The 142,857-nt window shown below is 40.1% G+C and overlaps 10 protein-coding genes and 1 pseudogene across 13 annotated transcripts; 6 read left to right on the top strand and 5 right to left on the bottom strand.

Moving 5' to 3' along the window:
* Positions 1 to 2,255: 2,255 nt before the first annotated feature.
* On the top strand, positions 2,256 to 4,224 carry npvf (neuropeptide VF precursor). 2 transcript variants are annotated; one of them, XM_061741915.1, is made up of 3 exons: positions 2,256 to 2,420; positions 3,276 to 3,652; positions 3,743 to 4,224. In XM_061741915.1, the coding sequence occupies exons 1-3, from the start codon at positions 2,259 to 2,261 to the stop codon at positions 3,825 to 3,827; spliced, it is 624 nt and encodes a 207-aa protein (XP_061597899.1). In that variant the 5' UTR covers positions 2,256 to 2,258; the 3' UTR covers positions 3,828 to 4,224. The 2 variants fall into 2 exon arrangements, with proteins under 2 accessions (XP_061597899.1, XP_061597900.1); XM_061741916.1 differs by having other exon boundaries at positions 3,276 to 3,668.
* Positions 4,225 to 12,250: 8,026 nt separating this feature from the next.
* Positions 12,251 to 17,256, top strand: LOC133461132 (cytochrome c-a-like). 2 transcript variants are annotated; one of them, XM_061741914.1, is made up of 3 exons: positions 12,251 to 12,386; positions 13,234 to 13,415; positions 16,392 to 17,256. In XM_061741914.1, the coding sequence occupies exons 2-3, from the start codon at positions 13,247 to 13,249 to the stop codon at positions 16,535 to 16,537; spliced, it is 315 nt and encodes a 104-aa protein (XP_061597898.1). In that variant the 5' UTR covers positions 12,251 to 12,386; positions 13,234 to 13,246; the 3' UTR covers positions 16,538 to 17,256. The 2 variants fall into 2 exon arrangements, with proteins under 2 accessions (XP_061597898.1, XP_061597897.1); XM_061741913.1 differs by having other exon boundaries at positions 12,257 to 12,386; positions 13,238 to 13,415.
* Positions 17,257 to 18,815: 1,559 nt separating this feature from the next.
* On the top strand, positions 18,816 to 27,195 carry LOC133461131 (acetylcholinesterase collagenic tail peptide-like). The gene is made up of 18 exons (XM_061741912.1): positions 18,816 to 19,178; positions 19,633 to 19,739; positions 19,878 to 19,987; positions 20,087 to 20,206; positions 20,423 to 20,467; positions 20,582 to 20,608; positions 21,715 to 21,786; positions 21,922 to 21,984; positions 22,065 to 22,091; positions 22,554 to 22,598; positions 23,393 to 23,428; positions 23,557 to 23,637; positions 24,151 to 24,247; positions 24,340 to 24,479; positions 24,558 to 24,677; positions 24,802 to 24,931; positions 25,360 to 25,462; positions 26,438 to 27,195. The coding sequence occupies exons 2-18, from the start codon at positions 19,637 to 19,639 to the stop codon at positions 26,505 to 26,507; spliced, it is 1,389 nt and encodes a 462-aa protein (XP_061597896.1). The 5' UTR covers positions 18,816 to 19,178; positions 19,633 to 19,636; the 3' UTR covers positions 26,508 to 27,195.
* A 321-nt stretch (positions 27,196 to 27,516) lies between these two features.
* Positions 27,517 to 31,285, top strand: LOC133461624 (peptidyl-prolyl cis-trans isomerase FKBP14-like). Its single transcript, XM_061742736.1, has 4 exons — positions 27,517 to 27,788; positions 28,993 to 29,144; positions 29,595 to 29,722; positions 29,904 to 31,285. Exons 1-4 carry the CDS (start codon positions 27,595 to 27,597, stop codon positions 30,060 to 30,062), a joined length of 633 nt encoding a protein of 210 aa, XP_061598720.1. The 5' UTR covers positions 27,517 to 27,594; the 3' UTR covers positions 30,063 to 31,285.
* On the bottom strand, positions 31,008 to 42,352 carry wipf3 (WAS/WASL interacting protein family member 3). The gene is made up of 8 exons (XM_061742735.1): positions 42,059 to 42,352; positions 40,327 to 40,415; positions 38,058 to 38,190; positions 36,847 to 37,008; positions 35,810 to 36,742; positions 32,910 to 33,050; positions 31,949 to 32,050; positions 31,008 to 31,864 (listed from the first exon to the last, which is right to left on the bottom strand). The coding sequence occupies exons 2-8, from the start codon at positions 40,396 to 40,398 to the stop codon at positions 31,824 to 31,826; spliced, it is 1,584 nt and encodes a 527-aa protein (XP_061598719.1). The 5' UTR covers positions 40,399 to 40,415; positions 42,059 to 42,352; the 3' UTR covers positions 31,008 to 31,823.
* A 544-nt stretch (positions 42,353 to 42,896) lies between these two features.
* LOC133461130 (proline-rich protein 15-like protein A) lies at positions 42,897 to 45,099 on the bottom strand. The gene is made up of 2 exons (XM_061741910.1): positions 44,769 to 45,099; positions 42,897 to 44,292 (listed from the first exon to the last, which is right to left on the bottom strand). Exon 2 carries the CDS (start codon positions 44,270 to 44,272, stop codon positions 43,913 to 43,915), a length of 360 nt encoding a protein of 119 aa, XP_061597894.1. The 5' UTR covers positions 44,273 to 44,292; positions 44,769 to 45,099; the 3' UTR covers positions 42,897 to 43,912.
* Positions 45,100 to 54,020: 8,921 nt separating this feature from the next.
* On the top strand, positions 54,021 to 60,801 carry oxnad1 (oxidoreductase NAD-binding domain containing 1). The gene is made up of 8 exons (XM_061742734.1): positions 54,021 to 54,266; positions 54,741 to 54,859; positions 56,203 to 56,269; positions 56,394 to 56,497; positions 57,919 to 58,060; positions 59,215 to 59,460; positions 59,567 to 59,675; positions 59,869 to 60,801. Exons 2-8 carry the CDS (start codon positions 54,747 to 54,749, stop codon positions 60,024 to 60,026), a joined length of 939 nt encoding a protein of 312 aa, XP_061598718.1. The 5' UTR covers positions 54,021 to 54,266; positions 54,741 to 54,746; the 3' UTR covers positions 60,027 to 60,801.
* Positions 60,802 to 61,194: 393 nt separating this feature from the next.
* On the bottom strand, positions 61,195 to 86,283 carry rftn1a (raftlin, lipid raft linker 1a). Of its 2 annotated transcripts, XM_061742731.1 has the most exons (10): positions 86,064 to 86,283; positions 79,223 to 79,374; positions 69,686 to 69,869; positions 67,775 to 67,883; positions 65,467 to 66,214; positions 64,507 to 64,710; positions 63,801 to 63,910; positions 63,503 to 63,606; positions 63,000 to 63,075; positions 61,195 to 62,703 (listed from the first exon to the last, which is right to left on the bottom strand). In XM_061742731.1, the coding sequence occupies exons 2-10, from the start codon at positions 79,368 to 79,370 to the stop codon at positions 62,287 to 62,289; spliced, it is 2,100 nt and encodes a 699-aa protein (XP_061598715.1). In that variant the 5' UTR covers positions 79,371 to 79,374; positions 86,064 to 86,283; the 3' UTR covers positions 61,195 to 62,286. The 2 variants fall into 2 exon arrangements, with proteins under 2 accessions (XP_061598715.1, XP_061598717.1); XM_061742733.1 differs by lacking the exons at positions 69,686 to 69,869; positions 86,064 to 86,283 and having other exon boundaries at positions 79,223 to 79,354.
* A 2,205-nt stretch (positions 86,284 to 88,488) lies between these two features.
* LOC133461443 (deleted in azoospermia-like) lies at positions 88,489 to 99,224 on the bottom strand. The gene is made up of 9 exons (XM_061742356.1): positions 99,213 to 99,224; positions 98,406 to 98,528; positions 97,034 to 97,125; positions 92,453 to 92,504; positions 92,303 to 92,369; positions 91,529 to 91,671; positions 91,079 to 91,159; positions 89,964 to 90,014; positions 88,489 to 88,559 (listed from the first exon to the last, which is right to left on the bottom strand). The coding sequence occupies exons 1-9, from the start codon at positions 99,222 to 99,224 to the stop codon at positions 88,515 to 88,517; spliced, it is 666 nt and encodes a 221-aa protein (XP_061598340.1). The 3' UTR covers positions 88,489 to 88,514.
* Positions 99,225 to 101,663: 2,439 nt separating this feature from the next.
* LOC133461441 (dynein axonemal heavy chain 3-like) lies at positions 101,664 to 120,329 on the top strand (annotated as a pseudogene).
* Positions 120,330 to 122,832: 2,503 nt separating this feature from the next.
* LOC133461129 (deleted in azoospermia-like) lies at positions 122,833 to 137,325 on the bottom strand. The gene is given in 8 exon segments (XM_061741909.1): positions 122,833 to 122,877; positions 124,609 to 124,659; positions 125,365 to 125,445; positions 127,529 to 127,671; positions 134,147 to 134,213; positions 134,302 to 134,353; positions 136,725 to 136,816; positions 137,182 to 137,325. Coding segments are annotated over 8 exon segments (675 nt in total).
* Between the last annotated feature and the right edge of the window lie 5,532 nt (positions 137,326 to 142,857).

The following is a 142,857-nucleotide window of genomic DNA, read 5'->3' as shown; positions in this document are numbered from 1 at the left end:
CTTGGTGTGTTTTCTTCTTATAAAGTCAGGAAGTCTATTTTTTTTAAGTAGAATTTTTTTCTTTTTTTTTAGCCAACTTTTTTTTGGCCGGTAAATTGTTTTTTTTAATTCAGCCAATACGTTTTTTCCTTTTTTTTGCGCCACAATTCTTCCAGCCAGTACATTTTATTTCTTTGGACGATAACTTTTTATTTTAATTTTCTAGCCAGTAAGTTTTTTCCCTTTTCTTTCTTTCTTTCTTTTTTTTGTTATTCCTGGTATGCAGCTGAGTCCACACTACACACATTTTAGAGTTTATTTGTTACTGCTCAAAATCATATTCCTAGAAAGACACCAAATATACAAAAAGGTATGTCCATAAACCAGGCTCTTTCTTTTTCTTGGATCCAGTTGGGTTTACACTCCACTAATTATAAAGTATAAAGTCTGTCATTGTCCCCACCAATCTTTTGTCCATCAGCCAGTAAACAGATAATCTTCTTTCTAATATGCATTTTCTCTCTGTTTCACTTTTGTTGGCAGTTTTTGGACTTAAATGGGAAGCGTCTCAGGTAAAACCATTACCCAGCCGCCCAGTCTTGCCTTCCTGGCACCTGCTGTTTGTCTCTTTCTGAAAATGAATTCAGCACAAGCAGAAGACACTTTCACGTGAAGAATCTACAAGTCTCAAGCTCTCTGCCTGTGAGTTTTCAGTCCTGATCATTATGAGCTGGACACAGCAACGTGGTAAATGGCAACAATGTCAAGAGTCACGAGGCCTGGATCATTAAAATTCCCTGCAGGCTGCCATTGTCAACGGCGGCGTTTCAACAGGCATTACTTGAATTCAATCTACCCCTTTGCGCACATACAGTCATTGATGCTTTTAAAAATATTTCTGTCATCCTCAGAAACAGGAGTGGTTGTGACATCATCTCCGCTTCTGGCAAAGAGCAGCCAAAGCTGTATGGTACAAAATGTGCTGATATTATTCACGTGAGCAGTTTAACTTGTGTACATTTTCAGATGAATTATTGCAATCAAGATAGAAACCTCTTGGATGGCATTTCAATTGTCTTTATTTATATAAATGTTTTAAAATGTATTGCTACAATATAATATTTGTTACTTAATAAAAGGGTCAAGTACAGTCTCGCAGGACTTTAAATCTATCTCTGACGCACCAGTACGTGGGAATATTGTCCAAACATTTGGTCATCTGATACATCTGCGCACATGCTTCAGAATAGACTGGTTCATCAATCAACTCACTTCAACCCACTTCAGGGTCATGTTGCAGTTGGATTGTATCCCAGCTTATATCTGTTATATAGTTATTTGGTAACGACAGCTGTGGAGGTGATTGGTATCAAAGAATATCCATCTGTCTACAAACCGCCTATGAACTTGCTGCAATATGTATAAGACAAAAATATCCTGCATGACCCGTCACATATCCGAGTCTCTGAATGTGACCTATTTGTGTCAAGTTAAAAAAAAAGTCGACAAAGAGACAGATACAAATTCTCCTTCACTACATATCCTGTAACACTGATCAATAAAACCATATGTAGATAACAGAGCTCAAGGACATGTGGTAGGACACTTTTACACCCCTATTACACCTATTTAAATTAAAACAAAGCATTTTAGGATCCGGAGGAGGGTGGTTGCTGCTGATTGTTGTTAATAATCATTGTTACTATTATTATTGGTATTTTAGATTATACTGCTGGTTTTAATACATGGTTTTTTACTTCATTGTCATGCTTGTATGTCTTTTATAATTTTTTCATTGTATATATCTGTTTAATATGCAGCAGCAGTGGTGATGATAAATAATATAGGAAGTAAAAAATATTAAATTGCATTGCTTGGGACTTTCAGCGCTCTTTCAGAAATGGTTTTCTTTTATTACCAACATAATGAGCAGAATTCCACAATTCAAGAACAAAATATGTTGAATATGCATAATGTTATATTTGAATGAAGGTTTTGTAGTGTTCCTCATCTCATAGTACACAAAAGGCAGCAGGTTCATTCAGCAGTTCAATTAGCACCCACATATCTTTTTTAATATCTGTGTTAGTCAGATATTAGTCAGGAATTTGTTCTGATTAAATGAGACTGAGAATGTGTCACTTTACGCACATGGATGCGTGCCAGAGTCTTTATTACACCCTGATGGTGACGTATGTTTTCTGGGTTCTTAAATAATAGGTGATAATGCTTCCATTTACGTATGTGTACAAATGCCATCCTGAGAAAAGCTCCCTAACATGTTGACGATGGTGATCCTGTCCACGCTTCTCATGCTGGGAGGTGTTCCAGGGGCAGCAGCATCTGACCCCCGTGTCCTCGGGCAATCCATCCGCAGCGATAACACTTTGAAGAGCAGCTGCGACAGCAGGCACAATGTGAGGACACAGCCGCCCCCGCAGGTATGAGCCGCTCAATGAGCCGCACACTTATTCTGGACCACAATACTCCCTTTCCTTTTTTTTTTCTTTTTTGTTTTTAACGTGGAGTAAATCAGATGAAAGACGACTTTTTTTTCCTTTCAGAATTGGTTAATTATTTCAGATATTTTCTGCACAAAAACTTAATATTAAATCCCTGTTGTTAAGACAAGTATTTAATGCTTTTACTTGTGAAATGCATTTTCTTGTCTTCAGGGCAAATTTAAAAAGGAAAAGTGTAATCTGAAGGCATGATTGCTGAAAATAAATGGTTGAAATTATATATATGTAATGCCATGAGAGTTTTCATGTACTATTAATAGGAAAACAACACTTCATTTGAGGGGATTTAATTTTCAGTTCATTTCATTTCATTTTTATTTATTCCGAACATGGAAATATGCAAACAAAAGAAACAAACTAGTAAAATGACAACATAATCAAAAGCATATTCCACCAGAAAGGAGCAGGAAGAAGAAAATCTTATTATACCTGCCCCTCCCTCAAAACAAAATTGAACAATAATAACAGATGGTCTGCACAATTACTTAATTAATATCACAAGGAAAGAAAAACAAAAAAATCAAAGATAGATTGTCTGTCTCCATACGCATATATTATACATTTTGACTATTTCATCCATACATTGCTATTTTTTTCTCTTTAAATTTCTTTTTAAACTGAAATATGTTCATACAGCCCTTTAAATCATAATGTAATGAATTCCATAACTTAATTCCAACAATTGAAACGCTCATCTGCTTTAATCAAGAAATGGTTAACATTTGACTTGAGAGACAACATGTTAGGCCTACTGAACTGATTTGATCTTTCCAGACCAACAGTGGGCTACGCAGGAGTTTAGATGTGGAGAGCTTCAGCCTTCACGTGAGCCCCACCACCAGCAAGATCAGCCTGCCGACCATCATCAAGCTCTATCCACCCACAACCCAGCCTCTCCACTGGCACGCCAACATGCCCCTGCGCTTTGGGAGGGAGAGCAGTTCCGGTGACGACAGAGAGCAGAGCACGGCCCCCAACATGCCTCAGAGGTTTGGGAGGTCCAGGGAGGGGATCCACATGTGTGCAGAGTGTCGCAACATCTACGAAGCACCGAGCCCGGTGCTGCCTCAGAGATTTGGGAGAAATGCTGCTTCCTGGAGGCTCCTCAGAGCTCTGGCCAGTGGTCGCTCATTGAACCCTGGTTTGCACTGGTATGCGGTTCATTGAGTAAGTGCAGAACTAACATTTCTTTTTCTGACATTCATTATGATTTACACATAATGTAATTTTTTATCCTACAGGACTGAAGACTTTGACTTTATAACCAGCTCAGAGGAAGAAGTGGGGATGGAAGAAAAAAACAAGATATTTACAATCCTTCAGTGAGGACTGCTTCAGATGGAGACATCAACATGTAATGTTCTTTTGTAATAAATTACTGATAAAAGCAAAGTTTTGATTCCAGCTATTTACACTTGAATTACACCTGTTTGAATAAAGTTATATTATCAAGATGGAAAACACATCTTAAACAATAAGATTACAATTTTTAAACATAAAAATAAAGGTTTAAGCACAAAGTGACACGAAATAGTATCATTGCCTTATTTGTGTTTGCCTGATTCAACTTTGATCTGAAACTCATACAGATCCACAGCATCAGTCTCTCATGAAAGAAAGGTTGAATTTAGCAACAGGACTATTTCTATAGTTCAAAGACGCTGCGCCCCAAATATATGTATACTATTTAATACAAAAGGCTTTCTTCTTATTCAGCTCCATCTTTGATGATCACACCGCCTTCTATATCTGCTGAAGCAAATGGAATACTGTACTCATCAAAGTCTTAAATGATATTCATCTGAATAATGATGCAGGCAAATCCTCTGTTCTGGTATTATTGGATCTCAGTGCTGCATTCGACACAGTTGATCATAACATTCTTCTCAGCAGATTGGAAAAGTGGGTGGGACTTACCGGCACTGTGCTTCAATGGTTTAAATCTTACTTACAAGATAGGGCCTTTTTTGTGTCAATAGGAAACCATGAGTCTAAGAGAACCAAGATCACATGTGGGGTTCCTCAAGGGTCCATTCTCGGACCGCTTCTATTCAACATCTATATGTTACCCCTAGCTCAGATTATGGAACATCACAACATTTCCTACCATACTTATGCCGATGACACACAGCTTTATATTTCAGTGTCACCACATGACTACAGCCCCCTGATCTCATTGAGTAACTGTATTCACCAAATCAATGAGTGGATGTGCCAGAATTTTCTCCAGCTAAATGCAGAAAAGACAGAGGTGATCATTTTTGGCCCTAAAAATGAAAGGGAAAAGATCAGCGCTCACCTTGGCTCCATGTCATTGACAGCTACAAATCAAGCCAGAAATCTTGGTGTAATTATTGACTCAGACCTGAACTTCAACAGCCATCTAAAGTTTATCACTAAATCTGCCTATTACCACCTAAAAAACATTGCTAGAATTAAGGGTATTCCGTCTAAACAAGACATGGAAAAACTTATTCATGCATTCATTTTCAGTAGGTTGGATTATTGCAATGGCATCTTTACAGGCCTTAACAAGAAATCAATCAGGCAGCTGCAGCTGATCCAGAACGCTGCCGCCAGAGTCCTTACAAACACCAGGAAACTGGACCATATTACACCAGTCATGAAATCACTACACTGGCTTCCAGTGAGTCCAAGGATAGAGTTTAAAATCTTACTGCTGGTCTACAAAGACCTGAATGGTCTTGGACCAAAATACATGGTTGATCTGTTAGTTCCTATGAAGCTCCCAGACCCCTTAGGTCTTCTGGATCTGGTTTGTTGTGTGTCCCAAGAACCAGAACCAAGCAAGGTGAGGCAGCGTTCAGTTATTCTGCTCCTCACCGGTGGAACAAACTTCCTGTAGACCTGAGGTCTGCTCCAACTGTCAGCTCCTTCAAATCAGGGTTAAAAACATTACTGTTTACTGAAGTGTACTCTTAAACCTGCTGTACTCTACTGCCCTTATTTATTTATTTTTTTTAATTTATTTTATTTTTTTTTAACAGCTTGTGCTTTTTATTATTTTACTTCTTTTCTTATTCTTACCTATTTGTTATTATGTTTTTAATGTCAATGTAAAGCACTTTGAATTACCTTGTGTTGAATTGTGCTATATAAATAAATTTGCCTTGCCTTGCCTTGACATGAATCAGGCTGTCCCTCACTGACATTGCTGATTACACCAAACACGATATTAAACCATGTTTTACTTATTTTTTTGTCATTCAAGTTTTTATTTATATTTTTTAGATGTAAACATAAACAGACTGTATTTTTTTCAGCATAAAATAGCCCATAACAAATGCTCATGTTTGAAACAACCAACCAGACATTCAATTACATTCATATCAGTGCAGTCATCACCCTGTCATAAACACCATTACATATGAGAAAACGGTCCCACGACCTCTTGAAATGATCAACATCATCTTTGATTCTGGCCAACATGCGTTCGTATGATACAACCTCTAACATTACTTCGATCCATTTCTTGATCTCCGGGGAGGCTGAGCTTTTCCACACTCTGAGAATTATTCGAGCAGCTGTAACAGCCCCTTGTTTTACTTATTTTTAAACTTTACAGCTAGACTTATATTTTTACAGCTCATGACAAAGGATGTGGATACGCTTCGGGCTTAGAAATGACACGGTTTAGTCAAAATATCAAAGAAATATAGCAGAAAAGGGTTAGTTTGAACTGTTTTAGAGTGTGGCTTCAGCAAATCTACTCATCTCCATCCCCATCTTCGGCAGGTCGTGCCTCTTTTGAAATTGGCGTTACATCTTTTAAGCAACCTACAGGCGAGGTATATGGGAAGATTAGTGAAATGATGGGGAATGATATATAGTTTTTGATTTAGTAGTCACTTCTGTTACACCAACATATACTCTGTATAGTCTTTTTTTCTTCCCCTTACCCCTCATCTGGGACCATCCATCCTTATAGTTATTGAACACTAGAGGGAGCCAAAGACACACTTATTGAACATTGTGATTAACCTATTAGTGTCTGTTCAGTGAAGAAAGCACATTTACAACTCTTGCAGCTGTGTCATAATATGTTCAGTTGATCCTATTTCACTGTTTGTCTCTGACACAACAAATAAACCACACAGAGTATATTTCATGTGCTGGGGGCTCAAAGTAAGCTTAAAGTTATTCTCTGACTTGTTCCACATTATGAATGTAAACCTAAGTAATATATGTTGCTGTAGAAAACTCATCAACAGCAGTTACTAGAATTTCCATCTTAAAAGGGCCTTTGATGAACTATTAATACAAACAGCTGCATCATCACGAGTACACTAAAACTGCAACAAAATCACTATGATAATATCTATTGTAAAATAGCAGAGGTATTTCTCAGCAGGTCAGTAGTGGTAAACATACCTGTGTTTTCCACAGTTGGGGTGGGTTTTCATTCAGGGGTAAAAGACTCAGCTTTCTGTACCTCCTGACTGGCTTTCAGACTCTCCCTTGAAGATGCTGCTGCTGCTCTAATCTGAACAGCTGCTCTACAGCTGCACCTTCTTTGTTTTTACAAAACCATCACTGTAAATTACTGATTTTGTTTGTGTCAGAGGTTTTCCTTTGCTTTAGTGTTATCACATATATTTAAAATGTTGTCCTGGTCATCAGACAATTCTTTCATTTATGCTCCTGTATTCTTTCCTCTGTGGGATTAACCTGGTTTGAAAAAAGGGACTTTTTAACACCCCTGTTGGGAGACATGTGGAGGGCCGTCGTTGTCACATATGAATCTGACATCCAGCCATTGGTTGTGAATGCTACTCAGTCTGCATTTCATAGAGGTTATCTTTTATTTTGTTGTACAACTCTGGTATACATAATGCCACCATTGTAGCGAGCACAAAGTGACGTGTCAGGACCACAGGGGAAGTGCTTAAACCGCTACAGGCCACTCAACAAAGTTATCACTCATAACAATCAAACAAGATCAGACTCGAACACACACCTCCATACTTCAGTCCATGAGGTCCATCACGTGACCACTCCCATCAGTCCTTGACAAACACCACGCCAAACTTACGGATCACTGAGTATGAAACACGGTCCAAAGCGGAAATGATTCAAAGTCACAAGAAAATAACATCATCATTTTGGATGCAGTTCAAGACCTGCGGGAAAACAAACAGTCACTGGTTCATTGCACGTACTGTTTGCGGTACATGCAACCCAAGAAGATGAAAGCAGAGTTTACTGTTGTTTTCCCAGAGGAAAACACGAGGAATTACAGACAACAATCAGATCTGAGCAAATCCCAATAGAACAAAAATACATACAACGGTCTGAACGAACAGAAGTGAACACTCTTAGTTATAGAGGCATAAGTACAAGTATATCATGTTCATTTAGTAAACTAGTCAATGTTCAACTAATAACCAAGCAGTTTTTCACTGTTTAGAGTCTCTCTGAGGCATTTTACATTACATTTGAGAAACAACAGAATTCTGAAATTTGAGAGAGAGACCCAAAGGTCAACAACACGGGACTATGAACACGTCTCAGTGCATTTGTGGGAGGCCCTCTAGTGGTCGACATCATCAATTACAGTTGGGGTTCATTCATGTATTATGAGTTTTTAAATTGACACGCGTGCCACACACGCACGTGTCTGTTGCAATGTAAATATTTAGATATTTTATTAAAAGACTTGTCTTAACTGGGTTTGCTATAATGCAATTAAAAAAAAGCAAAACACATTTATGACACAAAAATCCCTGACATCTTTGTACAATAGCAAACTTCATCTTGTACATCTACTGCACATCACGAAATATTAACATTCTTGAATTTTACTAAGATTAGAAACTTTATGTACGTAATTTTAAAACCCGGTATCCACCATACAGTGATATAATACAATCACATATGAATAATAATTATTTTTCATGATATTAAATAAGAAAAGTAAATAAGGAAATTTCTACAGAAAAGATGTGATTGTGCCCGCCGTAGAATCCTCAACGTTATTAAATGTAATGGTTTCTTTGACCAGTAGGTGGCAGCACATCATTACAGAGACATGATCATGCTGCAGCGCTGCAAATTAAAACTAGTGTAACCTAAACCAAAGGGTTGCCCAACTTTATATTTCGCTTTCGTGATCCTACAGAGATAATTCTTGACTGATTTATGATAACAGAAGTTATTTATGTATATACACTAGATAAACATATAAATTACTTAAAATGATTTTAGGAAACACCCACCACCACTCCTCAACAGCACTGTCTCCACCACAGACTCCTTCAGGTTCCTGGGATCCACAATCTCTCGGGACCTGAAGTGGACCACCACATTAACTCTGTCTGGAAGAAGCTCAGCAGAGGTTAAACTTCCTGCGTCAGCTCAGGAAGTTTAACCTCCACAGCAGCTGCTGACCACCTCCTACTCTGCCATCATACAGTCTGTTCTCTGCACGTCCATCACTGTCTGGTACAGATCAGCCACCAAACTAGACAGAACAGACTGCAACGGACAATCAGGTCTGCGGAGAGGATAACTGGGACTAACCTCCCATCTATCCAGGACCAGGAAACGGGCAGGTATGATCTCTGCAGACCCCTCACACCCAGGACAGTCTGTTTGAACTCCTACAAAGCACTGTAGCCAAAACCTCCAGACTCAGAGACAGTTTCTTCCCCCGAGCTGTTGCTCTGATGAACTCTGATCACTCATAGAGTCTCATAGAGTAATCAATCACAGTGCAATAATAATAATAACAATAATAATAATAACTCAATCATATGCTGTGACAATGCACCTTCCAATAATCATATCTACCTCATGCTGCTGCACCTTTCACTTTTTAAAAATTGTAGATAGGTAAATAAGAGCTGTCATTTGTCTATTACCTATTTACTGTAGAGTGAGCGAAAATAACCGAGTCAAATTCCATGTCTTGTCTGACCTGACCTGGCCAAATAAACATGATTCTAATTCAAATTCTGATTCTGAAATAGTTTCAAGTAAGCAGGTGCCAAGCATCTGAGCAAGTGTTAATGCAACAAAAATACATACAATTGTCTGAATGAACAGTAACAAACACACTAAAATATAGACACTTTTAGTACAGTATCTCATGGTTACTTGGTAATCCAGTCGATATTTCATTGTTTAACCAAGCAGTGTTTCACTTTTTAGTCTCTAAGGCATTATATAGGAAATTTGATATGCAACAAAAGTCCTAATAGAGAATACTCTTTCACATTCAAACTAATTAGAGCTCATGAAGATATAATGAGATAAGATGAAACAAGACATGACAGTAATATAAGACAGGGGAAATTCAATATAAAAATGACATTGCCTGTGACTTTTGCTCAAGTCACTCAAAATCACAAACAGGACAGTTCTGCCTCAGGTACATGTGTCTTTTTCAATTAGAAATCATGCAATTTAAACGGTATGATAACTGACTGCAGTATTATTTTGAGCTAAATTACTTCCAAAGGAAAAAATAAAGAACAGCACCACATACACATAAAAGATCATCTTCAATAATTACATTTGGTTTCCATCCATAGCAAATTAAGTCAAATGCATTAAACAGGATACCTATTTTGATTGTCTTTACAGATAGCAATAATCAGGTGTTTTACCTTTTCTGACTGGTTTTGCCTTGAAGGATGTGAGGAGACCCCTCAACTGGCATGTCACAAATCTGCAAAACATGCACTTTAGGAGGAGACCACTTCATTCAGAAAAACTACTGTATATTTTAATTTAGCATTTGATCAAATGAGTCCGTCTTGGTTCATATCATTTAATTCATCTACCCTTTACTGTCAATTTTATTTCTTTGCTGTATAAACATTTGGCTTGGCAGCAATCATTTTCATCGATGGTAAACTCTGATGCATATAAATTTTGCACAGCACAGTTCCATGATTGATCAACTGGGCCCGAACTCAAACAGGAGTCAATCCCCAAAGCACCTAACTGTAAATCAATCAATTGCTAAACAAAAAAAATCATGTTTGCACCTTGCAGCATTTAAACACATGGGTGGGCCACCAGATTTATTAAGGGCTACCCACATTTTTCTAAAAGTGAATTCACATATTTGGATTTTTTGCACTCCAGAATAAAGATTGTTTTACAAGGAGCCATTTCATTTCATACATAAATAACACTTTATCCTTCATCCACTGTGATGTGTGATAGACAGGACAGGTCACCACTATAGGTTCCAGGTATACAGTTTAGTTATATCATTACCACTAAATAGTAACAAGGGTATGTTAAAGCTATTAGCCTATGTTCAAGTATAAACTTTGCCATCATCCCTTCCCTTATCATCCCTTAAAACAATCCAAACACTTTCATTAGAAATATGGTTGTTGAGTAACAATGACAGATTCTTCTAAAGAAATAACATTGTTTGCTATAACTGTGTTATTTAGCTTTTTATATGTTTAAGGGCAGCACGGTGGCTTAGTGGTTAGCACTGTTGTCTCACAGCAAGAAGGTTCCTGGTTACTGGAGTCTTTCTGTGTGAGGTTTGCATGTTCTCCCTGTGTTTGCTTGGGTTCCATCCGGTTATTCCGGTTTCCGTAGTAGCTTAATTGGTGATTCTCAATCGCCCGTAGGTGTGAGTGTCTCTGGTTGTTTGTATATATGTGGCCCTGCGATGGACTGGCGGCCTGTCCAGGGCCTGAGGTGAGCTGGGATAAGATAGAAAATGGATGGATGGATGTGTTTAATGACCCTGCGACCATCCAGACTTTACCCCGGCTGTTCGACTGAAGAGAGGTGATGCAGGGGACAGAAGACCAGAGAGATGGTTGTTGAGTTCTGCAGGACTAAGTTGTGTTCATTTACGAGCTTCAGCGAGTTATGTGTCTTCTAGTCATCAGAAGACACAGCAGAGCATAACATAAGGTTGTTACAATGATACTTAGAACCAACTGGTTCTTTTATGATAATGTTTTTGTTTGTAAAGGGACTATGTGCAATTTATGTATCTTCTTACTGAGATGCAGTGTTAATACATTTTTTAATTGCACTACTACGCATATGGACTCACTTGAATTTTACAAAAAGTACTAGTTATTTGGGATTTTGTTGTCTTGTTTTAAGCGTCATAATGTCATGTGGTGCGACCGTCCGACCATGACTCTTGTTTTGAAAACTTTTTTTGAAATCACTCTAAATGTTTTTAAATCAATCTTCTGTCCTATCTGGCATGATTTCCGAAGTGTCTTGTAGTGTGTAAGACTGCAACACATTTATATTTATATTTCCATCATAATACACAAACAAAGTTTGACTGATGATGTCCATTTTATGAAATATGTGGCGCGACCATAAAAAAACAACCATTTTTGTATAATACTGAAAACTTGTAAAAAAAAAAAAAGATGTCAAGATGTTAAGGAAATTAATTTATTTTAATATGAATCATGGTTGCACCACATGACTTTTTTAAAAGCTTGTGCCAATTCATCTTGACAAAAAACTCTGAAATCACTTATTTTTACATTTTTATATGAATTTATGTGTACACAACATTCTTAATGTTTGAACAATAGATATTCTTTTTTTTTATTAATTTAAAATTGACCTGTTGAAAATCCTTATTCGTCATTGACCCTAATATAGATGACTCATTTCCATGACCCCATTAAGCAACTTATTACAAAACAGTCATCACATTACAGACAGGCCTCACCTGAATTTCTGGGTGTGACCTACATATAACAGCTTACTCAACCCGGTGACGCCCCTCTCAAACTACGCTGCCTTTGGGTTCAAATCCGGAACAACTAAAAGCTGCTGGAAACGACTCAAGTCAACAAACAAGCGGACTTTTGAAGGAACCGGACTTTAAAAAGGGAAGACAGCTCCTGTCTGAAGGTATAATGGTCTGGTAGGATCTGCCTCCCCGCGGGCGGTCTGTGTCTATTGGTTCACCTAATTCACCAGTGATACGCATCTGTTTTCATCTTCGGCTTTAATCAAGCGTGTTACGTGTTACTGTACCCTCAGTGGGTGTTTAAAAAGTGCTTTTGTTTCAATAGCGTGTCTAGTTCATACTGTTTACTTGTTCTGTATCTTCGTGTTTCGTAACGTCTGTAACTTCAGGAAGTTTTTAGTGTGTGTGTGTGTAATACTGCGTTCCATTTACCTCGGAAGTCGGAACTCTGAACTGGGAATGACGTCACAGCCGAGTTATCAGCGTTCCAGTTACAAAGTAGGAAAACAAGTTTGTAGTTCGCATGTACCACATGAAACATGTAAATTACACTATAGCAGCATATATATATATATGCCGAACAATACTTGTATACGACTGATTTACTGTGACCAAGACTAGAATGAAGTGCTACGAAGCTCTCTTCTACTGTTTACAACCGGGGCAGCCTTCTCGGAATGTGAACTCGGGGGTGGTGAAGACTCTCCCACTTTCCCAGTGGGGAATCCCACTTCGAGGGGCGTTCCAGTTGAAAAATCCAACTGGGAGCTGGGAAATCCCCACTTCCGAGGACAAATGGAACGCGGCATTAAGCCTGATTTATGGTTCCGCGTTAAATCGACGCAGATACGGCGTAGGGTACGCGGCGACGCGCTCCGTACGCCGTAGGCTCTGCGTTGGTGTAACGCGGAACCATAAATCAGCCTTTACTGGTATTTTTCCATTCATGTGAGACATGTCTCAACTATGATCCGGCTGACTGTGTGTCCTGCTGTCTCTCATCCCCAGCCAGATCTCAGTCATGGGGGACATTAAGAAAGGAAAGAAGGTGTTTGTCCAGAAGTGCTCCCAGTGCCACTCCGTGGATGAAGGGGGCCGTCACAAGGTGGGGCCCAACCTGTGGGGCCTGTTCGGACGCAAGACCGGCCAGGCGGATGGCTACTCCTACACACAGGCAAACATTGAGAAAGGTAAGGATTGCTGCAGTTAAACACTGAATTATAACAATTGTTGACAAAGGAAATAATGTGACTTTATTATAAGACATGATCCCTACTTATTCAGGTTCTACACTGACTTCAAATTAGTGAATAAAAAGTCATGGACAGACCTAAGGTTTGTTCATTTTAGGCAAGGGAAGGCAAATGTATTTGTATAGCACAATTCAATACAAGGTAATTCCTAGTGCTTTACATTAACATTAAAAGTGGCAAGACACAATTAAACAGTAAATAACAAATAAAATGAAATCAAATGATAAGAAAAGAAGTAAAATAATAAAAAGCACAAGCTGTTAAAAGTAAGGGCAGTAGAGTACAGCAGGTAAGTATTTCATTTAAGAGTACGCTTCAGTAAACAGTAATGTTTTTAGGCCTGATTTAAAGGAGCTGACAGTTGGAGCAGACCTCAGGTCTACAGGAAGTTTGTTCCACCGGTGAGGAGCAGAATAACTGAACGCTGCCTCACCTTGCTTGGTTCTGGTTCTTGGGAACCACAACAAACCAGATCCAGATGAACCTCAGGGGTCTGGGAGCTTCATAGGAACTAACAGATCAAGCATGTATTTTGGTCCAAGACCATTCAGTGCTTTGTAGACCAGCAGTAAGATTTATATTACGTTTATGCGCAAAATTGTGTATCTGATTAATTCAGCGTGCTACAAATGTCAAGCTTCTTAAATCCCTTCTTGATGAAGGGTAAAATGACTTGTTTTCCTAAAATACAAAGTTCTCAAAAGAGGAACACTGAGCTTCATTAAACTTGAGTAGTGCTTTGGATAAGCAAACACCCTCTCGATGAATTTAACCGGGTCTTCCCTCAGTATTGAGTTTCGTGAGGCCCTCTCGTCTGCTGAACATTTGTGTCGGTATGTATGTGATGGTGTTGAGAAGCAGTTTATCCGTCTATTATATACCAAACAGCGATGACAGCAGGTCTGAACAGGCAGGAGGCTTTAGTAATTTTCCTCCACGAGTTTGAGTTCTGCAATAAAAGACAAATACAACCATCACTAGCAGAGCAGGTGGGGGGGCAGGGGGGGCGGCCGCCCCGGGCCCACTGCTCCGTGGGGGCCCACGCCGAAGAGGAAAAAAAAAAAGTGTTCTGAATAAAATAAGGAAAGTTGGACTATATAACAATTGCGTTCATAAGGATAAAGTTGTTTAAAAAATGAAAACGAAAGAAATAGTCCCTTCTCCCCTTGTGTGTCTGCCTGTCATGCACGGGTACGTGCACGCATGTTGTCTGTTTACTTTTAAGCCTGAATTATGGTTCTGCGTTACACCAACGCAGAGCCTACGGCGTAGGGTACGGCGTAGGGTGCGCGTCGCCGCGTACCCTACGTAGGGATGGGCGATATGGACTAAAAAACGTATCACGATAATTTCTGGCATTTATCCCGATAACGATAAAAATGACGATAAAAAAAATACCAATTCAACTCCACCTTTTTAACTATAAATCTATCACCACATTCAGTCTTTGGAGCCCCCAAAACACTGCTCTAAAAGAATACTAAATGCTACTAAACTACACCAATTAAATGGAATTAATAAAAACCAATTAAATTAGTACACCTGTACTACAAAACTGGAATGACTCAGATCTGCCATGTTTGTTACACAAACACGTATCATCTTTCTTTCTTTCTTTCTTTCTTTCTTTCTTTCTGGCTCATTTCCTTCCTTCCTTCCTTCCTTCCTTCCTTCCTTCCTTCCTTCCTTCCTTCCTTCCTTCCTTCCTTCCTTCCTTCCTTCCTTCCTTCCTTCCTTCCTTCCTTCCTTCCTTCACGTACGTTGTGCGTCGATTTAACGCAGAACCATAAATCTGGCTTTACACAAAAACAACAACAACGGGAATTTATCGTTTTTTACCGCGAGATGACAAATTCTTACCGTGGGGAATTTGACGGTTTATCGTGAACGGTAAAATATCGCCCATTCCTAACCCTACGCCGTAGGCTCTGCGTTAGTGTGACGCGGAACCATAAATCAGCCTTTAGCCAGTTGTCGCATCAGAAGGAGCCTTAAAGCAGGAAATATGTTTTGATGTGGATGGAAATGTGTTTTGTTGTGGATGGAAATATGTTTTGTTGTGGTTCTCTGCTCACCGCTGGATGAAACCATCATTGGTAACCTGTCATAATATTAATTATTTCTGATAACATTGTCATGACGCTGAATATATGGCCTTTCCTATATTGTTTGTTGCTGTTTGACCGCCGTGTCGCTCGGTCATTGTGTTAAATACATGTCGTCGCACATTGTAAACTGTTGTGTAGGTTGCACACGTGTGTCTGAATTGTGCTACTCGGCGAATCCGACATCTATGGCTAAGATGAAAACTTAGCCTTAAAAATAAAAATATTCCCACGATAAGTCATAATTATGAGATAGAATGTCAAAATTATGAGATAGAAAGTCGAAATTATGAGATAAAAAGTTGAAATTATGATTTTTTTATGTCATAATTATGACTTACCGTGGGGATATTTTTATTTTTAAGGCTAAGATTTCATCTTATTTTTTTCTTTTACTGGCGGAAATGAGCTTCCATGGACATTACTGGATGTCATTTGATTTTTATCTCCAGTTTGATACTTATATCTTAAAGTCTGCATTAGGCTTATAATTAGGTTTGACATAATGACTGGTAAATCCATGGTGCTGAAACCTCATGTGAATGGTTCTGACCGTGTCATCTGAGTGCTGTGGTTGTGTGTCAGAGGGGCTGATCTGTGGCATTTTTTTTAGCGATTATGTTTTAACGGGGATGTTTAGGCCACAAGGGCCCATCTAGAATGCTTCACCCCCCTTAGGCTGGGACCCCTGCTCCGCCCCTGACAACCATCAAATGTCTGAGGCTGCAGATGTCCATATGAGAGGTAATAGTCCTCAGAAGACACAGCACAGAGCATAACATAATCAATTTTTGCTTTCTTCGTTCAGGTATCGTTTGGGATGATGACACTCTAAATGTTTACCTTGAAAACCCAAAGAAGTACATCCCAGGAACCAAGATGATCTTCAGTGGGATCAGGAAGAAAAAGGAAAGATCGGATCTTATTGCCTATTTAAAGGATTCAACCTCCTAATATACTGAAGGCCCGGACTGAACACATACACCTGTGGACCGAGGTCTTACATTGTGCTATTGTGCAAAAAAAAAAAAAAAAAAAAGGTGTAATTATATTATATATTTCTCAAGAGGTTCTCAATTTTGTATTACTGCATTCTGTTACATCGCACAATAATTTACTCTGTGGAAGTCTGTTTTTAATGAACATATGAGTCAAGTCTTTCTGCAGCTTGTAAAAGTTCAACTTGCCATGTGCATGTGTACTGCACATATGCTCTTATTTAGTTGTTGTGTTCAACTTCATTTTTCTGTTGCGTGTTTACAGCCCACTGTTTTTTGGTTGTATGTCTGAAAATGGGTAGATTACGCATTAATATCTTGAAACCATTTGTTGTTAATGTTATGATGCTGCACTTTTAAACTGGGACTAAATGTATATTCTGTTTCACACATTTTAAACTGATTTCTAGTTATATCTATATATCTTTATATCTTTCTAGTTATCCTCTGCTCTAGAGAGTATAGGCTCAACTCAGACAAACACTTTTTCTTCAGCCAAGCTCAGTTTATGATCTGCTGAGAAAGACAGACACTAAATGACTTTCATATTATATTTGCATAAAGCATGAACATCTGTCTGAATATCATACTTATCAAATTAGCAATTAGGTCACATGTTACTTTTTCATGTGTACAATCAAAATGTAATAATCCTGAAAATTAATAAAAATGTACTGAAAAACAAAATTATTTTATTTTGAACCTCGACTGAGAAAGAAATGTGCAACAAGCCATGTGGATGATTATTTCTTTATTTATTGTAAAAAGCACTTAAACTGTCCTGAGCTACGTCTGACAGATTAAGACAGAAACGTTCATCAGTGCCTCGGTAACGTGCTACACTTGCAGCACGTTCATTTAAGAAAGTACACTGTAAGCTGTAAATCTCAGATCTGCTCAGTTTCAGTGGCAGTGATATTGATCAGGTCATTCATTTAGGGATTCACACCATCATTCTTTCTTTTTTATTTGAACAGTGTTCTCTCTTGGTTTCACTGCTGTTTTCAACTTGCTACGACTTTTGAGTTATAACAGTTTAGGAATGTAGTTAATTATTTCTGTGAGAAGTATGTGCCCGCAGCTCTATGGCCAATTTCTAAAAGTAAAAAGAAAGAGGAAGAAGTGGAAACTGTTACCTAGTCTTTTTGGCAGTCCTAATAATCTAATCAAATTTGGAATTCAACTTTCCCTGCCTCGTCCCCAACATCAGTGTTCGACACAATCTTTCCTGTTACACAAATCTAACAAGCACAATCATTTTTCTATAAAAATGCCATAAGATCAATTTACAGTGGAACTAACTGGACTTACTGTAAACACTTCGGATGGAAATTTGTGATGCAAAGCATTTGATACCTACGGAAGAGTATTAGGCCACTTAAACAAAAGTCAGAATTCTGAGAAAAAAGTCAGAATTCTGACTTTTTTCTCAGAATTCTTTTTATTTTTTTTTAAGTGGCCCTAATACTCTTCCGTAGTTTCCAGAGGTGTAAAAAGTACAAAAATATTGTACTTAAGTAAAAGTACAGATTTTCTGCTTGAAAATTGCTTAAGTAAAAGTAAAAAGTACCCATTAAGAACATTACTTAAGTAAAAAAAAAGTCAAGTTAAGTTAAGTATAAAAAGTCAGAATTCTGACTTTTTTCTCAGAATTCTGACTTTTTTCTCAGAATTCTGAGATTAAAGTCAGAATTCTGACTTTTTTCTCAGAATTCTGAGATTAAAGTAAGAATTCTGACTTTTTTCTCAGAATTCTGAGATTAAAGTCAGAATTCTGACTTTTTTCTCAGAATTCTGACTTTTTTCTCAGAATTCTGAGTTTAAGGTCAGAATTCTGATGTTTTTCTCAGAATTATTTTTTTTTTTTAAGTGGCCCTAATACTCTTCCGTAGATACCAATGTGAAACTAAATGATAAATGATAAAATTGCCATTTTAGGAAGTCACAATGAAAACTGACAAGAAAAAAAGCATCTGCCTTTGCCTCCTTCCTGGCTCATAACAGAATAGTGTCAGTAAAAATCTCCCTAACAACCAAAAGTATCCCACTTGGTTTCAGATAAGAATGACTGTAAAAGTAAAGTTATGTAACTATACAGTTCCGCGGCCATGGTAAATGTCCAGCAGAGGGCGCTATTGCTCTACCGAGGAGACCCATCACCAGCAGCATGGCACAAAACAAAACGTGCCAGGACACAGTAAAGCACGCAAGCTGTGAAGTGTCAGAGCTCCTATAGTCCAGCCAGCTGTCCTGCAGCTCCATCCAGATCACTCCACAGCCACTGTTGCTCTGATCCAGTCGGCCCGCTGGGATCGAGCCGTCGGCGCTGTGTTGGCTCCTCCGCCGCTGCTGCAGGGCATCCAGCACCGCAAACGCAAGACAGAAACAAAAAAAGGTCATCTGTCAACAACTGTGTTTTTATTGAGCCGCAGGGAGAATAGAAGCGGGTCGATAGGGGAATCAGATTTTGCAGGTTTGCAGACTGTACGCCAGATGTGAACGGAGCCACGCTCTTCTGCACTGGGGCTGCACACTGCGCATTTCATTTAAGTGAGAGGAGCGCCAGACTGAGAGTCTGCACACAATTCAGGTGGGAGGTAAGGGAAAGCCTGTTGATTTTACATTAGTTTGCATCTGATTAATCAGTTGGACGATGTGCTGCGTTCTGGTTATGTAGGAAGAAAGCATGACTGCGCAAAGTGAGCCAGGGTCAGCATCTTTTGTGGAGATTATAATCCTCGTTGCCACAATCAGTGGCCTGTGTTTCTGGCAAAAGACATACGAGTTTGTGTAGATTAATTTATGACAGGCATGCAACTGTTGACATGAGCTGTGAGTGGCAGCTGGTTTAACTCTGGCATGGAGCTGGGTCACTTCAAGACTGGAATTACAGCAGTGGCTGCATCTGCTGCAGCAGGGAGCAGCAACTTCACCAACCCATGAAATGCAGTGGATTGAAATGATGAAAGAGTGACACCTCCAACTGATATAAAGAAAATATGAAAGCTGTCAATGAGTGTGTTATGAGTCAGTGTGTCTTGTCTGTTTCAGAGACATGGACCTCATGAAAATTGCAGTGACTTTTCAAATGCTCCTCTGTCCTGCGTGGACTTTATCCCATCACTCTTACATGGACAGCATCCTCTCAGCCCGCTCAGGTACGTTAGCCGCCTCCAAGTGAGCCCTGTGTTGCAGTTGTGTTATGCAAGAACGTGTTGGGTGAGTGTGTCACTGCAGCCATGCAGATGGGCAGACTGCCAGTGATGCATGGTGCTCTTTCCATTTTCCTCCCATAGCTTACAAGTTCCTGGATGAGCAGTTGAGGTTTGACCCCTGCTGTCTCATTTCACCTCCTCCTCCACCGCTCTTCCCTCCTCCACCTCAGCATTTGAAGCGGGACTCCCCTGTAGGTCTGCATAACACACCCTCTGTTACACACATCGTATGTCCACTTTTGGGCCACCAATTAATCTGGTATTCTCTGTATTTAACTGATTGAATAAAGGAGGGTAATGGGATGTTACTACCGAGTGTCCAAGGAGGAGAGGGTCAGGAAAAAGGCAAGCCTGCGACACCGAGGTGTTCACCCGGACCTCCAGGACCACCTGGACCACCTGGACCAGAAGTGAGGCCTTGTTTTAGAATAAATTACCATTCAATGTGTTTCAAGCTAATTAAATCACAGTCCATTGGGCTGCTTTAGAAATTTGATAACAGCAGTTGTATATTGGAAAACACCCATGAGACCCTGACTATCTTCTTAGTATTGATCTCTCCACACATGCGTCCTGTATGTACATAAGAAATGTGAGAAGCTTAAAAATGTGGTGTCTTTTTTCAGGGTCCTGGTGGATTACCTGGTATAAGGGGGCCGAAAGGGGAGAAGGTGTGTGTTTCTTGTGATTTATGTCTCTAAATGCAATTTTCTGTTGAGGGATTTGTCCTTGTGTTAATCACCGCTATAACAACATTACTTCTACTTTCATTTCTCCTCCCCCAGGGAGAACTTGGACGTCCAGGGTCAAAGGTGGGCAGCTCCTCCTCTTCTGCATGTGTCCTCTCCATCTCGCACGTCCTTGGAATAATGGGATCCTGATCTTTTTTCCCGCTCTCTGCCTCCCCTTGTCTCCTCTATGCATTCTCAATTGCTCTGATGTGATTTGTCTATTGATGTTCTCAGAATATCCTCTGCAGCAGCTAAATGGGTCATGCTACATTAGTCTCAGAGGATGCTGCAACCACACAGATCACAGTCCCTAAATGTCCCCTGTCATTTTCATCCTCCTCGCCCCTGTATCATTCCTCCCCTCTTTTCTTCTCCTCTGCTCATTCCCCCCCCTCCTCTTTTCTGGTCTCTTTGGCCCGGTTCCATTAGCTTCTCATAGTGGATCCCAGTCCTGCTGATCCAGCCTCTTCGGCACTCCGCTTGTACATTTTAATCTCCTTAAGTGCCTTTGCTGTATGTGATAAATCTCTCCACACACAAACAGCGGGTTCACCATGTCTCTAAACGCTGCGGTTTTAATGACAGCCAGCAAAAATGACAGCGTGCTTCTATCATATGAATTCAGGTGAAGCTTCTCCTTGCCTGGTCAACTAGAATGGGTCTCGCAGTAGATTGTAATCATTTCTTCCTATCTGATTCGTAGCATCACTTGAACTGTTTCTGTCACACCTCAGTGGGAAAAACAAAAGGGATTAGTTGTGACTTATTCTAAATGATTTACCCAAACATGTAAATAATATCTAATTCGAGAAAACCTACTGCAATAGAAGATAAAAGTCTTAACACTTGAACAAATTGGAGTTTGTTGCATAGTCTTTCATGCGGTAAGAAGTAATAATGTGCCCGATTTCAAAATGACTAATACATTTTATTCAAACGGCACATTCAGTCCTCTTCAAACACCATAACTGATCATAACTGCTGATTTTTTTACGGGATAGAGTCAGAAATCCTCTTCCCTTTCCACCTCCGTCCACAGCGTGCCTCTATTGAAATAGGTCTTAAAGCTTTGTAATACCCACCTTTGAGATAGGGGTAGCATGACACGTACAGCAGGGTAGCATGGCACGAAATTGGGTGGAGCTAAAGATGGGGAAGAGATAGAGATTGTGTTTGTATTTCTGCAGGGTCGTACTGGTGCTCCAGGCCTTCCAGGGAAACAAGGACTTCCAGGATGGCCTGGTCCAGGGGGACCCAAGGTAAGTGTCATGGGATTCTGGTGTAGCAGGAAACATTAAAAAGACTTGGTTTTACACAGATTTATGTGGCCTGCCATGCAGACAATGCAGCATATGACAGAGACGGTCAAATGATTTCAATTCTTTTCTTATAAGGGTGAGAAGGGGGATACAGGACTTATGGGTTTACCAGGACTGCGGGGTTCACCAGGAACGAAGGTCAGTCACTTCTTTACAACATGAACTTGCTCATTTAGCGCACAAATTTGATTCTACAATTCTTTGTCTATGTTTTCTAGGGTTTAGCTGGTTACAAAGGAGAGAAGGTGAGTTCAGAATCATAGTCTTATCATCCCTTACCTTCCTACCAAAATGTGACCATGTTTTAAAAAAGGCTGGAATGTCATTTCATAAGTAAAGACACGCAACGCTTGCAAACAAAATACAGGTAAAAGAACTGGGGAGCATCTTGGGTAACATTTACTGCATCAGAAAAAATACCACAAAAACTACAGCAACTGGTTTACAGTGTTGTTAAAAGGAGAGATGAAGCACATTGGTAAATATCCCCCTGTATGTTGCTGGGGTCTAAACAATCATATACTTTTCATTAATATTCCAGTTTTTCAACATTTGAAATTAAGTCTTTACAGAATGATCCGTTATATATAGCGTTTAAATGTATTGCTTTTGTTGTTGATTTAAACCAAACACATTGCTTTATCTTTTTTTCGCTAATTATTTTTGCGTCTTTTCCTTCTTTCCACTTCTTATTCCTCTTTTACAAGGGGGATCACGGTGACCCAGGCTCAGTGGGATCAAAAGGCGACAAGGTTTGATAGAAGGTTTCGTTTTGTTGATGTTGTTGTTGCTGTTGGGTTGATTATCATTGCACGGTTAAATGGTGTGAACATTACTGTCTCATTTCATTTAGGGTATTTATGCCTCACTTTGAAAATGAGCACTCTTTGTTGTGTGTTAGTGAACCCAGTTGTTTGCATCGTGTATCGATTTTGACATTGAAACACACACAAGTGGTCCAACAGTCATTAATCTAAATTAGAACACAAAACAAGAAGAGCAGGTAACGTATGAGGAACAGCACAATAATAAGAATCAAGCAGGACAAACATAATGAAAAAGAGAAGAATATAAACCTATTGAGGGGGGAAACGGCCGACAGAAGGCGTGGGAGCAAGCAAACTGAGTGTGTGAACAATGAACAACAGAAGTCACCAAGACAATCCATTTTCTGGCTTTTCTGCCACAAAAGCAAAAACAACCAGGAAGTAAAGCTAAATGAAACACAACATCCATCCTTTCATCTGCCCATTTTCGACATCCTCTTCCTCCTGTTCAGGCCCGGTTCATCTGTCATCAGGTTAGAGGCGGCACACCCTGGAATCTCGACTTTGTTTTGATTAGATTTTTTTTTTTTAAACACACACAAAAAAACAGCTTTCCTAATACTGTCTCATGAGACACTACCTTTTATATCTTTACATTTAAACTGTGCTAATGTTTATTTCAGGGGCACAGTCGCTTAACATTTTGCGTGTCATTCGTCTCTGCTGTGTATGAGCTAATCACTTCCTTAGCTTCAAACTGACACTTGTCCTCTGTTCAGGGTTCCATCGGTTTGGCAGGGATGCTCGGGCAAAAGGTAGGAGAACAAAAATAGAAGACTAAAGAGAAAGAGGTCTCTTAAAGACTTGATTACTCTGATGCTTACGGTACTACTGCTTGATTACTCAGGGCTCTGATGACTCCTTTACTTTGCTGTCCTCTTAGGGTGATATGGGACCAAAGGGAATGCCGGGTGTTCCAGGGAAGAGAGGACCAACCGGGCGCCCAGGAAAGAGAGGCAAACAGGTTACGGAAAAATGACAAGATTAATGTATAAGTACAGCTCAAGTCCCTGTATGCTTGTATTTGACTTAAATAACTATATGATAATACAATTGTGGGGGTGGGGGGTCAGATTCCAAGTAAAAATGCTGATGAAATCTGACTTACAAAGTAAAAATGCACAGTCCTGTTGAGCAAAGCCGTGGTTATGATTTTAAAATATGCTGATTACATTCCACCTTAGTAAGGTTACCTTTTGTGAAACATGTTACCTACTATACACAAGCCTAAAGCCTTCGAATAAAAGTGTGTGTTGCATTATGTGTGTGGCACCAAGTTAAATTTGACTGCTTAAAACAGGTCATATAAAATGTTAATTTATTTCCTGTGTCAGTATTCTTCTTTGTCCATATCGACCAGCCCCCACACCAAAACAGATTATCGCAGCTATGCACCTCTGACATATACATGCAGGTCACCCTCTGTTAGTCTGCATGTATTTTTTTTAAATTTTGGGATGAAACCTGGTTTGTACAGGGCATGAAGGGCCATATTGGAACACCAGGAGTCAAGGGACCATCAGGACCCCCAGGTCCCAATGGCCACCCAGGCCCACCTGGTCCTCCTGCCTCAGGTACTGTAACACAAGCACAAATAGACAATCTGCAGCTCTTTCCTAAATACTAATTTACTTGCTGTGTGCGTTATCAATGCACTCTCGTGTAGGTCTCTATCTTGTGGGACCGAAGGGAGAGAAGGGTCTCCCAGGTACACCAGGTCGCTGTGACTGTGATGCCAGTTTTGGAGCAAATAACGCCCCTTTTGCAAGCTACACACAACAGCATGGCACCAATAAAATCACTGCAGTAAGACCTTTTTACTTCTCAATGCAAACTGAATAGAATCTTTGATGAGTTAGTTATTAATCATCTGTTCTTGGGTAGATATTTGTGGTGAACAGTGAGGAGGAGATGGGCCGTCTCCAGTTAGATAACACAATAGCATTCAGGAAGGACCAGAGGATGCTGTACTTTAAAGATAAAGATGGATGGAACGCCATACAGGTGATGATACTGAGGCTGCATTTGCAATAGTACGCTGTAACAGTAAACAATCAATCGTGTCATAAACACTCTGATTTCTTATCTCCATACCAATAGAAAACATGTGATATCACAATTCTTGTAGCCCTTCCAGCCGTTCCAGTCGATGGAGACGGAGACGGAGAGAGTCGGCGTGTGTGGAGATGGAAAGGTGCAGGCCCAGCACGGAGAGGAGTGTGATGATGGAAACCAAGTAGTCTCTGATTCATGTCTCAGTAAGTTACACACTTCTAATGCAGAAATGTTTTCTTAAAGACAGAGGCAAGTTATTAAAGAATTACTTCAGAATGCAAGTGTATAGCAGGTACTGTGTTATTGTGTTTTTTGTACGTCTAAATACATCTAAATGCACAGAAGCAGCCTTAAAAAACAACAAAGAGATCTGTGTCCGCATGGCAAAGAATAAAGGCAGTAAACTCTGTAGAAACCTTGATCTGCATGATTCTCCCCCTTTTTCTTTTCTTGCCAACTGCACACTACTCTGCTTCTGCTCAATTAAATTAGTGGGAAAATGCTTATCTGGCATCACTAAAAACAGACTGCAGTGCCAAAGAAATTAGTAATGTCTTATCTGCCTCCTCCCTCCCCTGCTCTCTCCCGCCGGCGCTGCGTTGTCCTCATCCACCTCCCTCGGGTGCTGCAGACTGTAAGTGGGCCTACTGTGGAGACGGCTACCGCCACGAAGGCATGGAGGAGTGTGATGGAAAGGACTTCGGTTATCAGACCTGTAAATCCTATCTGCCCGGGTATGCTCACTGACTTCTCAGACCAGCAAATGTTTTGTTCATTCATTATTGTGCTGCTTGCTGGTTACACATTCATTGATGTCAAGTTCGCTCAGTGTGGCTGCTTTTTAATTAGCAGCACCCATGTGGGAACTGCAAAGTTCACGTGAACAATTAGTGTACCCTTACTGTGACTTCTCTGAAACCACCCAAAGATGCGTGCTCTCAGAAGGATTTTGAAAAATAATTAGTTGGTTCACAGAGTAAGCAGCTTATGTTTAGTTTAGTTTATTGTTTTGCACAGTTTTAAAAATATACAGGAAATATCAAATATAAATACTATAGGTGCAGGAAGAGGCAAAAAACCCAATGGGCTTATTTGAAGCTTCCGCCGAAGTTATTAAAATGTCATGTGTTATAAAGAACACAAGATTAACATACAAAAACAAAAAGTATAACTACACAAAAGTGATGGCAAACTAATAATGCAATATATAAATAATAAAGAATAAAGACAAAAAAATAAGTGTGTGTGAGTGTGCATGGGATATTGTTTTAACTTATATTATATTGACTCCTGAGCAAATAAGACGGTACTTGTCACTATGAGTGAAACACACACAAAAAAAAATAAAGAACATGGATACATGTACAACCTTACATTGGGAAAACAGTTACAAAACAGCAGTCAAGTGGTCCTTCAAACGTCTTTTGTAACATTTCAAATGGAGTTACATCTTGTCAAGACTTCCAGTGAAATGTTTTTATGACATGATCAGACTGATTTTTAAGTGTAAAAGTAACCTAATAGTAGTAACTGCATTTGATGATGGTCTGAAATGTGATTCTGAATAGCTTTCAATAGTCATGCCTGTCTTTCTAGGAGTATTTATAAAAAAAGACAAATTTGTAAGGAAGTAAAATGCTAACATTGTCTGCTGGGTGCAAATATAGGCCAATTTGCTTGGTAATTATAATTTTTTGTGTCCCTTGCAGGTCCTTTGGGCATCTCAGATGCACCGACTCTTGCCTCATTGATTCTACTGGATGCAAGTACTTTACCTGAATTCAAGTTTTTTTTTTTTTTAAATGGCCACCGTGGATGTTTGCACTTCTTTCTGATGATGGGAATTATACTTCAAGTCTCCGCTGAAGTCTTTACCCCTCTGTAATAACAGATGGACTGAAAGTGCTAACTGGAAGGTCTTGTGCCTGCTCTGAGCCACGGACAGCCATGGAAGTCAGTTTTAAACTCTCACCTAGAAGTTATACTTTGATTTAGCCTCAGAAAACAGGTCCTTGCTACTATCAAGTCACTGGCTGCAGCACTGTTACAGACTCTGTGATGGGGGAAACATACTAACGATTTAATGATTGTATCCTGTGAAAAAGTTACAATGCTTATGACTTGCCGACTGTTAATGCAGAAATAAGCTATGTCCTCTTTGATACGGAAATGGTAAAAATAGCATTTTTGAAGAGGCACTTATATTATAGATACAGTTGGTACTGTAGTGTGCAATTCAGGGGTGTGTGAATGTTTATTCCTGTGTAAAATATTACAAAAACATGTGTTTATGATATGTGATGTTGTGATATTGCATGTAAATCAGTTTCTTTGCACAACAAGCTGCTTTAACCATTGCCTAAAAGTATTAGTCAGATTTTGGTCCTGTAGATGGGAATGTGAAAATAATCCAACAGAAACAAAATGAATGTAATATTAGCGAAATTAGCATGAAAATGACTCCATAAAGATGTGATTGTTGATATTCTTCTTGCATGGATGTGAATTTAATAAAAAATAAATAAATAAATAAAAAAAGGCAGTGTTTGCTTTAGTTTCAGGTGACGTGTGTAAAAGGGGAGTGGTTGTGGGAGGGGCTAATGAAGACGGAAGCCAATCAGAGGAAAGCGTCTATAAAGGCTGATTCATGGTTCCGCGTTAAATCGACGCAGAGCCTACGGCGTAGGACGCGCGCCGTACGCCGTGGCAGCTGCGTTGGTGTAACGCGGAACCATAAATCAGCCTCAAGTCTATTGTACTGTGATGTCCCTGCCACGTAGAGAACCAAGTGTGCGCTTTGCTGGAGCTTTTTCAGACTAGAAAAGAAGTTTCTTGCTGTTTGTTTTTTGTAGTGTTTTCCTAAAGTATGCTGCTGGCTGTGCTGAGCTGGCTCTGCTCTTCCCTGCTGGCGTCTGTCAGCGGGGGAAAGTTGCCTGAAGCTGAGGTGAAGATAGAAGTTCAGCACAGACCTTTCATCTGTCACCGCAAGACCAAGTACGGAGACATGCTGCTGGTGCATCATGATGGATACTTTGAAAATGGGACCGTATTTCACTCCAGGTACAGTATATTCTCCCACTGACATGAGGCTTATTAACTCCTCAAACAAACCCTCTTTTTTCTCTTGATGCTTCCTCTTTTGTTCTCGTCTACCTCTGGATCTTTATAAAAAGAAAGTGACATTTCAGATTGAAATCACCAGAAGTTTCAACTCATGTGGTATTATGTGGGCAATTGTGATTAAAAGACAGGACTTTATATAGTAAACACAAAAAAAAAAACCAAATCACTAAACAATATGCTGTACATTCAAAAGAACCAGTTACTCATTCATTTAACATGCATGCTTAAATCCCATTTTAAGGGTTGAGTGAAGGACTTTGGAGCTTATTCCAGCTGTCAGTGGACAAGAAATGTGGACCACCACTGGACGGGTGACCAGTCCATCACATGGACTCAGAGACAAGTAGCAATTCAAATTCACTTCTACAGTCACATCAGAATAACTTTAAATGCATATTTTTGGACTGAAGAAAATCCCAAACAAGCATGTGGAGAACATGCTCACACAGAAGAGCCACTAACCCTAACCTGTTGCATCAGCTCATCCTTGGTTTTCTTGTCCGTGGTTGTTGAAACTAATAATCATGTTTTCAGGTGTGCATAACTTAAGTTCTAATAACAACCATTGTGCTTTTGTAAGCTTGAAACAGGTCATTATACCTTTTATACCTGCTGTAGCCGCTTATGTGTCAGTCTTAGCCCGGACTGGACAAGGTAAACACTGGCTCTGCAGTGGGATTTTTGCAGATTTTAAATTTCCTCTTCAGTTTGCAACTTGGTTGCAATGAAATAATGCTGTTTCCTGAGGTCTCAATGAAAAGTTTGAGACATGCTTAGCACCCTTTCCAACAATATTATTATTCACAGGAACCAGTTTTAGGGGCTGGAGTCTCTCCGCACCACAACACTCCCCTGACCTCTGTGACACTCTCGTTGCATTTATCTTTTCTTTTACAGTTGAATCCCTAATTAGTGGGAAATTACTCACTCAAAGTCTCGAGTAATATGTCTCAACGTGTTTCACTTCATGCATAATTTCCCCTCAAAAATGTAAGCATTTTGTATTGTCAGACTAATTTTTTTTTTCTTTCAATCTGAACTCTAGTTCATGTATAAATTGACACTTTAGGGGATTTTGGTATTAGCCTCTCTAATATGCTCTAATATTTAAACACAGTCCAACTCTGCTTTTGCCCAACAGTCGAAACCAAAACGATAAGATGCCGATGTGGTTCACGCTGGGGATCCGACAGGCAATCAGAGGCTGGGACTTAGGTCTGCAGGACATGTGTGCTGGAGAGAAGAGGAAACTGGTGGTTCCTCCGGAGCTGGCTTATGGAAAGGAAGGGAAAGGTACTGCAAGCCTCTAAAACATGCTTTAAGCTCCAATGCATGCTGCAGAGCTGGTTGTATATAGAATATTGTTAAAAAGGTATTTTGCATGTAATTATTTATTTCTCTGTCCTGTTTTGAATGGCTTCCCAGGACTCCCAGCACTGAATGAAGGGTTCGTTTAGTGACATTAGTCCACTTTTCTCAGCATGAAGCATGTGAACAATACTGTGCTTTGTTTTGGTAAGCAGAACTCACCCTAACTAAAAGATCTGTGCATTTTGTGCAAACTAACCTTCACTGTGACAACAAAAACCTAAAATACCTTGTAGAACTAATACACATGTAGACACATTTATTTATACCTTTACAGCTCATTGAAGCAATTCTTCATTCCTCCCGAACAGTGATGAAATGAAAAATGTTTTTCGCTCCCTTCTCGCCCTGTTGCTCTGTGCTGTCTGTGTTCAGGTAAGATCCCACCGGAGAGCACACTGACCTTTATCGTTGAGTTGCTTGAGATCAGAAATGGACCACGGTCACACGAGTCCTTCCAGGAAATGGACATCAACGATGACTGGAGGCTTTCCAGACAAGAGGTGAAGGCAGTTGTTACACTCTTGATTTCATCAACAGCATTTTCAGGTTCAGTTGAACAGTCCCCCATCATTCCAGTAAACCTCTGATCCCTTGTGTAGCTCATGAGCCTATAGTATTTTTATCAGTCAATATAGTCCCACCTTTTTTTTAATTATTATTATTTATTTTCTTGTCTGCCAGGTGAAAGAATACCTCAGGAAGGAGTTTGAGCGCCATGGCTACCCTCCCAATGACACGCTACACGAGAACATGGTGGAGGACATTTTTACCAAAGAGGATGCAAACAAGGATGGTTTTATATCCTCCAGAGAGTTTACATACAGACACGATGAACTGTGAGGTCATGCTGGAAGTGCTTTGGGGTGGAGATCATCTTAGAGAGTCTCTCAGGTTATCGTCGTATGACATGTGGCTTAGTTTGAACAGCTGGTGATGATGGTAGATTTTTATGAATTGATTTACTTGTTTGGGAAAATTGGACTTGGATTAAATGATTTAACCTTCTCTTACATGGCCCTTTTAAATACTTAGTAGTTTTTGCAGTTATTATATTTGTAGTAACAGTTTATTCTGTATATTAGTAAAAAAAAATCTTACCACGTTTGACTGTCATTTGTGCTTTTCAGGTTAAAAGTGTAAACTATAGCATTTGGAGAACTTTAATAAGGACAAAATTGGGTATTTGTTTTTTAAACTAGCACACTGACTTGCTGCAGCTTAATAAGAAAGTGTAACCAACACAATTGTATAACACTTCTTCCGTGTAAGGGCTCCTAGTAAAACAACATGCTCAGTATTGAAGTTCTTACACTGTTAAAGGTTAATGGATTTCAGGACCTTCGTCCCTGAAATCCATGTGTTGGACAAATCCAAATGCTGTAGGGAAATCTGTCAGTGCAGAATCCCTTATGACTTTAAACATCATATATTGCCATTTCTTTGTTGCTGGAGACTTCCTGAGCCTTCATCATGAACAGGTTGTGACAATTAATTTCACTTAATTAATTTTCCCTTTTTTTTAAACTGTGCTGAAAGAAAATACCTTTTAATCTCTGTAACTTTCAGTTTGAGTCGCATCATGTACACAAATCCAGAAGAAAGAAAACCAAAGCTTTCTTTATCTTTGACAATACAGCTTTGATTTTTAAAGCCAGTGTTTTCAGTTCAGTAATCATCTCATCTTGTATCAACAAATGTACTTTGATTTATTTGAGCTCACGTTGAGGCAGTTGACACATTGAGCCAGCAGGTGGCACTGTCTTCCCAGATGTTGATATCAAGTCGCACATTTATTATTTGCTTTATTAAAACTTAATACAGTCTTCACAATGTTAGTAACTGTTCTATGACGTTATTTTTGTCTAAATCACATTAGCAGAAGGGAGAACCACTGCACTGCACAAGGATTAATGATCACTCAGGTTTTACATACCCTGCAATGCAGATGAGAAATAACCAAGACTTGACTCACAATCTTGTTTTCACATTAAAGATCAGATCAGATGTGGCTTTTGTTTTAATCACGTATTCACTTTCACTGTTTGTTAAAAACTCAAAACAAAATATAAAAGATTCTGCATGATTGTTGTGCTTGATCATTTAAACGGTGGGTTAGAAAGCAACACATTTCAACACACTTAAATTCCAGCTTGTATTTGTTTTGAACAGCGTATCTTAAAAACAAATAAGTGTATTAGATATCAGAATTTAAACGCAGTACAGTAAAGACGCAGATACATATATAAAGTGTGGCTAATGAAGCACATACTGTTAAATGTAGTTACTGGAAGACACTTGTGCTGGAGCGTCTTTGTGCTATCTGTCTGTAGCTTATGAGCGTGGCGAGTCCTCCTCCTCACATACATTCAAAACATTCCACATTGGAAAAGGTCAGAGGTCACATTGTCAGAATAAGGCGGGGTCCTGTTTGACACTTGTATACACACACGCACACACACTGGTGCACACACGATTACATTGAACGCAGCTGCACAGAGGCCCTATGGCAGTCGTGTTATTGTCGTTAAAGACAGAGGAGAAGTTATGGAGATTATTCTCTGTGCTGCGTGTCAGGGATGAGGAAGAGGGCGAGTCCATGACTCATCTGAGGTGTGTCCTGATCCCAGGCGGTTTGGGGTTCACTGTGGGGAAACCATAGAGGGGCGGGGGGTCAGATGACACGTCCTGGGATAAAAGGGAGAATAATAAGTGCAGCGTGTGGCTACCTCTGTTCTCTTTGCTGGGGTAGGTCCGAGGGAACGGCTTGAATTCATCCGGTGGCGGTAAATCTTCTACAGGGTGGAACTGGAACTTGGACTCAAAGTCATCTGTTTATTTGGAGAAAATTAGTAAATAGAAGTAGACTTTCGTAACCAGCAGAGGTGTCAAAAGTATTCACATTCATTACTCAGGTAGAAGTATAGATACTAAAGTTTAAAAATACTCCTCTAGAAATTGAAGTATCAACTCAAGTTTTTTACTCAAGTAAAAGTATAAAAGTACTGGTTTCAAAACTTAAAGTATAAAAGTAAAAGTAATGTAAGGGGGAAAAAAGCCATTGAGGATAAAAGCCATTGAAAATGAATGCATCTTAGTATAATGCAAATATATTAAAGAACCATATATGTGTACTATTGAGCATTAACATGTGTTTCAGAGAGCAGGAGATATGATGACTAGTTGCCTATAAGTATTGTAATGGTGCAAAAAGTCAAACTTCAGAGGCATGTTATCATTTATCCTAACCTTTATTGGAATGTACATCCAAGTTTAGTTGCAGGAATCTGAGGGAACGGATGTAAGAACAAAACTGGACAAGATATCTGAAACAACCACAACCAAATTCACTCTATCCGGATGGAGCAATTTAACTGGATAGTTTTTTTTAAAGGCCGAAATGAAATAGAGTAACGAGGCTGTTTTTAAAATGTAAGGAGTAAAAAGTACAGATAATTGCGTGAAAATGTAAGGAGTAAAAGTAAAAAGTCGTCTGAAAAAGAATTACTCCAGTGAAGTATAGATACGGTAATCAAAATTTCTACTTAAGTAAGGTAACGAAGTATTTGTACTTTGTTACTTGACACCTCTGTTCATCATATTGGGAGCATTTGTTTATGTGCATTTGGTGAAATGTACACCAATTAACTTCAACTTATGAATATGTAGACACATATGCCACCGTGTTACCTAGGCTCTGCAGGTGTCCGTTCCTGTGGCTGAACGGCGGCAGAGGAGGAGGAGGCGGAGGAGGAGGAGGAATGCGAAATGACAACTCCGTGGTGGGGGAACGTGCCGGAGGAGCCGGGGGAGGAGCCAGCCGACCCACACCTGTTACCAAGAGGAAGTGAGGAGAACACAGGTCTGAAATCCTACTCTCTGAAGTCAGCTCAGACCGCATCTGTTCATACATGTCCTTTACTTGTGATTTTTATCAGTCACACATGTTCACATGTACAAAACGAAATGATAAGCATTACATCCTGAGGGATTTAATCGCAATGCTGTGTCACCTGCCTCAGTCTCCAACCTGTACTCTTGTTGGAACTTCCAGAAATATCAAAACAGCATTACTAACAATTTCTACAATTATTTTCGCAACATCCATCCATCCATTCATCCATTATCTACAGGACTGTCTCAGAAAATTTGAATATTGTGATTTTCTGTAATGCAATTACAAAAACAAAAATGTCATACATTCTGGATTCATTACAAATCAACTGAAATATTGCAAACTTTTTATTATTTTAATATTGCTGATCATGGCTTACAGCTTAAGAAAACTAAAATATCCAATCTCAAAAAAATCGAATATTCTGGGAATCTTAATCTTAAACTGTAAGTCATAATCAGCAATATTAAAATAATAACAGGCTTGCAATATTTCAGTTGATTTGTAATGAATCCAGAATGTATGAGATTTTTGTTTTTTTAATTGCATTACAGAAAATAAAGAACTTTATCACAATATTCTAATTTTCTGAGACAGTCCTGTATACCCACTTTAATCGTAGTCAAGGTGGCCGAGGTCTGCTGAGCCTGTCCCAACTGTCAACATGGGACAGGGTTACACCCTGGACCAGACTACAGAGAGACAAATAGCCACAAGCATTCAAACGTTTCCAACAGCATAAAATCAAATCTAATGATCCCTTTTCAACTATCTATTATGCTGTATTCAGAATTAGAAAGTCAGAACTGTTTCCAATGCTTTTTGCTTTGGTATATAACAACCAATTCCCATGAGTCCACACAGCCCACTCAATAAAAAAAGGAGCTAACAACAGTTTGAAAGTAGAAAACTGGACTTTTCATTTCAACTCTTAAACTCTTAAAGTTTCCACTTGTCATGAATGCAGCATCAGTAACGGGAGAGGGGTTCTACTACATAAACATGACAAGTTGATAAAAGCCTTGCTCAGCTGTTCTTAAGAGGGTTGGCTGACGTTCAAGAGTTAGAGAATCTCCTGCTAACTCCAAGGTCAGGGATTTGCTTCCTGGCCTCATAGTCCGGATGCTGATGTATTCGTTGGACTTGGGAATGATGTTTTAAGACACAACATAGAGGGATGAGAACGACATTTTATCTAGCAGGGTAACTTGTTCCCACTGACTCTGAAAATGATCTCACAACCCTGAGACCTTACTTGGAAACCCGTTTGAATGTGTTAGAGAAAGTCTTTGCTCTGATTTAGGTCATGTTTATTGGTTCGTTTCTATAGCAGGGCCCTTGATCTGTGGATGTCGTTCAATACACTAGCTGACTGTTTTTGACTGTATGTTGTTGTTTTTTTAATTTTCTTTCGTTTTTTTGGTGGCAAATTCATAATCTGATAACAATGTGGCACAAATTGGCAGCCAGCAAACAAGACTAAGTAACACAGCAGGTGGGGATTTTGCAAACCTGTCAAGTGAAACTGAAACATGTGCATACATCTTTTTATATTGCAATTAATTCCCATGCACGCTTCTCTGGGAACTTTGGTCAAAGGGATTTGTGCCTCCTCTGCTTTCAGCATGCAGCAGTGATGGTGACCTTTTCTCACCTTTTCTAACCTTTTCATTTGACTCCTTCAGATTATCTGTACTTTGATGTGATTGTTAAAGAGGAGAAGACAACCAAGAAAAAAAGGTTTAATCTTTGCCTCTAAAAACAAGGGCATCCACAGGTATGTTCTTTGACAGAAAGAGGGTGAGCATCTACGTCAGGGGGGTGAAATGTGCGGCCCGCGGGGCGCATGCGGCCCGAGAGAGGTTTTCATGCGGCCCGCGAGAAGTTTCCAACGCAAAAAAACGAAATTTACTAAAAAGGAAGGCATAAATAATTGCCATGAATCGCAGCATATCCGATAATATATTTATTCTACAAATCCATCGTTATTCCACAAATAGAGCAGTTTTCGACATTTTTTTCTAGAATGCATTTGCTGATTTTATTTCTTTGTAGACGGTGGTTTATTTTTATTAACTGACTACTATTATATATTTTCGAAGGAAAAATATCACTGCTAAAAACGATGATAGAAGATATTTATTCGGAGAATTTCAGTTTTGAATACGAGGATAGTGACAAAGTAAAAGAGTTAAAAGAGAAGTGCTGACTTTTTCGGCACACTGGCGTAAATATCCGTGCCAATTTTTAAAAATAAATACACTTAATTTTACTGTAAAAATCTCTAAATCACAAAGAAACACTCTCGGATGTAATAAGAAAGATTTAGCTTTTAATTAAATTTCCTATAAAAAAGCGAAATATAAAAAAACATACTTGTTTCTGTTTATCTTTGTAAAATGATATTAAAAGTATCTTACATAATTTGAAAAAAAACGAGAAATTTCAAGAAAAGATCCTGAAGAAATATATTTTACATAATTAGAGTGTAAACTAAGTGCATATTTCCTTTAAAATTAACTAAACTGATATTAGATTAGATAACAATAGTAAAAAGAAAAGAATTAGAGAAAACATTTTCCGCACCGTTTTTGTTATTTTGAGCGTGAACAAAATTGGTGAAATCCGGCCCGCCAAGCAAAATGAGTTTGACCCCCCTGATCTACGTCAACAGCCAACACTGCCGTCTACCTACCTGCACTTCTGGGCACGGCTGGTGGCCGTCGAGTCGGAGCGTTGCAGGGGTACGACGGAGGCAGTGATCGTATGGTTGGCGAGGGTAAAGGGCCCACTTTGGGAGGTGGTGGAGGAAGGGTGGATGGACAGCTGGGGGTTAAAGACGTAGGTAGAGGTGGAGGAGGTGGAGGAGGGGGTCCCAGGGGGCTGTCGCGCAGGATAGGGAACCTGGAGGATTCGGAGTAGACTGTAGGGAGAGGTGGGGTGTAGAAGCAACCTGAGGAACGGTCTCCTTGAACGGAGGACGGAGGCTGGTACGTTGGAGGAGGAGAAGGAGGAGGGGGAGTCGAAGGCTGGTGCACAGATGTGTGGAGAGGCTGCTGGAGGGGGAGCCACGTAGGCTTGGTAACCTGGGATGGAGGGGGAGGGGGAGGGCAGGAGGGGAGAGGCGGAGGCTTGCTGGCTGGCCGGTCCTGGAGGCCCTGAGGTGGCGGGGGTGGGGGTGGAGCGGAGGGATGGGCATGGGGATGAGCGGAGGGATGGGCATGGGGATGAGCGGAGGGAGGGGCAGGTGGAGGAGCAGAGGGATGAGCAGAGGGATGGGCATGGGGATGAGCGGAGGGAGGGGCGGGCGGAGGAGCAGAGGGATGAGCATGGGGATGATCAGAAGGATGGGCAGGTGGATGAGCAGAGGGAGGGGCAGGTGGAGGAGCAGAAGGATGAGCAAAGGGATGTGCATGGGGAGGACCAGCGGGAGAGGAAGCAGGGAAATGAGGTGGGGGCTTGGTGCCGTGAGAGGGAGATGGTGGAGCAGAAGAAGAAGGCACGAGCTGGCGGTGGAAGGAGCTTTGAACCTCCGCTGTCCTGGGAGGCTCAGAAACGCTGCCGGCCTCGGCTGCTGCCGGAGGGCTCCACAGCGGCTGCAGAGAGGCTGAAGAGCTCGATCGAGACACTTAAAAACACAAACACACGAAAGTCACCGCGATGGCCGGATTTGCTGCAGATAACAGCTGGAGATGCATCAGTCTAAGGAGGGTATGAAAAAACCGCACCAACCTTGAGTCTTGCCCGCTACGTCTCTCTGTCCTATGGGCCTGAGAGTGGGAAACCCTCCAGCAAACAGCCCACTGAGGGGGGGGCCCATGGGGGCCGACCCACCAGAGGAGCCGTTGGAAGCACCAGCATTTCCAGCGGTATCTCCAGTGTTAGTCTTGGGCTCTGGAGAATGACACTTATTTAATATCAATGCAACATAATATGTATTTTCCTTTTGACTTATTCAAACATTCAGAAATGTGTCTCTTTAATTTGCTCACTACATTTTTTTAAAGGAGCATGAGGCTCCTTTTAAGAAATGAGACTCATTAGCGCCACCCTTCGCCACGACGGCCGTTGGGGGTACTGCAGCCAACAGCGAAGCCAGCACGGGAGAACGGGGAGAACATGCATGCAGCGTCATGTGACGTCACATCCGCAGGACAGCGCGGGAAATTTGGCCCCACAATTGCAGCACATTTTGCAGCACACAGCCTGTTCAAGGCAACGGAGAGATACGCTAGAGGGCTGATTCGTTTTGGTTTGGAACGCTTCATCTGACATTATTACTAGAAAACTTAATACGTATACAAATTGTTTTCATAAATCCTGCCTCAATCCTGCTTCATGCTCCTTTAAATAATTTATTTTTAACTAATTTTGGAGCTATCTATACAGCCTGGTCTCTGATAGATGAATACACTCGTTGTTTTGAAACTGAAAGCAAGACAACAAAACAGCTGGCTATGAAAAATCACTGAATTAACATTTTTTTGGATGACTGAGTCAAAGTTAAAACTCTACTAAACATTACTCATCAGCTATTTCTACCCACACATTTACTTTTAGTAATTTAGACAACACTGAAGCTCTAACCCAACCCTTTAGAGCTGCAAGTTTACTGCTCTGATTGGATGATTATGGGTTATAGGCATTCTTCATTGACAGCGTGCACTGGCCTGTTTGTGTGCATGTGTTCAAATAGAGCCCATAGAAACACAACATCGTCCTTCTGACCTACATAGGCATCTGCCCTCCCGTGTCCCTCAGTGTCATCCTTTTTATGTCTTATTCATTTGTTCACATACCGTTATTTTCCATAATGCATTCAAAAAACAGACTCAAACGATCAAATCCTTGATTAGTGACTGACTTGATTAATAATATGACAGCAGCGAGTGTTTACTAGCAACCATGTGTGTACAGGAGTATGGTGAGGGTGGTGGACTTACTATCGACAATGGGACCACTACGGTCATTGACCTGCGTGACTTTCTTCAGCTTGGCTCCTTTCTGGATGTCGGCCAGAAGTGCATTCCTTCCTCCTCCTCCTCCAGACTGGACATTTGGGGGCTCCACCGGGCACTGGCACATGGAGAAAGATGTATGGAATATGGGTTTTATCTCACTTACAAATAGCATTTCTAACTTATTTACTGAGGTTTTTTAATTTACTTCCTTACATTCCATTACAAAAATGCCTTTCAACTTTAAAATAGGGATTCCAGCGTTTTCAAATAGTCGTACATTAAATACTGCTGATTGTTAAAATAATGTACAGAAAAAAAGAGGGAGAATTGAAGAACTCACAGGAAGTTTTTATAGTTTTATATATAAGTTTTATGAGGTGAAAAACATAACGCCACTGGACAAAAGTACACACAAAACACACACACACACACACACACACACACACACACACACACACACACACACACACACACACACACACACACAAGAAATGACATAGAATTTTGTGTGAAAATAGTTACAAGACACATGTAAATAGTTTCTTTATTATTCAATCAAACAGAGCAGATTTTCAATCGCAAAAGTATTTTACTATTATTATCGTAACTATTCATTTGATTGAAAAGCTTTTTTAGTTGATTGCTTTTTTTCTTTTTTTTTAAACTCAGTAAAAATGCATAAAAAGTCATTTGAATTGAATCATTTTTTGACTTTTGGAAAAAGCTGGAACAGATTACATCACGTTTAAAAAAAATAAAGAAATGACAAGGCTATGGAGATATTTTCATTTCTTTAATATTCTATCAAATAGAAATACTTTTCAATCAAAGATCTTTTCGAAATAGCTTGGAAATCCATGCTAATTATTTTCCTTGTCAATATAAAGTATTAGTCCGGTTCCACAAGGTTCAACTGATTTCCAGGCAGAGGAAACTGCCTCTGGATGCCACCGGATAGGCAGACGACCAGCCAGAGACATAACGCACGTGATGTGAGCAGAGAACCAGACTAATAACAACAAGAAACGTTCACAATGGCGCGCAGTGGAGCAGGAAGGACTGTTGCTGGTTTTGCAGTAAAAACCTGTTGATCCGAGGTGTCATTAGCAATTCTGCAGCCGCCTCAGTTGTTTTGAATAGTGGCTCTTGAATGCTCCTGTTTGAGTCATCGTATACAACCCACCCTGACCCAGTCACAACGGGCTCGCTATGTTCTGTACTGGTGTAAATGGTACCAGCACATTTCACAAGGTGCAGTTTTCGAGCAGAGAATGAGCTCAGACCAGATGAGGTTTGCAAGCAAAACCGTACAAACTGCATTTAAATCGTAACTGCAAGTCAGTTAAATTGGAAATTAAAATTTGAATCATAATGTTTACTTATTTTCATCCTAATTAAAAAGTTTCTGCATGCAAAATTAAAGGTTTCACAAGCTGGGCCCACGTTTCTGGGTGGGTTGTTCTGATTAGTCCAGACTGAACCAACAGCCTCACCAGGAATCTGACAAAACTCTTTCTGACAGTCAGAGAAGAAGTGTCTACCTTTCTGTCATCTCTGTGCCCATTCTTCTCTTATCTACCCCTATAAAACTTTTGAATAAACAAGAACAGCAGGATTCATAAGGAAAACTATCAGATTCACTTTTAAATTACAAATTTAACTATCAATAAAAGGTGAAACAACTGCAATTTGTCTTTTTTTTAATTAAAAAAGTATTTTCTGCCCAATTGCATATAATAAACTCACACACAAAAATAGTTTTCTTAAATTTGAATTTTGAGCCAGTTCAAACTACGACTGATACTGATGTATAGTAAGGCATCTTATTTGCTTCTTGCCAAACAGATTCAAATAAAAGATACAGAAAATATGAGGTAGGAAATGAAGAAATGTTAAGAAAAGAAAGAAGAGGGAGCTGGTTAGTTTCAGTTTGTGTTGATAGATTCATGAACGGATCCTTGTTTTCATGTATTCCACATTTTTTGGAGTCATGGTCCTGTTAGGAGGCTGCAGCCGCTCCTGTAACAGGAGGACAGTGTGAGGCCTCTGTGAAACGTAACACCCCTCTGCTACTGAGAGTCAGCTCTCTGTCCTGTTCTATGTGTGTGAGTGTGAATGTGGTGGGAGGCAATCAATAATGCAAATACCCCGCAGGTGTTCGGTTGATCTTCAGCAGAAAGGACACCAATGAGTGTTTTCAAAAGCGCTAGAAGAGTTCGAGACAGACAGACAGACAGACAGACAGACTCACCTGCGGCAGGGCGGCGGTGGGTGGAGGCGGCGGAGGGGGGGCCGGTGGAGGGGGAGGAGGTGGGGCAGGCATGTCAAAGTTTCAGGTACCTGCAAAATACAGTCTGCACTCAAATAGCAGCCATCTACTGATGCAGCCGAGTTACTGACCAGCTTCTTGGGCTTTTTTTTTTTCTTCGTCACATGAGAGACTGCCACTGTGCAAAGGGTAAAGGGGCTCATTGGACGACCTTCTGGCCTCTTCTCTGAACAGGAAAAGTCTTTACCACCATACAGCTCAAAACAGGATGCAGCAAGAACTCCATCCTCTCCACAGAAATCAGACCCACCCCCCCCTTGCTGCTGCTCTTCTTCCCACAATGCCCTGTGGCAGGACTTGGGATGGGAACAATGGGGAGTGTTGTGTTCAAAGTAATGGACTCCTACCCTTCCCTATGACTGGAAAACATGTTGAGGAAGTCCAGAGGAAAACATAACAGCATGCAAACACATTGTTCTTTATTTTTCCACATTATACTTAACGCGCTGCGCAGCGACATGCAGGATGTCTTCTAATTGGATCACTACTACAGCTTTCCAGGAGCACATCATGTCCAGGATTGTGTCACCGTGTTCCAACCTATAGTCCAGTGACAGACACTGAAACCTCCACACGCCATCACAAAGTTTCACAAGTCGTCTGCCTTGACTGCATGCTGAAGGGAGGCTGATGTTTGGGCACATTCAGCTCTCTGTGGAATTTGCACATGTTCCTCCTTAGCAGTTTAATAAAAGACAGAACAGGACAGGTTTTTGTTGAATCTCTGAATGCCCCTTCTCTCCATGTTTGCGTGTGTGTGTGTATATGTGTGTGTTTGCGTGGTGCAGTTCATGCTTTCCCTGTTTGCAACTGGCAGGCTGTCCGTTGCTATTTCTATCTCCATATCTGTGTCAAACAGCTTCTGACACCAACAGTTAAGATCTTTAAAGGGCCAGACCTGGTCATTAAGCTGAGGTTTGGCCAAACAAGAGGGACAATGCGTGGAAGTTCACCTCTCAGGACACTCGTTGTTGGACAATGTAGGTTGTTTTGTTCTTCCTAAGTAAAAGGAGACCTCTGACACCTGATCAAACCTTATATAGAGTACAGTCACGTGATTTTCGTGTTGAGATATGCTTATTGCCATTGGACACAAATATGGTGGTCTAATTGTAATAGTGGGAAAATATGAATACACATTTGACACAATTCTGTGAAATAGTAGCTAGTGTGTGAATGTTGTAATGTTTTACACTTAGGGAAGAGATTGTCATGGAGATAGTCAAAACTCAAAAGTAAAAAAAAAACCCTGAAGTAATCTGAGGCTGGATCATTTTCAAGTTTGGGTGTGTAGTTTTTGTTCGAGATGTGAGCTTGACAGTGGTCAATGAATTTGAGGAAAGTTTAGTCCGACTTGGTGGAGCAAACCTCTATGGCTACCTGGAAAGCATCCACGTTTTCACAATTAAAATTCAACCTGTAATCATTCCATTAAAAGTAGATTAAATGGACACATTTGCACCTCGAATATTTTGCCTTGTTCCTTATAGGAATGCCATAAATAAGATAAGAATAAAGCTTCCTTCATGATCATGACCCTCTAACAGTTCTTCTGCAACCAACAACTCCCTAAACTTCATTTCAGCGCATTTTATCATGTGAAATGAAGAAGTAAGAGTATCCACGTATGACACAGTGTGTGAAATATTCTTACCCTCTGAGGAAACTGGAAATCCACCTGTTTGCAGAGAGAACTTCAGTGCGATGGAGCGCAGCGCAGCGTCCTCGGTGAGCTCTTCATAGCGGATCTGAGAAAAGTATCTCTCTTACTCAAATTAGGACACCACTTGTATCTTTAGTTAGTTGCAAACAGATAAATCCTATATATGCAAATCGATACTGTTAAGGAAATATCCTTTTTTAGTTGATGTTTGTGTCCATATTGGAGCTCCTGATAGACTCAGACCAGGTCAACAACAGCTTCTGGACTGCTTGCGGTTTATTTCTCTGAGCTGCAGCGCGCAGTACCAAGCCACACCTTTCCGCCTCCCAGGACCCCGTCATCACTGCAGCTCGTCTAAACTTAAATTTACACTCGTGGGTTAAAGTAACCTAGCCATAACAAAGATGTTGACTTTTCATCGGATAAACCAGATAATGTGTTCTTTTATACTGTTCCTCTTGTTTTTTCCAATGCGGTGTGAATGCGTTGCATTGTTGCCCCCTTGTGGTAGAAATAAGGTATTACAGCGCGGCCTCCGTCCTTCTCTCCTTCTCTGCATATTCAATTTTCAAGAATCCAGTCCCCGTTTAACCTGTTGTACATCAATTAACGCCGTGACACAAGTGTGGAGTAAATTTAAACAGCCTAATGAGATGTCATAAATTTTATAAACGTTCATAATTTACCCACACCTTAAAATGCAATTGTTACAAAGGAATGCAGTGACACAGGCGAGCTCCTCCCTATACTACTGACAGTAATAGTAGAGAATGGGTTTGACACAGGTCACAGAATCTGTGCATAAACAAACATTCATCCATTCAATTCAATGACATTAGAGGCTCGTCTCACAGTTTTGCCAGGTAGTGATGCTCATTAAGTTGCTGCACTTTTCATAAGGCATCACCACAACTGCCAGAAGCATTGATATCAACATTTATTTATCTAGTTCTGCCCCCCACCCCATAGCCATTGACAGATTAAGCAGTCACACATTCAAATGTAGCAGATAGCAGGTTTATTTCTCATATTTTACCTTCATATAAGTAGTCACAGGTGATCAAAAGTACAGCATTTCTTGTAAACGAAGCATCGCTACCTTAGTACCTCATGCATTGCTCATTCAGTTGGATTTTAAAACGTCAGCTTCTCTTTGTCAGTGGTGGTAGCTCTGGTGAGGGCTTTATTTTATATGCCAGATTTAATCCTTCATCAAAATATTTTTTATTTTTGCTGGCAAGTGTTGCGACTACAAGCTGCTTTTTAGTTCACACAGAAAAAATCATTTATACCTTCATAATCTTCCTTCTAACCCTTTAAAAAAAATCAACATTTTATGTAAAAGAATTTTAAAAAAGAGCATTTTCCTTCATTACTAAACATATATTATTCTCAGTATAGAAATTATGTAAACATTTTTTAAGGAGTGTTTTCTTAAGTGTATCAAACATGTTGAGAAAAAAAGGCTTTTCTTAAAAAGTTTTTTTTTTAAGTATGAGTTGGCTCATAGGTGCTCATTGCTTTAGTTTTCTGCTTTGAGCTGTGTTGTGAAATATTGGTAGCTTTATGTTTAATAACCACCATCTCACTTAACTTCCTTCCTCTTTGCGCAAGTCCAACAATGAAAGTCCAAATCGTTTGAGCACTTCTTGCACCATATCATAATATCCCTCTGTAATTGGGATAAGCCATGAATGCTTATCATCATCTTCACCCTCATTATCAACATTCTGTACAGTAGACTGGCTGCATGTGAATTAAGCATCTTCATTTATTTAAGTCCCACTCACTCTTTTCAAGCATCATGTAAACCAGTCTTTGATCTGCTCCCTGTCCTTGTCGGGGTCACCGCATGTCCTCTCTCCCTGGCACTGCATTCTCTGCCTCCTTCTCCTCTATGGGGAGAGTGGAGCGCACCCTCCTCTTCTCTTTGAATCGACCTGAGCGTGACACCTTCATATTCCTGCGACACGTCTGCTCGTTGAAGACAGACTCCAGTTTGGAGTCGTCAAAGGTTTCATCGCTGAGGAGGCTGGTGCCCTTGCCGGACTCCTGTTGGGTTGAGTTCTGGTCGCCAGAAGACTTGGAGGCTGCAGCTGTGGGCTCTTTCTGATTCTCTGACTGTTGTCCAAAAGGGTTGAAATCTTGTCCTCCACTCTTTCTCTTTGGCAGGAATGCTTTCCACCAGGGGGGCCTCTCTGTCATCTTGGACTGGTGGGAGGGACCTGTTATAGAGAAAACAGATGTGTTCACTTGTTCATCTGTCAGGATGCTCTTTTTTACAAGTCCTTTCCATTGTGAACTCAATTTTCACAGTTTTTTTTTGTGCAGTAAACTTTTCTGATTCCACTTTGCATATTCAAAAACAATGTTACGAATTTTGTTAAGACACTGCTCTGAAGTATGACTGACCTTCCTTTGTTCTGCTGTTTTGGTTATCAATTGCCCGGTCTAACTGATAATAGGCCACTGTTCACTCTTGGCCATCTAGATTTAATTTCACCTCTCATTTCCTATCAGTAACTATAGACAAAGTCTCACCATCTAATCCTTTTAAAAAAACAATGTAGCCATATTTAGCTCCACTGCAGAACTGGTTTAATGAGTCGTGAGAATAGAAGCTGAAATCACTACTTGAATCACATGTGAACAATACAGAAAAGGAAGACAAAAATAAAAATAAAAACTCAGGATCACTTACCTGAGCTGCAACAGGAGGAGCCGAAAGTTTAAACGACCCCCAGAAAATGTGTCTGATCGTGCTGATGTTTGGATTTATAACCTGTGTATGTATATATCCACTGGAAAAACTTGAATCAGCAGGTTACAACAACCCCCTTAAAAAATCGCAGGAGTGTCCATCTTACGCACAAGCCAGGTGTCTCCTGCCCTTGTGTCTCCCGCGAGCTCAAAAAAAGGTTGTTTTAAATGTTGTTGCTGCAAATATTCCTTCACTTTTTGAAGCAGATGGAAACGATATTACTCGAGCTGTCACATTTATAAGGAGCAGCTCGCCTCTACTGAACCAGCAGGTTTCCGCCTCCGAAACTCTCGTCTCAGCGCACCTGTCCTTTCTCCTGATTGGCTGAGCGCCTGGAGACGGTCACGTGGTCACCTCTCAGGTGTGGTGGGCGGGGCTTGCGGTTGCGTGGCAACATCGCCCCGTGGGAGCGTGCGCCTCTTCTGTAACAGATAACTAAAAGGAAAAAGAAAGAAAAAAAAGTCTTTTGTGTCACCTGAACCCAACCCAAGCCATTGAGCCCAATTAGGTTCACGCTCGTCACACGACGGTCAAATGGAGTTTAATGGGAATCTGATGTTTATTTAGCACAGTGTTTGCGCCCACGCATCACCAACATGTAATTATGCAAATGTTGCTGTTATTTCACATAAAATGACCATGCACCACAACATCAGGGTTTAAACTTGTAACATCTGCATTTATCATGTTTCAAGTTTCTCAGTCAGTGATTACTAAAGTAATTTTACTTTGTTACGCTCTTATAGCAGCAGTTCTTTACATAATAGTAAGAATGCAAGTAAGAATGTGCACTTTGCCTTATAGCAGTCAGTCAGAAGGTTTTATAATGTTGCAAAATTCCCACTTATATATTAATACAATAATGTAACTAATGTTATAAGAGTTGCACCGTGCAGCATTTAAAACCCCACAGGAAGAAGCTGATGTGTGCTTTGATACCAAAGATAAGGGACTGTAGTTTTTCCTTCCACCTTAGTTCATTGTCTGTAAATGGTTGTTCGTTGCCTATATCGTCCTTCCACAAACCCTGGAGCTTAGATTTGAGGGACCAGTGAAAGGGCTGTCTTACTGATGGAGCTGGGAGTGTATCTGTGTGTGTTTGGATGGATGAAGGTGAATACCATGAGCCTCACCTCTCTGGATAGTGAGTCTGTACATGAGTCTCTACTGTAACGTGTTAGTGTTGAAATCTTTCATATGAGATCCCATAGTTGCCGACTGTCCCAGTTCATAAACCATAAAGCTGGTGCAAGATTTTTTGGTTTCCCTGAGCTTTCTTTTAAACAAGTGTGTGAACATAGACCAGGTGCGTCTTTACTATACAGTTGTGTACCATACACAGCACATATTTGCAGAACTGAAGGAGAGAGACATGATTGAAATATACCTGCTGCACATGTGTGTGTCATAGTTGCCCATACACTTCAAGCAAACAACATTATCTTTTGTTCATAAATCATAGTTTTTCTTGATTAAAGACCATAGGTGTCAAGTAACGAAGTACAAATACTTCGTTACCTTACATAAGTAGAAATTCTGGTTATCTATACTTCACTGGAGTCATTATTTTTAAGACGATTTTTTACTTTTGCTCCTTACATTTTCATGAAATTATCTGTACTTTTTACTCCTTACATTTTAAAAACAGCCTTGTTACTCTATTTCATTTCGGCCTTTAAAAAAAAACTATCCAGTTAAATTGCTCCATCCAGATAGAGTGAATTTGGTTGTGGTTGTTTCAGATGTTCTTGTCCAGTTTTGTTCTTACATCCGTTCCCTCAGATTCCTGCAACTAAACTTGGATGTACATTCCAATAAAGGTTAGGATAAATGATGACATGCCTCTGAAGTTTGACTTTTTGCACCATTACAATACTTATAGGCAACTAGTCATCATATCTCCTGCTCTCTGAAACACATGTTAATGCTCAATAGTACACATATATGGTTCTTTAATATATTTGCATTATACTAAGATGCATTCATTTTCAATGGCTTTTGTCCTCAATGGCTTTTTTCCCCCTTACATTACTTTTACTTTTATACTTTAAGTAGTTTTGAAACCAGTACTTTTACACTTTTACTTGAGTAAAAAACTTGAGTTGATACTTCAACTTCTACAGGAGTATTTTTAAACTCTAGTATCTATACTTCTACCTGAGTAATGAATGTGAATACTTTTGACACCTCTGTTAAAGACATAATCATGCTCAAATATAAAGAAACTGCATCTTCTATCTCACAGATCTTCTATTGGTTTTGGAATCCCTGAATAGTTTCTGTCTGGATTGCTGCCAACAGAAAAACTCAGAGAAACTCTGAAACAGAGAAAGGAGGTTTGGTTTTGGTCTCCGTCCTCCAAAGTGAGAGTGAATGTTGCACTCGTGATGACATGAGTGCGTGCCACAACTCTCTCGGTCTCTTTGCCTCAGCAGGTGGTGCCCTGCATAGCTGGGGATTCCTTTTCCTCCGTCCCAATCGAAACTCTGCAGTCATTTTCTCTCTCGGCTGCACCAGCTGCTCCTCACTGAACACAGACACAGGTAAGCAGCGGTGCATCTCAAATTCTCACAGATGCAGATGAAGCTACAAACTTATGGCACCTGGGAAATTAAACCATTTTAGATTAAATTAACTGTCACACATTTGAATAGAAATGAAATGTTCATATTCCAGGGTCTAGACCTGCAACTTTACTAACATTTATAGCCAGAACTATAAACATTAGACAGAACTGCTTCATATCCACTTTGCACCGATACATGCCATACTGATTTTCATCTTCTACTTTAAACAATATCAGACTCACACAATGTTATCTCATTATATCAACTTTCACTTTGGCTCTGTCGGTCCAACTTTCTGTTCCACATCTCCTAATCTACTCCACAGGTAGTCTCGCTGCATGTTGATCATTAACTTAACCAGTCAGAGAAAAATCTGTGCGCACATTTTTAGATAGAGATCTGCAAAGTAAACATTGGCCACCCTACCCAAAACCATTTTGCTGAATTTATTATTTAAAGAAACAGACGGAAAGAGAACAAAACCCTTGCTGTGTGTTTTACAAAGCATAGTCGCTATGTGTGTAGAAAACTATATATTCCTGTCAGGAGATACTGAAACAATGCCAGGAATTGTGCATGCCATTCCCTCTATCTGTATCTGTTTCTGTGTCTGGACACTGTTAACGTCCTGCCCCACAAAACTACCTCAAAACCAACACTTCTTCTCCTCTGCAAACACAGACAGAGGACACACCTTTGCCTTCAAAGATAATGGTCTGACATGTAGTTCAATGATATATATTGTTAAAAAAAAAACCCACATATTCAGTCATTTTAATAGCTTCAATTATATTTTATTGCAGTTATTAAGTGATAAGTAAGGGAACAAGTGAAACTCAGTTCTTCTCTTTTCAAGTGTTAATGATTACAATGTCATTTCCAGACCTCGGAACCTGACCGTGTCATGCATGTGACTCAAATCACTGGAAATAGTTGCAACCTTGCATTTAACCAATATTGTATTTTATTTTATTTCATTTTGAGGCATTAAGAATTGAATGTTTGCAACAAGGTTCATAAATGGGTGGACAGTTCCACTTTTATCACTGTGTTGCATCAACTCCATAAGAGTTTTGGCTCTGACGATACTTTTATTTTTTTATTTTTCAACAGATTTCTTATTCTTGATAGATATGTGGGTTATAATCAGTTATTTGCAGTATTTCCCATTTCCTAATACGTCAAACCTTCTTCTGAGCCACATCAGTGACTTTTGGCCTGAAAACCAAATTAGTGGTGAGATCTTCACCTTTTTTGTTTTTTAATTTTATACAGCTTTTTCAGTGTTTCGTTGCCTCTGCCCCAACTTTTTCAAGGGCTTTGGTGCCATGAAATTTATAAAGATCGTTTAAGTGTTGGAAATCAATAAAACACCCTACATTTTAGCATTTGCTTTTTTGCGTTTTTTGTCTTTCCAAATGAGACAATATTTAAATGAATTGACAAATCATTGCATATTTTTGCTGTAAACAGTGTTCAAGCATGGAGGAATTGGATTTTTATGTATACATATAGAGATACTGTAGCTCAGACCAGCTGATGAAACAAACTGGGACACACTGATGATCAGAGTGATGTCACTCTTTCAAGCATGCGTTAATATTTATATGGACTCAGAAGAATGTGGTTCAACGTATGTGTGGCTGTCTGTGCTCATGCCTCGGGATGACGGTCGTGTTTTTGCATCACCCATGTGCCGGTTGCGTATTAGTGTAGAAGGTTACTGTGAAATGATAAACCTGAAAATCTTTTTTTGTCATTGTGCAGTATTGGCCAACAGGTAGAACAAAGGTGCGCTAACCATGGGAAAGAGCAGGAAGGCAGCCAGTTGGACTGGTAGAGTCAGCTAGGAAAAGAACAAAAAGCAGCAAAGGAAGAGCGGCTACTGTATCTCAGGAAAACAACCATGCAAACAGAATTCTGCTTCACTTCACACACAAATTACTTCATAGACATATTCTTACCCACAACTGGAGATCATATGAGTCAAACTGTATAAAGAATTGTTACAACAAAACAATTTGATTTATATCTGAATGGAATCAGTTTCGATCCATTTCATTGTTTGCTTAGTTTAATGACTGTATTGTTTGGCTGGCTTTCATCTCTGCTTTTTAGAAATATGAAACTGCCTGCAGGTCAGAGCTGAGAGTCACCTATGATTAGTGCAGACAGTGCAGACCAAAACTTGCAGGAATGCAGAAAGGAATCTGACTGTTACGGACCATTTTGCAGGCATTCGCTGTGTTTTCTCTAACTTGATCCTCTCACAATAATCACAGAAACAATGGACACACATTCAATATGTAGAAAATAGTGACGCACTCACAGAGATGTTTATACTGTAAGTGTTCCCTACATATGCCAACTTCATGCTCCATAGCTTTGTAGTGGAGATCTTTAAACTGCACCACCAGTTGCACCTCCAGCCTAAAGCTACACAAGCCCAAGACAGAGTTTATAGGGAAAATGTCCCAATTGTTCTGTAATTTTCTGGTGATCAAGTATTTCCAAGCAGTTGCAGAAGCCAGAAATTCAACTGCTCTCTTGCTAATCTAATATCTAATATCATTAATTAGATAATCTAATATCATTTGTCCATCAAACTTCTGCAGTTGTTTAAAAGTTTGATTAAACATTCTTCCAAATGTAGTGATGTAACTTTCCTGATCAAATGAAACGCTTGAAAGGGCATAGGAATGAAAGGGCTTTCTTTCATGACATATTAACAACATTTATGATTAATGAATTACCATATAAATGATATGAAAGGCATCCGCATCTACTGAAGCTGTTTTAAAAGCCTACATTTTATGATGATAAGTTCAACAAACTTCTTTCAAATTGTATCAATTGTAAATAGGCCGATAGGTTTAAAATATTACTAGATAACTCCAATTGAGGAAATGATATCTCAAAATTGTAACCGTATTCACATTAATCTGCCTCTGGAATCCTAAAAAGGTTACTGCCTCGGTTGTTGCCAACGGGGAAGCTCTAGAGAAACCCTGAGACAGCGATAGGGGAGAATCAGGGAATACTCTTGCTCAACTTCTCATTGTGAAGTCAGCAATGTGAGCTATTTCTCTCTCTACCCCTCTCTTTCGGGAGGCGGTGGCACACATACCTGGGGACTCCCTTTCCTCCCAGCCTTTCCTCCCACCCCAGTCGAAACTCTGCAAAGTTATTTCCTCTCTGCTCTGCCAGAGACCTGTCTGTCTTCATGTCTTACCATTCATATCCACGTACAAGCAGAAAGATGTGAGTATGATTACACTACGCACTAACAATGTCAACAAATAGATATTGTAGATGATTCAGCAAATGGAGATATAACTTTAGATTTTCCTTTAGAATTATACTATAAGTCAAAATAAAAAACACAAGATGTTGTAGTTTTAAAAGGGTTTTGAAAATGTGTTGTGATCCTTGCTGATGGACTGATTCCTAACAGGAGGCTGTGACATATAAGCTTTGAACATTTTGCCTAAGCAGTGTCCTAAAACAACAATAACAATCAAAACTACTTGAAAAGCTTTAGGACAGCAGTGTTGACTGCAATTTGACCACAGGATGGAGCCAAAATGACAATCCCTGAAAGCTGAAAGCTGCTTCGTTTATTTGAGCCTGCTGTGAGCAGCGCAGAAGCAGCAGGAGCTTTTTCTTGAGGTAGTTTCAGAGAGCTTTGTGTCAGCGTTAAGATGAAAACACGTTTGAGCCTCAAGGAAACAGAAAACTTGACTTGCATTTCATTTGCTTCTTTTTCAACTGATGCAGTTTCCGTTATCATGGAAAAAGATAAATTGCAGTGTAGGAGTGACAGTGTTGAATCAAGGAATATGATTCATGCCCCAGTTCTCAAATCAAGACCTCTGCAGATATTGTAGATATTAGAAATTGTCAATGTAAAGCCAATGAAGTAACCATTCCTGCAACCATAACGTTGAGAACCAACAAGGACAAACGATAAAAAATCTGAAAGCAGTTTTACCTTCATCAAATCATACAGGGCAGAATCAATTCTACTGGTTTTAAAGCACAAAATGTAGCTAAAATATCACTTAAATTCCTACAATAATGCTATTATAAATCTGTTTTAACTACATGATTTTCATCTCTAACTCTTACCAATGGACACATGCTTTCACATACGTCAGTGTGGAGTGAACATGCTGCTTTGGTACTTAAATGGATTTACTTTAAAACCTTTACACAGAAATGATAGTAATTGAATAGGATAAAGTAAGTCAATAAAGGTTTATATGATGTCTTGAGTAGCTGAACTTATAATGATAACTGTCCTGTATTATAAATTACAAAAGTACAGTTAATGGACTTATTATTGCAGTTTAAATGGCATTACCACAGTATCGCTGTTTCTTGCAATCATTGTAAGAAACTCAACTTGTTCTTTCATTCATTATTACTACATTAAAAACTAAATTGAGAAATGTCATTATCATACATACTGGACTTTCCGCAAAATAACATATTTTTATACAGATAAACCATACTAGAGAACGTAATACTGCAATTTTTTGAGGAAAAAATATTAAGTACCAATTTCTGACACGCTGTTTTTTTATCTTGTGATGACTTTCTTTTTATTTGTGACATTTTAAGGCGCACAGCCCGGAGGACAGCCGGCCAGAAATAGTCCATGGGCCAGACCAGATATCAGTGCCACTCAAGGTGTCCAAACTTACTTATGATTTTTGAAAAGATCCTTCCTGAGTGGCAGCTGTATCATAGTTATCAGCTCATGAAGTTACCCACCCCCTTCAGGTTAATTGATGATTCTAAATTGAGTATATTATACATTTCCTGAATCCTTATGGTCCTGTGAGCATTCCAGTTTTTGTATTTTTTTTTTTTTTGTATTTTTTGTATTTTGTGTTCTAATGTTGTTTATAAAACTAAGCTGGTAGCGTTATGTCCTGTATTTGCATGATAAAGACCAGTTTGTGACATTAGCCTAGTCAGTGGCTGTTATAGTTTCATAGGAGCCTAATGATGCTCTTCTAGTTTAAAGGTGACCTATTATGGCATTTAATGTATATTTCAAACAGGCCTTGGATGTCTTAAAAACAATCTAAAGCTTGTTTTTTCTACATAAATCATAAATCCAGCCTGTGGGCCCTGTCACTAGTTTTACCGCTTCTAACCTCTTTTTCTGCGCCTCATTTTTAGGGAAGGGGGGGGAGTATGATAATGAGGCTCTGTGCTGATTGGCTCCCTGAATGACGTGTAGCAGGGGATGAGAATAAACCTCGCTCCGCCAGAGCAGCCCGAGCCTGTAAATTATCACAACACTGAATTTTCACAAATGGAAACTTTATTGTTAAAAAAATAAAATATGAGTTGTATATAAATAACATTTATGCACTATTTAAGCCGGATCTACCCGGCGGATGCTGAACGCTGGCCGCGGAGCCACGCCGGGCGCCCGGGAGCAGCGCTGCTGGAGTAGCGCGCATCACCGCGGCTTTAACCGGGAAATCTGACCGGTTCCGACCGGCCGGGACCGCAGGAACCGGCCTGGACTGGTAGCAGGGACTCCCGGGGACCGACCAGCGGAATTTCAGCCGGATCCGCCCGGCGGATGCTGCGCGACGGGCGCCGCAACCCCATGGCGGGCGCACGGATCGGCTCCGGAGCGCATCCGCGGCGCATCCGCGGCGCATCGCCCGTTACCGGGGATCAAACCGACAGATTTGCCTGAAATCTCGGACGGTGAAGCTGGTCCGACCTGGGACAGACCCCCGAGGACCCAGCTCCCAAACCACCCGGGAACCTGGATGATTTAACCCGGATCCGCTCCGCCTCGGCGCCGCGTCCGACTGGCTGAAGGAAGGACCGCTCCAGCAGCGGAGAGAGCTGGTTGTGGGCGTGGTTTCAGCAGCGGAGGCTGAACCTTTGGAAATCTGCTCCTGTCGTTACGTAACGACGGGAGCAGATTCTAATCGGCTAAAAAAAAACCACGTGACACTGGGGGACTCTGTCCGGCGGGGGTCAGAGAGCTTGCAGAAATTCATGGTATTTTGTCTCCCCTGTGCTGGCAGGGTGAGGGGAGACCACTTTATATATGTTAAAACAAGAAAAAACGTGTTTTTCATAATAGGTCCCCTTTAAGGCTCACAATGACCGGTAGCAACAATATAGTAGGGGTATATTATACATTTCCTGAATCCTTATGGTCCTGTGAGTATTCCAGTTTTTGTATTTTGTGTCTCTGTTGTTCCTAGTTGACACAGGGCTAAAAGATAGTATACCATTTAGGCGGAAATCGTGTAAAAATGTGTGTTGTTTATAGTTTAAAGGGCTGCAGTGAACTCTATGTTGGTCAGAAAGATTCACATCTTAGCTTCAATGAATGCTTAAAAGGTCCCCTTTAAAATGATACCAAAGACAATATTGTGAAACATTGACAGATATCCTGTACATGAGTCTAAACCAGGATATGCACCAGCATCTAAAATATTAGTAATTTTCTGAAGGGGGTGGGTAACTTCATGAGCTGATAACTATGATCCAGCTGCCACTCAGGAAGGGTTATCATACCAAAATATCATCTATAGACATGGATATTTTCAAAAATAATAAGTAAGTTTTGTCACCTTGAGTGGTGCTGACCAGTGAAATTTTGGGCTCTGGCCCATGAACTAAAGAGAGGGGGCGCTGTTGATACAAACTGAGCGCAGGCGCTTCGCAGAAGAAGAAACCGGCGTCAGTAAAACACCAACGAAGAAGAATACAGTTCATGGGTCGTGTGATGTAGCGAAGGTTAATATCTAACACAAAAACACACATTTATGAATATAACCTGGAAAATATGACCGGTATTGGAGAGAAACAGTGTTGTCTGATCTAGGTAAGAAACTTAGCAAGTTCTGAGTTCTAGTAAAAACAAAACAACAAACAAAACGTACCGGAAGTCTTTATATTCACCTAGTTTGTGAACTTCAGACCGAATTACGTTTAAAACTACTACAATAACATATTTTACTACTTTTAAATAATGTGTAATAGTATTTTTTGTCCAATATCTGTCTTTGTAATGTCGTATAAGAGTGTTTGGCGAGTGGCAGAGAGTAGTCTCTTGTTATTGATCAGCATTAAGGCTGATTTATGGTTCCGCGTAGAGCCAACGGCGACGCAGAGCCTACGGCGTAGGCTACGCCGTAACCCTACGGCGTAGGTTACGCGTCGATTTAACGCAGAACCATAATTCAGGCTTTAGATCTCGTAGATTTGGACCTCAGGTGTTGGATTGTATCATTTTAAACAGCCAAAGGTTGGAGCAAGCAGGGCCATGTGATGGTAACTATGTCCTCTGCCCTGACAGGCAGTGATGAGTGTCCCGTGTCTCCGGTGGGCTGTGGGCCGGAGCCTCAACCTGCCCGGGGCCGGTACCGGCTCAGGTACCGGGCTGCTCTGGCTTCTGGGCTCCAGAACCACCACCAGGTCAGTGTCGTCTGCGCCTGAGTCTGTGCTGCACAGCTTTTCCTGGCAGGGTGATATTATCCCCCCCTTATTTTTTTTGTTGATCAAAGTCTTTTTATTAGTTTTTTATCATTAAAACAGGACTGTACAGTCAAACAGAAAAGAGAAACAAAAACAAGAAAAATAACCCTCAAAAACCAGACAAAAAAGAAATAAATTAAATCAGACACAGGGCCAACATAAATGAAAATGATTGAAGACTCCTACATTATATTATCAGCATCCATACCCTCCACAGAGTTCAGGAAAGGCTGCCAGATCCTATAAAATGTCTCAGTGGACCTGATCTTTTCAGTTTGAGATGAGCCATGACTTCCCTTATCCAGTGATTAGATGATAGTGGAGCAGAGTCTTTCCATTTAAACAAAGTCAGTCTCCTAGCCAGGAGGGAACAAAAGGCCATCATGTTGGTTTCCCGCTGCATAAGTGAGAGTCCACAGGAGCCAAAACAGAGGAATATATGGTGACGGCACGATCGTTTTCCCACATATTTTAGAAAAAGTCTCAAAAATGTTCTGCCAAAATAAAAAAAGTTTTAGGACAAGTCCAAAACATGTGCATAAGAGTAGCAGGGGCCCGGCTGCATCTATCACATGTGGGATCTATGTCAGCATTGATCCTTGAGAGCTTGACCTTAGACCAGTGTAAACGATGGACAATTTTGAACTGGATGACAGCAAACCTTAGACATATGGAGGATGAAAAAATATTCCTAATTATTTTCTGCCAGGTTCCTTCTGGGATTGCCTCATCAAAGTCCGTCTCCCACTTACCTCTAAGGAGGTTTAAAGCTGTCTGATTGTGTGTGTTGAGGTGATCATAAATCAGACTGATAGTCCGCTTTGTGGTTGATTTCCAAGTAAAAACTGTATATAACAGAGAATTGGGAGGGGACATTGGGAAGCAATCTGAGTTTGAGGTTACAAAGTTCCAGAGCTGCAATTATCCCCCCTTATTTGTCCAGGGAAGCGCTTGTTGGGTCATTTCACTCACATCACCATAGCAACCCATACTGTCCACATGCTGAAAGGTTGTGCTGGAACTCTATGGCCTGTGTCTGATCTCCATTGGCATCTGGGCAGCAGCAGGACTCAAATTTAAACAGAAAAATTGGGAAAACAATGCATAAAACAAGAGAAAGTGTTGAACTGTGAATTACTTGAACTGGCCCTTTAAAATGATTGTTCCTTGCTGACTCTGAGGTCAAACTCCACATGACTTTTTTAGAAATTTCATGTTGTATAGACATTCTCACATTGGGGAAGCTAAACACTATCTCACTGACCTGCTCTCCTACTTGTTAGAAGAGATATGTCCTCCAGAAGAAAAATGGACCACCTAGAGAGGACGGCGAGTAATTACAGACAAAATGTAAGTTCATATTTTTCAGTTACTAGGCTAAAGCTGTATCATTAAAATGTATTATTTGTCTAGAAATGACTAACCTGTTTCTGTTGTGTGGTTGTCTTTCTGCTTGATTGGATCCCTGGCATAGGGTCTGTATCCTGCTCATGTATGTGGAATCATAAAAGAGTCAGAGACTGTAAAAAGGCTGAGGATATCTGTCCATCCAGACTTTCTCTTCAAAGCTGGGCAATGGTGAGTAGACACACTTCAAGTTTTCACCCACTTTTAACCATGAGTCTCACTCTGATTTTTCTAATCTAGATACTGAGGAAGAAAATCAGAATTGTCTTTTCATGAAATGACTTCCAAATTCCCAAGAAAGACAAACAAACATTAAGATCAAGAATGCAAGTTAAATCAGGAGCGGCAGAAAATGCAACAGCAGACATTCCCAGGATTTAAAACTGCAATATGGGAATTGTAAATTTATTTTTGAAATATATAACTGCAAAAGGCGTACAATTGTGGTTGGCCGACATCCTTTCATAAACAAAAAGTAATTTGAGTAATACCGGTCAGTCGTTTTGTAAGCCCTGTGCTGCTCACAGTCACCACATGGGGGCAGTATTGGACATCTTTCATCAACTTGAGCTTCAAGCTTTCATTATTGGACAACTTTAACAGTAAAAAGAAGTCTTCTATTAATTGATGCTGTCTTATTATATCACCTAAAGCAAAACTTAAAATGCATTAATTAGATTTTTGTCAGATGGAGACATATCAAATCATGTAATTATTTAAGGGACCAGCTCAATGTGCCTCAGATCACTTGTATTGATTGCAGGTTGGAGTTGCTAGAGTGACTTATTTCTTGACTGATAATTAACTCCAAGTACTGGTATAGGGTAAAACATTTTTTAGAAGAAACCAGAGCTTTTTCTTTCCCTACATCTTGGTCTATCAGATGCTGTTGCCAATGTTAATTAGTGTACCATGAACATGCAGCATGTACATGAGCCCATATTGTTGGTGGGCGGTAGCGTCTGTTGCCTTGTTCCAACTGATTATCAATGTAAATGAATGAAAATCCACATCTTTATCAGAAAAATAACATCTCGAGGTGAAAGAGAGGGAGGATGCAGAAACATGAGTGTTGTTTTTCATGGCAGATTCATATTGATGATACCCCTGAAGGTTGTGTCATGGGTGTCTTTCTTTAGCGTAGCAGTGGATCATCAGCGCAGCTGATTAGTGTTGATCCTGTGGTTGCATTTGTGAGCACGTTTTTGTGAAGGATTGGGACGCTTTGAATAAACTAACAAGCAAACAAGTCTGTAAATGGTTTGGTTTTGTTCTCTTGGGGTTCTAGAATGGAGCTAGCTCATCATTCAGGTCAGGCGGTCGCTCTCTCCCGTCATTCAGCCTGTGACCTGCAGTTCAGCATGTTTTTACAACTGAAAGTGATGCATAATTGAAATTGAAAACAATGTTTGGCTGCAGGTCTCCCAAAATGATGTGAATTGTAATACTTAACATGCTCAGTTGCAAAGTAGCACATGGTGAGAGTGGGTATAAGTAATGTGTATTTTTAGGTACTTGTGTAATGAATCAACTGACTAATTAACTCATCATACATATTAATACGTAATCCTGTGGTGCTGTTGGCTGTGCAGGGTGGATTTCTTCATCCCTGGTATGGAGAAGGTGGGGGGTTTCTCCATGTGCTCCGGTCCTGGTTTGCTGCAGCGTGAGGGGGTCATTGAACTGGCTGTCAAATACTCCAAACACCCTCCAGCACACTGGATCCACACTGTGGTGAGTGGGGGAGTCACTCATGATGCAGTGAGCTCTCTCTTTTACTTTTAATGTGAAAATAAATAAAACATGGAATGAGTTAGTCTTCCAAGAGAGTTTGTTTTTTTTAAAGCAAATGTCTTTATCCAAATATTTGTGCTATTGCTTGTGTGGAGCAGACTAGGTGGTATTAGGACTGCATAAAAATGACACTGTCTTGGAGAATGAAGTGGAAATGTTGACAGTTAAGTCAAACTCTCAGGATTAGCAGAGGGCTTAAGAATGAAAAACATGAGGCAGATATTTTTCCTTTTGGCACATGAGCACAGTTTGTTGACATGTATTAAAACTCTAAAGTACTTGTGAAGAAAATTGTTTGAACCAGCAAAGACACGCAAAGTACAACTAAATTCTTTTATTATCTAATTAAAAACAAAAATCAAATTATAAAATTAAACGACAAGCTATCTCATCTTTTCATGCATTTAATGTGTAATTTATCAGGACCTGCTGTGAGTTAGTTTTCAAATTAAGATGACAGCAAATATGTATCACCTGTGTGTACGTATGTGACAGTGTGGAAACCACAAACACTAACTCGTGCTATAAAACTATTCTTCTTTAATCAAACACTAGGTTAGCCACTTAGACAGTCTTCATTTAGGTTTTATTGTTATGCATGATGTGTTCAATCATTATTAAAGGCTGATTAAGTCCTCAGTTGTATAGTTGTGGTGACATTACTGCTCAGCAGGTCCACACTGTAAAAATCAATTCAAAGTTATTGTCATGAAAAAAAAATAGACTTTTGTGCTTATGTCACAAATGTGTAAATTTTATTCTGTCAGAACAACTTCTTCTAGCTCGTTTCTTCCATCTCTTTAGTCTGAGGGCTTGTTTTGTAGCACGTGTGTTTGATGATGAGCTGTAAAAAACAGCTTGGAGCTGCTACGCTGCGTGTAAACAGGTAAATGAAAGTGATTTGTTTCAGGCTGTTCTGAGACATACAGTTCTCCGCTCTGGGATCGTTGCTTGATCTTTTTGTTTGATATTGTGCATCAGGAAAAGTGTAGGGACCATCTTTGCGGATTAATGTGATCATGAAATACCTTTTGAAACTTGTAATTCTTGCATGGTAAAGGATTGTAATTTTTTTTTTCCTTTTTCCTCCTCAGTGTACAGTCGGCTCTCGTGTGGACATGCGGGTTGGTGGGGACTTCTTCTTTGATCCATCCCCCTCTGACCCCTCTGTGGATTTGCTCTTGGTAGCTGGTGGTGTAGGAATCAACCCCCTTTATTCCATCCTGTTGCACACAGCAGACGTACTGCGTCTCAACCGAGCCTCAGGTAGCAGGAACTACAACATTGGCTCTGCGCACCTCTGTTACAGCGCTAAGAACATTCAGGAACTGCTCTTTAAGGTATAACCTGGCTTTATATTTTTGACCTTCCTTATTTTCAAAAACGTTAGAAAAATAAACCAAACTGAGTATAAATGTATCACATCCCAACTTTTGTGTTTTTCAGCACTCCATCATTGAGATATGTAGAGAGTTTCCTGACAAATTCTCCTGCGACTTCCACGTCACGAACCAGGACTCAGAAGTCGACCCACACTTCCAGCCATTTGTCAAAAGTAAAGAACTCACTTAGTTTTTCATTAAGCTGGGAAGATTAAACGGCTGTCACATTCAACGGCAGTCTGCATTTGTTGATTGTCATCTATCATGTGGAACAGGCACCATCAGAGCTGTAGGAGAAACTATGAAGTGATAGTCGTTTCCGCCTCGAGTGTTGATTCATAGGTTTGTTCTCCTGTCTCTCCTCAGGTGGAAGAATCAAGGAGGAGGAGTTACAGGCTCGTGTGGACCCTCAAAGGACTTTATGCTACTTGTGTGGACCACCACCCATGATCGAAGCAATGTCCAAATCCCTCAAGGATTTCGGGCTCCCAAAAGACAGGATTATCTTTGAGAAGTGGTGGTAGGGCTTCAGATGAGTATCAGGAACCAACAGTTTTCTACCTTCTCGTAGGCATCCCAAGGAGGATATATGGGGTTTGAATGAAATGGAGTCAAATTTCATAATGATCTCAGCAATGAAAGCTGGGGTTGACAGGGGAATTCATCCTTCGATCCATCCTGCTGCTGCTGCTATAATGTCTACCCACACTTCACCTAGCAACGAACTCAGAGATGAATTTTATTCCCTTTAATCTAACCGAAGAGACATCTGCAACTTCTGCACACACATTTCCAGCAAATTCATGCCTGCCTTGAGAGAGGATTTAATGTTTGCACACCTTCCTGCCTATGCAGACTTGTCCTGAAACAATAGTCCATCAGTTCTGGAAATATGTGTTGGTTTTTTTTTCTCTTTTTAAATTAAAACAGTTCCCCTAACAGAACGACTGCATCGCAGTTTCATGTAGGATTGTTCCAAACTGCCTGCGTGAAGTCCCTGCATGTGGATGTAAAACAGTCTGGTGCATACTTTTGTCACACTTGTGTAAAAGAAGCTGATCAGAACAAAAAATAATCATTGCATGCTGTGGCTTAGTTTTTAGTGGACGGAAGCGAGTTTTGGTAATAATTTACTTATTAAACCTCAGACAAGAAACAGTGTTTTTGAAAATTTCAAACCATTTCTTTAACATTACCCAGGTGTTGAAACACTTCTGAACATACGATGTGTGTATATACTACATTACTTTTTATTTGCTGAATTAAAAAAAATAATTTTGGCTGACGAGCCCAAACACACGTTTTGAGAGTGATGAGTATTTCATATATTTCTCTTCAACTTCACAACTTGGAGTATGAACGTGACAAACACATATTGGCCATCACAACGTCACATACATAGACAGGTGTTATCTTCTGCAGTTCCCCACATACCTACAAATGGTTTCTCATCCCGGGGCGGAGTAAGTATCCCATGGTGCCCAGTAATGGAACCTCCAGGCAGTCTCTGATTGTCTTGGATCACTGAACAACCTTCGGAGATGGTTGCAGGCTCCGCGCTGTCATTTCTCAGTGGGGGGGTTGCGTCTTCCTGGCTCGTTTTTGAGTTCTCGTCATGTCTACCTCGTACGAGGACAGCTGTTTATGAAGTTAACAGGAAATCGAAATAAAATGAAGAAAATTTGAGGCGGTCTGATTTCATTTTATTTTTTCAAACATTTTATTGGTCATATTATTCTGTCACGGTCACACGTACCCCTAACTTCAATGCTTCTCGGGTGTTCCAGGAAATAAATAGCTGATTTCTAGGTTACATTTTCTGGGGGTTCACCAAAATAAAAAAAAACTGGCTCTTATTTCAGATAGCCTAAGCAGAAATCCATCTCAAAAATTACTACTAAAATTCAGGTCCAAACACATGTATATTGTGTATTATGTAATCTGTGTATTTCATGGAAAAACAAAGTAGTAATGCATTTTAAATTTGAAAATGTGAGAAACCGTATTAATACAGGGCAAACCTTTTTACAATTTTAAACTTATGTCTTCAGCATCAGTTTTTTTTCTCATTTTAAGAGAAATCACTTGGACTTTAATTAATCTGTTTACAGTTATTAGCAATTCATTTTTTTTTATCATTTTAGATACAGAGTTGACATTGGTAACTTACATTTTACTGTTACAGCTTTATACCGGATGACAAAGAACAGATTCAGCCTAATTTGAAGTCAACATCCACATTAAAGGAGAGGATATTCCCACATGGATATAATCTCTTAAATTAAAGCAGAGAATCTGCAATCCCACATTCATCATGTAAACGACACTTGAAGCAGCTTAACTAATGAACATGTCAAAATACACCCGGCCCTCACTGAGCTAATTCTGGCTTTAACAATGCACGGATGGACTTTTATCTTTATTTAGTTTTTACTGTAATAATTATCAGGTAAAAAAAAAAAAAAAAATCCCAATCGTGTTACTAGAGAGTAGTAACAGAGAAGCGCTTAAAAATAATAAATACATTTAAAAAAAATACGCAAGGCTTTCTCGGTTAATCTTTAAGCCTTGTAGTCAAATTTAATTATATCTAAAGACACATCCAATAGTTGAGAATTGCACACACTTCCCCACTCACTTCCCAAAGCAGGAGCGTCAACAGGAGAATGCAGTAAACGGTAAAGGCCCAACTACATGTGGGTTAAAAAAAAAGTTAATAAATGTTAAAAAGTTTTAAAGGTTATATAGATTTGAGCTCCCACTTCCTGCTTTGTGCCAAATATGTCAACAAACACCAGAGAACAGCTGCTGTTTGATCCGCTCCTCCGTCCTCAGGTCCTCCTTCACCCCTCCATCACCTTTCTGACAGAAGTCTGTCCATCTCACCGTGTTTTCCTGCGTGGACAGCAGGATCTCGTCAATCTCCGATTCCTCTTCCCGGGATTCCACAGAAGCCCTGCGCTCCAACAGGAAGTTGTAGCTCTTCTGATGAAGTGCGTCCTCTTCGCTCCTCTGAAGGCTCGCTCTTTTGCTCCTCGCACTGTCCCCGTCCTTCCTCCCCTCATTTTCTCCCTCCTTTTCGGTGTTAATTCTCAACGTGTCCATCTCCGTCTCGATAACGAGGGATATCTTCTCGTGCTCGTCAAGTGCCTCTCCGGCAGGATTTTTCTTCAACTTGCCACGACCCCTGAGGTTCAGCATCTGAAATCAATAGATGCGTTTTGAGATTTGAGTTATTGTGCTTCGTGTCATGTCGTCTCCTTTCTGTCTCCAGACACCTGACAAATCACAACAAAGCCTCCATCATTGATGCCTCTTTCCTGTACAGTTTGAGGCCAACTGCTTGTCTATTATTAGACTTTTTCTGAGTGGGTTTATATTCGCTGTAAATGCCATATTTAGTAACGTAGCTTTTTTAACAACGCCTGCTATGCCCTAAAGGCAAAAACCGACACAAGTGACAGATTTCTGGCAAAGATGGAAGGAAGAAGACAAACCTTGAAGTCTTTCCTCTTGCGCTGCAAAGTGGGTCTCTGAAGGAACAGTATTTGCTTAGTTGACAAACTCCCATCACTGCACAAAGAGAAGAGCAGCATTTTTAACGACTCTCCGACGCTGGGTTGTAATTTCAGGTTGCATCTCCACATGCTTTGTGAAGTGACAGGTTACAAGAAAACAGCAGTTCATTGATGGTGTTTTTGTTCACAGCAGCGACACATTTCAAAAAGCGGTTTCATGTTGAGAGGAGCGTAGATTTTGATTTGTTTGATCTCGAACCATCCGCCCCGGCGTATTTCATTCTCACTGTCAGTCTTAATCTCTAAAAGAATGAGACGGGCAACATCTTGGACAGCAGAACAATGACTCCAGACCCAATAATAAACAAAGCCGTAATTAGTCCTTGCTGGGTTCAGGTGGCATTATTTAACGAGATCAAATTTGCAGAGCAGAAGACGACAAGAGTTTTATTCATACGTTTCGTGGCGCAGTAGTCTGATACCTGTTTGTTTTGACAATTGGAGTGGGTAACACACACATGAGCCTCCATCCATACGGGGCTAACGACTGCAGCAGTGGGATGTAGTCCGTCTTAACCACCACTCCCTGGAGACGGGAGAAGACGCACAGAAAAAGTACGCAATCATCACACACGCATGTAAAACTGGAGAATGTCAAACTAAAACACCAAGTGCAATCACACAATTAATTTACAATAATTTCCACTTGTACATGTTGTTTGCCTGCAAGCAAATGCTGCTTTCTCCCACTCCAGATCTTATCCAGTGTTAAACACTCACATCGACGACAGTCCACTGTTCAACCACAATAGCGTCGTAGGAGCTGTTCGTGGTGTCTTCTGCAGAGCTCTGTAGGATGAACACACTGTCCACCGATGAAATGCCACTCCCTGGACAAAAGAGAGACAAATTACAGACCGAGTCAGAAAATCACAGCAGGATATATGTGATTAAAACAGGACCTAAAAATTAATCTCCATTCTCTCACTCCAAGTTCCCTCTAGATTAAACCTGCTTATTCCACGGAGGAGGGGGTGAGCAGTGACTTGTGGTATAAGCTGTGGACTTTGGGCTTATGACATCATATATCTCATGCATTACGCAGCATTAAAGCTGGAGGATCTGCAGCGTTTCTGAGGCTTTTCTCAACTTGCCAACTTGTGGTGCTATTCCACCAGTCAAAATCTCTCAAGTTAAAGTCAGAAAAGTGAGAAAAATACCTACTTTAAAAGCTTTAAAAGAACTAAATTAAATATACAGCAGTACAAGTTGATCATCTCATTAAAATGCAGTTTTTTATGCTGGGGAACATGCACCCACCTAAACCTTTCAGATTTTCTTTCATTGTTCACGATTGTGATGTAACAGAACGCTGGCGAGATTAAAGCACTGCAGCCCATTTCTTATGCTCAACAATTTCCCCATGTATTACAGTAAAGTGTCTCCAGAATCATAATCGGCTTTACGCTGCTCTATTTATACTGACTGTAATCATCCGTGAGATGGAAAAACCCATCAATGAGGTGTGCGCCGCTGGTGAAATGCTGAGTCATGTGGTCCAGCCAGTTTGCGTCGACGTCTGTGACGAGCCCCGCCTCCTTTTGCACTTGAAGTGGCACCCTGAGAGAGTAAAACCTCGGAGAGGAGTTCAGCTCCTCTGTGTGGTTGTACAGTGCAAACAGCTGCATCCCTGCAGACACGCAAATGTGAGGGTTAACAAGTGTAAAACAGGTTTTTGGTGATAACTCGTCAAACAACAGAAGCAACTAGGCCTGTGTTGAAAAAAAATCAATTTCCAAATTCTAAATTGATTCTCATATTAATTCCTAAAAATCGATTCATATGTCTAAAGATCGATTTTTTTCATCATTACATTACAACTTTTGGTTATTTTTTTGTTTATCCCCAAAAAAGGAATGTTTTGTTGGACACGAGAATAACTGGTGCCATGTTTTTGCCTTTAAATACGTTTAAAGGTATGAAAACATTAAAGTGTTAGGTTATAATTGCATAAATTGTCTATATTTCATTACTTTATAGACTGTTTTTGGGTTACATTTGCAAAAAATGCTAAAAACCAAATGTTCAAAAATTAAAAACCAAAATAGACCGAAAATGGAACAAATAAAAACGGAATGTGGGAAAAAATAAAACCGATTTCATCCGTCTCTGTTTCCTCCCTGGATCTGTTTGGTAATTCTGACCCACGATGTTTCTGAAAGCAGTTCTATCAGCATTCTGGGAGCTGATTGGTCCTTACAGCATCATTAGCTGCAATACTTGCTGTTTAATCTCAATATAATACTAGTAGTAATATTTTGCATAACCACAGTCATATAATTCATGCAACAGCTCAAAAAACAGTTTTAATAACACTAACCCAAATCAATATCGGAATCGAATCGAATCGAATCCCCAGCCTTAGAAGCAACAGGACCTTACTTACTGGCCTGTGCCGGTGGCGAAGTTGCACCCTCGTCTTTCTCAGAGCTCTTCAGTCTGATGTGGTTGTTGTTATGTGTTTTCACTCTGCTTCGTCCGTTTCCATGAGTGGAGTGGGATTTTCTGTCATGGTCCAGCTCTGGAGAGCTGAGCCAGCTGTCTGAACTTGAACCTCTTCTTTCCCTCTGATTGGAAAGGTTGAAATGATTCTCTGCGGACAAAGCCGAGTGTCGCTTAACCTCTGGTAATCGCTGCAGCTTCATCGTCCCTGTGGTTTCTGGTGGGCTGGGACTGAACCGGTGAGTATCTGAGAAGTTTTGAGCCATGTCTGCATCAGGTTTCGTATGATTAAGACGTTCATTTGTTGTGTTCTTGAGGCCCGTCTGTGAGGCCAGGGTTTGGTCTTTAGACCCTGCTGCGTTTTGTGCTGAAGCATGGGCGTGTTTCAGAAAGCTAAAGCCCAGTTTGCTAGGAACGGAGCTGTTGAGGTCCCGTTTGCTGCATCCCAACGCACCGGGATCTAGATCTTCAGATCCACAGCGGCAAAGAAGAGCTTCCGCACTATTTGGATGTGGTTCTTCAGTATCAGTCGGGCTGGCGTTGGCGCTGAAAGGGTGTCGATGTATGGGCGAAGGAGTTGAATGTAAGGACGACATCTCTTCAGGGTCCCAGTGCCCTAAGAAATACGGCCCACCTCCTGGCTGCTGAAGAAAGCCCACAAACATAACTCCCTGCTCCGCCACATCCTGGATCTGTGAAGTACAAAAACAGTCTTATCCATCTGCACCAAAAAACTTGATTATAAAACATCTTAGTGGCAAAATATTGGCTCTTTTGCAGTAATCAGATAAATTAAGCTTAATTTACACATAAACAAAGGCTGACATCCTGCAAAATAACAACCTATCTAATCATCTGCTAAGATCAAATATTCAAATGACAAAAGGACCTCATTATCTCAAAACAGGGGTGTGTGAGTGCCGCTCCCTCCCACGGAGCTCCGGCGGTTAATTGCCAGTTGATATTTGGGCTGACAGTTTTTAGACAGGCTCGACTGGAGAGAAATCAGATTGCAAACTACGGCGGGACAATAATGAGACACATCTTCTCTTATTACCCACTATTTTGGACACTTCACTCATCTGTACACACACACACACACACATCACAAATTGAGAGCGGCCTCGCTATCGCCATCAGACACAATTTTCCAGTGGCTCGTCCAGTTTTATCTGGTCGCCGTGTGTGTGGAGAGCGATGGGTTTGACCGGTGAGTGCTGAAATATCAGAAATATAAAATGTAAAAACTGAACGCACACACCATCCCGTCACCCCGTCCACAGCTCCTGGGTTCTTATCTCAAACTCTCTGTAGCAGCTTGTGATCCGATTGGTTATTCATGTCACGCTGCCGGAGCCGATCACATTATGCTCAGTGATGTGCATTTCCATCCAATCAGGTTTTCCTTTGTGCACTCGGGGTGTTCAGATGCAAATCTATTCAATAGGGCACATTTTCATTTCCCAGTGCAGGACTGTTGAATTCATGAGCAGAGCGACTGAAAGTGAGTTTAACAGCTGCTAAATGCCAGCGTTGATGCTGTGGCCAACTCTTACTCTGGTTTACCCTAACTACAGTAACCTTTCATTTTCTATACCGCTTTCCCTGTTTTGGCACAGCGAGCAGCATCACAAGACGCTCAGCTACTGGGAACCCCATATGCTCATGTCTTGGCTTTTTGCTCGGCTCCCATCATTGCAAATTGAAAGTCGTTTAAATCAGGTGAATGTAGCAGTATTCAAATATGCACGGGTGCTAATGAAATCGGCTCTGCGTAAAAGAGGCAGAGTTTACCATATGGCGCAGACAAAATTAAAGCGCGTTAACATTTGTTGTCAGTGCGCAGAAACTGGCGGTGCAACAAGTATCGGGACAGTCGAGGGCGGAGGGATCCGCCATCAGGTTCTTATGGAAATCAAGTCTTGCTACGAAGCAAGAAGCATTCAGAGTCAGCCAGCTCAATCAAAAACACTTTACTAATCCCAAAAGGGAAATGAGTTAATGTTTATTAATTAAACTTCCCGCTTGAACATCCCAAAGCTTTTCCTCTATAATATCTTCCCAACTTGCAGCTCTCTACTCTCCACTTAGATCCCATTTTAACACATTTTAATCCCTATTCATAAGAGTCCATTTAATTCAAACTTTCAGTAATTGGTATTTTGACATAAATCAGTGAAGTATCAACATTATACTCAGATCCACATTTTTTTTATGTTTTTGGGCATGACTTGTGCCGCCCGTGAGCTCACCCTCTTCACGTAGTTCTGGATCATTTCTGGGTCAGCAGCCTGTTGACCGGACACACAGACGTCGGTCTCCAGACGACTCCTGGCCCATCGCAGTTGGCTTTTCTCTGAACTGCAAGGTGAGATATGAAAAAAATATAAGCACAAAGTGTTGAGTCATGCAACATTTATTTTAGGTCCATTATAGTCTTATGAACCATAAAATGTCAGATCTCCAGCATTGTTTTAACATTCTCTTGGGCTGCTTCTTTTATGTTTACTTCCAGTCCATTATAGCTGCAGTAATATTGCAGGCAAACGCAGCCTTGGCTCTGGAGAATCTGGCAGATGTGCTCATGTTCACAAGGACTTGTTGACCCGGAAGGATCACGGCAGAAACATAATGTCAGATCCGACGGAGGGTGAATTTCCCATTTAAGGAGAGAACACATTTACCACAACCACAAAAGAATTACTAGACTGAAAAAGGGACTGGATTTCCACTGTGAGGCACCGTCATAAAAGGTGTTTTCAGACCATCGTTCAGATTCAGCTCCTCAGATTTGGATTGAGGTCAGCAGGAAAGCGAGTAACATCTTGCGTTCTGAGGTGTGATTGACACTAGATTTGAAACAACAGATCTGTCATTTTTTCCCACTCTGTTTTCATGTTTTTAATCGATGAAAGGGACGGCAGTGATGGGGAGATAAAAGGCACAGTGAAGGGGACAAAAGGGGGTGACTGGGAGAAAAGGAAAATAAAAAGGAGGTGGGGGCGGTCATCGCTGAAGAAAGCAGATGAAAGGATGGAGAGATGGTTTCTCTCTTTCAGCATGCCGTTCCCCTCTGGCGAGCACTGATGATGCAATCAGGCGTCTCCACGGTGACAGGTGCCAGGAAGCAGCAGGACCACTTGGCAGGAGAGGCATCAAAAGAGCAGCCCAACACCTGCCTGGGAGTGTATGCGTTTGTGTGTCGGTGTACGCGCGTACACAATAATGCAAGTAAATAATAGCAGATAAAACTTTGCATAAAACGGTAAAATATGCAACTTTAAAAGGTTGCTTATATCAGACACACATTTTAGTCAAATTATGTGGAAAAAATTTTTTCCTTTTTTTTCCCCGCAAAGTGATAGACTTGTTGGAAAATGTGTGAAACGTTTACTCATTTGATTTGGAAATGAGAGGAAATTACCGTTTCAGCAAACATGTTGGAGAACAAAATAAAATGAGACACGTTTCACATTTGATTACCTTAACGGTCAATAAAAGACATTTACATTGTTCTCTTCACGTCATTTTGTGCTGATATTAATCCTTTAATACCTTTGAATAAAATCTTTAATTTCCGTTACCTCCGTCAAGGTGGTTTACACTCTGTGTAGTTTAGTGGTCCATCTGTGCAGATTTGCTCCAAAAGTGCCTGACCAACCAACAGGCTCTCACCATGGCACTCGCACTGCTAAACATCCGTCTGGACGGGACTAATGGAGATTACTAAAGTAATCATGAAACTATGTGTGCAGACTTCAACCAGCCGAACATGACCTGAATCAAAACTAAAAGGTGAAACCGAACTTGGAACGGACCTGCATGCAGGATTGCTTAATTGATCCTTTTGGAGGCGTCTGCTCGTATGTCATCCCCTTCAGAGCGTACCTATACCTACCGTTTAGTTAAGAGTGAAAGAACTGGGATAGTAAGCTAAATGTAGCTCTTCTAATGACTCATCTGCATTTAATTTACATGAAGAAAATAAGGTGAGGAGGCTCACGATAACAAGTCCCTGCAGGCCATGTCAAGAAGTCACACAAGCAACACAAGCCTTGCTAAATCTGTCTGCAACTATATTATTTATTTCATTCAGCTTGCAAATATTATTTCTGAAGTTAAAAGTACTTTTTTTGGGTGGTGTTGGTGCAAGATCTGTCTACCTTTGTGTCTCTCGAATCAACACGGCCCGGTGGAGCTGGCGCTGGATGTGTGCGTGGCGAGGGCCGCAGGGATGAACAAAGGGGTGGACGGCAACCAGGACAAAACCCTGCGCGTAGAGATCCCTGACCTGAACCGGCAGCTCTCTGACCGACGACAGGCAAAGCACCGATGACACAGGAACCTCTGGAGGGAGGAGGAGGAGGAGGAGGAGGAGGTGTGAAAGAGTGAGGGAAGGAAAACAAGGTTAGACAAGACGGGTTAATGAGAAATATGACAAAAACAAAGACGGGGTTGTTGGGAGGGGAAAAACTGGAGCAAAGAATAGATGAAGAGAAGAAGAAAGGGAGTCAGAAGGGCACAAATGAACAAAGACGGAGCACTTTTCATTATGATAATTCCAATTGAACAACAACACATGGCATCTTCACGCTAAATCTGAGAGTAATTACACCGGAACCACTGGCCTCTGTCACCACCGTCACCAGCGGTCTGCCTTGTGGAAAACGCACTTGCAGGGATTGTGCAAAAAAAGCATACTACCGGTAGGAAGATGCTAATTTTAACATATACCCATCCATATCAGTAGACAAACATTTTAACCCACGCAACCAAGTATAATGCACACGCAACTGCATCAAAAGGTTTACAAGACAATGGAGACAATGTTCCTGCGTGACATCTCTGGATGTGGGGCATTAGCAGCGATGGCAAATGCAGAGCCGGCTCCCTCATTACCACACACAATGGAGAGAAAACCTTTTCACATCACAGGAAATGGTTAGCAGAGCTTATCATACGGAAGCAAACTGTCACCGAAAATCCACCAGGGGAGGGAACAACGTTGGTGGGAGCGAACCTCCAGAGGTTGCTGCATTATACCGTGGCAGGGGCTTTCTTTTTTTGTATACTCACAGGCCTCAGGTGGAGCACGCATGCATATCAGTGTGTTTCTGAGTGAAGACAGATGTGTGTGTGAGTGTGAGTGTGAGAAAGAGAGACAAGACGTGGAGAAACGGGAGACGAGAAGAGCAAGGAAGTAAGGGGGAAAGGCAGAGCTGAAGCTGTCTGTTTGTGCCTGAATGCTTGTCATCCTTTCCCATTCAATCTCATTTGCATGGGTCTGGAGAAGAGAAAATAACCTGAATAAATTAACCAGACGCGCACACCCACACCGCAGAGACACACATGGGCACACATCAAGGCGGTGGGGGGTGTGTGTGTGAAAACCATCTCATTTTCAATTTGTTCTCCATCATCTCGTGTTCAGTCACACACACACAAATAAGAAGCGTGTATTCCAACACAAACACATGCACATACATCCTCCCGAGTCCCACCTCAGTTAAACAAGGTAAAAAAAAAAAAGAAAACTCCCAGAGAAACATCATTTTGGCACAACTGTTGGAACCAGGAGCCAGCCTTTCATCAGCATTAAGCGGGCGTCTGTGGAGACTTATCAAAAGCAGTGCAGTAGTAATAAGAGCAGCTGGAGACCAGGATAGGGGGGGTTGGGGGTAACAACGATCCTGTCACCGTAAACAGTCATTAGCCGTCATTAACTTTGCTCGGCTGGCACTTATCCACCGACAAGACACGGGCAACGCATAAAGAAACTTATCAGGGTGTTGCGCAGCGCTGTAGGCTGGGAAGCAACTTCATTTATACTGTCTGCCACTGTGGGACTTGAAAGGGGAGGCTGCAGTCCTGCTCCAGAATGGGAACGGCTCCGGGCAGAAGAGCCGGCTGGAGTTTTTACAGCGCCAGCTGGGGAGAGCTGGGAGGTAGCATTAGTAGAGTTAAAGTGCACAGTAAGTAAAAAAATAAATAAAAAATGTAAAAAGAGTGCGTGCATTTAACCAAGTCGGAAGTATGTAACAATGCGGTTTTGTGCTTCTGCATGAGGGTTTATAAACACGGAGGAACGGACACTGCAAACTCACATCCACACATTTGTGCAGAAGTGCCTGAAAGCCAGATAGAGACTAATCCAAGAGTGCATTGTTTGACAGACACAAGAAGCAAACTGAGCGGCTGCTCAGCTGTTGATCCTCGCTCTGCTGTTTCTCTCTCGGCTGGCAGCTTCCACATCACAGCCTCAGCGTGCTGAGAGGAAAGCCTCACTTTTTGACCCCTTGATTTCACAAGACGTTGAGGAGTACGAGTCACGCCCCCCGCAACTCCTGTCGCTGCTTGAAAGGCCTTATTAATTCCTTGTACTGTACAAATCCCCCCAAAGTTTCTATACTTGCCTGTGAGGCAGATTTTGCACGAGCGGCCCGGTATTTCAGCAGATGTGTTTGTGCCTTCTCTTTTGACTGTTTCACGAGTGTGCACATGAGAAAGCGAGAGTTTCCACTAAGCCTGCTAGGTGATGCATGGGGATTACTACTTACAGCCACCCTCAAGGCTTATCCCCGTGCTTGCTGGAGATTCACGTTTTATTCAAATAGCCTTCTAATGACTTCCAGAGGTTTTGGGCGAGGATATGTGCCAAACAGTGACTATAAAATAATCAACTTCCCAGAACCGGGAGCTCCCTGCTGTTTTTGGGGGAATTAAAAGTTATGACAGTTGTCGGTCAGCATTTAGGCTGTCATAGGATGTTTAAGGTATCGTAAGAGTAAAAGTAAGAGATAAAAGGTAAGCGGTGTTCTGAAAAGTGGAGCGCTTCAGGCACGTACAGTACCAGTGTTTTTGTGAGGCTGTAAAACCCAGACTGACTCACTTCTGACACACAGCTGAGCTCCGCCAGGCTTTCTTATACTACTTTACCGATTGTTTTGCTAAAAAGGACTAAAGCTGCATGGGGGAAAAAAAAAAAACTACAAAAATAAAAACCATCCACAAATGTGCCTCAAATTATTTCTGATGCAACAGTTTTTCAAAGGAAAGGGCTGACGTGCCGTGCTGGCACTGAAAAGTGTGTCAGGTGAATGCAGATGTCACAAACTGATGAATCTGTGCGATCCCTGCTCTCTGAGCCAAATGCATCTTTATCTCTCCATCTCTCTCTCCCTCACACACACACTAGGGATGGGCCGTATGGACTAAAAAATGTATCACGATAATTTCTGGCATTTATCCCGATAACGATAAAAAAATACCAATTCAACTCCACCTTTTTAACTATAAATCTATCTCCACATTCAGTCTTTGGAGCCCCCAAAACACTGCTCTAAAAGAATACTAAATGCTACTAAACTACACCAATTAAATTGAAAAAAAACAACAATTAAATTAGTCCACCTGTACTGCTAGCTAGCCCCTCCCTCCCTCCCTCCCTCCCTCCCTCCCTCCCTCCCTCCCTCCCTCCCTCCCTTCCTTCCTTCCTTCCTTCCTTCCTTCCTTCCTCCCTCCCTTCCTTCCTTCCTTCCTTCCTTCCTTCCTTCCTTCCTTCCTTCCTTCCTTCCTTCCTTCCTTCCTTCCTTCCTTCCTTCCTTCCTTCCTTCCTTCCTTCCTTCCTTCCTTCCTTCCTTCCTTCCTTCCTTCCTTCCTTCCTTCCTTCCTTCCTTCCTTCCTTCCTTCCTTCCTTCCTTCCTTCCTTCCTTCCTTCCTTCCTTCCTTCCTTCCTTCCTTCCTTCCTTCCTTCCTTCCTTCCTTCCTTCCTTCCTTCCTTCCTTCCTTCCTTCCTTCCTTCCTTCCTTCCTTCCTTCCTTCCTTCCTTCCTTCCTTCCTTCCTTCCTTCCTTCCTTCCTTCCTTCCTTCCTTCCTTCCTTCCTTCCTTCCTTCCTTCCTTCCTTCCTTCCTTCCTTCCTTCCTTCCTTCCTTCCTTCCTTCCTTCCTTCCTTCCTTCCTTCCTTCCTTCCTTCCTTCCTTCCTTCCTTCCTTCCTTCCTTCCTTCCTTCCTTCCTTCCTTCCTTCCTTCCTTCCTTCCTTCCTTCCTTCCTTCCTTCCTTCCTTCCTTCCTTCCTTCCTTCCTTCCTTCCTTCCTTCCTTCCTTCCTTCCTTCCTTCCTTCCTTCCTTCCTTCCTTCCTTCCTTCCTTCCTTCCTTCCTTCCTTCCTTCCTTCCTTCCTTCCTTCCTTCCTTCCTTCCTTCCTTCCTTCCTTCCTTCCTTCCTTCCTTCCTTCCTTCCTTCCTTCCTTCCTTCCTTCCTTCCTTCCTTCCTTCCTTCCTTCCTTCCTTCCTTCCTTCCTTCCTTCCTTCCTTCCTTCCTTCCTTCCTTCCTTCCTTCCTTCCTTCCTTCCTTCCTTCCTTCCTTCCACACAAAAACGTCATCAACGTGAATTTATCGTTTTTACCACGGGATGACAAATTCTTACCGTGGGGAATTTTTTTGACGGTATATCGTGAACGTTAAAATATCGCCCATTCCTACACACGCACGTGTACGGTACATGTACGGTGAGGCATATGAAATTTTGTCAACCAAAGAGACATCTAAGATAAAACCGTTATGTGGCTCATTCACACATAAACCGTATATGAGCACAACACCAACACATACACCCCCCCTGCTCTTAGACATAGAAGAGCACATACGCACTCAACACACTCTCACCCAGCCGAGCATGAGACATTTGTTATAGGTTTTAATGAGCTGAGTGGGTATCCGTCTCAGCAGGGTGCTAGAAAGTCATCAGCAGAGTTCAGCTCCTCACCGCTCCTGTGACCGGCGTTAGTCACACTGCATCACACCTAACTTACTTCCTCACACATCCGTGGAGTCCCAACTCTCACTCGCTCATCCTCACACTTCTTCTTCTCCATTTCTCCCATCCTGGCTCCTGAGAGGCTGGTTCCCCTCTCTGCCCTGAACCCCAGTTCACCGCTGCTCTGGTTTTCATGTCCTGTTCTCTCCGCCGCCGTCACACCTCCTTAACTTTATTCCACCGCCTTACTTACCCCCCCTGCTTTCTTCTCGGTTCATGTTTTTCAATTTTCTCAGTTTCATCTGCTCATTATCCAAGCACAGCAGCCTTGGAGCGCGAGGGGAGGGGTGAGAGGGGGGGGGGGGGTGAGACATCTCACCTGGTAGTCGGGTTTCATAGTCTACATACAAGCTGACATGTCACGGTAACCAACCAGTTAAAGGAGGGATAATGGCCACAGCGGTGGCTCACATGAACATGGACCATCTGTAATGTGCAGCATGTCATGATTGTTTTTTATGTTTGTTTGTTTTTGAAAACTATGAAACAGAAATAAACAATTTTATGTAATTTTGTAAGGTGTGTTTTGAGTCTTGTAATAAACTGCTTCATGAATGATTTCTATAGTTTCTGAAATATTGCGATTTATGTTTTGATATGTTGATTGAAATGTGTGGTCGGCGTAAAGGCTTACTTTGTGATAATTTTGTTTCTTTAATTATTTCAGTTTCTTTTTCCATGAAATTGGATGATTTTACTGTTTTGTGAAACATGTCTCATGAAATCTAGTCTTCCTTTTTTTGTTTTGTCTAAAGGCCATTTCTCTGAAAGCTGTTGTGCTCCAGGTTTCGTGGTTGTGTTTTGTCCAGTGTTGTTGTGTCTTGCTCCTCTGGACCACCGTAGTTTATGGTACAACAGATTGGTGATTAGAGAGTAATAGGACAGTAGATTGAGAGTAAGACGATAGTTTCTGGTCATATGGGGAGAAATTCACCGACAAATGAAAGAAATTGTCCTTTTATGAACCTGGGGCCAAACGCCTGAGAGGCTGAAGATATCTCTCCTCCTCCATCAGCACAGGGTTGCTGTGACCTCATGTGAGCAAATGGGGCTTAGTCACAGAGAAATATTTTTCGGGCCAAGCTCATAAAACAAAGGCTGGCGCTATATCCATTTAGGTCAAAGGTCAAGTTAGAAATCACACTCTGCTTTTCTTCATTTTGAACACAAAGTTCTTCTTCCAAACTCGGTTTAATAAACAGCTATCCTGCCTCACATATTTCACCGGGGCGCCTGCAAAGATATTTGTTTTTCATTACTGTGTAGGAGTCATCAAGTCACGCCGGCAAGGAAATAATACCCTTAATGAAAGTCAAATTGAATTAAAGCATGGATTTGACCGTGGGTTTCCTCAATGTCACGGCGTGACATACAGATTCCTTTATCTGCTTCCCCACACACATACACGCAAAAACACAAATACAAATAAATCCCTTTGCTGGGAATGAGGTCTCTCAATCTCCCCAAACAATCAGATAATCCTCCAGGAATCCTTTACTTCTCTTTGCCTCTCTATCACAAATGGAAAGAGAGGCAAGAGGCAGACATATACCCACTAGCAATCACACACACACACACACAAACAAACACACAAAATCAATTCATAGGAGCTGCATTTATCCTAAAATAGAGTCTACCCATCTTGAGCAGCTCAGGTGGCATCAGTAAGTTTACCATATAAATGACCTGCCTGTCTGTTCCCAGATAACACCAACTCTGTTGACCAAGTGCCGTAGAGTGTTTTGTGTGAGCGCGAATGAGCCGCCTCAGCTGCTCGTGTGTCTCTGTGTGTGGTTTCTGTGTCGGCACACGTGTGCAGCCGCACTTGAGATTAGACAAATTACTTGCCCCAGACTTTGGATAAAAGAAAGACGAGCCGCGCTCATGTCTATTGTCTGCTTTGGTCACTAACGCCCAGTCTGCAGCGCCAGGATTGTCGTTGCCAACACTAAAGCCTGACACATTCGCCAAACATAACAGGGCTGGCTGAAAAAAGAAGCCGCCTGGCAGCCAGACCGCCGCCGCTGCTTGGCTGCAGCATGGTGCCTGCTGTCTGTTACACTGTTGCATTGGAAACTCCCCCTGAATATGATCTCAATGAGATACTTGCACCTGCTTCTTCTTGGGTGATGGAGTGCACAGCGTGTCCTAATGGAAACATTCAGCCATGATTTAAAAAAAAAAGAAAAAGAAAGAAAAGAAATTGATTTCTTTTTCTCTAGTCTTTCAAGACAATCTGCAACTCCTCCTGGCTTCCATTTCACCGTCTCCATCCCTCTTCTTTATCTTTTCCCGGGCCACACCAACACTATAGAGGAATTTGTATTTTTAGAAACAGATGCCTCTAGAGGATCCTTATCAAACATACTCATGATGCGGGGAGTATAGACGTGCATGCAATTTTTCACATTGAAAACAGATGCACACCCAGTCACCAAAAGCCACTCTTTCACAACGCACCTCGGCTTTGGCGTATAGTCACAGAGAGAGGGAGCAGCGAGGGGAGCAGGAGTTGGGGGTTAGCGCCACAGTGTGCACGATATAGCTGAATCTGAAAAACAGAATAGTCTTTGAACTATTCTGGAGCTGCACACAGACACAACTTCATCTTATAAGTCTGCCCTGAAGACACTTGCAGTTTGGAAAAAAAAGAGAAAGAAACAACCTAGTTTTTCCAAAGTTGCTGACCAAAACATTCCCATTTGACTAATTTAAATTGGAACAGCAGCTGCTGGTTTTTCACAGTGCAATGCACAAGTCAAAGCAAAGGGGAGTTCAACAGAAAAAAACTGAGCGAAACAAGTACACTTGGAAACAAAACAAGGTGTGCAGTAATGAAAAACAGTTTGGAAAGACCAAATGTGAAGACACATCCCTTGCAGCCTGCTCCAGACTGGGAACTGGGACAAAAGGGAAACATATCTGAATAAAGATTGCCTGCTGCATGTTATGGCCAACATTTGGTCTTTTCATTTGAGCTGGAGTCTGAAAAGCCTCCTCTGTTGCAGATTCACTCATTCACCCAGTAATCATCTTCACTTTGTGGTCTTCAAAGAAAGTAACAGAAAAAAAGGAAAGTGTTGAAGCTCATTTTAGCTCCTATTAGGGTACGAAGGCTTCAGTGTATAATGAGCCCTTCAAAATAAAATAAAAGGGTTTATTTTCTGTGTATTGTTTCATATGTCAGGCACCAAATGGTTAAATCTAATGGTACTTGCAATTTAAAAAGGTTTGTTCATATATTAAATTCTAACATTAATTCAGCAAAATAACAGTTGTTTTTTTAAACATGCAGCATACAAGAGATAGCAATGGTATCTATTTTAACTTCTATCTTTGGTCAAATATACTATTATTTTATATATGCTTTGCTTCAATACATCTTTGGAGAGAAATAACTCACTATTTTGTTAGATAATAGTACAAACCAGGTTTTACATCTGATTAAAATATAATTTTTAAGGAATATTTGATGATTTTTTGGAAGTGTCATCTCGCTCTTGCATTATCCCGCCCTTACTATGAAAAACCCCCAAAAGTAACATCAAACCCCCGTCACGGTCATCTCTTGCAACAGCTGTTTATCACTTTACTGCAAAATGTCACGCATCAACACCGATGAAACTGTTGCATATGAATGTCGCAGATGAAACTGGACATTGTGGCAGAAAGGACTAAAAAAAGAAAGAACATAAATAACGAGAGATTTGTAATGAGCTTCATCCAACCAAAGCAACAAGTCAGTGTGAACTGCAGAGTGATAATTATCTTTGGTTTCATAATGAACCCTTTTATACTTTCATTTAATCCATCAACCAGCGACACAGCACCTCAGAACTGGTGTAACCGTGGACCGGCAAGGCCAACTATGTGTCAAAAGTGTCTGTAAAACAAGACAGTGCACTCGCACATTTACCCGACATGCTCATTAGTGGGAAATTGTAGCAATGATCAGTGTAGAATAAATAACAAGATGTCTGCATGTTTGAATGAAAAGCCTATATAAATGTGGACTATTTGCTGCTGATTGAACTCAGGAAACCAGATGCAGACATCAGGGGTTTCACTTGAAACAAGCACATTCATTTTTCATTCATAGCTATTTTATGGCTTCTAATCAGAAATAAAGGTTAATTCAATACTAAAACGAGACATATTATACCCTGTTTTCACGGAATTACACAATTTCCTGAGGTCTTAATTAAATGTCTGGGATATGTTTTGGTCAATACTCCAGCGATACATTAAAAAAGGTTCCTTAACAAACTGTGAAGTCAGACAGTCATCTCCGGCGGCGTTTTAACTCCTGGGTTGTGCCTCTTTTGAAATCAGTATTACAGCTTTGTGCTAGCAACACTGAGGTAAGTTCACATGAGGATAATAATGAGTGGAGGCGGCAGGAATACATGGAACCTTCAATAGCACGCTATTAGCCATTTTTTATTTTATTGTATCAAGCCAAACGGTTAAGAGTATTTGAGTAAGATAGAAGGAGAGAAGATAAAGGCAGAGGAACATTGAGGCTAATATGCCTATTGAGAAATAAACATTTATGAGAGAAAGGTCTTATATTCTGTGGGGGGGGGGGACATTTAAAAGATGGTATATGTTGTTAGATCATTGCTTTATTCTTTGCTTCTTCTTCTTCAGTAGGGAGGAGATATAAGAAAACAGCAACACAAGGCTATTTCAAGTATGCGTGTGTGGGAGTCAGTTGTGTCAAGTCACATGATACCTCAAAGTTTTAAACAGGCCAGGTTCTCAAGAAAAACACAGGGAAAAAAAACACATAACTGTGGATTCGTACCATATTAAGTACTCACAGGAGAACAGTCATTTCTGTCAAACAGAGAGGATTGCCAGCACACGGGACTATGCTTCATACCTTCTTTCCCCAGCAGAAAATCGAGGAAGTGGTAGGTGTAGGAGACTCCAACCTTTGTCTCCACCTGAGGCCGTCGAAGGGTGGAGTAAATATTCCCAGGACTATGCCTATCTTCTGCCTTCCTCAGCTTCGGGAGTCTGCACCCCATTTCTCTGAGAGGAGAGATTAAAGCATATTAAAAGTATGTGAGAAAAAAATAGAGAAGGGTGGGAACAAAGTAGGAGACATGGAATCAATAAGAGTTTCTAAATATAAGTAATGCATTTGCACTTTCAGCAGGGTGTGATAGTTGCACTCAGACCTAAGAGCTATTGTTCATGTGTCACCCTTAGCTGTGGGAAATTACGTGTGAATTTAACATTGACATGTTCAAACCACACACACACACGAGCGTGTCAGCCATTACCTGCTTGGTGGGCTGTGATACGGGCATTTTCTAATCAAATGGGGCTGATTGAGAGTGACATGTTTGATCAGAACGAATTAAAGCAGAAATGAGACCGATTTCTTGCCCTGTCAAGCAGATCGCCATGATACCAGACAGACAGACAGACAGCAAAAAGGGGGAGAGGAGCCAAAATATTGAGCATGTTGTACTACTAACCAATTTGCATGTTGATCCAAATCTTCCTATCATGCCCAGGGAAAAAAACCTCTTATTAAAAAGCTGTTTGTATCAATTTTTCTAACCCCTTTTCATAAAATCCAACTGGCAGTCTAAACCTACAAATCTGGGATGCATATTGTCAAAAGATGAAAAACAAGATGATGGGATAGGCTAAAGAAGATTGGCAAAGGAGGAAGGTGTAAATGACAAGAGGAAAGAGGTGTGGCCAAAAAACCTCACACTAATCCAATGTGACAGTATCAATACCCTCAGACCTTCCCACAGATACGCTTAATATTTCCTTCTGTCACAGCTTGTAAGAGCCACACGTTGAGGTGCACATCTGCATGCCTATACGTGTGAGCATGTATTTGTGCGAGCGCAAACGCCTTCCCCGGGGGCAGGTCTATATCTGTATCTCTGTATGTGTTTGTGGAGCATGGAGAATGACTCCCATTGGGTCCAGTGTACGGACATTAACTCGGCTAACGATCCTAACAGACTGCATTACGCCTGGTGTGTGGGTGTGTATGTAAGACTGTGTGATGGGTATTTGGTGACATACAACTTGCACGGTGCATGCATTTTGAAAGGTTAAGAGTTCTGAAAAGGCTGCGTCTCTGTTAGATTGTTGAACCTCATTTTCGTCAGTTTTGAGACAGTGAACTGTCACTTTGAATTTTGCACAGTAAAGGAATTAAGTCATTATTCGTCCAAATCAACATGATAGTTCATAATGAGAACAAATGAGGAGACAGGGGAACGACACCAGTGGGAGAAGAATAAAAACATTTGCTATGTACCTCATCCCTGACCGTCTCTACTCGTTCCCTCCCTACTGTACACCCCTCTTTTTTTCTCTTGACCTGCCCATCCCACTCTCAAATCCCTATACCATAAACTCTTCAGCTTGCATTGTGCAGGATTTTGTAAATGGTTCTGGTCTCCCCCTGGCTTTAACAACCTTTTTTCTTAGGCCCACATCTCTGATTATGAACGCGCTTTACCTTCTGCTGACACAATAGCCTTGATTAGTCTTACACCAAACCCCTTTGTGTCTGATTACCAGCTTCCGAACCCTCGTCTCATCCATCCTCATCAGTTAATTCTGACCTTTATGGTCGTCCTTCCTCCTAGTTACGGTCAGGTCCAGAAGACGTGATCTGTACCGTGCTGCCTGTTCCCCAGCTGGCTGCACAAGGCCAAAACACCAGGGTTTGGAAGGATCCAGGAGGCATCTAAAAAACGGCTCTCCACACCGTCTTGATTGGTTGTTTTTGATGCAGGAGCAGCGGCTCTATTCTGAGCACCACGGGGAGCCAAGATACGCTTTGGGGGGGGGATTCATTTTCGACTGCGGTTCAGTCTTGCCTTTTTGGTCACAACCGGCGATCTTGTCAGACGTGAGGGTTGGCAGGTAACCTTCACCTCCTCCTCTGTTCATCTGTACATCTAAAACTGTACCATTTAAGACAACAACTCATCAGAAACCCATTCCAGACAACCTACCTTTTCCTGGCTGGGAAACACAGTCTCAGACCTCGAGGCACCTTCCTCTTATATTATGATGCTACATTATTAGCTCTCCAACCCTCTGATTCATTTTCTCCATCCATCCAGCCCTCCTCAATGAATTTCCACAGCTGAGGTGCTCTCCTGCTGAGCCTGTTTAGTCCCATAAAACTATTACAATGTCTCAAGACGGACAGACAGAGAGACAGACAGTCAGCCAAATGTACCCCAGCTTATGACTGAGCTGGAGTATGTGGATCCACTCCCAACATTTTTCCTCAGGGGGCTGTACTTTAATGAGCTTTGGCTGCTAAGGGAACAAAGGTGCAATGCGAGGATGTTTAGCAGGCTTCATCTCCGGCTATTAGGGAAAAGGGATTTAGATCTGGGAGTAAGGTTCAAGAAGGCGGAAGAAAATCAACGGAACTATAATAAAGACAATCCTCCCTCTCCAAGTATTGACTTGGATCCCCTTCTTACCTTTGTCCTCGAGAATTTTAATACAATTTCAAGTTAATGCTTATTCAAGTCTAGATTCTAGATTTTATTTAAAAAAAAAAAAAATCCTGTTTCACTTCCAGCTTTACTTGTTTCTGCACTAAACAGCGTGTTCCCAGGAGCAGTTGGGCTTGTTGATCTCAAATGAAGCAAAAATGCTCCCAGTCTCACTCCTGATTAGTAAACTGCTTTACTGTTTGATTGTTTTCGATGTATGCTGACAGTTCACTTTCAAAACAAAAGCCTCACTTTAACAGATTAACTCTGTCAGTTAGCGTTTAGAGACAGACATGTTTAATTGGAAACAACACTGAAATGAAAACTCACGGTTGTAGCTGTAGAGAAACTCATCCAAATTGAAGACTTGAGGCCTTATTGCTTCATATAAGGTCTTTTTTTTTCTTTTTTACATGTTGACTTCAAAAAGAATCTCTCACTTGCTGCCACGCAAACACGAAGGCAGAAAAAGGCCTTGACAGCAAAAAACCTTCACTGAACACGGAGGCTCGGGGAAGAGAGACAGATAAAAGGAATGCAACGAGAGAATGAGGTGACAGACAGGGCGCAGCTGAGGAGTTCTCATTAGAGAATCTTTTGTAATTGAGAGTTTTGAAATGGCAGCAGATTTATGTGAGAGCATAATCTGTCTGCACTATGTAGCCGCTCTGCTACATCTCGTGTCACCCCAGGGATGAAGCAATGCTCACCTGCAGGAGCAGAGAGCTGCAAGCTCACACACAGACTGGGAGAAAACATGTAAAGTAAAATCACTGTGACTGTGATAGTTGCTATTCAGTTCAATTTTCTATAGACCAAGTTAAGCTTAAATATAAATAAAAACATCTATGCAGTGTTTTATGAATACAATATACAGTTATGGCAATCTACTTTGGTATATAGGTGTTACATAGGAGATAAGACAGCAATAATGTAGAGTGATGAGCAGGAGGAAGTTACCTTAAAGGCTACAGTATATTCATCGTTGATACTCCCCAAATGTCACCATTGTATTAAATATGGTTTTATATGAGAATATGGTAAGTTACTTTAACACATGAACAGCTGTAGCAGTTATGAGTTAACTTTTCACTGAACATCAATTAAGAAAAATATTGTAATCTGTGTATTAATGAGCTCTTTCAGCCCCTGTTTTTACAGAAAAAAATAAAGAAAGATTCCTTTTCTCATATACGGTAAGGGCTGAGAACATTTTAGGCAATGGGGGACTGTCTTCAGCAACTACAAGAAACTTGCAACAGATGGTGTGGTGCCCACAGAGCCCAGATCAGCACTCTTCTCTGCACAGAAAAATGGTGGCAAGCCTGACGATGTGCAAAAAGACCTACAGTAGGCGAATGTGTGATTGTTTGAAATAACAGCCAAATTTAACTCAGACAAGGTTTCTTCTTTTTTCAATTACCCGGAAACTATTGCAGTTTTTTGGGAGCATCTCTGTATTGATTCTGTAGCGTTCTGCACAGCAACTCAAGCCTCAATAATATTGGCTCCTTTAACAAATGACCATCAGGGCCAACATTTTGAGTCATTACATGAAGACACAATGTTCAGGGAAACTAATAATACGGAGGTGAATATTGTTTTCTTGTCTGAAGTTATCACAATAATTGCATATTTGTTTCAATTATGCCACCATACTCATTCTCTGCAGTGGTGGACAGTAACAGAGTAAATTTACTTGAGTACTGTACTTAAGTACATATCCAGAGGATTTGTACTTTACTTGAGTATTAGATTTCTTTGGTACTTATTACTCTTACTTGAATACATTTCCAAGACAAATATTTTTACTTTTACTCGAGTAAATTTCTAGGAAGGCTGAAAAGTACTCGTTACTTTCAGGTCTGCTCTTTTTTCTTCTTCCCTAAAATCCTATTGGACACAAGCTGTTTTTGTCAAAGGAGGAGACCTATCACAGTGCACGCTCTCCACTGGGATGTACGTAAAGCGGAAATACGTCAAGCCTCCTCAAAACGATACCGCCAAAGTAGCATGCATTTGTCAAGACAGAGCCGCAACAATTAATTTAGAAAAAATATAGTAATTTACTGATGTGGAAAATAAGAAATTTACTCTTACTCTTACTTTTACTTAAAGTAAATTTAAAAGCATTTACTTTTGGATACTTAAGTACCTTTAAAAGCAAGTACTTGTCTACTCTTACTCGAGTAATATTTTGACTGAGCTACTTTTACTTGTAACGGAGTAAATTTTGACCAGTAGTATTTGTACTCTTACTCAAGGACTGGGGTCGAGTACTCTGTCCACCTCTGATTCTCTGGGTAAAAAAACACTAGTTGTGAATATCATCAACTTTTACTCTAACTACTGTGCGTTATATGAGACATGAGTTTTGCAGTAATTTTGCTGCATAGATGGTTGTTGCTCGTTATGTTCATTTGCGTAACTAAAAGCACCGAGTAAATACATCAGTCACTCCTTGCTTTACTAATCTTCATGATCTCACTGTATTTGAAAGCCATAATTTGTCCTGAATGTGTGTGTGTGTGCATGAAATCCTAACTAGAGTATACGCAAACTTTTTAAGATCTGATCAAAGGGCGTGATTTTTGTAATGTTTTGAGCTTGTTTTACAAATTAAGATATGCTACTGAAGCGACTCACTCCAGGCTCTTTTATCTGCAGTGCACGGCCAATATTTCAGTGAAATTTAGAATTGGAGGTGACAGACAGACTCCTGTGGGGTGGGGCTTCCCGCCCACTGGACTCAAGTCAACCAAGAATGGGAGATGCTACTAATGATGATGGAGAAAAAAAAGGAGAAGAAGAATAAAATGAAGGAGGAAATGGAGAGAGACGGGCAGAGAGCGGAGAGGAAGTGTGTCAAGTTGCCTTGAGGGAGGTGTGATTCCCCCAAGCAACAAAGTACTCACCTCAAACAGTGTTTTAATGAGCCTGCACTGGGAGGATAAAAACTAATTATGACATTGATGTATTGGTGTGTCTCACACATTCTTGTTAAGCCTATTTTCTCTGAGAAAAAAACAACAGTTTATGAACAAAGGAGAGGTGTTCTGGAGTGGAGCGTCGGTTTACTAAGCCCTGAGGTTGGCTCTCAACATATTTGGCAATTACTGGGGAGCATGAATAAGTGCTGATGGGAATGATAAACTGGGTGTCACCAGCTCCGAATGACTGCCTTTTCCAGACGGCTTTCCAGCTGTATGATTAGCAGCCACACACGGCCGTGTGACTAATTGACGCCCTGTGCTTTTTGTGGGCGCAGCCTTGCTTGAAATTACACATTTCTGGTGCCCCTTTTTATTTATTTTGTCTTTGGTGCGTTCATCTTCCACGACAGCGGGCGCACACAAGCCCCTCCGATAACTCGCTGATAACACGTGGGTACGGCGGGAGCGGACCGCTGCAGGCTGATTTATGGTTCCGCGTTACACCAACGCAGAGCCTACGCCGTAGGGTACGCGGCGACGTGCACTTTACGGTGCGCGTTGCCGCGTACCCTACGGCGTAGGCTCTGCGTCGATTTAACGCGGAACCATAAATCAGCCTTAGTGCGCTGCAGATGATTGATGGCAGGTCGCCTGCGCGTCCCATCTTTCTCGCTTCCCACCCGTGACAGCGAGCAGAAGGTTTATGCATTTCTTTTCCGGCACGTATACAAATGGCGCACAACATCTCACAAATCAGATAACTGGAGGGATTTGTTTCTTTACGGCGCAAAAGAATGACACATTTGCGGTGCAACATCTCCAGCGGTGAAGCTGCACTAAAAGTTGGGAAGTTGGTTCAAACGCGGGGGAATTTTAGGTAGGTAGTAGTGTTTATTTCAAATATGAATCATATAAAAAAAAGAAAGAAAATAAGACAATCATCTTAACATGAGACATAAAGTACATACTTATAAAACTTATAAACTCTCACCCCCTCTCCTTAAATATGACTAGCTAACACATGCGAACATAACATTATGCAAACATAATAAAAAAAATAAAAAACAAAAACAATCAAAACAAGACAATAAAAACATTGTAGCAACATAAGCTACTGACTAGTGTAAGAAAATAAGGATAAAAATAAATAAATAAAAAATAAACACTGTATCATTGCACCCAAGCATTTTGCTCATCCCTGTACCTCTGAAAGAGGAAAGTTGCATGTGCAAAAAAACAAGTGAGCACCAATAAGTATATTTTGAAAAAGGAAATAGTTACAACAGCTACTCACCAGTTCAGGTGTTCCCCGGGTTAAACTGGACTGAAAGCTTCCTCACACTTGCAGTCAGTCTCTCCCTGTGATGTGTTTACTGTTTGTCCCCGTCACGGCTGCTGCGAGGATCACACACAGCGGCTCTGACAGACACGGACATCCAATTGGAGGAAAGCATGAACCCTTCATTTAGAAACTACAACCGACTGTAAGCTCGCGGTGAAGCGCTCCTCTCCAGCTGTCAGCAGCGTGTGAGCAGAGAGAGGCTGGTTTCTCTCCTCCTCTCCACTCCTTGCTCAGTTTGGACCAGGCAATCTAGACGTAGGTGGGAGAAGTATCCTATTACATACTTTGATAAAAGCAGCCCAAAGAATCTTAAGAGTCGAGTTTGGAGAAATGTTACGCATTGCCTCCAATGTTTTTCCACCCCACAATCACTTTTTGATATGTTGGCAACAAAACAGATGTAGGTCCCCTATCGAGGTTAGGAGGGAGTCCTAAAGGAAATTCATATTTCATAAGAAGCCATGCAGACTTATCCATAATTCAGAAATGTCTGACAGGGGAAGGAGGGGTCAAAGGCTGGAAAGGACTCTCGGGGGACGCACCATCAGACTGTGACAAAGACAAAACTCTGTGACCAGAGGATGATGGGGTTGTTGCCAGGCAAGATGGAGCAGTCCAACCCTGACTGATGGGCAGCAGCCACTGACAGACATGTGGAGTCTGGGAGAAGCTGTGGCAGGTGCCCTGATGTCCACACATCCAAGCAGATCAGCACTTTTTTAATAACTCAAAAGGTAAAACGTTATTCAAATAATACACACATACGATGACAAATTTAACTTTTATTAAACAAAAATAGCAAAACCCTACAAAACACGAACACCAATTAACAATTAACAGTGCAGCGTTCAGGCTCTCTGAACAAAATTCTCTCAAATTAATTACATCTGCACAAGGTTAATGTCCATATAAAGCTACACACGAGGTGGTAAAGAAAATAAAGAAAAAACAAATCTGTGACACACACACTATGCATCAATGTGAATTTCCAATCACACCAAGCCCCTTTTAAAATAAAACAGACAAATCAAGTGCACTTGTGAAATGTCCATAAACTCCTTTGTGCAAGAACGGTTGCAATTAGCTTAAAACCCACAACAAGGTAACATGTACAGTGAACGATAAACTGTGCAGTGAACAAAGATGTGATAAAGCACCTTACATATATATATAAATCCTTAATTTTCAGTCTTTTTTTACTTGCAAAATATTAACAGATGTTGAATAAAATTGATGCTTTTAATGTCCTCGACTGCACATTTGAAACCAGAAATGGCTAAAACTGATAAGGTGCTGAGACAAGATTGCGTTTGTTAAAATGGCTCTCACAAATCTGAGGCTACGAAGGGAAGACACGGGCATTCTGGCAGCAGTCGGAGGAGTTTGGCTGCTTCCAAACACCAGGAATATCAAGGAGTCATCTTGTCTGCATCTGGACTTGGAAGCCAACGAGACCTGTTTCTGAGAAGAGAACAAATAACTTCATAAGCAAATAAACCATTTCTCTTTTTCAAATGCACATCCATTACAACTGAAATCATTTCACAAATCTTGGTGACATACGAACTAACACACAGAGGATCAATAGTACTTGTTTTGACAAGATGGTACACTGAAGGCAGGAATTGGACTAATGGACCATCCAAAGTAAGAACAGAAACTATAAACATATTATTCTGAGTATTATTCTGGTGAATAGCAGCTAAACTATGAATGGGATGGATGATACCAGTATTGTTTGGATCAGTTTCTGAGACATCTATATATATATATATATATATATATATATATATATATATATATATATAGATAGTAATCAGAGTATGTAATTTCAGCATGTCAGTAGATAGTGTAAGAAAAAAACAGTTCCTCTGTGGATATGGACTAATACTTCAATTTTCTAAAATGTTTAATCAAAACCTTAAGCCTTTGAATTACATTAAAAAGTGTCAAAAATCTGTGATACATTCACACAGAGTCTGTGGTATTGATTGAGGTCTGCAAAGTTTGCTATTTACCTACTAATGTCCTGTTATTTGGCAGCCAAGATGAAAGTGTTAACATCATCTGTATATGTCAAGTATTCTGCAATTAATTCTCCAACGGCTATTGAAATCAAGTAGTAGATAATCCATAATCTTTTGGCTGTGTTAAACATTGTAATACAGCTGGAGTTTCCAGTGCCTGTTTCATCCCCGTTTACAGCAGTGTGGGAGCTCATATTGTCTTAGTTATTGTTCCAGGTGAGGCTGGCTCTTAATTTTGTTCAGGGAGGAATAGAAGACCAGTTTAGAGACAGATAACCCATGAATAGGTAATCATTTGAAAGAGATGGTTGAAGCAGACGAGCACTAAGATGTTATTTAATGTTATTTACCTGTTTGGAGACTCGGCAGCTGTGGACTACATGACAGTCAGCAACGTCTGAACTCCACAGTCCACGAAGTTCTGAAAGCAGCATGTAATGTCACTACCAGTATGGTGAAAACATTCCCAAAAGATACACATCAAACAACAACAGGTGCCTTAAACTATGATTTTAAAATGGAAAAACACAGCAAAAGTAAGGAAAAATCAACACTGCTCAGTTCAAGCTTGTTCAGTGTTTATTCACATATTGTACTGTACTGGAAGTCAACACAGGCTCGATACCACCATCTACTGGAACCTTCAAGTATTGCAGTTTGAGGGAATTGAAAGGGAAGGGAGCAGTTTCAAAAAGCAAGAAAATAATCAGTATTGACGAATAGTAGGGGTGTAACGATACACTAATCTCCCGATACGGTACGATACTGAGGTCACGATACGATATTATAGCAGTATTTTTTAACAACCTTGAATGAGGAGCATATGACTGGAAAAAAAGGTATTTTATTTGAAAGACACAAAATACAAAACAATACTGTACGTTTGCCCTATTGTTACAGTTTGTAACGCTTTATAACTGTTTAAGTTTTAAAGAGAAAGCCAGGCCAACGATTTTCCACAAACTGAACTAAAAGTAAATGTCAGGTTTGCATTATGAATCTTCAGTTTCATACAATAAAAATATTTTGCCACAAACTGAATCATTTCTCTCATGTATGATTTGACTTTTTTCTTTTCCAGAAATGTAACTACTAAAATTAAACAAATATATAAAAGTAAATAAATACATACAATTTTACATCATAAAAAAGATTGATTCATGCTCACCTTATAAGTGTAAGAGGAGATTTATTTTTGTTAAGAAGGTTATTTTGGTAATTCAGGGTTCATTATTTTATAAATATATTCTTTATATTCTGATGTAAATTAGGGACTATAATTACACTAGTCAGTTTATCTGTAGTGATTAGTCTGTTTTAGATTGGGCGGAGTGATACGCCACAGTACGGCACTAGGTGCTGTGTTGATGTTCTGAAATCCTACACTGTTGAGCGGACATTAAAGTACACTCCAACTCTGAAGAAGTTTTCCCCGTGTTTATCCTACTCACGACCCGAAAAAGGTTTAATTTAATAAGGTAAGGCTTAACTCTACACCAGCCTTACATAAGTAAAAGTTCAGAGCTCAAAACCGGACCGCAAAATGGTACTAGTTTCTTCTGAGCGGAGTAAGATTTTGGTCCGCGGGTCGAGGTGCGGTCGGCACGCGTGCTTGGATGCGCGTTTCTAGTGAACACAATAGATTAATATTAATAACCCAATATCGCAATACAGTCAGTTTGTCACCTCCACGACACGTTTCGTGACTTTTGTATCGCGAAATTTCGTGGCACGATATATTGTTACACCCCTAACGAATAGTCCTTAAAAGACATGTTTTGTGTTGCTTAACCACATTTTCTATTTCTCTTAAATGCAGAATCACCTGACTGACAGGTCGCGTCCTCTGGTCTGCGGTCCAGGGAGGGGTGGTGTACTGTACGTGGGAGAAAGGAAGGGTGCTGTCACACAGATGCCAACAAAGAAACTCAAACTTGCATCTACAGGAACATGCATCTATGGTTGAAAGTATGCAAGCCTTCTTAAACCAGACTTAAGCCTTTTATCTAACTTATGCCACAGCGACTCATGGTCTTTGTATTGATTTAGCATTGGGTTTGTTTTTTTTGTCTTTTTTTTTAATGTTGTATGTCCTTTCTGACACAATCCTCAACATTAAACTGGGCTTGGGACTGGTGGTGCGAGAACACTGGCTTGTGATCCTTCAGAGGCTGGGACAACTGAGACAATGCAGGGTTTGCACATGACAGGTCTGGGGATTGATCCAGCAACCTTCTAGCTGAAAGGCAACTGACTCTAGGTTTATTGTATCAGGATCTAATAAAATCTTCCAGTTCCTATCAGGTTTCAAATGTTGTTTATTCACACACTTCAGTCGGGTTTTTATCTGGACTTCAACTCAGCTTTTTTTAACACCTTTATCTATAAACACATTTGCATCCTCCCCATGGAAAGACCTGCAATCAGGAATGGACAGGTTTCCACTTGTGGACTAACACCAACACCAGATTGATGAGCAACGAGAATTGTTTTTCAAAGATCGTTGCTCATGGCTTTTCCCATCTGTTAACACAAAATGCCCAAAGGGCAGTCAAATATCCTGCTTTTATAGGAGGTACCAACACTTCCTGATAACCAGTTAACCAAGTGTAATTGATTAGCAGCACCTGACTGCTGCTTGCCCGCTTAATTTGTATTTTAGTAATAGTGTACTTAATTATGCAAAAACTGAATAAAGGATATTCAGTTAAGACCAACTCCTACACTTTTGGAAGAAACTACATTTCTCAGTGATGTACCTGACAAAAACTAAGAAGCATTTTGTGCTGCTGTTAATTTTAAAGACTCCCATGAACTTGATATTTCTTAATAATGTCTGTTTTATCTTAGAAGTGATGCTGGGGATCTTTCTTCCTCACATGACTGTACATGCTGCACCTGCATGGCTGTGCCCAGGAAACTAAATGTGTGTTTGTGTACCTGGTAGGTGTAGGGATTCTGTGGGTAGCTCATCGGGGTCTGTGGAAACACGGCTCCTCCAAAGTTGTTGTAGGAATACGGCTGCAAACAGAACCAGGGAGGACAGAAGAAGTGACGCCAGTGTTCAAACGGATCATAAAACACACTGAAAGAAATTACAATAAGTGACTGTTTCTGTCACTTAAGCTCCTGAAAAAAAGCTGACTTGAATATCATCAATGACATTGAGTTGTCTTTCTTTTCCCTCCAAATGTCTACCAAACTGAAAAGTACGCTGAAGAATACAATCAACCCTGTAACCATTTTTGGTTACAATAAAAGTTTTTGTGACCGTTGTTAATACCAAAGGCCACATAATATATTTACCTTCTCTGAAAACTTCATTTTTAATATAGTTTACACCCCAACCAGTGTGATATTCCTTACAGCTCTCTCATGTGTGAGATATACCTGATTATAGGGGCTGCCTCCACTGTAAATGGGTGTAGACTGCATCACTCCTCCTCCCATGGGTGAACAGCAAGTACAGTAATAGTACTGGGTGGGACTCATCCAAGGAGCCTGTCCTCCAACCAGACGCGACGGCATGGAGCCTGAATGGTGAAGAAGAAAAAAAAGTTTTAAAAAAAAGTTAAAAAACATTGACACCTAACATTAAGGTATGTCTATATTTCCCATGAACCAATAACAAAGGTTTATGCCTTTTTTATTCTTGCAGGCACCACTGACTCATAGTTGTTCCTGTTAGTGGTTCAATTCAGCCACATATGTACATGCCTGTCTACCTCTCACCCCTTATCCAAATGCTGGTTAAAATGCTACAATTCTTTTTTTCTTTTCTCCCCAAAAAAGACAACTAACCTCAGTTGCATCAGTGCAATAGCCCTCAATTTAAAAGTTGAAATACAGCCATGAAATTGTAGCAACAATGCACCATTAGGTCTAGTATTCTGTCTACAGAGCATAATTTCAAAACAAATAAAAGCAAAGGATGTTTGAAGTTGAGATGGTGTGTCCAGAATGAAATAAGAACTTGGAGAGAGGCTAGAGTAGGATGTTTGTGAGCAGAAAAACAAGAGCAGCACAGTGTTCATTCATAAAGAGAGGTGGGAATATAGATCACAAGTGTGGATATGCATTCTAATGGGAAATGTAAACGAACCAAAAAAAAAACAGAATAGGTAAAGTGATAGCATTTTCATTGAAGGGAGAAAAAATACATACGAGAGATCCTTTCTTTCGTGATAGCAGGGCCCAACTTGAGTTTCCGGCCCTTGAAAATGATCCGCTCCTGCAGGGGACAAAAAATAATTATTAAGTATTAGTTCTAGTTGTTGACGTAGGACCAAACTAACCACACAAACATTCACTCACCTCAATGATTGACTGAATGTCGATATCTTCATTGAAGTACACAAACCCATAACTGAAAACACATAAAAACTCAGAATGCAGAAACATGTTGATGCAATTCCAACAACAAACAACAAAAGTACTAAATGCTTGAAAAAATATCTGGAGCAGTCAATAAGCTACAGCCAATGAGAGCAAGGCAGAAGCGGAAGATAATCCCAAGGGGGGAGACATAGACAAAGGCAAGTTCAAAATACAGCAGGCATCTACGAAGCAAAACATTTTGCCCCATAATATACCCTATTTTGCGGACTATTAGGCGCACCGTATTATAAGGCACAATATCAATGAGCGCGTCTATTTTCATATGGCACACCATATTTTAAGGCACATGATAAAACATATATAAAGTGAAACAAAACAGTCAGGTAAGGCGAACTTTATTCAACTCATTCACAATAACTCAGAATATTGTTCAGCTGTAACTAAAACAGAAAAATACTCTCACATTTTAAATCATTCGTCTTCCACGAATCCACAAATAAAAAGTTGCGGAGGTAAGCGCCGTACTACGTCCTGTTCTCTGATTGGTTCATCGTTGCCAGCAGTAAGGGACACGTGAAGTTAGTGTGAGGTTGGAACAACGTTGTATTCCAACATTTGATTATAATTGGATTATGGTATAGATTTGAAAATTGGGTTTACGCTAAAAACCTAACAATAGCTTGACGTCTAATTATAGTAAGGTAACAAGGACTAGATGTTGGATGATGGTTGCTAACCAGCACTACAGAATTAGTTATCTATGGTTGTCTGCCGTTGTAACCGTATCTAACCAAGGACCGACTTTAATGTGTCAGCTAAACAGTCGACCATCAATCAAGCGGAGCAGCTTCGTTGCTTACAAAAGTCACACTAAAACTGCACTATTTTTGAGCGCAGCGTCCCTCATAAAATTGGTTTGAGGTCAGTAAGCAATACATGAGGCGCACCAGATTATAGGGCGCACTGCCGGTTTTTGAGAAAACTTAAGGATTTTAAGTGCGCCTTCCAGTGCGGAAAATACGGTAAATAAATGTATTGCTTTTAAAGGGGACCTATTATGAAAAAAAATAAGTTTTTTCTTGCTTTAACATATATAAAGTGGTCTCCCCTCAGCCTGCCAACTCGGAGAAGGAGGAAAGCAACCAAATTCTGCAGTGTCTGTACAGCCGCCCGGATGAGCCGTCCAGTGTGATGTGGCTTCTACGAGCAGATTCTGCTCCTGTCGTTACGTAACAACGGGAGCGATTTACATAGGTTGGCCTTCGATGCGTGAAAACCCGCCCACAACTAACACCGCCGGCCGGAGCTTCCGCCATTTTTTCGTAGCGGTGTATCGCGTCATTCAGGCAGCCAATCAGCACAGAGCCTCATTATCATAGCCCCGCCCACTCAGAATCCCACATAATTAAGGAGGTTAGAGAATGGGAAGATAAAGACATAGTTTAGAGGCTGAATTTCTCATTTATTTAGCAAAAACAATCAAAAGCTTGTTTTTAAGACATTCAAGGCCTGTTTAAAATGGGTATTAGATACCATAATAGGTCCCCTTTAAATTAATTCAACTGAAGTGTAGAGCCTTATTGGATGTGAAATCTAGTAATGGAGACCAAAACTGTTATTCTAAATCAGTATTTAAATACGTTTATTTCTGAAAGTTGCATATTTTAATATGGAATTCAATTGAGAAATAAATAAAAATGGAGATGAATTGATGTCGAGCAAAAACATTTTATAAATTCACCTGATGTGGTACAAAATGATAATATACAGTAGTCAACATTCAGAGTCGATTAAAAACACGCATTATGTAGGCCTGCCACTAACGAATATTTCCTTGTCGATTAGTCTATAGATTATTTTTTAGATTAATCTAACGATTATTATTTTATTTTTTTTAGATTAATCTCATGATGATTTTTTTTCCACTTTTGATGCATCTTTCTGTTAAATGCCAACAAATAATGCAATAATATTAAATAATATAATACAATGTTTTTACTTGTGAAAACAAAATAAAATACATTTCATACATAAACCAAAGCAAAAGTGTCTCAGGGCATCATTTGGTTTATTCAGAACAATCTCCATGCATCTAAAATAAGTTATTCAAAGCCCAAAAAGTACAAACAGTGTTTAAGACATCACTTTGTGTGAAAGTCCATAATTCCAACACACATTCTGCCCGATGTTGCAAGTCTGAATGGTTTTCCATCACAAGCGGTAATCACTGCGCAATTGACGTTGAATATGTTACTTTTTTAATCTTAAATTATCCTTTACCAGGTGATAGCACAAAGAGGGATGTATATTTGCCAGCTGTTATATTGACAGACAGCACAAACATGACATTAATAAAAATCAATATTGGTTAGTTTTAAGTTCTCAAAAAAGAGTCAAATAGGCTGAAACACTTTGAAGCAGGTAAGCTGTTAGCATCATCGCTATATTTCGCCAGAAAATTATCACGTGGAAAACTATAAACTAACTAAACTAACTTTTGCTGGAAGATGTTCGTTCATACATTAACATTTGAGCACAAGGTCATTATGGATTAAAACCAAGTCTCATCTTTTATAGGCCCTGACACACCAACCCGAAGTCGCCCACTCTCTGCCGACTGCTGTGTCGGCTCTCGTCGCCTGTGTCGGCTCTTTGAACACACTGCAAACACGACACCCGACGGCCTGACTAGCACGTACGTTCTGCGCATGCGTGAGAGGGAATTCCCTTCCATACCAGCAGGCAGCGGTAGTCTGTATTCACTCAAAAACAAGGGAAAACCGGAAGCACTGGGAAGCGCTTTTTTTCTAAAGCTTTATTGAGAAAACACAAGTGCACAAACAAAAATGCTGCCCAGAAAGGATTTAAGTTAGGTCTTTATTGGATGTTAGGTTTCTGTTAGTTATCTTAGCGTGCTGGCTAGGTAAATAAAACTGATTTAAGTGTTATGACAACGTTATATAATCGGGAGTTCGTTGTATTTTCAGGAAATAACTACTTTTCATTGCTGTGTTTTGACAGAGAATTTGTCTGGGAGCTGAAATAGGAGCTGCAGAGAGTGACTCGACAGAGAGAAGAAGAACTTTGAATGTTAATAATAAAATGAAATTCAACAGACTGATATGTTCATTTGAATACATTTATTAAAATTGTGACAGCTTTGATGTACCAACAGTGCAGTAGCACAATAATCATATATATATATATATATATATATATATATATATATATATATATATATATATACACATACATACACACACACACACACACACAGTACTCGAGATGAGGGGGGATGGCATCCCCCCTGAAATAAAAACGGTCAAAATCATCCCCCCTGTAAAACTGTCATCCCCCCTTTCCATCCCTTATGTCATTTCATCAATGAATGTGGTTTTACTGCTTTTTCAACATTTAGTCATCACGAGAAAAATAACACCAGAAAAATAACTTATTTGACAATTTTCACCTGTTTCAAGTAAATTTTCATTTGAAATAAGTAGGAAAATCTGCCAATGGGACAAGATTTATCTTTTCATTACAAGCAAAAAAATCTTGTTCCACATGCAGATTTTTCTACTTATTTTAAGTGAAAATCTACCTGAAACAGGTGAAAATTGTTGTTTTTTCCAGTGATGCATTTAACTGCTGCTATATCATTTCTGCAGTATTTCTGCAGGTGTTTTGGTCACTGCTATTATTTGTAGTATATTATATCATTTTGTAATCAGCACAAATTATCTTTCCTCATATGATAAAATCCACCATCCCCCTGATTTTTTTTTTTTTTTTTTTACAACTCGAGTACTGGAGATAATATATATATATATATATATATATATATATATATATATATATATATATATATATATATAAAAAAATGATCTAACAGTTGTAGCTTTGTTTTGTCTGTAGTTTGTAGTTTTGTCTAAATATAAAGTGAAGCTTCATGTTTTCTTTTTTTACTAGCCCGACAGACGCGCACCGACGGCCGATTTTCGGCTTGGTGTGTCAGGGCCTTAACACTCAAACAACACATTGTGTACATGCAGCATGCGACGAACTCTATGTAAGTCGACGTATTTACATGATGAACGTAATTGATGACATCGACGCGTCGTTGCAGCTCTAATGTTATGACATTTATTTAAACAATATCCATTCTTGTCTTTGAAAAACTTTGATTAAATATATTTTTATCCACTTCAGTTGTTGATCACTGTTTATCGCTAAAGCCACACAGCTGGATGTGCTTCAGATAGGGTTTAAAAATGACAACCCGCACAGAAGCAGGTCACACTCACTGAAAAATCCGAATCAGCCAAGAAAATTGCAATCAGTGCACCTCTACAAATAATCAAACATTTTTGTGCTTGCCACATTTCCCATATAAGTATTGTTGATAAAATGTGGTTTTAGAGACCAGCGGGATGATAAAATCATTGTTAGATGTTGTCCTGTCTGTGACCATTTTTAAGTAAGGATGGATCTTGAGATTTAAGATCTCTTTTTCAAAAGAGACCCCTGAAGACTCAAGTTTCTTTTCAGACAACTCACCCTTTGCAGATCCCTCCATGGTATGTAATAATTTTTACTTCTTTTACTACACCAAATCTTGCAAAGATGTCCCGTATTTCATTTTCATCCACCTAAAGATTAAAATAAATGATTTTAAATGCTAAGAATGAACACCGTCTCTAAATATGTTGTTCTGAAGAAAAAATGCAAAATACAATTGGTGAAAATGTACTTTTAGCTCCAATAATAGATTTCCATTTAAGAAGCCATGTTTCCTTTAATTAAGCTGGGTAAAGCATAGACATATATACGTAGACGCCCCATCGAGCGCTGCTGCGATACGTCAACGCCGCCGCCATATTGGATGTGGCAAGACTGCACTGTAAACTTATACAAGTAAATGGACTTATTTTCATAAAGCGCCTTTCTACAAAGAAATTTACGTCTTACGTCTCATTTATTCATTCACACACGCACTAATATACTTGGGAAACAGGCAACAAATATAATATATTTAATTTTCTCAGATGGCAAAAATAGGGAACTTTATTGATCCCACATATGAATAATTCATGTTATATCAGCTATAGAGAACAAGGTAGTGCCGAAAAACAATATATATCCCCCTTCACAAAAATAAAATAGAGAAACATATTCTCATCAACAAAGCATATTTTACATAAACATATTTAAAATTTTTCAAGTAATAAAATAACATATTTGAACAATTTTTCCGATTTTTTCAGTTATTTTATTGTCTGAAAAATGGTTCAAATATGTTATTTTGTTATTTGAAAATTTTTAAATTTGTTTTGTTGATGAGAAATTATGTTTCTCTATTTTTGTGGGGGGGATATATATTGTTTTTCAGCACTACCTTGTTCTCTATAACTGATATAACATGAATTACTCCTATGTGGGATCAATAAAGTTCTTATTTTTGCCATCTGAGAAAATTAAATATATTATATTTGGTGCCTAACTGTTTCCCAAGTATATTAGTGCGTGTGTGAATGAATAAACGAGACGTAAAATGTAAATTTCTTTGTAGAAAGGCGCTTTATGAAAATAAGTCCATTTACTTGTATTAGTTTACAGCGCAGTCTTGAACATCCAATATGGCGGCGGCGTTGACGTATCGCAGCAGCTCCATGGAAGGAGGAGACATGTCTATGGGGTAAAGTACCAAATATATCTCAATGTGGAACCACCACATCACTTGGTCCAATGGTGACATCATTGGAAAAAAAATGGATCAATATAAACGCTGCTACACATGCATATATATATATATATATATATATATATATATATATATATATATATATATTTTTTTTTTATAAAGGTGTGTTTGAAATCCCTTTTATTTTGCATGAATTTCAAGTTTAGACGTAAACAGAGCCAAACTGACCTCTTTGTCGATCCCACCAACAAAGACTGCGTTCAGCCTCATCTTGCCTTCAGGCAGAATGTATCCGTTTGATAACTTCATGGAAGGAACAGTTTGGTGGATGTGTCTGGGCTTGTGGATGTCCTAACAGATACACAAGTAGATTAATGCATGCATTCATTCAAAATTCGAGTTGCATTATGGGTAAATGAGCAAAAACGTGTTTTTTTTTTCAATCGTTAACTGAAGCCAGCTAGCCGTTTCTACCACAATGAGCCGCGTGTCGAGCAAATTCCGCAGTTTGTTTGAAATTTTGTAGTAAAACCACCTCTAGAAATACATACAATCATATAATAGTATACCTTACATATAAACTCTGATTATAAGCCCAAACTAAAGCTAAACTTAACCTTCAACATGTGCCCAACCTAAAAAAAAAAAGGTTGGGTGCTACAAACGTTTCAATTAACAACAATTATAACGCTATTTTGTCAGTACCTCTGTTGCAGGTTAATTTACCACGTGTTTTTGATATCTGGACCAAACTACTGTTTACCACAAGGAGGTTAAAGCGCCATTCCCCTCCAGTCCTGCCGCATCTCTAACTTCGCACCAGTTCGCCTCCTAGTCCAACTAAGTCACCTCGTGCCCCATAAACAACGGTCGTACGGCTAAGTTCAGTTTTTTAAACACCACAGTGACACAAAACCTACCATTTCTAAAAGAATAAAGTAATAATTAGTCCTAACACTCAACCCGCGGACCCGCTCTCCTGCAGCCGTCACAAGCTGCACCGAAGCCCCGCCCCCCGCCGTGACGTCACGGTACCAGCTCCAACATGTACATAGGAAATATTTAAATATTAGCCTACTTTATGTCGTAAATTTGGTTTGTGTGAACACTTACTACCCAACAATAATTCATCTAGTAAAGAAAATTACGAAACACACACTAAGTTTTTGGCTTAGGCTATTTACACCCTACTACCAATATCAATGTATGCTATTTGCAACCATGTATCTTTAGTTATAGATGGTTGTATTTTTTTAGATAGAAAATAATGCAATAATACATTCTTGAGAACTAATTTTACTTTGGTTTTTTTCTCTTCACCTTTGAAGAGGAAATATGTTTCAACATTATACTATTAGTTTTTTTGAGAACCAGTTACCTCTCCTTTCCACTTCCACCTAAGGCTAAAGAAGCTCATTTTAAAATAATGAATGAGGTTTATCCATGTAATGATTTTTTACATAAAAGGTTTAATTTAGATTTGAATATTTGTACTTTTTGTAACGCAGACATCGAAACCTTAGAGCATCTTTTTTTCTCTTGTAGCCTAACTAGGACCTTTTGGGATGCTTTCCAATACTGGATAACCTATAATGATCAAACCATTCCTATTCTTACATTTGAAAGCATTAAATTTGGTTTACAAGTGGAGGACAAAAAAATAGACGTTGGAATCAATAATTTAATTATATTGGTTACATTTTTTATTCATAAATGTCGCTTTTTGAAAATTAATCCAATCTTTATTGCATATCTAAACAAAATAATTCAGTACAAAAAATATTTAAAATCTTGCATGATTCAAAAGGCCCAGCATCTTCATAAGTATCTTTGTACCCTAATTTCTGACTGATCACTTGCGTTTTTTATTTTTTTTATTTTATTTTTATTTTATTTGTTTTTATTTTATTGTTTTTTACTTTTCTTTCTTTTTTGCTCTGTATCTTCTTTGTTTTGTTTTACTCATTGGTCGCTCAGTGTTCTTTGATGCAAATGTTCTTCTGGAATGTATAATGTGCCTTGTTTTTTTGTAAAATCAATTAAGAGGTTGGAAGAAAAAAAATTTGCACCCATGTATTATTAGAAAAAAAAAAGTAAAAAAAAAATATTTATAGAAAAAAAAATCCATCAGCTCAACAGTGATTGACAGGTATTCACACCACTTTCGATATAGTCTTCAAAATATCTTACAATGAAATGAGAGCAAAAATTGTTCATACAAAAGTGTGAGAGCAGACATTTGCCTGGCTCCAATTTTAGAGTGGTGCACATGCGCATGGGCAACGCATTTGTTTTCATATGTCAACAGGGGCATGCTATCTGTACCCTGGTGCAAATAGTCACTCCGTAGTACAAATAGTCAGTGCCTTTAGTGTTGCGATTCGTTTTTTTAATTCATCAGTTACTCCACAAAAAAATAAATCTACAACTAATTCTCATGCAAAAAATGTCCAGCCATTAATAATTTCAATACCTATTTGTTGATTGATAAAAAAAAAAAAAAGAAGTTGTTAATAGATTTGTCTTTTGCCTTTTCCTTTTAGGTTTTGGCACAGTTGGTCATCTGTTTCCATCTGGCCTTCTATTCTGTATGTTCCTCTGTCACTTAAACCAGCTTCATGCCCTTCTGTCACTGCAACTAGAAATCCTCAAAGATCTGAATCAAAGGTAACTAGACGTCTTTATCTTGGGTATTGAACCCACAAAGAAGTTGCCTTGGATTCAAAAATTTGAGGATTACTGTGACCTGGACGACTACGAGTCTACACCAACATAAATCATTCCTTTTTGGTCTTCACATTTTTCACCTCCCTGGCAGCTCCATCTCCAGCATTCTTCTACCAATGCACTCTCTATCACTCCTCTTTAAGTGTCCAAATCAACGCAGTCTATCACTTCAGCTCCTCAGCATCTAATTTGGGATGTTCCTTGGGATGTGCTCATTTGTTATCCTGTCCATTCTTGTCACTCCCAAAGAAAGTATTAGCCTCTTCAGCTCTGCCACCTCCACATCTGCCTCCTTTTATTTATTACGTGTTACAGTAGCTAAACCATACAGAAGAGCTGGTCTCACTATAGCCCTCTAAACCTTTCCTTTAACCTTTGCTGCCACTCATCCGTCACAGATAACTCCTGAAACTCTTCTCCGGTCACTCCACCTTGTCTGCAGGGTCATCTTCACTTTTTTTCCACACTTCTCATGGCTCTAAACAGCTAAGCTTTAGTATTCAAACCTTTCCTCTTGTTTCAGTTCCCCCCCTTGCATCTTCCTCTCATTAACACTCGTCTATTCTTTATAGCTATTATTGACCTTCATTCCTCTTATTTCCTGCATACATTATGGTGCATGAGCATTCCTATGTCACTTCAACTGGTCATGGATGTCGATTGTAACTTTGAGAAGATCTTATTAAGACCAGCTTGCCTTTTAGGTGGCTGCCTCACTGTGTGTCCCAAACCAATAAGAACCTGTGGAAGAAAAAACAGATGGATCCAGCTGGTGTCCAGGAGTTCCTTCAGGAATCACTTCAGGACTTACTACAATTCTTCATGATACATGAGGTTGGGTCTCATATTGTTGTTTCTCCTTCTGTTGTATCTAGAATTATGTAAGGAAGAGTTACCGTTGTGTTTGAAAAGTCAGAGATAACCTATGCTGCTGCTGTGTTTATGAGCACCGTCATCATCATATGTTCTTTTTTTCTCAGAAAGGCAATGACTTTGGGCAAGTGTTTGATGACATGAAACACACTCAGTCCCAGGTACTGCTAAAACTACAAGTGAGTGACGCTCGCATCGGATTTACTCCCAACTTTAAGGATTGTTGGGGATGTATTAAAAGGTCCTTTGAGAAAATTGTAACCAGTGCTCAGAACCTCCCATCGGTACAAACTAGGATCACATACTTTCTATACATTCTAAGACTGATAAAATGTACAGTATTGTTAATTTGCATAATGCCCAAAATTAATGTATGAGATGTTTGTTTGGCTGGTGGACGGTTACATCTCCCCAAATATCAAGAATGCCCACCTTTCCACTGTCCGCCGTCATGAATCATTATTCAGAAACATTATTGCGAAAGCCAGACATATTTTGGACAAGAACACAGTGGGACCTGAAAAGTAACGATATATCAACTAATTTCTTTTAGTTAATTTTGTATCCAAAATATAAGAAAGGATAATATTGCATTTCATTTTTCAGGTACCTGAAATGTCATGCCAATTGCATCTACTTGGCGATACAGCAAAGCAGGACATATCAGCATTCCTCAGCAAGAAGCAGTCACTAGCAGGATTAGCCGAAGTAAGAGAACATTTGCAACTAAATAGCAAAGAGTATTTTCTGTTTTTATATTACTGGTTCACCAATGTTCTTTCATACAAATCCCCAGAAAATTGAGAGCATCAATCAATTATGGAATGAGGTTTCTTCACTGCACTGCACATCACAGTGCCCTTTTCCATGTTCTGTGTGGATGCTGGTGATCTTAACAATCACCTATTTGTTTGTGCCGAGAGACTAAAAGACAGAATAGTCATGTCTGAAGTTGAGGAGAACCGGAGGCTTAACAAAGAGTACGTGGAAAAAAGCACAGTGATAACATTTAGCCATGGAATTTCCGTTTCTGCAAAGACAAATATTCTTAAGAATGATTTTTAGATACAAATACAAAAATGAATTACTTGGGTTTTGCCCACTGGAAAGCCCCTTTTGAAACCCCTCAAATAATGAAATCCTATATCCCATTGTTAAAATATAGTAATTTTTTTAATGTCTATCTGACTTCTCGCTTTGTCTAGCTGATGATATGGAGCTGAACTCCCATGTTTTGCAGTGGCCCGATCAGATCCTGACTGAGCTTGAAACAGCAAGGTTCGTCTGGCCATCATGAGAAAAGAGACTGAAACCCAAATCCAAACACTTCCCAGTTCTGGGGCCTGTACAATGAATCTGCACAGATCGGGTTGGTGGCTCCGTTCTGGTTCTATTAAGGGTTTTCTGTGTCATGAAGCTGTTTCACTGCTCACCAGAAGGTATCACTAATGTGATGGACTGGAAACCTTACCTTTCAGATTAACCCATCTAAAAGCACCGCAAACTTGTTCAAAGTTATAACAATCAGTTCTTCCTCTTACTCAATCAAACGTTCAGATTTCTGTGAGGATGCATGCATATAAATCATATCATCATAGTCCTGCACCTGCATAAAAGTAGCAGAAACAAGTCTCTTTTTGGCATCATAAGAGAGGCAAGAATTGATTCTGGAGAAAAAAGCCCAATTCAGTCAGTTGTACAATACAAACTCCTCGAACCTGTACATGTTGCTTTTGAAGCAAGATGTACCAAGATGCAAGATGCTCTTTATCAGTTTGTTAGTTTTTTCTTTTTTGTCTTGTTTAAATCACTGGCCCTGATGCTGCCACCACAGCAGACGACTGCTGATGGAATTGCATTCTCCATCACAGACTTATAGAGGATGTACAACCTTTTGCTGCAAACACTGAAGGACTTGAACTTCTTCAAGAAATACCTGACTCTGCTCAGTTCCTTCTTGTGGTCTCAAGTCCAGCCTGTTGAAATCCTAGATTCGTTGTTTTCTCTATTGATTAACACCAACACTGATGGTGTTATTGCTTGTTTTGTTTTTCCCTCCTTACTTTAGTCTATGTATCATCAAGTTTTCCACATCACAATTTGTTGAAAGAACTTAAGTGCAAAAAAACTATGCATATCAAAACTGTAACATCTCTGTTTCACTGTCTCCAGGCTCTTTGATTTTGTCCAGAACCTGAAGGATGTGGAGAAGCACATAAAAACTTTTGAGAAGAAGCAAGGGATTTCCAAAGTGTAATGTAGAAGAGATCTCTCAAATCACATTCAACCTGGAGGCTGCTGTCACTGAGCTAGAGGTAAAAGAAACTGCACTCCTAGAGTGTCAGATTAAAGTGGCTTTAGACAATCTTTTCAGATTAAAGTGCAATAAAACCATAGGTACTTTTGATACTCAAACCAATTTTATTTAGTTTTAAAACCTGAATGTCATGATATGGATGTTTTCAGAAAAAGAATCAGTAGTTTTTCTGTATTCAAACAGGATACAAACAAAGAACAGGCTTTGCTTGGCATGGAACAGAGTCAATTCCCAATACTCCAGGCTTTGATCGCTGAGAAACAGCCTCATGAGCAGCTGTGGAACACAGCGCTTAACTTTACTACCATGTCAGAAGTATGGCTGTATGGTAAGTAACTTACTCTTGTAAAATTAAGGTGACAATTTCTTTTTTTCAGCACACATTTTTTTTGTTATACTTTATTTTTCTATAATGTGCCACACCATAGCGACGTTCAGTATAACAATAACAAAAAACAACTAAAATACATGTAGACATAAGACAGACACCAACCTCAACATATACACAAAAAGGAAAAAAATATTAAAAGGACATATCTAAACAACAACAACAAACAAAAACAAAACAAAAAGAGCCATAACATGCCTTTAAATACCTTCCAACCCCCCTGTTACCTCCCTCCCCTATACATCCCTTACACTTCACTATCGTTTATGTATACACTAAAATTCATATTTTCACAAATCCTCATTTCCATTCTTATTTCATAAACACAATACAACTGGAGGGAGAGAGACACACCATGAGAGCAAGTAAACCAGCAAGTACATGACAATACCTCCAAAGATAATAACTAAAAAAAAAAAAAGAAGAAAGACGACAAACAAACAAAAAACGTTAAGTGCTCCCCATTCAGTTGTCGCCATTTCTCTAAAACCGGACTTAATTTCTGAAGCCAGTTTTTTGTTATGAGTTCAAGAGCTGTTATTCTTAAAATTCTTATAAGGTACTTATCCTCAGTTTTAACTATCTCTTTTGGCATTTTCCCCTAACAAAGCAAACTCATAATCGATATTCAAATCCAATTTCGAAATACAACAGATTTCTTTACAAATACTTGACCAATACATTTTCAAAATAGGACAGGACCAGAAGATGTGACTGTAATCAGCATGGTTTTCACCACAATCCCGCCAACATTTTGATGTTGCTGATTGCTGGAATTTAGCTTGGTGAACAGGTGTTAAAAAATATCTCATCTGAATCTTCCATGCATATTCTCGCCAAACAGAGATGCAGTTGTTTTATTTGAGGATAAGCTTATATCTTCCCAATCGGGTTTAGATAAAATAAGATCAAGTTCTTCTTGCCATCTTATTTTTTGTCTCAGTTCTTCTGGTTCGTAATCACTTTCTAAAATATGTGTGCTTTTAGAAAGCACACAATTTTTTTAAATGCTCTAAATTACATAAATGACAGGACTTGGTGTGTTCATACTGTATGTGTTTCCATCTCGTTACACTTGTACTTCTAGGCCCTTTCGTACAAATTGACCAAGACTTTCTCACAGCTTTTTGGACCTTGCTGTGTTGCCCAAAGCTTCAAAAGTAAGATGTACCAGTTCAAGGAGCATCTGCCTGTCCTGAAAACCATCTGCAACCCTGGCCTCAAAGATCACCACTGGGAGAAGGTCTGCCGTCTCAAATTTATTAGTGTCATTAAATCAGCTGACTCGTGACCTGGATCTCCAATGATGTGTGAGGTTGACGTGAATAATTTATTGTGGTTTCCGTCAGCCTGTATATATTAGCAGCATTGTGGGCTTTGATGTCAAACCAGACGTAAACTCCTCACTGATGAACATGTTGAGCCACGGGCTTTCCAGTTTTTCTAAGGAGTACAATATTTCACCTACTTATAACATTTTTACAACATGAACATTACTTGAACAGTAGTTGGAGGGCTCTAACGATAAACATCATGAAAGTGTGACCGATTTTCCTTTTGCTTTTGACCTAGCTTGGAGGAGATTGGTGCATCAGCAAGTAAGGAGTACTCTCTTGAAAAATCCCTGGATAAGTTGAAAGAAGATTGGGCCAATCTACAGCTGCCTCTCTCTGTTTACGGGGTACTGCATGACAAACATATGCAGTCAAATACCTTCCCAACAGACATGTCATACACTAAAATACTTTAGCATCTTCATTGAAATGACCTCTTTAATATCAAATAATTGCTAGAAAAAGCTTGTTGTATGTTTTTCTGTGTATCACCTCCGACAATTTACAATTTTCTTCCTGCCATAGGGTACCAAAATTGTGCCAGCTCTGGATGATGTCCAAATCCTTCTGGATGATCACATCATTAAGACGCAGCCTTTTATTAAACCAGTAGAGACTGAGTGTAAGGTGAGACATGAAAGTAGCAATCAAGAAGCATCAATGGGCAATTACATTTTTTTTGAGTAGATTTGTGTGATGTAGTGATGTAGTGTGAACTCAGTTTGGAGAATCAAGGTGGAATCCAGATGCGGAGCTAGGCTAAAAGCTACTCAGAATGAACACCAACCGGATGTACAGTACTTTATACAGTGGGGAGAACAAGTATTTGATACACTGCCGATTTTGCAGGTTTTCCCACTTGCAAAGCATGTAGAAGTCTGTAATTTTTATCATAGGTACTCATCAACTGTGAGTGACAGAATCTAAAAAAAAAATCCAGAAAATCACATTGTATGATTTTTAAGTAATTAATTTGCATTTTATTGCATGACATAAGTATTTGATCACCTGTCAACCAGTAAGACTTCCGGCTCTCACAGACCTGTTAGTTCTTCTTTAAGAAGCCCTCCTGTTCTCCACTCATTACCTGTATTAACTGCACCTGTTTGAACTCGTTACCTGTATAAAAGACACCTGTCCACACACTCAATCAAACAAACTCCAACCTCTCCACAATGGCCAAGACCAGAGAGCTGTGTAAGGACATCAGGGATAAAATTGTAGACCTGCACAAGGCTGGGATGGGCTACAGGACAATAGGCAAGCAGCTTGGTGAGAAGGCAACAACTGTTGGCGCAATTATTAGAAAATGGAAGAAGTTCAAGATGACGGTCAATCTCCCTCGGTCTGGGGCTCCATGCAAAATCTCACCTGTTGGGGCATCAATGATCATGAGGAAGGTGAGGGATCAGCCCAGAACTACTGTTTTTCTGATGTATCAAATACTTATGTCATGCAAGAAAATGCAAATTAATTACTTAAAAATCATACAATGTGATTTTCTGGATTTTTTTTTTAGATTCAAATGGGAAAACCTGCAAAATCGGCAGTGTATCAAATATTTGTTCTCCCCACTGTAGTTAGTTGTTTCAGAAACACAGTGACAATGTTGGATACTAGACAACGTTCTTATGCAACAGTAATGCGCTGCATTAAACTTTAAATGCTTTTTTAATTTTCTAGCTCGGGACGTGGTGGCAAAATTGGCAGAGGACCGCATCTCCTCACTGAATGACTTTGTATGGATTTCTCAACTGCGATACTTTTGGGAAGATGGAGAGGTGATGCTGCAGATGATCACCACCTACCTAAAATATGGCTATGAGTACCTGGGCAATTCTCCTCGCCTGGTCATTACACCGTTAACTGATCGCTGCTACAGGTATTAAATCTCACTGGGTACCTTTTGGATGTAATGTGAAGCTACATGGTAACTTAAAAATCCATTTTCTGCTTCTAGTATTTATCTAAATGTTTGCTTCCAGTACAATTTTTCTGTTGATTTGTTATACATGTTTTATTGTGGTTTATCAGGAGTCTAATGGGGGCTTTGAAGTTGAACTTAGGAGGAGCTCCTGACGGTCCTGCTGGAACTGGCATGACTGAGAGCACCAAAGTCTTGCCTTGAATGCCGTTTGTTTTTAAGACATTCAAGGCCTGTTTAAAATATGTATTAGAGGCCATAATAGGTCCCCTTTAAATAGCTTATAATGTATATAGGAAGATATTCTGTTCATATCATGCACTGGAAAAAATGTTGAAAGTAATGCTCAGATGTCGACTTTAGCCTCTGTGACAAGGAATACTGGATGTACAACTCGATTTGCTGATCTATTAAATTTCAATTTATGAAGGATTTACATGTTACAAAATGTGTTGAAATACACTTAGGATCACTGTTTGAATCCTATCAATTATTCAGGTAATGCAGTGAGGTTATACCAATGACTTAATGAAATTGATATAGCTTTATTTGTCATTGAGCTAGCATCCCGACACAACAAAATGACATTCCAGTACAGTCCATCAAGAGAACAGAAACAAAACAAAACAAAACAAAACAGATGACAGCATGGGTGGCTATACTGGTGCAATTAGCTGAGAATAGATGACACTAGAAAAGAGGTCCAAAGTATGACTGAGATGTGTATGCTCTCTGTTGATTTATAAAGCAATGATGATGAAGAATGATAACTATGTTTACTGTTAAGCATCAGTAATTGTAGGACAAACTCGAAGGATGCATTACTGCTTGCAGTTGTTTCAAATTCAGTTAATTTCCCTTTTATATAGCATCAATTACAATGTAAGTTGTCTTTCTGCGCTTTCCAAAGACCCAGAGCATGACCCCGAGCAATTGTTAAATAAGTAATAGCAGTCACAAACTCCCCTAGCAGAAAAAAAAACAAACAGTGGCAGAAAAAACTCCTTTAGTACGACCTGGCTCATAAGGGACCCTCCTGCCCGCCAGCCGGGTGGAGCAGGAAAAGGGAGATCAGAAATAGAAGATGAAGAACAGAGAGAGGAGAGACACAGATATATTGTCAAAAGACAAGATATATTAGCAGTCATTATCAGTTGGCTGGAGAACTAAGAGTTGTACATACATTTGACTGATACAGGGTTAATTGGTAGTTGGCGTACTGCAGAGACGACTATATGAACAGGTGTAGACAGCAGGCACTGAGGTGGTCAGAGGATGGGACTGCAGGTCAGGATGTCAGTAGATATCCAACAGAGACATCTTTATAAACAGATGGAGGTAAACGCTGGGATGGTCAGACAGAGGGTGGGACTACAAGTCAGCATGCAGCTCTGGAAGCTCTGGTCTGAGAACATATTCAGAAGAGAAAAGGAGCGGGCAGACCAGCACAACAAACTACACGAACAATGGAGCGCAATTATGGTTATGAGATACTGCTGATTAATAACTGTGGATTTAGCTGAAGAAAGTGGAAAGAAGAGGAGAGACAAAGGGTGAGGGGCACAGCTCAGTGGATCATGTTGGTGTCCCCCTGCAGCGTAGGTCTATAGCAGCATAACTATGACTAAGCTATGTTTAAGACGAGCTGCTCTAGTCTAGTCCTTCGGCTGCAGCTATGACTACTGGCCCTAACACACTAGAGTTTACACTAACTAGAGGTTTACTAAACAGAAAGGTTTTATGTTTGGTTTTAAAGGTGGAGGTGGTGTCAGCCTCCTTAACCCAGATTGGAAGTTGGTTCCATAGTAATGGTGCCTGACAGCAAAAGGCCCGTCCTCCAAATCTACATTTGGATACTCTAGGAACTACGAGTAAACCTGCATTCTGAGAACGGAGAGCTCTGTTAGGAACATAAGGTATTATTAGGGTCTTGCAAATAACACAGCGCTTGGCCGCTTAGGACTTTATACTTAGCTAACAGAATGTTACTTACTTCTTATTATGATGCATGTACATTTGGAAATATAATCAAAAAGCACATCAACAACTCAACAAGTAAAATCTTTGATGCTGCTAATAATACCGATAATGCTTTTAAAGCCCATTCAAATTATTTCAAAACACATCTGTAAGACTTTTAAAAACCTCTTTTTATCAGAATCAGAATCAACTTTATTGGCCAAGTATGTGAACACACAAGGAATTGGACTCAGGTAATTTCTTAGCTCACAGTGTACATAGACATAACATAACAAACATTCCACTCAAAAGAACAAGGACCACAATATGTTTTGTTCACAGTAATGACTGAAATCTTCAGTTTCATCACTTAAGAGTTACACGTTCATGTCTACTAATTGTGCAGGACCGCTCTTAAGGAGTCTGCAGTGCTGCACCACCATGGTTTTATGGTAGAGCCCAGAATAAATAGACCTGCTGACAGAGGTTTGCAATATGAAATTCCACCACTAGCTGCCACCCTTTTAAAACAAGACATACACACGAAACACCTGTGGCACTATGGCAAATCCAACAAATGCAATACTGCATACATTTTCATGCATGGTTAAAAACATTTATAAATAAAATAAAACTAAACAAATAGCCATTGTAGAAAGTGTTATTTCTTAATTAATTCCCTTCAGGGATTCATAAAGTATTTTTAAATTGAATTATGACCATGTGTGTTTTTTTGAGCACAGGTAGAGGTACTCTCTGTGGTGGCTCAGCAAACACTCTGCATACGACAAACTATTGCCAAGAAACTTGAGACTTTCATGTTTAAGGGGACGGAGCTTTCCCTCAACCCAACCTGTTCTGTCTTCATCACCATGAACCCAGGTTATGCTGGCAGGGCTGAGCTTCCTGACAACTTAAAGGTACATGTCAGATACAAACTGCTTGTTAGATGTAGCATACTTGATACATACCTTTCAGACACCTGTGCACCACCCCCAGAATCAAAACAATAAAAGAAATAGAGTTATACAATAACTAAATATATAAATAAAATGACCAAATGTATTTATAGAGATACAAAAAATATGTTTATTAGAAAATATATATATAATTTTAGGTGTACTATTTCATTAATCAGATATCAGGAATATGCACTTTGTATTTATAATGCAAAAACCCACTGTAAACAACACAGTACTGAAACTGAACCTGTCAATCTTGTTTCTTAGGCCCTTTTCCGTACAGTTGCTATGATGCTTCCAGACTATGGTCTCACTGGAGAGATCTCATTATACTCCATGGGGTTCATTGAATCACGCAGGTATATATGTAAAAATACCTTTCACAAACTATTTTAGTGGGGGGTTTTTGTTGTTTTTTTTATAGAGAAGCTTTAGTTGGTTCATAAACAAAATCTCAAATCTGGAATTTTGCAGTCTTGCCCAGAAGATAACGGCCACCTACCGTTTGTGCTCCGAGCAGCTGTCGTCCCAGTCCCATCACAACTACGGTATGAGAGCTGTGAAGTCTGTGCTGACGGATGCTGGGAATCTTAAATAAGATACTCTGAGGAGAATGAGAGTGTGCTGTTGCTCAGGGCGCAGATGGATGTCAACATGGCAACGTTTCTGGCACAGGATGTGCCATTGTTTCAGGTACCAGACGTTTTACCACTTCCACATGAAGCCTAAGTCTGCTAATTCAACCTTAACATGTTCCTGCTGCTGCCTTCAGGATATCATCTCTGAATTATTTCCTGGAGTTGTCCTTCCAAAACCAGACTACGATCTCCTCCTTAAGGCTCTCAGTGACAACATTGCACAGCTTACCCTCCAGCCTTTTCCGTGGTTCATTGGGAAAATTATTCAGGTACAGAGGGAAAAAAAACATTGTTCTTTAATGCATAGGATTAACAACAGTTTTAATCAAACAGGACTGTGCTAAGTATATAATTTGTAATAATTTGTATCTTCGCACACAGATTTATGAGATGATGTGGGTATGTCATGGCTTCATGATAGTCGGAGCCCCTCTGTGAGGGAAGACCTCTGCTTATAAAGTTCTACTGCTGCCCTCAGAGACCTTTATAAAGGTAGGAATTACATCGTACAATGTACTTCCCAGCTAATTTATTGTTGTTGCCAGATTTTACTTCATGTTGTCCCGTGTAACTTTTTGTGCTTTCAAATGTTCCTTATTCAGCCAAACTGATGGATGAGTTTGCAGTGAATTATTGCATCCTCAACTCCAAAGCCATCACTATGGGCCAACTGTAAGGCTGTTTCAATCCAGTCAGCCATGAGTGGTCTGATGGTGTCTTGGCCACAACTTTCAGGAATCAGGCTAGCTCCACCTCAGACGATCGACAATGTATAATTTTTGATGGGCCAATTGATGCTGTCTGGATTGAGAACATGAATATTGTACTGGATGACAACAAAAAAGTAATTGGATTAGTAGCTACACGCTTGTGTGGATAAACCTTTGTAAAGGATTTACCTGCACTTAAAACACCCCCAAATATTTACCCAATTTACCTGCATTAACAAACCTTTTTAAAGAAAAAAAGATTTCATCATTTGTTTTCGTTGTTTTGACTTCCGTTAGCTTTGTCTGATGAGTGGTGAGATCATTCAGATGAGTTCCAAGATGAGTCTGATCTTTGAAGCTGCTGATCTCGAGCAAGCGTCTCCAGCAACCGTCAGTAGCTGCTTTAAGAGATTCCTACATGAACACATTGCCTGAAGGCCTGGCTGTTGAGCATAGACAGCTGGTGAGATTACAGACATTAACATTTTGATAAAATAATCCAAAACTATTAACAGATGTTGCTTCTTTAACATCTTGGAAATATCATATTCTTCTTCCCACAGAGAGGTTTCATCACATCAGCAATAATTGTGTATATAATTACCTATCAAATGTCTGATTCATTAACTGCAATATTCACGTATTATTTTGCAGGTTCTATTTATGACTACTATTTCCATAAGGATGGGCAAGGACAGTGAAAGTCTGGACTGAAACTATCACTAATGAGGAGAATACCATACCAGCTGGAGCCAATGTCAGTATGTTGATGTCGAACAGGTTGCTGTTGTTGAATAAATATCACTTAGGACTATGTTCTCTTAAACTCTTTGTGTCCCCATCAGGCGTCAGATACAATCGTTCCCACCATGGAAACAGCACGCCAGCTATTTTTTCTGCACACCTATCTAGCACATGAAATACCCATGCTCTTTGTGGGACCCACTGGCACTGGCAATTCTGTCATCAACAAAAACGTGTTGGTCAAGCTGCCTAAGGAGCACTACACACCCAACTGCATCAATTTCTCTGCCCGCACTTCAGCTAATCAGATGCAAGACATCATCATAGCAAAGCTGGACAGAAGGATAAAAGGTGTCTTTGGGCCTCCAATGGGAAAGAAGTGTGTCATCTTTGTTGGTAAAGATCGATACAGTACTTACTTGTGTTACATCAGGATATTACGTTTTAGGTATAGTATTGATTGGTATTTTTTCTTCCCTCAACAGATGACCTAAACATGCCAGCTAAGGAAAAATATGGTGCCCAACCCCCAACTGAGCTGTTAAGACAGTGGATTGACCACCACCACTGGTATGATTTGAAGGACCCCTCCAGGCTGGACATTGTTGATGTGCTGTTTCTGTCTGCAATGGGGCCTCCCAGTGGTGGGAAGAATTACATTACTGGTAAATTGAAAACTAATTCTGGCAAAACATGCAAGCTTGTTCAGGTGGTATTCTTTAGCAGCATTCTGCACTCACTTTCATTTTAACTTCTTTTTTTTAAATGCAAGTTCGTTTTACTCGTCACTTGAATATCATCTCATTTGATTCCTTTGATGATGAAACACTTACCAAGATATTCTGCTCCATTGTTGATTGGCACTTCAGCAAAGGGTTTGATGCTTCCTTTTTCAGGTGACGTATGTTTTTGTTTTTTTTTATTTGAGGATGACAGAAAATATTATAGATTAGGTTTGTCAAAAAAATTCTAGGCTTGGCAAGATCATGGTCCAGGCTACTATAGTTGTTTATAAGAATGCTATTGACAGCTTTCTTCCCACACCATCTAAGTCTCACTACATCTTTCATCTCCGAGACTTTGGTTGAATATTACAAGGTGTGCCACTGGCTCCACATACACACATGCAGGTAAGAAATTAAGAAAAAAAAAAATGTATATTGTTCACCTTCATGTATGTTATTGAATCCATTATTTCAGGATGGAAATAAACTGATCCATCTGTGGATACATGAGGTCTACCGTGTTTTTTATGACCGACTCATAGATAACGCAGACAAGGAAACATTTTTTAATATTGTCAAAGAAAACACCTCTTTAAAGAAAACACCTTCTTTAAGTTGACTTTGGAAAAGGTACACAATTACACAATGCACAAACACGGTCAAAAATCATATCAGTAAAGAAATATTTATTCAAAGAATTATAAGCAATTTATGCAAAATGTGTATTAACATTTAAAACACAAGTGTTTGTGTTTAACTGTAAATTTCTTCTTCTTTTCTCTAGCTCATGAGCCACCTCAGTCCAGATGGGAATGTAGCAGATGAAAGTATCCGTGGCTTGTTCTTTGGTGACTATGCCAAGCCCGATTCTGACATGAAGGTCTATGACGAAGTCACCGACTTGCATGCTCTGCAAGAAGTAATGGACTTGGATGACTACAACAGTAACAGCAAGACGCCCATGTCTCTTGTAATGTTCCAGTTTGCTATTGAGCACATTTCTCGCATTTTCCCGTGTGCTGAAGCAAGACAATGGTCATCTTCTCCTTGTCGGTGTTGGTGGCTTAGGGCGTCAAAGTGCCACTATCTGAGTCACCCCATCTCTGATCCGGGCTTCTTTGGCAGCTGCAAGAAAGAGGTCATTTGGCATAAGTTCCTTTTTGGGCTCACTTTTTTTCACGCTCTGGTGCAGGAAAGGAGGAACTTTGGACCTCTGGGTGAGAAAAGCAGTAAATGTAAAAAGACAAAAAAAGAAAGTAAATATTGCTGCTCATATATGTGCATAGAGAATATATATGACTTTTTTTTCACAGTTTTTGTATTGACGTTCTGTTTCATTTTGAAACCCCCTGTCCTTGTGTTTACGTTTTGTCTTGACTTCCCTTGTTCCATCTGCCCTGATAGTGGGCACCCGTGTCTCGTCAAGCCCTCTGAGGATATCTTGTCTTGTCTTGTCTTGTCTTTCCCTTGCTCCCTACCTTTCTGTCAAGGTTTGGAATAGTAGGACCCAGATGCAGGAGACGGAGGAGGCAGGAGTTCCAAAAACACGTGGTTTATTTAAAACAAGCAGGAAGTACAAAAAAAAAACAAGAGTCTAAACTTGACAAAACCAAAAACATAACAGTAAGGATCGGCAGGGAGCAAGGGAAATATCTACAAGATCTACACAGAGGGCTTGATGAGACAAGTGCAAATGACCAGGGCAGATGGGAACAAGGGAAGTCATGACAACACTTAAACACAAGGATATGGGATTTCAAAATAAAACAGGAAGTAAACAGAAAAACTGTGACAAAACCCCCAAACCATGAAAGGTTTACAGTAGAACTATTAACCTATGAGAAACATTTTTTTTCTCTTTTGTCCACCTGATTTCTTAAGGTTGGAATGTTCCTTATGAGTTTAATGATTCTGACTTGCAAATCAGCACATCATCATCAAATAAGCAGATCCAGATGTTCCTTGATGACTATGATGACGTCCCACTAGAGGCTCTCACATATCTTACAGGTGAGTTCCACAGTTTACTCAGCAGAGCAACAATGGAGATAAACTAAACTGGTAGAAAGTTGATAACTTGAATGTACTGTAGGTCATCCTTGAATCAGAGACTGATGTTCTTTAAAACGAAGATGGTTGTAGCTTTTTCATCTCAATCACTTCCTTCTATATCTTTCCTCACATTCAATTTGGATGTAATAACATGGTTCAATCCTCTAAAACAAGTGGGATTACATTTTTTTCAGGCGAGTGCAATTATGGTGGCAGAGTGACAGATGACAAAGACAGACGTTTGCTGCTCTCACTTCTGTCTATCATCTATTGTCGGGACCTGATTGAACAGGACTGCTACCACTTGTGTGACAGGGATCTGTATTATGTTCCTGCTCATGGACCCTATCAAGTATTCCCAAAGCTCTAGCCAGTTACTATTACAGTTATTCCATCACTGGAAGATTAGCATATTCATCATCAGTTTAAACACATCAGTCATCTCTTAGGCTGCTGTTGCCAAAAGAGGATTGCAGTGTATCCTTTAGAGCAAATATGTTATACTCTATTTCATAGATATTAAGTCATAACTATTGTAGAGGTGTGGAAGACATTTGCGGGAGAAATTACCTTTTAAGCCACTAAAAGCATATTTGCTCGCCTCCAAAAGCTAAAAAAACAGGTTTTTGCTTCCATTATATCTTAAAATTGCCTTCCTTCTCTATAAGTTTTACTCTTCTTGGGCGTTTTGTGTTTAAAATCTAGGACTCCACTATAGATCTGTTGTAGGAAATAGCTTGATTTCAGATGCTGCCATCCAGTGGGGAGATGCCATCATAGCACAGGTGGCACACTCAAGATATATTGATGGACATGTTATTATGGTTCATATGTCTCCACAACAGTATAGAATTCTACAGTAAGTTCATAATTATCTTTGGCCTGCAAGCTTTGAGTTTGACATGTCTGCATTAGAGGATAATGTTTTTTTTAGTAGCCGTCTCTCAGGTTTGGGTTTTGAGGTCATTGTGTTGAAATTAATATTGTAATTCTGTGTTTTCTTTGTTTCAGGTGTATGTTGACTACATACGGACCCTGCCAATTAGTGCTGATCCTTTTGTATTTGGACTTCACAGCAACGCAGAAATCACAAGGAATAATCAAGAGACCAATCAGCTCCTGGAGGGAGTATTGCTGACTCTGCCAAGGCAGTCTGGTGGTGGGGCTAAGTCCCCTCAGGTTCGTCTTGATGAAGTAAACCTTTACTTTTCCAGAATGCTCAGGGTGCCTGGCAGAGATCCAACCCATACTGTAAACTAAGGAGCGGCTTCAGGAAAAGATTATAAAAGTTGTTGAGTCAAGCAGAAAGAATCTGAGCCTGAACCCAGTAGAGCATCACTGTACAGACCTGTACTGTGCAATAACCTCCTTCATAATGGGACAAACTTTTTAACGGAAATCATGTCGTTTGTAGCTAATTTCCAAACACATTTGGTTGATTATGAATCAATTTTAAGATAATATTTAAATATTTATTTTTAAATATTTATTAAATATTTAAAAAAAGAAGCTGAACAAGTGAAAAATGTCACTCTTACCTGTACATCCCACAGAAGGCACATTATGCAAACCTGTTGTCCTCTGTCTTGACTCGAGCTTTGTGTTGCTGTCTCATTCTGTTGTAGGATGTAGTGGAGGAGCTTGCAGAGGACATTTTATCTAAGCTGCCAGCAGACTTTGACTTACAAATGGTGATAGAAAAATACCCAGTCATCTATGCAGAGTCTATGAATACCGTTTTGACGCAGGAAATCATCCGCTTCAACAGGTAATTAAGTTTTTTGCCTTGAAGTTACAGTATGTAAGGTGGGAAAAGATGACTTAAGTCACGTAAGTCATGCTTATTGATCCGTTTGTGCAGAGCACAATCCTTAATTATTGACCCCAATGACTGTTTTCTCTGGTCAAACTTACAGATGTGGTGCGTGTCAGCTTGATAAACATCTGCAAAGCTTTGAAGGGCCAGATTGTCATGTCCTCTGAGCTTGAGAATGTATTTAACAGCATGTTATTGGGCAAGGTGCCAACCATGTGGATTGCAAAGTCATACCCCTCTCTCAAACCACTGGGGGGATACGTGACTGATCTATTAGCAAGGCTACAGTTCCTACAAGTACGTATCACAGTAGCACAGGAGTCTTCAACCCTGGTTCTCGGGACCCCCCGTCCTGCATGTTTTAGATGTTGCCTTGCATCATCACACCTGATTCTAATTAATGGTTGTCACCAGCTTGTCATCCAGGTCTGCACAAGTCTGTTAATGACAGTCATTTTGTGTCACGGTGTGCTGAAGCAGGGAAACATCTAAAACATGCAGGACAGGGGGTCACGAGGACCAGGGTTGAAGACAAGTGCAGTAGCACATACAGTATGAAATAATTAGAGTAATATGTTCTTAGTTACCTTGATTTAAAATTATGGTTTTGGATAATAAAAGTTGATCAAATTTAAACCATATTTCAAAAGTACACATCATCTTAAGATATTAATATTCACATACAGGACTGTCTCAGAAAATTAGAATATTGTGATTTTCTGTAATGCAATTACAAAAACAAAAATGTCATACATTCTGGATTCATTACAAATGAACTGACATATTGCAAGCCTTGTATTATTTTAATATTGCTGAACATGGCTTACAGTTTATTTCCCTCAGTCATTTCTAACTGGCTTTGGCAGGAAACACACTATTCCCATTGACTACATTGGTTTTGAATATGAGGTATGTATTTTATCCCTGACCTTGAATGAATGAATGAATGAAGTTTATTCAGTCATTGCAACACAAAACAACACCAAAAAAACATTGTACACAGCATTAACTTTTCATACAAAACCAAAAAAAATGTGTTGAACAATAACTGAAAAGGCATAGGCTGAAGCAAAATACTTATAAAAGCCTATCCTATAGTACCAACTTTCTATTTTTGGCTACCGACCTCCAGAAAACCAAAAAGAGAATAGAAAAGCAAAGACACAACCAAAGGCAAAGAAACAATAGAAAAGCAAAGAAACATTTACAGATGGTCAATTGCACTCATAAGCTTCAAAAATAGCTTTACAAACCCTACCTTCCAGTCATCTTCAGTCAAAATAACTGAAGTATACAGTATATTTTACTCATACACTTGGTGTTGTTCAAGGTTACCAAAGAAGATACCCATATGGATGAAAAGCCAGAGGACGGAGCATATGTGAGGGGTCTCTTCATGGAAGGGGCATGCTGGGACAGGCAGAATATGGTCATAGGAGAGTCCTTACCCAAGATTCTCTTTGACATATTGCCCATCATCAAGCTCAAACCAGGAGATATAACCACATTTCAATATGAGAACAAATATGCTTGTCTTGTTTACAAAACCAGTGCTTGTCGAGGAACCTTGTCCACCACTGGGCATTCCACCAACTATGTCCTGTCTATGGAGCTGCCCTCTGACAAGCCACAGAAACACTGGACTAACAGAGGAGTGGCATGCCTCTTGCAGCTAGATGACTAAGAATTAGCTGCATTGACAGTTTGAGCTAATTTGAATGTACTCAATTACTGTCCAATCCAAAAATAAATAAATACATACATTGCATGATTTGAAGAAGTAAGAATTTGGTGTGCCTTACCTAGTGTACAGTGGCATCAAGAGAGGCTCCAGCAGGCTCATGTCCGAATAGGATTGGAACAATTGTGGCACGTGAATGACTGAAAGTGGCTTCTAAGCATCATATTTATTTATTATTTGGGCTGGAGCAACCAGACTACTTTGAAAGGCTACACTGATATTGATAAATATGTGCAGATTAAGTCTGAAAATTGAGTCCAGAGCCGGAGTAAAAAGTTTATGTAGGCGTGACAACAGAACATCCTTCTCTTTGTGATTTTAGCATGATTCAAAATGTCCTCGTCACCATAGTCTTGCCAGAAATGCAATAATGATTTTCTGTCCTGACAGGCAGATTCACGACTTCATTCTGAAATACTGAGATTGAGAATGTTGATATTGCTCCGGTCACACAGGCCATAAATTATAATGCACTATGCCACAAATGAAAACAGGTGTTCAGATAACTTCAACATTCAAACAGATCATGCACCCAACCCCGTAATTTAACATCACATGACTGCTGAAGAATGCTGCCAGTATGTCTAGAAGAAAACACACGTAAACATAAATCATTTGGATGCCTACCTTAGATCACAAGTAATGAATTATTGAAACTTTAAAAATATACCTTTTGGTAAAATTCAGCCAATGACGGTTACTGAGCCAGAGTCCTCTAACGTAGTGGACTTCAATCTGATATCAGTACTGCACGTCCGTGCCTGGATTGAAAGCTTCCTCACACTTGGAGTCAGTGCATGCGTCTCTCTCTCCCTCTGATGTGTTTACTGTTTGTCCCCGTCACGGCTGCTGCGAGGATCACACACACAGCGGCTCTGACAGACACGGACATCCAATTGGAGGAAAGCATGAACCCTTCATTTAGAAACTACAACCGACTGTAAGCTCGCGGTGAAGCGCTCCTCTCCAGCTGTCAGCAGCGTGTGAGCAGAGAGAGGCTGGTTTCTCTCCTCCTCTCACCTTCCTGCTGCTCTTCACTCCTTGCTCAGGTTTTCAAGGTTTTCCTAAGAAGCCGTGCAGACTTATCCATAATTCAGAAATGTCTGACAGGGGAAGGAGGGGTCAAAGGCTGGAAAGGACTCTCGGGGGACGCACCATCAGACTGTGACAAAGACAAAACTCTGTGACCAGAGGATGATGGGGTTGTTGCCAGGCAAGATGGAGCAGTCCAACCCTGACTGATGGGCAGCAGCCACTGACAGACATGTGCAGTCTGGGAGAAGCTGTGGCAGGTGCCCTGATGTCCACACATCCAAGCAGATCAGCACTTTTTTAATAACTCAAAAAGGTAAAACTTTCAAGTTTCCATCAATAATATAAAGATGTTCTTCAATTAATGCACACAGAGGATGACAAATTTAACTTTAATTAAACATAAATAGCAAAACCCTACAAAACACAAACACCAATAAACAATTAACAGTGCAGCGTTCAGGCTCTCTGAACAAAACAATTCTCTCAAATGAATTACATCTGCACAAGGTGGAGGTTAATGTTAATGTCCATATAAAGCTACACATGAGGTGGTAAAGAAAAAAAACAAATCTGTGACACACACACTAGGCATCAATGTGAATTTGCAATCACACCAAGCCCCTTTTAAAATAAAACAGACAAATCAAGTGCACTTGTGAAATGTCCATAAACTCCTTTGTGCAAGAACGGTTGCAATTAGATTAAAACCCACAACAAGGTAACATGTACAGTGAACGATAAACTGCAGTGAACAAAGATGTGATAAAGAACCTTACTTTCAAATAAAACCTTTTTTTCTTTTTTCTTCTTTTTTTACTTGCAAAATATTAACAGATGTTGAATAAAATTGATGCTTTTAATGTCCTCGACTGCACATTTGAAACCAGAAATGGCTAAAACTGATAAGGTGCTGAGACAAGATTGCGTTTGTTAAAATGGCTCTCACAAATCTGAGGCTACGAAGGGAAGACACGGACATTCTGGCAGCAGTCGGAGGAGTTTGGCTGCTCCAAACACCAGGAAAATCAAGGAGTCATCTTGTCTGCATCTGGACTTGGAAGCCACCGAGTCCTGTTTCTGAGAGGAGAACAAATAACTTCATAAACAAATAAACCATTTCTCTTTTTCAAATGCAAATCCATTACAACTGAAATCATTTCACAAATCTTGGTGACATAGGAACTAACACACAGAGGATCAATAGTACTTGTTTTGACAAGATGGTACACTGAAGGCAGGAATTGGACTAAGAAAGAACCAAAGTAAGAACAGAATCTATAAACATTTAATTCTGAGTATTATTCTGGTGAATAACAGCTAAACTATAACTGGGATGGATGTTACCAGTATTGCTTGTCGTATATATATATATATATATATATATATATATATATATATATATATATATATATATAAATAAATAAATAAATAAATAAAGTAATCGATAGTGTAAGAAAAAGAAAACATTTGTACCTTTCCTTTGTACCACAGCTGTGTATATGGACTAATACTTCAATTTTCTAAAATGTCAGAGTCTGTGGTATTGATTGAGGTCTGCAAAGTTTGCTATTTACCTACTAATGTCCTGTTATTTGACAGCCAAGATGAAAGTGTTAACATCATCTGTATATGTCAAGTATTCTTCAATGAATAGTGGGAATGCGCATGACCTCACAGATGCGACTTCACAGCGGGTTACGCCCACTGAGTGGCAGAAAGACTGAGTGGCAGCGTAAACTTTCAGTTGGAGCAACTGGAAAACATCTAAAATGGGAAAGAGCTGTTTTGCGATTGACTGTACTCATAGATTTAGCAAGAAATTAGAGTTTTCGTTTTACAGACTGCTGAAAAATAAGCTTAAGAAAGACAAATGGATCACTGCAATTCACAGAAACAACTGGATTCCAGGCACCAAAACGTGGATTTGTTCCCATTTTGTATCAGGTAATGTTGGATTTCTGGGTAGCTAACGTTAAACGGTCAAATCATAAAGTTCGGTGTCCTCATTACTTTAATTTCTACAACAAATCCTGCGTTGAAGTAGGACCAAGCGTCAAGACTTTTGTATGCCTTCAAGCTTTGCTTCGTGTATTTCCCCGGCGTAGAAATTAAGTACATATAAATATCAGGAAACTCGATTTGTGGACCAATATTAATGTCCATGGACCACTGGTTCTTCTGGTAACTGTACGGGTCACTGTCAAGTCCAACTGCCTTTATTTAAACTGATAATCAGCTGTTATCCCGTCTTCTCCAGTAGTTGCAGCTGTTTTTGCCACTCAGAGCGAGTAAGGGGGCTGGTGCAGTGGGGAAATGACGTCAAAGCATACCCTCTATTATCTAATAAGAGCTATTGAAATCAAGTAGTAGATCATCCATAATCTTTTGGCTGTGTTAAACATTGTAATACTATCACACGTTTCCTTTTTATTACATTATTCAGCTCCAGCTGGCCATCAAATTCCATGTTGGAGCCTGGATACAGCTGGAGTTTCCAGTGCTTGTTTCATCCCCGTTTACAGCAGTGTGCGTGCTCATATTGTCTTAGTTATTGTTCCAGGTGAGGCTGGCTCTTAATTTTGTTCAGGGAGGAATAGAAGACCAGTTTAGTAACAGATAACCCATGAAGAGGTAATCATTTGAAAGAGATGGTTAAAGCAGACGAGCTCTAAGATGTTATTTACCTGTTTGGAGACTCAGCAGCTGTGGACTACATGACAGTCAGCAACGTCTGAACTCCACAGTCCACGAAGTTCTGAAAGCAGCATGTAATGTCACTACCAGTATGGTGAAAACATTCCCAAAAGATACACATCAAACATCAACAGGTGCCTTAAACTAGTGCTGGGCGGTATACCGATTCATACCGAATACCGGTGTTTATTTTTCTTATGATATGAATTTTTCATATACCGTAATACCGGTGAGTATTTACAGTAGCATACACAACGTTGGGAACGCCACGCGGCGGAACGTAGCTCCGCTGGACATTGTTTGTGAGGGGTGTTAAGGACTCAGTAGACTGTTAAGCGATTTTTATGTTGTTGTTTGGAGCCGTTTGTGGCCGTTTATGTAAAATTGCCGAATACTTACCCCATTTCCGGTTACGTCACTTCCGGTTTAAACAGGAATTGGAGCGGACGTAACGGTTTTCAGTTAACGGTTAACAGTTTTCTGTGTTTTTCTTCCTTCTCTATCTTCTTCTATGCCTCACTAAGACGCAATGTCTGTAAGTACATGTGTTTAGAAGGTTTATATTAATATTTAGAGTGCATTATTTGCGAGTTACAGCCACGTTATATACGTTTATTTCGTAACTCATTTCGGGTTGTATTATGGCCTTCAACATTACAGCATTTTCATGCATGTACTTACCTCACTTATCCTGCTGCGTTCATTGACTGGGATAAAAGTGTTATTATTATTTAGTACATATTTTATATGTTCTTCCTGTTAAATGCAGTACAGGCAACTTAACTAATTTACTTACCTGTGTGTAATTAATTATTATATTTACCTGTAATTAATTATTATACTTACCTGTTGCCTACCTTTAGTACTTATATTTAATATACATATATTTTGCAATATTTTGTGTTGCAGTTTCACACTGTGGTTCAGTAAAGCTTCCAAAACAAGTCCCGGCTTCAACTGGATTTATTGGACTCTGTGTTTAACTGACTGGGTAACCTAACGCTGGTGAGACCAGAACAAGGGGACTGTTTAGCAGTAGTGATGCACCGATTGTTCGGTAACCGAAATTGTTCAGCCGAAAATGGCAAAAAAACACTTTCGATGTTCGGTGGAATAAGTGGGAAAAAACCGAACAATTAATAACGGCGTTGTAATATAAGGAAATAGACTCGCCGCTCCCGTACCGGTTGCGCACCACAAACATAAATCGTTGGCCAACCAGGCTGGAGGGGTATAAATGGACGTTATGCCCTGGATTTGTTAACAACATTCGGCTTTGGACTCTGTCAGCAAAGGATTATTTTATCATGACTGGAAAGGTAAGTGGCACTTCATTCATTTAATTAACCAAGGCGCTAAATAAAAAGGATAAATTAGACTGTGTCTATTGTTTTTAATAAAAATGTAAAGGCCCCACCTCATTCATTTCATACATCTATGTTAAATAGTCACGCAGGTGTCTTTTTATTTATTTTTTAGGTGAGTCATTCACAAAGACTAAATGACCCTCAGTTGAAGGCATGGATGGGGGTCAGAAAGGATGGTGGTTGTGCCTGGAAACCACTGCAACTGCACAACTGGGTTCAGTGAGAGCTTCTCCAATGTGTTGGCTGTTTTGGTTGCACGTTTTATGGATAAATCTGTTTATCTCGCCTTTCTGGATCTTTACGAATCAGAAACGCCCCTTCTTGCCCGCTTTAGCTTTACTGCTAAAATGGAGTTTATATTCTCAAGTGCTGCATGCTGGGAATTCTGACATCACGGTCTGGAGCATCATTTAATGCAGAATCACCTGACTGACAGGTCGCGTCCTCTGGTCTGCGGTCCAGGGAGGTGTGGTGTACTGTACGTGGGAGAAAGGAAGGGTGCTGTCACACAGATGCCAACAAAGAAACTCAAACTTGCATCTAAGGTGCCTTCCTAAACCAGACTTAAGCCTTTTATCTCATTTATAACTTATGAGTTTGTGCAGGGGTTGTATTTGAGGACGTTGCTAAGGATAAACTGTGGTCCACCTGGCACTCAACAGCGATGCTTAAAAGGATGCTGCATTAGCATCGAGTTGATGCACTTTCCCTGTTGTGTCGGATGTTGCTTCAAATTTTCCTTTGAGTGACCCAGTCTTAAGCCACTCCAATATTATTTTAAACAATACTTTAGTATTTAGTAGTAACTAAGTAGTAGCACCTGACTGCTACTTGCCCACTTAATTTGTATGTTATTAGTAATAGTGTACTTAATTATGTAAAAACTGAATAAAGTATATTCAGTTAAGACCAACTCCTACACTTTTGGGCCTTAAATTGTTTAGTTCCAACATTTAATTCCATATAATGTAGAAACTAAATTTCTCAGTGATGTACCTGACAAAAACTAAGAAGCATTTTGTGCTGCTGTTTTAAAGACTCCCATGAACTTGATATTTCTTAATAATGTCTGTTTTATGTAACAATCTTATAAGTGATGCTGGGGATCTTTCTTCCTCACATGACTGTACATGCTGCACCTGCGTGGCTGTGCCCAGGAAACTAAATGTGTGTTTGTGTACCTGGTAGGTGTAGGGATTCTGTGGGTAGCTCATCGGGGTCTGTGGAAACACGGCTCCTCCAAAGTTGTTGTAGGAATACGTCTGCAAACAGAACCAGTGAGGACAGAAGAAGTGACGCCAGTGTTCAAACGGATCATAAAACACACTGAAAGAAATTACAATAAGTTTCTGTTTCTGTCACTTAAGCTCCTTAAAAAAGCTGCACTCCAACAGGTAATACCTGATGTTTTTAAAAAGTACTGACTTGTCTTACTTTCCCCTCCAAATGTCTACCAAACTTGAAAAGTACGCTGAAGAATACACTTAACCCTGTAACCATTTTTGGTTACAAGAAATGTTTTTGTGACAGTTTTGTTAATACCACAAAGGCCACATAATATATTTACCTTCTCTGAAAACTTCATTTTTAATATAGTTTACATCCCAACCAGTGTAGAGTTGTGTACTGAACGTTGGTTCTTTTATGGCACCGACCGAATCCATCGGTACCAATGGGTATTGAAAGATGCCTGGTCAGAAGGGGTTTACGTGTGCGTTGTGTTGTTGAGGCCATTAAGTATGCATTAAGTACACCGGTTGATGCTACTAGTGTGCAATGCAGTATTTGCAAAAAGAGCATAATTGCTAAGGCCGGAAACACGACCAATTTAATAAAATATTTGTGCACGGGAACAATTTACGAGCTTGTTTGAACGCAAGAAGACCGAGTTCCATCCATCTTCCTGAGCATGCAGCTCCAGCCAACGTTACCAAGCCAAAGTGGCCTCTCTCAGAATCTCTGCCACCAGTTCATCCAGTACAGAGGATGGCACAGTGTCTGGGAGTTCAACTGGTATCTCTACGTTTAGCAACATTTAGCCAACTTGTTAGTTCGGTGTACTTAGGTTAACGTTGCTACAACTTAAAAAGGGCATTGCGGTGACTTGAAATGTGAACAATGTAATGTTAACTGAAGATTATATTGTTGTGGAAATTCAGTGTATTGCTATTTAGCTAAATAAAAAGCAATTTTTTTTAATAACAAACAGATGGTAGTTTGTTAAATTGTGGTCAACTATTGGGACGACTGATGAATTAAGGGAAAGATACGGCAGTACAGAGCTCTGCTATCTGCCTGAACCTCTGTCAGTCCAGTAACCTGGTGGTGGACTATGAGGGACACTCTGGCAATGTTATCACACTCGGCAACCAGGTATCTGTGTGTCCAAGTATCATCCACATCGTCATACATTCTATACTGCTGGGGACGCCATCAGCCAGGAACGGGTTTGTCTGTCACCAGAGAAAGCAGAAGTGTTGATTTTCCTAAAAAAAAAAAATCTATGGGATTTAAAGCTGCTTAGTATGCAGCGCTGCAGTGTTCACTAAACAATACTGATGTTACTTGTTTGCAAAAGTTCTTTTTCACTAAAAATATTTTTTTAATGTTTCAGTTTGATAATGTTCTTTTTCACTCAAATTTTTTTATTTGCTTGAAACTTCTCTGTCACATTTCCAACGCTGAAAAATAAATTTCAAAATTAGTATGGTAATGTGTTATGAAATGTTTTACTTAACAATTAATTTCATAAAATTGGTATATAAAAAATTACAGTTCAGGAACCGGTATCGAAGTGAAAGTACCGGTACCAATACCAAACATTTGGAAATGTAACCAGCCCTGTGAGAATTGAAGCTTAAAACCAGAGTAGACTTGACTCGTGTGCTTTCACAGCATGGAAAAACCATCCACAGGACTCCGATGTAAAAAGATGACACAAAAGTAGATTTATTCCTTAATTTCCAAAGTATCCAGTTACAGGAGTAATCCTAATCCAAAGTTTTCCAAAAAGTAAAAGCACTATGGTAAGAAAACTGTGTGGCTCTATCCTAACAAGCCTCAACTGCATCTTCTGCTCTGCTCTTAAAGCGACAGTTACATGAAAGTAACTCTCAGCATAGTTACAAAAACAAGCTTTCTTAACCTCTTAAATTACTTTTAATAACATTTTACCTATTTTAATTCGCTATTCATTCAATGAAATTAAGTATTTATTTCTTTTTTTAATTATCTGAACATAGACTAACGAAACCAACAAAAATCATCAGCTAAATCACACCTTGGCTCCCACAAGCCCTAAACCAGTGTGATATTCCTTACAGCTCTCTCATGTGTGAGATATACCTGATTATAGGGGCTGCCTCCACTGTAAATGGGTGTAGACTGCATCACTCCTCCTCCCATAGGTGAACAGCAAGTACAGTAATAGTACTGGGTGGGACTCATCCAAGGAGCCTGTCCTCCAACCAGACGCGACGGCATGGAGCCTGAATGGTGAAGAAGAAAAAAAAAAGTAAAAAAAAAAAAAAAAACGTAACCCTTTTTGTGCTATCACCTGGTAAAAGATAATTTAAGATTAAAAAAAAAGTAACATATTCAACGGGAATTGTGCTGTGATTAACACTTGTGATGGAAAACCATTCAGACTTGCAACATTGGGCAGAATGTATGTTAGAATTATGGACTTTTACACAAAGTGATGTCTTAAACACTGTTTGGGCTTTGAATAAGTTATTTTAGGCCGCGTTCAGACTGCAGGCAAATATCCGATTTTTAGCCCATCCAGATTGAAACTGGATGACTCTTTTGAAGTCTGAACAGTCCCAAACCGCATGATATCCGATTTTTGCAAACCAGATGGAAACCACCTCCGGGAGGTAGTTTCATTTCCGATCCATATGGTGAAAACTTGCAAGATGGCGCCGCCTATGGCCGCCACGGTTTTTCGCTCTCTGTTTTTCTTCTGCTTTTTGTTTATTTTTCCTGTTTTCTGCTGCCCCTCACGGGTCACCTTCAGCAGAAAAGAGCTATTTAATATTAGGAAGTCCTCTCCCGGCACATCTTGCCCAATTTTCTCTGATCCGGACAGCTTTAAGGAGATTCTGATCGGAGCAGCAGCCGCTGTTTACCGGCTCTACAGGAGACGCAAGCGGGGGAAGCGCGCCGGAGCCCTCGTGCGTCTGAGAGAGAGAGGATTCCGAACCGCGCTCCCCTCCATTCACCTGGGAAACGTCCGATCCCTTACTAACAAAATAGATGAGCTTCTTATGCTCATCACAAGGAACCGGGATTTTAGCAGATCTGCCGCCTTTTGCTTCACGGAAACCTGGCTCAGTGATCTCGTCCCGGACAGCGCAGTACGGCTGCCGGGATTCCAGCTCATCCGAGCGGATCGCTGCAAGGAATCATCAGGGAAACGAAAAGGCGGCGGGGTCTGCCTCTATATAAACGAAGGCTGGTGCACAGATGCCACAGTGCTAAAAGTTTCTTGCAGTCCTCACTTAGAGACACTTTTTGTGAACTGCAAACCATTTTATTCACCGCGGGAGTTTTCATCCTTTGTTCTGGTCGGCGTCTACATTCCACCCGACGCGTGTGTGGCTGAAGCCACTCAGTGTCTCGCCGATCAGATAACAGACCTGGAGAAAAAACTCCCGAACTCATTTTTTATTGTTTTGGGGGACTTTAACAAAGCAAACCTCACTCACGAACTCCCGAAATTCAGACAACACGTCACGTGTCCCACCAGGGACACGCGGACTCTGGACCATTGTTACACCGTCATAAAAAATGCATACCGCTCTGTTCCCCGCGCAGCTCTTGGTCACTCTGACCATTGTCTGCTCCATCTCATCCCTACCTACAGGCAGAAATTAAAGACCTCGAAGCCTGTAGTTAATACTGTTAAAAAGTGGACTGAGGAGTCAAAGCTGGAGCTTCAGGACTGTTTTCAGATCACCGACTGGAGTGTCTTTGAAGCTGCGGCCTCAGATCTCCATGAACTGACTGACACTGTTACATCCTATATCAGTTTCTGCGAGGACATGTGTGTGCAGACCAAGACGTTCTGCACATACAATAACAATAAATCCTGGTTCACTCCGACCCTCAGAAAACTACGCAGAGACAAGGAGAAGGCCTACAGGAGCGGCGACCGAGCCCTGTTCAGGCAGGCCAAAAACACACTGACAAGAGAAATCAGGAAGGCGAAGCGATCCTACGGCGAACGGCTGCAGAATCGCCTCTCTGCCAACCCTGACCCCTCGTCTGTGTGGAGAGGCCTGCAGAACATCACAGGGTTCAAAAGACCAGCTCCACGCCCTGCAGGCAACCACAAACTCGCCAACCAGCTTAACAGCTTTTACTGCCGGTTCGACTCATCATCATCACCATCACCATCATCTTCATCATCATCATCACCTTCATCATCATCACCATCATCATCACCTTCATCATCATCACCTTCATCATCATCATCATCATCACCACCTCCCCCCCCCTCACCCTCCCCCCCTGCGGCTACACCTCCACCATCCCCCCCCTCCCCCCCCACTGCCCACCTTTTCACACCTCACCTCAGCCAACCCCCCCCACCTCTGTCTACCCCCCTCCCCCCACCCAAGACCCTGCCTGCACTGAAGATCTCTGTGGAAGACGTGTGCCGGCTGTTCAAAAGGCAGAAGATCAGGAAGGCTCCAGGCCCGGACGGCGTGTCCCCTTCCTGCCTGAGAGTCTGCGCCGAGCAGCTGGCCCCCACCTTCACACGGATCTTTAACCGGTCCCTGGAGCTGTGTGAGGTGCCCTCATGCTTCAAACGCTCCACCATGATCCCAGTCCCCAAGAAACCCACCATCACAGGTCTAAATGACTACAGACCCGTCGCCCTGACGTCTGTGGTCATGAAGACCTTTGAGCGACTGGTGTTGAGCCACCTGAAGGACACCACAGGCTCCCTGCTCGACCCCCTGCAGTTTGCCTACCGGGCAAACAGGTCGGTGGATGACGCAGTCAACATAGGACTGCATTACATCCTGCGTCATCTCGACACCTCAGGGACTTATGCAAGGATCCTGTTTGTGGACTTCAGCTCTGCGTTCAACACGATCGCACCCGCAATCCTCCACCAGAAGCTCACCCAGCTCACCGTGCCTGCCCCCACCTGTCAGTGGATCACCAGCTTCCTGAGTGACAGGAGGCAGCAGGTGAGGCTGGGGAGCATCACATCCAGCACCCGCACCATCAGCACTGGCGCCCCCAGGGGTGCGTCCTCTCGCCACTGCTCTTCTCCCTCTACACTAACGACTGCACCTCAGGGGACTCTTCTGTGAAGCTCCTGAAGTACGCGGACGACACCACCGTCATCGGCCTGATCCGGGAAGGTGACGAGTCCGCGTACAGACGGGAGGTGGATCAGCTGGTCCACTGGTGCGGTCAGAACCACCTGGAGCTGAACCCGCTCAAGACTGTGGAGTTGACAGTGGACTTCAGGAAAAACCCACTGCCACTCCTCCCCCTCACCATCCTCAACAGCACCGTCTCCTCCACAGACTCCTTCAAGTTCCTGGGGTCCACCATCTCCCGGGACCTGAAGTGGTCCACCCACATCAACTCCATCAGGAAGAAGGCGCAGCAGAGGTTGTACTTCCTGCGGCAGCTCAGGAAGTTCAACCTGCCACAGCAGCTGCTGATCACATTTTACACTGCCATCATCCAGTCTGTTCTCTGCTCCTCCATCACTGTCTGGTTTGCATCAGCCACCAAACTAGACAGGCACAGACTGCAACGGACCATCAGGACTGCAGAGAGGATAGTTGGGACTAACCTCCCATCTATCGACGACCTGTACCGGTCCAGGACCAGGAAACGGGCAGGTCGAATCTCTTCTGACCCCTCACACCCGGGACACAGCCTGTTCCAACTCCTCCCCTCTGGACGGCGCTACAGAGCACTGTACGCCAAAACCTCCAGACACAAAGACAGTTTCTTCCCGCAAGCGGTTGCTCTGATGAACTCCCACAAATAATAAGTCTCAGAGTAACCAAACACGTGCAATAAAAATCATCCAGCACCCTCTTTAATAATCATGTCTGCCTCACTCTGCTGCACCTCTCACTTTTGTACTTCCTTTTGTATAATTTTTTGTATTTTTTGTATAATTTGTCTGTTAAAATTGTATATAGGTTATACTTATACTTATTCTTATTTTTATTCAGAACTATCCTTCTTTTATCACTACCTCAAACTGCTGCACCTTAAAATGTTAAAATGTTTATACTGTAGATAGTAATACCACATTTGTTTATTGTTTATTTGTTTATTGTTTATTTTTTTTACTACCAAAGAGCGAAATAACCGAATCAAATTCCTTGTTGGACAATGTTCGAACCTGGCCAATAAAGCTGATTCTGATTCTGATTCTGATATCTCATTTGGGCAGATGCGTGTCAGTCTGAACAGCTCCAAACACTCAGATCGGATATGACTGTCCCAGACGCTCCAAACCACCCGCCCATTTCCAGTTGTGGAGCTACTCATCCTTTCACAGAGAGCATGTACAATCTCTGATGTCACGTCAAAAACTATTATTTGTAGTTTGAGTGTTGCAAATTCACATTACAACATGTTTTAATAGCAGAAAAAAAGACTGCATTTCCACGTACGGTGCGTGTCGCCGCGTACCCTACGCCGTAGGCTCTGCGTCGGCAGGGCTCCAGAGTGCGCCCAGGCCCGGTTCTACGAGGGTGCATCAGCATTGCACCCTCAGTTTATGTGTTTGCTCAGTTGAAAAGACGAAAAGAAAACTGACAAATGCGCGCGCGTTAAGCCTCATTTATGGTTCCGCGTTAAATCCACGGCACAGCCTACGGCGGCGACGCGCACCGTACCCGCGTATCCTACGCCGTAAGATCTGCGTTGGTGCAACGCGGTACCATAAATCAGCCAGTGTCCGTCACTCATCTGCTTCCTACAGCAGCAAGACGCTGCTCTCTGCTGCTCCGTTAACACAAAGTAACATGGATATTCAGAAGTGGTTCAAGCACAACGATGCCAGCAAGTTTACAGGACTGTCTCAGAAAATTAGAATATTGTGATAAAGTTCTTTATTTTCTGTAATGCAATTAAAAAAACAAAAATGTCATACATTCTGGATTCATTACAAATCAACTGAAATATTGCAAGCTTTTTATTATTTTAATATTGCTGATTATGGTTTACAGTTTAAGATTAAGATTCACAGAATATTCTAATTTTTTTAGATAGGATATTTGAGTTTTCTTAAGATGTAAGCCATGATCAGCAATATCAAAATAATAAAAGGCTTGCAATATTTCAGTTGATTTGTAATGAGTCCAGAATGTATGACATTTTTGCATTACAGAAAATAAAGGACTTTATCACAATATTCAAATTTTCTGCTTATTTTTGCTTAATCTGCAATTTGCTTATTGGCCATATTGAGGTTGAACACGCTCATGCAGAAGGTGTGTCTCATTTTTGTAGGTAAATGATCAGGTATCTTATAAAAATACACAGAGGTAACACTTTACCATAAAGTCACCTCAATTAGCCTAACATTAGTTAGTACATTAACATTACTAAGCATTTATATAAATTATATTATCCAACTTTTAATTTATCAACTAACTCTGAGTAGTAAACATTAATTAGCCTAACTGTAGGCTATATGTGTTTCCTATACATAATGATTGTTCATCTGTAAACAGGTAATTAATGCTTAATAATTTAACTAATGTTAGCAATGAAAAATATGGTGCTACCTAATTTGTTTTGGTGCTACTAAATGAAAAGCTAGGTGGCACCAGTGCTACCTGTGAAAAAGTTGGTCTGGAGCCCTGTGCGTCGGTGTAACGCGGAACCATAAATCAGCCTTCAGTCGCGCTGTGAGCCTGAACCTGCAGCCCGTCAGCCCCTCTCCTCCTAGGAGGAGAGGTTATGGAGCGGGGCTGCCAGTTATTCATTGCTGGTTCGTTTTGTTAACTCTGAGCTTTGTTGGTTGGTTTGTTAGTTTGCTGGTGGTTTTGTTCTGAACACTTTTCTCTGTTTCTCATTTTTCTGGGACACCGGGTCTCTCCGCTGAGACACAACTTTTGCGGTATGCGTTCATTGTTATGTCTAAAAATGATGCGCAGTGCCGACCCAATCAGAAACGGTACAGATATTTTGGGATTTTTTATATATATAAAAATACATGACTTCACACAATACACGCGCTGGCTGACGCCTTCGCTCCGACGTCGTTGCTACGGCAACCCGTCAGATCAGTCACTGATGTGGCCCAGTCTGAACAGAGCCAGATCCGATATGGACACTTGCTAAAAACAGTGTGGACAGTCAGCCCTGAAAATCGGATATGAGAAGGAATCAGATATATATCAGATTTGCCTGCAGTCTGAACGCGGCCTTAGATGCATGGAGATTGTTCTGAATAAAACAAATGATGCCCTGAGATACTTTTGTTTTGGTTTATGTATGAAATTTAGTTTATGTTTTCACAAGTAAATAGTTGTAAGATGGGTAAAAATGTATTATTTGTTGGCATTTAACAGAAAGATGCATCAAAAAGAGAAAAAATAAATCTAAACAAAATTATCGTTAATCGAAAAAAATAATCGATAGATTAATCGAAAAGAAAATGATACATAGTTGTTCCTGTTAGTGGTTCAATTCAGCCACACACATATGTACATGCCTGTCTACCTCTCACCCCTTATCCAAATGCTGGTTCAATGCTACAATTTTTTTTCTTTTCTCCCCAAAAAAGACAACTAACCTCAGTAACATCAGTGCAATAGCCCTCAATTTAAAAGTTGATAGAGAGAGGGGGGGGGGGTATAGATCACAAGTGTGCATGCATTCTAATGGGAATTGTGAACGAACCAAAACACACAGTATAACAGGTTAAGTGATAGCATTTTCATTGAAGGGATAAAAAATACATACGAGACATCCTGTCTTTCATGATAGCAGGGCCCAACTTGAGTTTCTGTCCCTTAAAAATGATCCGCTGCTGTAGGGGGAAAATAATTAAATTAAAATAAAGTATTAGTTTAAGTTGTTGACGTAGGACCAAACTAACTACACAAACATTCACTCACCTCAATGATTGACTGAATGTCGATATCTTCATTGAAGTACACAAACCCATAACTGAAAACACATAAAAACTCAGAATGCAGAAACATGTTGATTCAATTCCTTTAACAGCCAATGGAAATTAAGCGTTTTGGCTACAATTAGGTGCATTTACATTTTAAATCAAATCAACACAAGTACAAAATGCTTGAAAAAACATCTGGAGCAGTCAATAAGCTACAGCCAATGTATCAGGTGAAGGTATCAGGTAAAGTTACTGTAAGAAAGATAATCCCAAAAGGGGAAGACATCCAAAAGGGCACAATATTTTATTTACTATTGATCACAATACAGCAGGCATCTAGTTTTACCACTATAAAATATTTTTTACTCACCAACACATAATTTACCATGTACTAATCCATTCCTTTACAGGAGTTCCTTGTCTTTTCTATTTTTGTCTATGTTTTGAACAAATTACAGCACAAACAGTGCAATGTTTGGTTCTTCCCTTGGACGATTCTTCAATAATTAGAGGCTCCGATTGACCGGCCAGTGACCAGAATTTGCCGGAATTTCAGCCTGACCAATCACATTCTGGTCCGATTTGTGGATGAGCCATGCAATGTACGCAGCATTATTAAACGTGAAATTGCTGAGTATACACTAGCAGGACCAACATGATAACGTGGACATTTCTTAGTAACCATAGACTTAAATATTGTTTAATGCTAAAGGTTTTCTGATGAGCAGTTTTCACCTATCTTTTTTTTCTTTTAATGCAGGATGCCATGTTGTAAATAGGCAAACGGGCACATGAAGCCGACTAACACGCCCACTTTATGTCAACCAATGTTAGGCGTGGACACCAGCTCCATTAGCCCATCCACGATGGAGGAGCTGCTGGCGAATACTTAAGTTTCACATATCGTTTTGGAGGTGAAATCAGAGATGGCTGCTGCTTTTAAGCGATGCTGGGTGTCTGGTGAGTACAAACTGCCGATTCCTTGGCTATGTTTCTTAGCATGACGATGACTGATGAGGAAGTGATGATGGTTAGCCATTGGTTAAACATGGGGCAAAACCTTTGCCCCATAATATAAATAAATGTATTACGGTACTTTAAATTAATTCAACGGAAGTGTCACTGGAGCCTTATTGGATGTGAAATCTAGTAATGGAGACCAAAACTGTTTTTGAATCAGTATATGTATATTTGAATATGTTTATTTTTGAAAGTTGCACATTTTAATATGAAATGAAATAGAGAAATAAATAAATCAATAGAGATTAATTGATGTAAACAAAAACATTTTATAAATTCACCTGATGTGGTACAAAATGCTAATATGCAGTAGTCAACATTTAAAGTGGATTAAAAACATGCATGCTATGACATTTTTTTTTAACAATATATTTTCTTGTCTTTGGAAAACTTTGATTAAATATTTGTATCCACTTCAGTTGTTGATGACCGTTTATCGCTAAAGCCACACGACTTGCACGACTTTAGAGAAGCTACAGTTCACTCTGGCCACAGCTATTGATCGCAAGCAAGCTATAAAGTCAACTTAACATCCTAAAGAGCCTATCTTAAAAAAGGTTTCACATAGCAGCACATAAATATATAAGTATTTATTACAATTGTCACAATGGCAAATAATAATAAAAAAAGCTAAATAATAAAAACCATGATGCAAAAAAAAAAGAAATGGAGGTTTTGTGTATTAAAAATATTGGATAATTAAAAGTTCTTTATAAAAATCATAACCGGTACAAGTCACACTCACTTAAAAAAAAAAAATCTGATTTGGCCAAGAAAATTTCAATCAATGCATCTGTAAATATTTAACAATTTTTTGTGCTTGCCACTTTTCCCATATAAGTATTGTTGATCAAATGTGGTTTAAGAGCCAGCAGGAAGATCGAATCGCCGCCAGATCTTGTCCTGTCTTTGACCATTTTTAAGTAAGGATAATAGTGGTGGGGGAAAGAAATCGATATTGCAATATATTGTTGCGCTCTCCGTCACAATAAATAATCGATAAACTGATGGCAAATATCAATATTTTATTACATCACACATAATGGATTTACGCAGTTGTCACCCCACTATTGTTCATGCACTTCAATTTGTCCAGCTGTACAGTGTTTACATTTACATGCCTAGGAGGCAGTTAGGCTCTATACAAATGCACTTTCTTTGTACATTGTATGATGTTTTGGCATTGAATTTCCTTTTTATGGGTATTTTTTGATGAAATTTCTTACAATATATTGAATATCGTAGATTTCGTGTATCGTGATATTATCGTGGGCCACATATCACCACAGTATTGAACCGTGAGTTACACGTATCGTCCCACCCCTAAAGGATACGATCTTGAGATTTAACATCTCTTTTTCAAAAGAGGCCCATGAAGACCAGAGTTTCTGTGCAACTCACCCTTTGCAGATCCCTCCACGGTATGTGATAATTTTTACTTCTTTTACTACACCAAATCTTGCAAAGATGTCCCGTATTACACTTTCATCTGCCTGATGGTTAAAAGAAATGATTTTAGATGTTAAGAATGTACACTGTCTCCAAATATTTGGTTCTGAAGAAGAAATGCAATACAATTGGTGAAAATGTACTTTTAGCTCCAATAATAAATTTCCATTTAAGAAGCCATGTTTCCTTTAATTAAACTGGGTAAAGTACCAAATATATCTCTATGTGGAAACCACCACGTGACTTGGTCAAGTGGTGACGTCATCAAATACAACACCAAAAATTACATAAACTCTGCTGCACATGCGTCAAAATAAAAACATTTGTTTTCGTAAAAAGGTGCGTTGTTGGGAAATCCCTTTTATTTTGCATTGATTTCCAGTTTTGACGTAAACAGAGACAAATGTACCTTCTTGTCGATCCCACCAACAAAGACTGCGTTTGGACTCAGTTTTCCTTCAGGCAGAATGTATCCGTTTGATAACTTCATGGAAGGAACAGTTTGGTGGATGTGTCTGGGCTTGATGATATCCTATAAGATATACAATTACATGAATACATACATACATTAATTCATTCAAAATTCGAGTTGCATTATGGGTAAAAGAGCAAAAACGTGTTTTTTTTCCAATCGTTAACTGAAGCAAGCTAGCCGTTTCTACCACAATGAGCCGCGTGTCGAGCAAATTCCGCAGTTTGTTTGAAATTTTGTAGTAAAACCACCTCTAGAAATACATACAATCATATAATAGTATACCTTACATATAAGCTCTGATTATAAGCCCAAACTAAAGCTAAACTTAACCTTCAACATGTGCCCAACCTAAAAAAAAAAGGTTGGGTGCTACAAACGTTTCAATTAACAACGATTATAACGCTATTTTGTCGGTACCTCCTTTGCAGGTTAATTCAACACGTGTTTTTGAGACCAAACTACTGTTTACCACAACGAGGTTAAAGCGCCATTCCCCTCCAGTCCTGCCGCATCTCTAACTTCGCACCAGTTCGCCTCCTAGTCCAACTAAGTCACCTCGTGCCCCATAAACAACGGCCGTATGGCTAAGTTCAGTTTTTTAAACACCACAGTGACACAGAACCTACCATTTCTAAAAGAATTAAGTAATAATTAGTCCTAACACTCAACCCGCGGACCCGCTCTCCTGCAGCCGTCACAAGCTGCACCGAAGCCCCGCCCCCGCCGTGACGTCACGGTACCAGCTCGAACATTAATTAATATAAAATATTAAAGTAAATTTTCAAGTGTATTTTTTATACAGATACCATGTTGTTCTCATTGCTGTTTTAAGATTAAATTTATTTATTTTTTTTGTAATTTTTATTTTATTTATTTTGTAGGTTTTTTTTCGGGGGGGGGGGTGCAACTGTCTCCATGGAGACGGTCGAGCTCAGCAGCACTTTAGTTGTGGCCAAACATTTACCTGAATCCTCCTCAGTAAACGTTTGACGGAGAATACTAAACTACACTAAGAGCAGTTTGTCGTAAATATCTTCAGCAGGAGAGTTTTCAGTGGTTGCAGTTATCACTGACGGTGACTTTCACCTTGAACATCTAGTTTTCCAATCAGAAAATTCAGGTTTGAATCCCAGATTAATTCAACTCATCCCAATCTCCCTTCCCCAGCACACCCACAAAACTAGACATAAACACCTTATTATAGGGAAAAAAACGTAAACTTGTGGGAACAAGTATGAGTGTTGTTTGTCGGGGACCACAGATTTGGAATGAGTTGAATGATAACCTTAAAAAGTCACAGTCCATCTCCATATTCAAACGCCAGTTAAAGAAACAATTGTTAAGCTCATATATATAAATGTACACTTCTGGATCAAAAGTGTTTCATGTGAAGGGTTTGTAATGTGATATGTTGTATGTAAGTGGTAGTATAAAGTGCATGTTGTATTGTTTAGTGTGTATTAAGTGCAAGTGTGTATGTATACCTGTCTAATATATTTATGTTCATTGGCTCCTACCATAAGCTTTTGATAGCTTCTCCAGGAGACCAATTCACATGCGTGTGTGAATAAATCAATCAATCAATCAATCAATCAATCAATCAATCAATCAATCAATCAATCAATCAATCAATCAATCAATCAATCAATCAATCAATCAATCAATCAATCAATCAATCAATCAATCATTCAAATCCTCCCATCAAAACGCAACAAAGGTAACGTTAACCGTAACGTTTTAACGAGTTAAACGTTTTCTTATTGTTATAATGTTGCTTAGAAGGATTTTGGATGTCATATATGTGGAATTTCAGCTCTGCCACCTCCACATCTGCCTCCTTTTATTTAGTTAGTGTTACCAGAGCTAAGCCCTACAGAAGAGCTGGTCTCACTATAGCCCTCTAAACCTTTCCACTCATCCATCACAGATAACTCCTGAAACTCTTGTTTCCTTGTCTGCAGTCTCAGCTTCACTTTTTTTCCACACTTCTCATGGCTCTAAACAGTTAAGCTTTAGTATTCAAACCTTTACTCTTTTTTAATTTCTCCCCCTAGCATCTTCATCATTTCATTAACACTCATGTATTCTTTATAGCTATTATTGACCTTCATTCCTCGCATTTCCTGCAAACATTATGCCAGAGTCCTTACAAACACCAGGAAACTGGACCACATACACCGGTCATGAAATCGCTCCACTGGCTTCCAGTGAGTCAAAGGATAGAGTTTAAAATCTTACTGCTGCTCTACAAAGCACTGAATGGTCTTGGACCAAAATACATGGTTGATCTGTTAGTTCCTATGAAGCTCCCAGACCCCTGAGGTTCATCTGGATCTGGTTTGTTGTGTGTCCCAAGAACCAGAACCAAGCAAGGTGAGGCAGCGTTCAGTTATTCTGCTCCTCACCGGTGGAACAAACTTCCTGTAGACCTGAGGTCTGCTCCAACTGTAGATCCTTTAAACCAGGCCTAAAAACATTACTGTTTACTGAAGCGTACTCTTAAATTAAATACTTACCTGCTGTACTCTACTGCAATTACTTTTCAACAACTTGTGCTTTTTATTATTTTACCTCTTTTCTTATCATTTTATTTCATTTTATTTGGTATTTACTGTTTAATTGTGTCTTGCAGCTTTTAATGTTGATGTAAAGCAGTTTAGGTAACACATTGTAATGGTAGTTTTAACTTCAACCTGCATAGTGCATCAATCGCATTAAATTTACAATGTAATGTGAAAAAGAAGTAAATATTTCAAAGGTTCATACTATGTGATACAAAACTATGTGCTGTATATCATCGCTTCAGGTTGTAGTTAATCATTTGTCAAGTTCCCAGTTAGCATTCTGCAGAATTGGATGAAGATGACTAATGAGCCTCCTAAAGGGATTTGAGCCAACCTTTTGCACTCTTATCTGAGTCACCCCATCTCTGATCCGGGCTTCTTTGGCAGCTGCAACAAAGAGGTCATTTGGCCGAAGTTCCTTTTTGGGCTCACTTTTTTCCACTTTTACTTTTCTTGGGCATTTTATGTTTAAAATCTCGTACTCCACTATAGATCTGTTGTAGGAAATAGCTTGATTTCAGATGCTGCCATCCAGTGGGGAGATGCCATTATAGCACAGGTGGCACACTCAAGATGTATTGATGGACATGTTATTATGGTTCATATGTCTCCACAACAGTATAGAATTCTACAGTAAGTGCATAATTATCTTGCCCGCAAGCTTTGAGTTTGACATGTCTGCATTAGAGGATAATGTTTTTTTTAGTAGCCGTCTCTCAGGTTTGGGTTTTGTGGTCATTGTTTTGAAATTAATATTGTAATTCTGTGTTTTCCTTGTTTCAGGTGTATGTTGACTACATACGGACCCTGCCAATTAGTGCTGATCCTTTTGTATTTGGACTTCACAGCAACGCAGACATCGCAAGGAATAATCAAGAGACCGATCAGCTCCTGGAGGGAGTGTTGCTGACTCTGCCAAGGCAGTCTGGTGGTGGGGCTAAGTCCCCTCAGGTTCGTCTTGATTACTGTCTCAAGTAAACCTTTACTTTTCCAGAATGCTCAGGGTGCCTGGCAGAGATCCAACCCATATTGTAAACTAAGGAGCGGCTTCAGGAAAAGATTATAAAAGTTGTTGAGTCAAGCAGAAAGAATCTGAGCCTGAACCCAGTAGAGCATCACTGTACAGACCTGTACTGTGCAATAACTTTTTAAAGGAAATTATGTCCAGTTTGTAGCTAATTTCCAAACAAACTTGAGGTTGATTATGAATCAATTTTTAAAAAATTAGCTGAACAAGTGAAATATGTCACTTAGAAGCAATATTATGAAAACCTGTTGTCCTGCGTCTTGACTCCAGCTTTGTGTTGCTGTCTCATTCTGTAGGTCAAAGTCTGTCAGCAGACCTTGACTTACAAATGGTGATAGAAAGATACCCAGTCATCTATGCAGAGTTTATGAATATTTGTTTTGATGCAGGAAATCATCCGCTTCAACAAGTTTGTATGCAGTTACTTAAGGTGGGATAAGATAACATTGCAAGTCATGCAAGTCATGCTTATTGACCCGTTTGTTCAGAGCACAATCCTTAATTATTGACCCCAATGACTGTTTTCTCTGGTCAGACTTACAGATGTGGTGCGTGTCAGCTTGATAAACATCTACAAAGCTTTGAAAGGCCAGATTGTCATGTCCTCTGAGCTTGAGAATATGTTATTGGGCAAGGTGCCCACCATGTGGGTAACCAAGTAATAGCATGCTGGGACAGGCAGAATATGGTCATAGGAGAGTCCTTACCCAAGATTCTCTTTGCCCATCATCAAGCTCAAACCAGGAGATATAACCAAATTTCAATATGAGAACAAATATGCTTGTCTTGTTTACAAAACCAGTGCTCGTCGAGGGACCTTGTCCACCAACTATGTCCTGTCTATGGAGCTGCCCTCTGACAAGCCACAGAAACACTGCATTAACCGAGGAGTGGCATGCCTCTTGCAGCTGGATGACTAAGAATTAGCCGCATTAACAGTTTGAGCTACTTTTAATGTACTCAATTACTGTCCAATCCAAAAATAAATACTTTTGCGTGACTTGAAGTAATGACAATGTGTTACATATTGTTTTTTCAATTAAAGAAATTTTTTTTAGCATTCATTCATAAAATATTTGACTGCAAATATATTGACTAACTAAAGCAAAGTGGAACAGACAATATGTCTGGCCAATATAGTGTGCCATTTCCTTCTGAAGACAATGTCTGTGTGCAGTCATCAATGTAGCTGCATACTTTGTAGAGTATACTGAGTTAATGCTCTTTAATATTAAAATCAAGATAATATAAAACCATTTGAATGGTATTTATATTACCATTTTCACCTGTGTCTCGACTGAATATCCATCACCATGTCCATTTCTTAAACTGTGTTTGAAATAGAAAACATTAAATATAATTATCCAACTCTAACATTAGATGGCAGTAAAAGCACACAGTTTCCAACTCTTTGAGACCCATGTTGTTAAATATAATTTCTCAGTGTATGCATACTGAGAATGTATCCAGGATATGCGTGGTGTCGTGGTGGTGAACACTAATGCTGCACATCTGATCCTCTAATCAGGGCAAGGGTCTTCCTGTGGGGATTTTGCATGTTTACTTCTGCTTCAGAAACGTGTATATTAGGTTGAGTGGTAATTCTAAATTGACTGCTAAATTGTACCTACTGTAATGTGGACACTGTTTGTCCCTGTATGATCTGCTTAAGGTGTGCCTTGCCTAGTGTCCAGTGGCATCAAAGAGAGGCTCCAGCAGGCTCATGTCCGAATAGGATTATAAAAATTGTGGCAGGTGAATGACTGAAAGTGGTTTCTAAGCATCATATACATATTTATTTATCATGTGGGCTGGACCAACCAGAGACTACTTTCAAAGGCTACACTGATATTGATAAATATGTGCAGATTAAGTCTGAAAATTGAGTCCAGAGCCGGAGTAAAACGTTTATGTAGGCGTGACAACAGAACATCCGTCTCTTTGTGATTTTAGCATGATTCAAAATGTCCTCGTCACCATAAGAGTCTTGAAAGAAATGCAATAATGATTTTCTGTCCT

Source organism: Cololabis saira, chromosome 15 (genome assembly GCF_033807715.1).
Source record: "Cololabis saira isolate AMF1-May2022 chromosome 15, fColSai1.1, whole genome shotgun sequence".
Taxonomy (NCBI): domain Eukaryota; kingdom Metazoa; phylum Chordata; class Actinopteri; order Beloniformes; family Belonidae; genus Cololabis; species Cololabis saira.
This window is presented reverse-complemented; position numbering and strand designations above follow the sequence as displayed.

What these genes read in the sequence shown, in the direction of transcription:
- npvf (XM_061741915.1), top strand. Translation starts at nt 2,259, where the DNA reads ATGTTGACGATGGTGATCCTGTCCACGCTTCTCATGCTGGGAGGTGTT. An exon ending in GGACACAGCCGCCCCCGCAG is followed by an intron (nt 2,421 to 3,275) that starts GTATGAGCCGCT and finishes TGATCTTTCCAG; the next exon opens with ACCAACAGTGGGCTACGCAG. An exon ending in TTGAACCCTGGTTTGCACTG is followed by an intron (nt 3,653 to 3,742) that starts GTATGCGGTTCA and finishes TTTATCCTACAG; the next exon opens with GACTGAAGACTTTGACTTTA.
- LOC133461132 (XM_061741914.1), top strand. Translation starts at nt 13,247, where the DNA reads ATGGGGGACATTAAGAAAGGAAAGAAGGTGTTTGTCCAGAAGTGCTCC. An exon ending in ACAGGCAAACATTGAGAAAG is followed by an intron (nt 13,416 to 16,391) that starts GTAAGGATTGCT and finishes TTCTTCGTTCAG; the next exon opens with GTATCGTTTGGGATGATGAC.
- LOC133461131 (XM_061741912.1), top strand. Translation starts at nt 19,637, where the DNA reads ATGGACCTCATGAAAATTGCAGTGACTTTTCAAATGCTCCTCTGTCCT. An exon ending in CAGGGATGCTCGGGCAAAAG is followed by an intron (nt 23,429 to 23,556) that starts GTAGGAGAACAA and finishes CTGTCCTCTTAG; the next exon opens with GGTGATATGGGACCAAAGGG. An exon ending in TGTAAATCCTATCTGCCCGG is followed by an intron (nt 25,463 to 26,437) that starts GTATGCTCACTG and finishes TGTCCCTTGCAG; the next exon opens with GTCCTTTGGGCATCTCAGAT.
- LOC133461624 (XM_061742736.1), top strand. Translation starts at nt 27,595, where the DNA reads ATGCTGCTGGCTGTGCTGAGCTGGCTCTGCTCTTCCCTGCTGGCGTCT. An exon ending in TTATGGAAAGGAAGGGAAAG is followed by an intron (nt 29,145 to 29,594) that starts GTACTGCAAGCC and finishes GTCTGTGTTCAG; the next exon opens with GTAAGATCCCACCGGAGAGC. An exon ending in GGAGGCTTTCCAGACAAGAG is followed by an intron (nt 29,723 to 29,903) that starts GTGAAGGCAGTT and finishes CTTGTCTGCCAG; the next exon opens with GTGAAAGAATACCTCAGGAA.
- wipf3 (XM_061742735.1), bottom strand. Translation starts at nt 40,398, where the DNA reads ATGCCTGCCCCACCTCCTCCCCCTCCACCGGCCCCCCCTCCGCCGCCT. An exon ending in CGTAGCGGGCAAGACTCAAG is followed by an intron (nt 36,743 to 36,846) that starts GTTGGTGCGGTT and finishes TGTGTTTTTAAG; the next exon opens with TGTCTCGATCGAGCTCTTCA. An exon ending in CGGACACCTGCAGAGCCTAG is followed by an intron (nt 32,051 to 32,909) that starts GTAACACGGTGG and finishes CCAAATAAACAG; the next exon opens with ATGACTTTGAGTCCAAGTTC.
- LOC133461130 (XM_061741910.1), bottom strand. Translation starts at nt 44,272, where the DNA reads ATGACAGAGAGGCCCCCCTGGTGGAAAGCATTCCTGCCAAAGAGAAAG.
- oxnad1 (XM_061742734.1), top strand. Translation starts at nt 54,747, where the DNA reads ATGAGTGTCCCGTGTCTCCGGTGGGCTGTGGGCCGGAGCCTCAACCTG. An exon ending in GGCTCCAGAACCACCACCAG is followed by an intron (nt 54,860 to 56,202) that starts GTCAGTGTCGTC and finishes CCTACTTGTTAG; the next exon opens with AAGAGATATGTCCTCCAGAA. An exon ending in CACACTGGATCCACACTGTG is followed by an intron (nt 58,061 to 59,214) that starts GTGAGTGGGGGA and finishes TTTCCTCCTCAG; the next exon opens with TGTACAGTCGGCTCTCGTGT.
- rftn1a (XM_061742731.1), bottom strand. Translation starts at nt 79,370, where the DNA reads ATGGGGTGCAGACTCCCGAAGCTGAGGAAGGCAGAAGATAGGCATAGT. An exon ending in TTGATTCGAGAGACACAAAG is followed by an intron (nt 67,884 to 69,685) that starts GTAGACAGATCT and finishes CTCACCTTGCAG; the next exon opens with TTCAGAGAAAAGCCAACTGC. An exon ending in TTCGCCACCGGCACAGGCCA is followed by an intron (nt 64,711 to 65,466) that starts GTAAGTAAGGTC and finishes GCGTGTCTGCAG; the next exon opens with GGATGCAGCTGTTTGCACTG.
- LOC133461443 (XM_061742356.1), bottom strand. An exon ending in AGAATCCCTACACCTACCAG is followed by an intron (nt 90,015 to 91,078) that starts GTACACAAACAC and finishes TCCCACGTACAG; the next exon opens with TACACCACCCCTCCCTGGAC. An exon ending in GGACGCGACCTGTCAGTCAG is followed by an intron (nt 88,560 to 89,963) that starts GTGATTCTGCAT and finishes TGCTGCTTTCAG; the next exon opens with AACTTCGTGGACTGTGGAGT.